Source organism: Bos grunniens, chromosome 10 (assembly GCF_055505025.1).
Source record: "Bos grunniens cultivar Pamir isolate PY7600 chromosome 10, Bosgru_T2T1.0, whole genome shotgun sequence".
NCBI lineage: Eukaryota > Metazoa > Chordata > Mammalia > Artiodactyla > Bovidae > Bos > Bos grunniens.
Window position 1 is genome coordinate 97078860 of NC_141174.1, and position 144179 is coordinate 97223038.

Here is a 144179-nt window from a genome sequence, read left to right on the forward strand (position 1 = left end):
GCCTGGAGACAGGGTTATCTCAAGATACTTCTCCTGGACCAAGGCCAGGAACTGTGGGGGCATTGATCTCTATTGGTTTGACCATGTTGGGACCCCTCAGGATGTTGGCATTGATCCACACAGGACTTTGAACTTTCCCCTCCTCTGTCAGCTGCCTCAGGAGGTCCAGGGTGGGGCCCACAGCCTTGATGCTCTTGAAGTCCAGTTTGATGCCCTTCTCGGAAGAGGTCAGCACAGCCTCCAGCCACTGCTCTCAGGTGTTGTCACTGTAGATGGCTGGGGGGTGCACCGTGATGGGGACCCCTGTCTCGTTGACTGTGTCAAGCCCTTCTATTGTGACGTCTGATTCCAGGACCGTGATGCTGTTGCTGAGGGCAGCCTTCATCTGCTCTTTGCTGTTGGCAGCATGGTACCAGGTGACCAGCAGGCCGTCCTTTGGATAATCTGACCCAAACTTAGCAGGCAGCCCAGCATGTCTGCGTCAGAGCAGCAGGTCCCATCCTGTGCATGGCCTGGCAGGACGGTGCGCTTCTGCAGTGAGAAGCCCATGATCATTGCAATGGCAAACACTAGAACTGTACTGATGCCGCCAACAATGGCCCACTTCCAGCACCCTTTCCTGTTGGCCATGGTGACCCTATGAGGGGAATACCCTCAAAGGGCAGAGTCTCCTGAAGCTCTGAGAGCTGGGATCCGGAGCAACTAAAATACATTTTAACCCCATTTCATAGATAGCAATATGGAAGATAAGAGAGACTAACCAAAGTGTAAAATCTTTTAAGTAGAAGGGCAAAAATGTGTAATGAGGTTTGACCTGAAAACCATTTATCTTATCTTCTGCATCAACATAGGCTTCCCAGGTGGTTCAAGTGGCAGTTCCTCAAAAAATTAAAAATAGTGTACTACATGACACAGCAATTCCACTTGTGGGTATATATCCAGAAGAACTGAAAGCAGGGTCCCCAAAAGATATTTTTACACCCATGTTCATAGCAGCACAAACTCAGGTGTCCATCAGTGAGTGAACAGATAAGCACAATGTAGTATATAGTAAGTGAAGTCGCTCAGTCGTGTTTGACTCTTTGCGACCCCATGGACTGTAGCTTACCAGGCTCCTCTGTCCATGGGACTTTCCAGGCAATATAGTACTGGAGTGGATTGCCTTTTCCTTCTCCAGCCGATCTTTCCAACCCAGGGATCAAACCCAGGTCTCCCGCATTGCAGACAGACGCTTTACCGTCTGGGCCACCAGAGAAGTCTTTATATACATGCAATGGAATATGATTTCAAAAAGGAAGGTCCAGGAGCTACTGAGCTATGGTTCTGGCTCAGCCTCCCACAAGACTACAGTCAGGACACCAGGCAGGCTGTGGTCCTCTGCAGAGTGTACAGGACAGGAGGACCTCCTTCCAGGCTGGGAGGACCCCCCTCCAGGCTGGGAGGACCCCCTTGCAGGCTGGGAGGACCCCCCCTCCAGGATGGGAGGATCCCCCTTCCAGGCCAGGAGGAACCCCTTCCAGGACAGGACGACCCCCTTGCAGGCTGGGAGGACCCCCCTCCAGGATGGAAGGACCCCCTTCCAGGATGGGAGGACCCCCTCCCAGCAGGGCCCCTTCACAGCTGGGTTCCACAGAGCAAACAACCCAGGACAGAGCAGTTGAAGCTACACTGTGACCCAGTCTTGGAAGTCAAATACCACCACTTCTGGCACATTCTATTCATCAGCAGCAAGTCAGGTAGTACAACCTACACTTAAGGGTAGGGGAATGAGACTCTACATTTTGAAGAAGGAAGATTAAAGAATTTGTACCCACATTTTAAAACCACCACAGAAGTCAGATTTACTGAGTAAGCACCATTTCTGTAGAGTATATGGGGGTAATGCAGTAAATGGCAAGGCCTTCTGACTTAGAATAGTCAAAAGTTTAAGCAGTATAGAATAAATATGGAGCAGAAAATCCAACTGCTTTTAAAAGTGGAGCATTATCCAGAAATGTTGAGGGCTGATACGATGTTGATAATGACATTAATCTGCTGGAATGATAAGGAAATCTTTTGGAAAATAGAAAGCAAATGGTATCAGGTTGAAAGAGAACATTCAGTTCAGTTCAGTCACTCAGTCGTATCTGACTCTTTGTGACCCCATGGACTACACACCAGGATTCCCTGTCCATCATCAACTCCCGGAGTGTGCACAAACTCATGTCCATCGAGTCATTGATGCCATCCAAACATCTTATCCTCTGTTATCCTCTTCTCCTTTTGCCTTTCAATCTCTCCCAGCAACAGGTCTTTTCTAATGAGTTGACTCTTTGCATCAGGTGGCCAAAGTACTGGAGTTTCAGCTTTAGCATCAGTCCTTCCAATGAGTATGCAGGACTGATCTTCTTTAGGATGGACTGGTTGGATCTCCTTGCAGTCCAAGAGACTCTCAAGAGTCTTCTCCAACACCACAGATCAAAAGCATCAATTCTTTGGTGCTCAGCTTTTTTTATAGTCCAATTCTCACATCCATACATGACTACTGGGAAGAGAACGTTATAACCGAAAATATTCAGAGGAAAAAATTGAAGCAAATGTGGACAGCAACTTGAAGTTTCTCCAACCTCAGAGACGGAGAATGCAGGGAAATAGGAATGAGACTTTGCTGAGGCAACTACTAAAATAATCTTCCCCAGATTTTGCAAAGCAACTAGCAGTAGAGACCTTGGCTTCCAGTAAGGGGAGTGAGTTTAAGTAACTGAGCCACAGAGGCAGGGCACTGCAGTGCCTATGGCAGTAATGTGGTCGTCCCTGGTCCCAGAAGACTGGACACTAATATAGACCATCCAGGCTGGTTTCCATAGTGTAGAGTTTATCATATCTGCCTCACTGATACGTCCAGCAGCAAATTCAAACTCTCCTGAAATTCCTGGCAGATCTAGCACTCACATGTGGACTAACAGGGAACTTGAAAAATCAAAATGAACACCTAACCCAAGAATTACAAAACATTTGAGAAACATTCTAACATCAAAACTGATAAACACTACATCTCACAAAAGACAGACATAAACACGTAAGGGAACAGAACTAATAGGCAGACAGAACAGGACATGTCTCTTCTCTCCGCTAACTGAAGGGGAAGAGCCTGGCTCTGAACGTCCTATAGCTATACCCGAGCCTCAGCCAGGAACTTCACTAGCCAAGAATTTCCCTCTCTTTTACTCTGATTCTATTGTGACAATCTCCCTTACGGCAAAGGATGACTAAGGGTTTAGTCATCTAAATGGAAAAACAGTTACATACTGGATAAAAACACAGGGCTTTGAATATCAAAATATTTTCCCAGCATACCAAACAAAGACTGTGTTATGTATGTTACAACATTAATGTAACAAATGGTAGAATTCAAGATGAAAAGCACTAAAAGGGACAAACAGTAATATTTCATGTCAATACAAGAACAATTAACAAAGAACAAAGTAGCATTTAATTTTTATTTATCTCACATTAGACCTTGTAAAAATATAAAACAAAATCTAATAGAAACATTAGACTTCTCAGTTACGATCATAAATTTTCTCTTTTAGTACCTAATTCAACAAGTAATAAATGGTATACACACACAAACACACATACACACTTACACACACACTCCATCAACACTGGCCAAATAAGATTGGTGGCCAAGAAAATAACCAGAATTGTCTGCAGCAAATAGAGAAGTCCAACTTAGCTGAGCTCCTACTTTCAACCTCATCTCTCAGCAGCCTTACTGATGAGTTAATAAGATCCTGAAAATTCTTGCTAATGCCATCAAGCCTGGAATGATCCAACCTGAGTAAGAATCCTTGTCTTTTGCCCCTTCTGACTAAGAAGTAGTACATACAGGTCCTAGAGTTATCAATGGGACTGACTCTAAAACAAAAGGGAAAATTTCAGAACTACCCACTAAACTGGGAAAATGTCCCAGAGAAGAGGAAATTCAAATGGACGATAAACTTTGCAAAGATTGTTTCTTTAAAACAATCTGACCAAAGACCTTCAGGAACATGTGCTGCACTGTGGTTAGTTGCTCAGTCAAGTTCAACTCTTTGAGACTCCATGGACTATAGCCCGCCAGGTTCCTCTGTCCATGGGGATTCTCCAGGCAAGAATACTGGAGTGGGCTGCCACCATGCCCTCCGCCAGGGAATCTTCCCAACCCAGGGATCGAACCCAGGTCTCCCACATTACAGGTGGATTGTTTACCATCATATCTGTAGGTAAAAAAAAAAGAAAAGGTTTCTTTTCCTTGCTGCCACAAGGGAGAAAGTTCTCCAGTGGAACTATAGGCCTCAACAAGAGGATTGCAAGGGGCTTCTCACAGAACTTGCACTTGTGCTGGATTATTCCAGAAAAGTTAAAGTGGAGACCAGTTACGGACTGAAGGTTGTCAAGAAACTGGGGCAATTTAGTAGCTGGATAGATTCATAATTTTTATCTAGTAAGTAGCATTAAAGCAAGGCTAAAGTTGTCGTTGGTAAAAGAGCAGCTGTCACTCAGGCTAGGCAGAGTGGGGGGATGTTTTATTGTTTCTATGGTTGCAAAGTGGTCTTGTCTCTCTCGTTCCAGATATGTCAGAGTGGCCTTGTGTACAGCTTATTTAGATTCTAGAAAGTATTATGTAAGTTCCTTTGGGAACACCATGGCCTAGATGCTAACTGCCAGTGAGGAAGATTTACACTCTCTCAAGATGATAAACCTCACTAACAATAAAGGAAATGCAAATTACCGCAACTAACACCTTTTTTTCACACATCAGATTTTCAAAAATAGAAAGCAGTAACGCTCAGTTTTAAGGGAAATGTACGGAAATGTTTTCCCACTAGATACAGTATGACTTGTTAATTTTTTGAAAATTATTATTGTGGAGAATTTCAAACATATAAAAAAGAAGATCATGGTATAATAATCTCCCATTATACCAGCTTCAACAACTATCAAGTCACGACCACTCTTATTTCATCCATCCTTTCATTCACTTCTCTCTCTCTGGCAATTTTCTGAAGTATTTCATCCATAAATATTTCATTTTGTATCTATACCATTATCAAATCTAAAAAATAACAAAAATTCCTCGATTTAATGAAATATATAGTCAGTGTTTGAATTTCCAATTGTCTTACAAATGTCATATTTTCATAGTTTGTGTGAATTGAGATCCAAATAAGGTCCATACACAGCTTTTTAAAGTAATGTGGCCTTATATATTAAAAACAAAAAATATACATATCCTTTGATCTAATAGTTCCAGTTCTAACCATCTAAGGATGAACCTATGAGAATATCTATTGTGGCATTATTTATAATGACAAAAAACTTGAAAACAACTTTAATTTCCACCAACGGAAGAAGAGTAAATTAATGTATCCATGTGGAGTACGGATAACTATGTTGCTATTTTTAAAAATCAAGTTGAATCTACAGCTCCTATTCTGGTGGACTACCCTGATAAATTAAGTAAGAAAGGATATAACTAAGAAATATATATGGTTTATGATTTTATTATCTCACTTTTGTAAAACCAAATGATAAACTCACAATCTTCCATATATTTTACGTATTTATTTGTATATATCTATATCTATATTAGATGTTTACATGGTTATGGAGAAAAATGTGTGGGCTCATATACCTGGGCAAATGACATAAGTTACATGATGATCGTCAAGAAAGAGTGCATAGGCAAAAGAAAATAAGAATAAAATCAGATTAAAACATGGAAAACTATGGTACATGTTAAATGAAATGTAGAAATCATAATTCTAGTAATAATGACATTACAAATGAGTATGTAAAACTGAATGTAGTGGTAATGAGGACAAAGGAAAACTTAAATGATGTCATAGATTTTCATCTCGGAGTTTTTGTCAAGTAAGTAACACTGGAAAAAAGAAAAACAGATTGTTTTATATGTATGTATGTGCATATTGAAAAGCAGAGACATTACTTTGCCAACAAAGGTCTGTCTAGTCAAGGCTATGGTTTTTCCAGTGGTCATGTATGGATGTGACAGTTGGACTGTGAAGAAGGCTGAGTGCCGAAGAATTGATGCTTTTGAACTGTGGTGTTGGAGAAGACTCTTGAGAGTCCCTTGGACTGCAAGGAGATCCAACCAGTCCATTCTGAAGGAGATCAGCCCTGGGATTTCTTTGGAAGGAATGATGCTAAAGCTGAAACTCCAATACTTTGGCCACCTCATGCGAAGAGTTGACTCATTGGAAAAGACCCTGATGCTGGGAGGGATTGGGGGCAGGAGGAGAAGGAGACAACAGAGGATGAGATGGCTGGATGGCATCACTGACTCAATGGATATGAATCTGAGTGAACTCCGGGAGTTGGTGATGGACAGGGAGGCCTGGCGTGCTGTGATTCATGGGGTTGCAAAGAGTCAGACATGACTGAGTGACTGAATTGAACTGAACTGAAAGTTTCTTCACTCTATATTTTCTACCACACTTATCACTAATTAACATGTTAGGTACAAAGACAGGATTTAAGTAATTCATCCTCCACCAAATAGTCTCCTGCATTTTTCTGATTTAATGGGTTGCTTTGTGCAGTTTCTTTTGAGCTCTGCTTCCCCAGGAGTCCACTAGTGCCATAGGTAACGGACTTAACTCTCCCACTACTTCTCTCTGTTCAGTTTAAATCCATGAACTACCACAATGTTAAATGTTCCTTCAAACAGTATGTACCAACTCAGATAATTGTAAACAGAAATTTAAGGCCAACATAAAAACTGCATGGCCATAAAATGATTCAGAATGTGCTTACAATTTTTGAACACTATTATTCAATTTAAAGTTGCAAAGCTATTATAGCTTTTTTCATTTTTTCTCCATAGGATTTATCGACTCCCAGGAGGTCTGTAAATAGAGAAACACAAACAGAGAAGGAGATTTGGGGTTTTTTAGAAGCTTACTAATGAAAGCAATGAGGATGATAACATCATCAATTAGACCAACAGTTCAACTCTAATTTACAGCTAATTAGCCTTACACTTAGGAGAAACTATTTCATTCCTCTTCTTTTCTCCTGCATGCACCTTTCCCCCATTAAAAAATGGTGTTTTGAAATTTTTGACAAATAGTTTGGCTGTAAATAAGGAATTCCATTTCTAAAAATCTAACTTAAAGGGATATTTGGTACAGATAAGTATGTCAGTATAAGAATACTTGAAACTGCAGTATAATGTGTAAATGCCCTAAGTGTTCATTATTAGGTAGTTGAATAAATTATAAAATAATGTAATGCTTTGCCTTAGATATTCATACAAATTCTACTGGTAACTATTTTTTATATATATATATATTAGCAGCATTTCTTTTTTTAATTTATTTATTTTAATTGAAGGCTAATTACAATATTGTAAAGTACTGTACTTTAAACTGTACTTAAAAGTACTGTAAACTGTACTTTACAATATTGTGGGTTTTGCCATACATTGACATGAATCAGCCATGAGTGTACATGTGCTCCCCATACTGAACTCCCCCTCCCACCTCCCTCCCCATCCCATCCCTCTGGGTCATCCCAGTGCACCAGCCCTGAGCACCCTGTCTCATGCATTGAACCTGGACTGGTGATCTGTTTCACATATGATAATATACATGTTTCAATGCTATTCTCTCAAATCATCCCACCCTTGCCTTCTCCCATGGAATCCAAAAGTCTGTTCTTTACATCTGTGTCTCTTGCTGTCTCACATATAGGGTCATTGTTACCATCTTTATAAATTCCATATATATGCATTAGTATACTGTATTGGTGTTTTTCTTTCTGACTTACTTCACTCTGAATAATAAGCTCCAGTTTCATCCCCCTCATTAGAACTGATTCAAATATATTCTTTTTAATGGCTGAGTAATATTCCATTGTGTATATATACCAGAGCTTTCTTATCCATTCATCTGCTGATGGACACCTAGGTTGCTTCCATGTCCTGGCTATTATAAACACTGCTGCGATGAACACTGGAGTACACATGTCTCTTTCAATTCTGGTTTCCTTGGTGTGTATGCCCAGCAGTGGGATTGCTGGGTCATATGGCAGTTCTATTTCTAGTTTTTAAAGGAATCTCTACACTGTTCTCCATAGTGGCTGTACTAGTTTGCATTCCCACCAACAGTGTAAGCAGGTTCCCTTTTCTCCACACCCTTTCCAGCATTTATTCCTTGTAGACTTTTGGATAGCAGCCACTCACTGGTGTGAGATGGTACCTCATTGTGATTTTGATTTCCATTTCTCTGATAACGAGTGATGTTGAGCATCTTTTCATGTGTTTGTTAGCCATCTCTATGTCTTCCTTGGAGAAATGTCTGTTTAGTTATTTGGCCCATTTTTTGATTGGGTTGTTTATTTTTCTGGAATTGAGCTGCAGGAGTTGCTTATATATTTTTGAGATTAATTCTTTGTCAGTTGCTTCGTTTGCTATTATTTTCTCCCATTCTAAAGGCTATCTTTTCACCTTGCTATAGTTTCCTTCGTTGTGCAAAAGCTTTTAAGTTTAATTAGATCTCGTGTATTTTTGCTTTTATTTCCATTACTCTGGGGGGTGGGTCATAGAGGATCTTGCTGTGATTTATGTCAGAGAGTGTTTTGCCTTTGTTTTCTTCTAGGAGTTTTATAGTTTCTGTTCTTATGTGTAGATCTTTAATCCATTTTGAGTTTATTTTTGTGTATGGTGTTAGAAAGTGTTCTATTCATTCTTTTACAGGTGGTTGACCAGTTTTCCCACCACCACTTCTTAAAAAGATTGTCTTTTCTCCATTGTCAAAGATAAGATGTTCAAAGATGAGGTGCATAGATTTATCTCTGGGCTTTCTATTTTGTTCCATTGATCTATATTTCTTTGTGCCAGTACCATACTGTCTTAATGACTGTAACTTTGTACTATAGCCTGAAGTCAGGCAGGTTGATTCCTCCAGTTCCATTTTTCTTTCTCAAGATTGCTTTGGCTGTTCTAGGTTTTTTGTATTTCCATACAAATTGTGAAATTATTTGTTTTGGTTCTGTGAAAAATACCGTTGGTGGCTTGATAGGATTGTATTGAATCTATAGATTGCTTTGGGTAATATACTCATTTTCACTATATTGATTCTTCCAATCCATGAACATGATATATTTCTCCATCTATTTGTGTCCTCTTTGATTTCTTTCATCAGTGTTTTATAGTTTTCTATATATAGGCCTTTTGTTCTTTAGGTAGATATATTCTTAAGTATTTTATTCTTTTCACTGCAATGGTGAATGGAATTGTTTCCTTAATTTCTCTGTTTTCTCATTGTTAGTATATAGGAATGCAAGGGATTTCTGTGTGTTGATTTTATATCCTGCAATTTTACTATATTCATTGATTAGCTCTAGCAATTTTCTGGTGGAGTCTTTAGGGTTTTTTATGTAGAGGATCATGTCATCTGCAAACAGTGAGAGTTTTATTTCTTCCTTTCCAATCTGGATTCCTTTTATTTCTTTTTCTTCTCTGATTGATGTGGCTAAAACTTTCAAAACTATGTTGAATAGTAGTGGTGAGAGTGGGCACCCTTATCTTGTTCCTGACTTTAGGGGAAATGCTTTGAATTTTTCACCATTGAGGATAGTGTTTGCTGTGGGTTTGTCATATATAGCTTTTATTATGTTGAGGTATATTCCTTCTATTCCTGCTTTCTGGAGGTTTTTTTTTAAATCATAAATGGATGTCGAATTTTGTCAAAGGCTTTCTCTGCATCTATTGAGATAATCATATGGTTTTTATTTTTCAATTTGTTAATGTGGTGTATTACATTGATTTGTGGATATTAAAGAATCCTTGCATCCCTGGGATAAAGCCACTTGGTCATGATGTATGATCTTTTTAATATGTTGTTGGATTCTGTTTGCTAGAATTTGTTAAGGATTTTTGCATCTATGTTCATCAGTGATATTGGCCTGTAGTTTTATTTTTTTGTGGCGTCTTTGTCAGGATTTGGTATTAGGGTGATGGTGGCCTCATAGAATGAGTTTAGAAGTTTACCTTTCTCTGCAATTTTCTGGAAGAGTTTGAGTAGGATAGGTGTTAGCTCTTCTCTAAATTTTTGGTAGAATTCAGCTGTGAAACCGGCTGGTCCTAGATTTTTGCTTGCTGGAAGATTTCTGATTACAGCTTCGATTTCCGTGCTTGTGATGGGTCTGTTAAGATTTTCTACTTCTTGGTTCGGTTTTCAAAAGTTATACTTTTCTAAGAATTTGTCCATTTCTTCCAAGTTGTCCATTTTATTGGCGTATAGTTGCTATAGTAGTCTCTTATGATCCTTTGTATTTCTGTGTTGTCTGTTTTGATTTCTCCATTTTCATTTCTTATTTTGTTGATTTGATTCCTCTCCCTTTGTTTCTTATGAGTCTGGCTAATGGTTTGTCAATTTTATTTATCTTCTCAAAGAACCAGCTTTTAGCTTTGCTGATTTTTGCTATGGTCTCTTTTGTTTCTTTTGCATTTATTTCTGCCCTAATTTTTAAGATTTCTTTCCTTCTACTAATCCTGGGGTTCTTCATTTCTTCCTTTTCTAGTTGCTCTGGTGTAGAGTTAGGTTACTTACTTGACTTCTCTTATTTCTTGAGGTAAGCCTGTATTTGTATGAGCCTTCTCCTTAGCACTGCTTTTACAGTGTCCCACAGGTTTTGAGTTGTGTTTTCATTTTCATTCGTTTCTATGCATATTTTTTTTTTATTTCTTCTGTGATTTGTTGTTTATTCAGAAGCGTGTTGTTTAGCCTCCATATGTTGGAATTTTTAATAGTTTTTTTTTTTTTCCTGTAATTGACATCTAATCTTACTGCATTGTGGTCAGAAAAGATACTTGGAATGATTTCAATTTTTTTGAATTTACCAAGGCTAGATTTATGGCCCAGGATGTGATCTATCCTGGAGAAGGTTCCGTGTGCACTTGAGAAAAAGGTGAAATTCATTATTTTGGGGTGAAATGTCCTATAGATATCAATTAGGTCTAACTGGCCCATTGTATCATTTAAAGTTTGTGTTTCCTTGTGAATTTTCTGTTTAGTTGATCTATCCATAGGTGTGAGTGGGGTATTAAAGTCTCCCACTATTATTGTGTTATTGTTAATTTCCCCTTTCATACTTGTTAGCAGTTGCCTTACATATTGCGGTGCTCCTATGTTGGGTGCATATATAATTATTATATCTTCTTGGATTGATCCTTTGATCATTATGTAGTGTCCTTCTTTGTCTCTTTTCACAGCCTTTGTTTCAAAGTCTATTTTGTCTGATATGACTATTGCTACTCCTGCTTTCTTTTGGTCTCCACTTGTGTGAAATATCTTTTTCCAGCCCTTCACTTTCAGTCTGTATGTGTCCCTTGTTTTGAGGTGGGTCTCTTCTAGACAGCATATATAGGGGTCTTATTTTTGTATCCATTCAGCCAGTCTTTGTCTTTTGGTTGGGGGATTCAACCCATTTACATTTAAGGTAATTATGATAAGTATGATCCCGTTGCCATTTACTTTGTTGTTTTGGGTCAGAGTTTACACCCTTTCTGTGTTTCCTGTCTAGAGAAGATCCTTTAGCGTTTGTTGAAGAGCTGGTTTGGTGATGCTAAATTCTCTCAGCTCTTGCTTGTCTGTACAGCTTTTGATTTCTCCTTCATATTTGAATGAGATCCTTGCTGGGTACGGTAATCTGGTTTTAGGTTTTTCTCTTTCATCACTTTAAGTATGTCCTGCCATTCCCTTCTGGCTTGAAGACTTTCTATTGAAAGATCAGCTGTTATCCTTATGGGAATCCCATTGTGTGTTGTTGTTTTTCCCTTGCTGCTTTGAATATTTGTTCTTTGTGTTTGATCTTTGTTAATTTGATTAATATGTGTCTTGGGGTATTTTGCCTTGGGTTTATCCTGTTTGGGACTCTCTGGGTTTCTTGGACTTGGGTGACTATTTCCTTCCCCATTTTAGGAAAGTTTTCAATTATTATATCCTCAAGTATTTTCTCATGGCCTTTCTTTTTGTCTTCTTCTGGGACTCCTATGATTCGAATGTTGGGACGTTTAACATTGCCCCAGAGGTCTCTGAGGTTGTCCTCATTTCTTTCGATTCTTTTTTCTTTTTTCCTCTCTGCTTCATTTATTTCTACCATTCTATTTTCTACCTCACTTATCCTATCTTCTGCCTCCGTTATCCTACTGTTGATTCCCTCCAGAATGTTTTTGATCTCAGTTATTGCATTATTCATTATTGATTGGCTCTTTTTTATTTCTTCTAGGTCTTTGTTAAACATTTCTTGCATCTTCTCAATCCTTGTATCCAGGCTATTTATCTGTAACTCCATTTTGTTTTCAAGATTTTGGATCATTTTTACTATCATTATTCTGAATTCTTTTTCAGGCAGACTCCCTATTTCCTCCTCTTTTGTTTGGTTTGGTGGGCATTTACTCAGCTGCCGAGTATTTCTCTGCCTTTTCATCTTGTTTAGATTGCTGTGTTTGGGGTGGCCTTTCTGTATTCTGGCAGTTTGTGGTTCCTCTTTACTGTGGAGGTTCCTCCCCATGAATGGGGTTGGACGAGTGGCTTGTCAAGGTTTCCTGGTTAGGGAAGCTTGTGTCAGTGTTCTGGTGGGTGCAGCTATATTTCTTCACTCTGGAGTGCAATGAAGTGTCCAGTAGTGAGTTTTGAGATGTCTATGGGTTTGGTGTGACTTTGGGCAGCCTGTATATTGAAGTTCAGGGCTGTGTTCCTGCGCTGCTGGAGAACTTGCATGGCATGTCTTGCTCTGGAACTTGTTGGCCCTTGGGTGGTGCTTGGTTTCAGTGTAGGTATGGAGGCTTTTTGATGAGCTCCTGTCGATTAACGTTCCCTGGAGTCAGGAGTTTTCTGGTGTTCTCAGGATTTGGACTTAAGCCTCCTGCTTCTGGTTTTCAGTCTTATTCTTAGAGTAGCCTCAAGACTTCTCCATTTATACAGCACCAATGATAAAACATCTAGGTTAATGATGAAAAGTTTCTCCACAGTGAGGGACACCCAGAGAGGTGTCCCTCTATTTAGAAATAGGAGAGTGAAAGGGGGGAGAGAGTAATCAAGCCAGTAATCACACCCTTAAGTAAAGATAGGTATTGAAGATTGAATTATTAAAGGTACAAAATTGATAACAAATACCAAAAAGCAAAGATTAAAAATCTAGAGTAGAGGTCAGACTCTCAAAAATACAATATTAAAAAAAAAAAAACAAAATTCACAAAATTATAAAAAATATATATGAAGTTTGCTTTAAAAATAGGGTCTTTTTTTTTTTGCAAGGTAATAGTAGGTTATAAAAATGAAAATTAAAGGAGTAATAGAGGGCTTAAAATTTTTAAAAAATTTTTTAATTTAAAAAATGATAATAGTAAAAATCTATCTAGGAATTTCTCTGGAGCTGTTGTGGGCAGTGTGGGGTCAGTTCAGTTTCAGATAGTTCCTTGTTCCAGCTTATACTTCTCAAGATCTATAGGCCCCTTCCAATGTAGTTGGTGCTAACTACAGGGTTTTAATCTGTTGCACCTGTCACTTCCAAAGCAGTTCCCTCTATTTTGGCTTCTGTTTTCAAGTCCCTTCAGTGTCTAATTTCTGCCCTGACACAAGGGGGTGAAGGTGATCACTTATTTAGGCTCACTTGTTCAATCGTGCTGTGAGGAGGGAGGAACACTGCAAACAAATATCACTGGTGTATGTGGGGAGTGCTCCCAGTGTCTGGGCCACACTGGGTTTGCCCCTGCTCACAGCATGTGTGCTTTCCAAATCTACACTGCTCAGGCTCCAGGCTGCTCTGCAGGGGAACTGTCTAAAGTGGGCCCTGGGTGCGTGTACTTCCCAGGTCTAAGCTGCTCAGGTTCAGGTTCTCAGGTACTCCACAAAGGCACAGACTTGGCTGGGCCTGCATTTTGTGCCCTTCCCACGTCCGAGCAGCTCAGGCGACCAGGTGCTTGGCAAGCACACTCTCCCCGGGTGGGGTGGTGCATCTTATCACCTCTCCTGTCCCAGCCGCTTGGTTTCCTGGGTGCGTAGCAGGAGCGTCGTCTCAGGTGTGCCATCTGTCTCCTCTGGTGCGCTGATCTCTGGCTGCAACCCTCCCAGCGGATGTCAAGAGTCCAGAATCCCAGGAAGTCTTCGTTAGCAACTGGGAGCCTGCTCACAGTTTGGTAGAGGATGCCGTCTCAGGGGCGAGATTGCCCCTTTCCGGCTCTGGCTGCCTCCCACCTGCCTGCCTGCCTGCCTGCCTGCCTGCCTCCCTGCCTGCCTGCCTCCCTGCCTCCAGTGGGGGATGAGCCGGTTTGCAGCCGGCTAACTCTCCTCTGGTATTCGCTCAGTCCTTTGTTCTGTGAGCCACCGGCAGTGCCTTAGGTTAGAGATTTTCATGGGAAAGTTCTGTCTCTCTCTCTTTCCTCTTTTTTTTTCTCTCTCTCTCTCTCTGGCTATCCCACAGTTTGGGTTGCTGTCTCACGTTAGCTCCCTTAGATTGAACCTCAGGGCATTCAGCCCCGGTCCTTACCCTAAGCAACTGCAGCCCACGCCTCCCTGTTCAGCCCCCACTTGCTGGTGGTGGATGCGAGCATCTGGGCTACTTTCTCTGCTAGGAGTTGCTGTTAGGCACATAATCTGTGGGTTTTATTTATATATTTATTTTTCCTCCCAGTTATGTTGCCCTCTGAGATTCCAAAACTCCCCACAGACCCGCCGGTGAGAGAGTTTCCTAGTGTTTGGAAACTTCTCTTTTAAGACTCCCTTCCCAGGATGGGTCTCTGTCCCTAATTCTTTTGTCTCTCTTTTCATCTTTTATATTTTGTCCTAACTCCTTTGGAAGACAATGGACTGACTTTCTGGGTGCCTGATGTCCTCTGCCAGCGTTCAGAAGTTGTTTTGTGGAAGTTGCTCAGCGTTCAAATGTTCTTTCGATGAATTTTTGGGGGAGAAAGTGGTCTCCCCATCCTATTCTTCCGCCATCTTCTACTGGTAACTATTGAAAAAGATAAACAGCCCAGGAGAAAAACACAATGAATAAACATTTCAAGGAAAAAAACTACAAATGGCCAATGAACATTTTTAAAGTATCCCAACTTCACTCATAATATAATAAATGCAAATCAGAACAAGATACTAATTTTAATGTATTTGATTGGCAACAACTAAAACTTTTGATAACCAGTGCTTGTGGAATTTTAGAAAACAAGTCCTCAGACACTTTTATTGGCATAATATGTACAAGCTTTCTGGAAAATAATTTGGTAATTTCATTCAAAATATAAGACACATATATCCTTTAACCCAGTCCTCACTGCTTAGGATTCTCTCTGTGGATATGCTGGCAAGACTTCTTAAGATAAATGTTGACGAGAAGAACCAATTCTGACTTTATGTTGTAATCATTTCTTTGACTTGCTTTTCATTGCGAATGCAAAAAAGTCACATACTTTGCCTTAGCACCTCATCTCCGATTCACTGGCCTGTTGTGTGGCCAGCAAAACAAGCCTGGACTCAGTAACATAAGTACATAGGTATTCTTGTAATATTATTTGTAACAGTAAAATCAAAACCTACAATAAACAAACAAGGAAAACTCTAGCAACAGTCAAAATTACCATGATAGGAAACTGATTAAATAAATTGTGGCACATTCTAACAAATGACATTTTTAGCAGCCCAGAAATATATTATATATTATATTATGGGCTTCCCAGGTAGCAGCAGTGGTAAAGAACCCACCTGCAAATACCACCTGCAAGTATAGGAGACATAAGAGATGCAGGTTTGATCCCTGGGTCAGGAAGGTCTGGAGGAAGGCATGGCAACCCACTCCAGTATTCTTGCCTGGAGAATCCCATGGACAGAGGAGCCTGGCAGGCTACAGTTCATACGGTTGCAGAGTTGGACACAACTGAAGTGACGTAGCATGCATGCATATTATATTACACTATATTATATTTTATATCTTCCTTTTAGGGAACTAACCCCATAATATATTAAATGTAAAAGCAAAGTAAGTAACTGTATACTATGATCTTTTGTGTTAAAAACAGGCAAAAAAGAGACAGAAATAAGTATATGTAAATAATTTTGTATGTTTTGAAGGATTCACAAGAAACTAAGAAAGGCATTTTAGCCTTGGGTAAATGAACTAAGAAAAGGAGGGTGGCTCTCAATATTCACTTTTTATTTTATAACTTTTTGAAAGTGAAAGTTGCTCAGTAGTGTCCGACTCTTTGCAACCCCATGGACTGGATAGTCCATGGAATTCGCCAGGCCAGAATACTGGAGTGGGTAGCCTTTCCCTTCTCCAGGAGATCTTCCCAACCCAGGGATCAAACACAGGTTTCCCGTGTTGGAGGCGGACTCTTTACTAGCTGAACCACAAGGGAAGCCAGCCCCCCAAAAAGGGAACTTTTTGTAGCATGAATTTTCTAATCTCATAGATGTGTTTCTTTTAATTCAACAAACTGTTCCATGTAGACATTCAAGGTTGGGAAAATGTTTGCTTCTCTGTGCTTTTCTATAGAATAAGAGCAAATCCCATTCTATTTTTAAAAATATTGTGGTGAGTCAAAAATGGGTTTGTATATCTATATCCACTGACACAGAAAACTATACATATTTCCTTTTTTAATTTAAAAAAACAAATTGCAATACAACGTGCATAGTATGATCCTACTTACGTAAAATTATGTGTTGGCACCTGTGGGTAATTACATTAAGAAATGTCTGGAAAGATTATCAAAGTGCATATACATTCTGCTTTGCAACCATTCTAAATTGCCTTAATTTTCTCAGAATGAGGATGCATCATCTTTGAACACAGAAGATAACAATTTTTTAATATAAATTCTGACATCTACTTGATATTTCTGCAAACTGGAAGCTGTAATGGAAATGGGAAAAGGAAAAGAAAATGATTTAAATAAAGTTATGCACACTAAGAGACTGCCTACTAAAGCAGCCCTGTGCAAAAGAGAGCAGTGACCCGAAACTGGGAGTCTATACCTGGAATTCAGCAAGGAGAACAAAGTGTTCCCTAGGGCAGGAGTGAAACCTGAGCTGGTTAGCTTTAGCATAAACAAAAGTGGGTCTGCAGGCACTAACCCTGCCACAACAACAACAAAAAAAAGAAAACTGGAAAAAAAAAAAAAAACAACTTTTAAAGATGTACATCCATCAAAAAAACAAAAAAAAGAACCCTCCATTAATAAGCCAGGTAGCCTTGCTGCTTAGAACATTTTCACTGCAAACCATGGATTCACATCTCCATACTAAAGCAGGTATGATTTTGGATAAAGCTGAAAATACATAGCATTTTGGTAAGTACATATGAATACAGATAAATATTAAAAAAAAAAAAACTCTAGAAAAGTAAGCACAGAAGCACTGAACAGGGGTGACTAGAATCAGGATGAAGAAAGTGGTTAAAGAGGGCTCTAACCTTGTCTATAATGTTTCAATTTTCTAGTAAAAGGAAAGTATTCACATGTTGTGATTAAAATACACATAAAATTCACATTGTAGCCATTTTTAAATGCACAATTCAGTAGTATATTAAAGTCGCAGTATTACACAAACTTCACCACTCTTCATTTCTAGAACTTTTTCATCATCCGAAATAGAAACTCTGCACCCATTCAATAACTCCCCATTTCCCTTCCCCCTACCTCTGATAACCAATATTTTTCTGTCTATGAATTTACCTATTAAAGGTAACTCATATTAGTAGAATCATAAAATATTTGTTCCTTTTAACAGGCTTATTATATTTAGCATAGGTTTCTCAACTTTCATCCATGGTATAGCATATGTCATATTTTCCACCCTTTTTAAGGCTGAGTAGAATTCCATTATGTGGATATGCCACATTTTGTTTATCCATTTATCTGTTGATGAACACTTGATTTCTACTTTTGGCTATTATGAATAATACTATAAAGATTGGTGGATAAGTATCTGTTTGAGTTTCTGCTTTCAATGCTTTGGGGAAAATATCTAGGAGTAGAATTGCTGGTTCATATGGTAAGTCTACCTTTTTGAGGAACTGCCAAACTGTTCTCCACAGCAGCTACATCATTTTAAATTCCCATGATTGAGGGTTCCAATTTCTCCACATCCTTGCCAAAACTTGTTTCCCACCCCACCTTCTTTCCTAAAATAATAAGCCACTGTAATGGGTGTGAAATGGTATCTCACTGTGATTTTGATTTGCATTTTTACATATTATTTTTTCATGTACTATAAATTTTTAATTAAAAATTATTTCAGAAAAAGAAAGTAAGGGATCAGGATTTCTTTTCTTGATTCATAGACAAGAGATATTTTTTCTTCATTGCTAAACTCTGTGGCAATGCTTGCTCCTTGGAATAAAAGCTATGACAAACCTAGACAACGTATTAAAAAGCAGAGACATTACTTTGCCAACAAAGGTCTGTCTAGTCAAAGCTATGGTTTTTCCAGTAGTCATGTATGGGTGTGAGAGTTGGATCATAAAGAAGGCTGAGCACCAAAGAACTGATGCTTTTGAACTGCGGTGTTGGAGAAGACTCTTGAGTGTCCTTTGGACTTCAAGGAGATCAAAGCAGTCAATCCTAAAGGAAATTAGTTCTAAATATTCATTGGAAGGACTGATGCTGATATTGAAACTCCAATACTTTGGCTGCTTGATGTGAAGAGTTGAATCATTAGAAAATACCTTGATGCTGGGAAAGACTGAAGGCAGGAGGAAAAGGAGACGACAGAGGATGAGATGGTTGGATGGTATCACCAACGTAACACACATGAGTTTGAGCAAGCTCCAAGAGATGGTGAAGGACAGGGACGCCTGGCGTGCTGCAGTCCATAGGGTTCCAAAGATCTGGATTCAACTGAGTGACTGAATAACAACAAAACACTGTGGAGATTGAGGCCAGGGCTGTCTTGCTCACTGTTGCATTCCTAACCCCTAACAAGGTGCCTGGCACCTAGTGGGAACTCATTTATTAGAGTATACACTTGAGGAATAAATGGCTGCATTATCCTCCCAATTTATGTATGATAGAGGGGAATAAGTCATGAAGAAGTGTCACCTTGAAAAACAGACACACAAATATTATTCAGCCATAAAAAAAGAAGAAAATCCTACCATTTGGGACCATATGGATAGATCTTGAGGGCACTATGCTAAGTGAAATAGTTGTACAGAGGAAGATAAATACTCTATGATCTCACTTACACGTGAAATCTAAAAACATCAAACTTACAGAAAATAAGAGTAGAATGGGGGCTGCTGGTGTCTGGGGGCTGGGGAAGATGTTGGTTAAAATTACAACCTTTCAATTATAAGATGAATAAGTTCCAGGGATCTAATGCATAGCATGATGACTACAGATAACAATACTGTATAATATACTTGAACATTTCTTTACTGTTCTCACCATAAAAACAAAAACAAAATGGTTATTATGTGACATAAAAGATGTGCTGTGCTATGTGTTAAATAAAAAGTCAGTTGTCCCTGACTCTTTGTGACTCAATGGACCATAGACTGCCAGCCTCCTCTCTCCATGGGTTTCTTCAAGCAAGAATACATGGAGTGGGGCATGGGGTGGATTTGCCATGCCCTCCTCCAGGGAATCTTCCTGACCCAGAGGTTGAACCCAAATCTCTTACGTCTCCTGCACTGGCAAGTGGGTTCTTTATCACTAGTGCTACCTGGGAAAAGATGTGTTAACTAACCTTATTGTGGCAAACACTTCTCAACATATACATACATCAAAACATCACACATTTAAAACTTACACAATGTTATATGTCAATTGTATCTCATTAAATCTGGAAAAAATAAGTCACCCAGAAGAAAAAGAAAAATACACATACATACTAATTTCTGAAAAAGACATCATCATAAATTTGGAAGTCTTGAGTAAACAGCCTACTTCAAGAAAGATCCAGGATGGCCAAGAAAACATAAGTGACACTACTTATGGCTTTAAGAAAGGCAACTTCAGGGCCAGTATTCCTCCATTTAGGTTGCCAGCTAAGGACAAGGAACTTTGCAAGTGTGCTCACATTACATTCCCAGGGATTCTATATTTCTTGAGTTTCAGGCAGGATGGCTGATGAGAAAGATACATACAATCAGAAAACTGCTGTACCCCTAAAGTCTTATCACTATTTATATGCTTGAAAGTCAGCTACTAATATTAATCACTTTATCATATTTTCTGCAACAGAGGTAGATATTTGAATTTTTTCCAATTAGTTCATATATCCATGAATGAACATCACTTATTGTAGATAGCAACCATCCATTTGCTTTTCCCTAGCTAAAGAAGATGCAAGCCATTCATCTTGTTCTCAAATCCCTTCGCACAAGTTTAAAATGCAATAAACTACTCTCTCTACTCCCCAAGAGTAGAGAGTCTCAAAGTCACTGAACTATTGCCTCCACAAGCCCCTGATAACCTTTGTGGTGAAGGAAGGAGGGAGAGAGCTAGTTGATGCTGACAGAAGGGCACCAAGATGGGAGTTGCCTGCATTCCTTTCCTCCTTGAGTTACCCATGTAAATTCTCCATGCATGAGTCAATTGTAGAGCACAGGAGATGGCCGAGACTTCAGTCCCTTGCTATCGCTCCCCAAAAAGCTCCTCTAGACAAGGATTTCCCAACAAAAGGCTATATGTTAGACTACCCCTGGCAGGGACTGATGGGGATGTCCTGGGAGAAAGAGTTGAGACTGACCCCTCCTACATTAGAGAGTGCACAGGGGAGGCTTCAGAAAGCAAGGATGTTCCCAGTCCAAGTAAGAGAGCTGGCATCTGGACTCCTGACACATTGGGAGAACTGTTACTAAAGTAGCAAAAACCAGAAGAAAATGAGCCGACAACTCTTCATACAAAGTCTTGCAGAGAACATTCTTTCTCCCTTCTCCTCATCCTTACTTAGCAGGAGCAAGAGCTAAGGCGAGAAACCTAAAGACGCAAGTGAGTGCAAGAATTATTTAGGGGGTAAAAGAGACAGGATTTATTGAGAGCATAAAGCTCAGATTTCTGACTTGAGCAATTACTGGCTGATCACTGAAGGAGGGAACACAGAGAAGAAACAGGCTTTATTTCTGGAGAACAGGGTAGGGGACACGTATTTTTGAGTTCACTTTTGGGCAGACTCAACTTGAGATGCCCGTGGGGCTCAACAGACATTTGGATATATACATCCGGAACTCTGAAGACAGGGCTGGACTGAAGATAAACATATGGGAGCCACCACCATAAAAAGTGTCATTAAAGCATGCAAATGGTTGAGATTGTGTAGGGAGAGTATGCGAAGGTCATGAGGAACTCTATGATTTAAGGAGTAAGTTAGAGGACTTACTAAGTAAGTCAGCTAAGGAGAATGAAAAGAAGTTGTAACAGAGGTGCGAGTCACAGAAACCCAGAAAAGAAGTTAAACTAAATGTTTGATGGCATTTGGTGAAGATAAAAAACTTAATGAATCCCTTCACAAGGATGATTTCAAACATACCATCAGAACATCCGAAATCTGTTGGCCACTGGCCTGTGGGTTTTCGATGCAGTGGACCCCACAATAGCAGCATTGACATCACCTAGGATCTCGTTAAAAATGAATTTGGGCGGCCCCACCTCATACCTACTAAATCAGGAAGTCTGGGGTGGGGTCCAGGAGTCTGTTTTTACAGGCCTCCTGGGTGATTCTGATCCTCACTAAAGCTTAAGAATCGCTGCTCTAGAAGGTGCTTAGATAGCACCTGATAGCCATTCCTTTAGGAACCAATCCCCTTTCTGATAAACTCATTTTCCTTTGGATCTGTTAATACCATGTTGCCAAACTGCTAGAGCCTGAGCAGCAAGATTGGGTCAATAGTCCACATTTATTGTAACACAATTCCTATCCTATACCAACTACGGACCACTTCTCCTTCCACTGGGTTATCTTTTTTGCTCTTCATCACAACTAATTATTCACAATGTCTGCTCCTTCACTGCTTCTCTTGGTGCATTTTTTTTTCCCTTGGTGCATTTTTTTTTTACAATCTCTGATCCTGCTATCAACTGAACAAATCTCTAAATCTCAGTTTAAAATCCTGAGTGACATGGATTGTTGGTGAAACCTGCAAATTGGTACAGTTTAGTATTCTGCCTCACTTATCGAAACAGCAAAAGCGCCTTCGACTCAGTATTTCCACTTCTGGGAAGTGATCCTAGAGAGGGGCCTGCACGTGTGCACAAAGAAAGGGGCCTTTCTCCCCCTACTCAACCAAAGGCCAGCTGACCCACCCTCAGCCACTCCCCTCTACCTAACCGCACCCCGCCAGTCCAAGCCTGGGTCCCATCCTCAAAGGGCCTCTCCGGGTGAGTCCGTTGAAGCCCTTTACGGTGATCAGAAAGGCTTATTCACACCTCACTTCACACTGGAATCAGTTGGAAGCAGCGGGGAAAGCCCTCACAGCCTCAGCGTCCCGCACGACCGGCCCCAACACCAGCCCAAGCCTGCTGCGACTTGATCTTTTCCCCTTCTCCGTTTTCTCCTCGGGAAGGGAGGGCCAGGGCCACTGCCAAGTACCGTGACGGCGGCCCTCCGGCCGCCGCCGGCCGCCAGCCGCCAGGGGGCGGGCCCCCGGAGGGCAGGGGGCGGGGCCGGCGGGGAGGGAAGGGGCGGGGCCGGTGGGCTGATAGCTCCGGTCGTCGTCGGCCCCTACCTCAGCAGCAGGAACCGAAGTCGCTGCCGCTTGGCTCACTGGTCGCCCGCGCGCTGTCTCGGCCGGTCCCGCAGCCATGGAGGACTTCATTGTGATCTCGGACGACAGCGGCTCCGAGAGCTCCGGGGGGACCCGCCCGAGCCGGGCGCGGAGGCTCCGCCGGGCCCTGTCCCGGACCCCCGGCGCGCTGCCCCGCCGGACTGTGGTGAGTGAGCGAGCCGCCGCTCGCCGAGCCCCGCTGCGGCCGGAGCCGTCTGCCGCTCGTACATCCCTCGGCCCAGCCCGCTGCTTTCCGCGGCTCCGCCGCCCGCCCCCGGGCGCCTTACAGCTGCAGCCGCTTCCCGCCTTCCCGATGCGTCCCGCCCGGAGGAGCGCGGCGGGCCCCGGGTTGAGACGCTGGGCCTCCCGGGCTCCGCGCTCAAGCCCGAGAGCGGCTGAGGCTGGAGAGTGGCCGCCGGGCACATGGACGAGGTCCTGGCGCGCCAGGTGCGGGGGTCGCTGGAGCCCACAGCCGCGGCGGTCCTCAGGCCAGGCCGCGGGCTGCCCTGAGCCTTGGGCGGGGGCCAGGGACACACGGGGTCCTCTGGAGAGACCCGGACCTCGAGGAGGGCGTGCGGGAGCGCGTAATTGTTTGGCCTGTGGTGTGTACAGATGTGTGCAGGGAGGTAACAGGAGCCCGGGCGGGGAGGGAGGGAAGCTGGGGCCTGGGCCCGACGGTGGCCAAGCTCCAGGGCCTGGCAGTCGAGCGAGGGGCAGGATTTTGGAGTTGTGCGGGAGGGCAGTTTATGGCGCTTCGCAAACATTTACCAAGCTCTAAAGGAATAGGGAGGGAAACATCCACGATTTCTTTACCCCTTGGGCTCGTTAGTCTTTGTCCTTCTGCCTAAAGTGGTGAATAAAACATCTATGGTTCCTGCCTTTCTAGAATCCTCCACAGATATTTATTGAGCCCCTACTATGGGCCAGGTGTACTAAGAGCTGGGGATACGATGAAGAACACAACATCCTGGCTTGTCATAGAAGGTGATAGAATCAACAAGTAGTTATAGAATACTCAAAGGATGGAAGGTGGGCGGGGCTTTTTCTGTATCAGGAGACTCTCAACATCAGACTTCCAACAATCTTCCTAGCCTTCTAATTAGCCACACCCCAGAAATAAAAGAATTGTTATTTGTAGTGTTATTTGTAAACGCCTTTCTTCCTATGTAAGTACTTAATCAAGACAAGTTCAGCTTCTGCTCCTCCAGTCCCCTTCCCAGCGTTTTTAGTCCCTAAGCCTCCACTGTGAGCCACTTCTGTGTCTCAGGTATAGTGTTAAATCTAGGAGGTCACTATAAGAATGAATGGCATGTAAAACCAATTAACTTACACTGCTGTGTTGCCATGGTTCAAGCAAGAGGAATTCCCTATAACTTTCAGTAAAGAATTTAGAAGAGATGGACAGACAAGAGATTTGCAAGGTAAAAGTGACTGGATGTCCCTAGTACAGTGTGGGGGACATACTAGATATATTTGTTGGATGAAAGAATGGTTGACGGAATGGGGAAGAGAGCAGTTCAGACAGTCGTTTGATGGTGAGAGTGAATATAACAGAAGCAGACTTGAGGTGGCAGAAAAGCTGCATTCAGTTTGGACCTCAGAGGACTTGAACTCTGGAGAACAGTCAGGATTGGAGGGATTTGGTAATCATCTAAATAGAAAAAAGCACTGAAGGTCTAATTAAGATTGAGATAATCAAGGGAAAGAATGTAAAAAGAAAAAAGGTGGAAGAAAAAAGTACTGCAGAATAACCCTCAACTGCCTCTCCTAGTTTTTCCTCTTCCCTCCTCCTCCTTCTCTCAGTCCCCCTTTAACTTTGTACTTCATACCAACTTTGCTTTTTCCTCCCAAGGGGTGTCCACCTCCGGTCATCCTGAGCCAGCTTCCTTCTTCAAGTGTCCAAATGTCATCCTTAGCCAAGTCTGTGGTATGTGCTATAACCCTTCTTGCACATACATAGGGGTGCTCACAAAATTCCCCTCCTCCTCTGTGACCACTCAATCAAGCATTTTGAGTTGGAGCCGTTTAGAACTGAAGAGAAGTGAAAGGCATGTTCCAGAGTAGCACCCATTGTAAATCTCGCTTCTCCACATACTTACTCCAGCTTTCTCAGATCTCCTGGCTGGTTCTCCTTTTATGCTTCTTGCAAGTTATAAGGGTGGTAGGATAACCACACAAAATATCAGAGACATTAAGAGACTCTCAAGCACCTTTGTCCAGCTTTTCCTCAAGGCCCTGAGGTCAGAGAAACCTCTGTTTGAATCAAGAACTCCCCTAACTCTACTTCCCAATCCACCCAACAGCTCTAGAAGCTTTGGCAAGTTCTGTTGTCTCTTTCAGCTTCTGCATTTGAGAACATTAATACCCACCTGGCAGGATCATTAGAAGGTTTTTAATGAAACAATGCAAGGATAGTGCCCAGCATAAATGATAGCTTTTGCTACACTTTATGCTGTTTTCTCAAGCTTGGCAAGCAATGAAATAAAAGAAACAAGTTTTGTGGGTTTTTTTCCCTTTTTTGCAAATATTGACTGAGGGGAAACAACTTGCTTGAATTCAGGAAATCAAAAAGCCACCTCCTATGCTGAAGTTGATGTTTCTGAACTTCTGGCTCTTAACCTGGGCTTTAGACTTCAGTAAGGTGATGAAATGTGTCTGTGTTTTTTATATTTATTGCTTCCTCCTCTCCCCCCACACACACATTTATAAAAGCAGAACATGTTCAGCTAATTTTGGTTGGCCTAATTACAAAGATTGAGAAATGTATACAAAAGAAAATTTAAATTGCCATTAATCTCACCATGCAAAGATAACCAATGCTAACATTTTGAAGTATGCCTGCTTAAACATTTCTTTGTGAGTGCCAGTGTGTGCTCATACATACCCATGTGTCTCCCACATGGGAGACACATGTGTTTTTGCAAAAATGAAATCTTGCTATACTTTTTTTTTGTTCGCCTTTTTGTCTTAATATACTTTTCTACATCAACAAATATACATTTTCACCAATATTTATAATGTATTCCATTGTACAGATTTATAATTACATGTACCTTTTCCTATAAATGGGTATTATGCTGCCATTTCTAAATTTTCTCTATTATAAAACAAATCAGAAATTTCCTCATAAATAATCTTTGTACCTTTGTTCATTTGTTTGTTTAGGATAAGTTCCTCTTAGAAGTGAGATTGCTGAGTCTAAAGGTATGCCCTCTTCAGGAACTTTTGATATATATTGTCAAATTTCCTACGGAAATTGTACACCAATTATATTCGCACAGTACCCCTTTCTCTACTATTTACTCACCCCTGCTGCTGCTACTGCTGCTAAGTCGCTTCAGTCGTGTCCGACTCTGTGCGACCCCATAGACGGCAGCCCACCAGGCTCCTCCATCCCTGGGATTTTCCAGGCAAGAACACTGGAGTGGGTTGCCATTTCCTTCTCCAATGCATGAAAGTGAAAAGTGAAAGTGAAGTCGCTCAGTCATGTCCGACTCCTAGCGACCGCATGGACTGCAGCCTACCAGGCCCCTCCGTCCATGGGATTTTCCAGGCAAGAGTACTGGAGTGGGGTGCCATTGCCTTAGATACCGTCAATTTACCGAATATGTAAATAATTATGGAACACTTAGTATATGCCAGACACTCTTGTTGGCATATAGTTGCTAAGAATACAGCTAAAAATACAAAACCAAGTCCCTGTTTTTGTGGAGATTTCATTTTAGTCAGAGGGAAACAAAGAGTAAACAATCACATAGGTGTCCTGTCAGATGATACGCAGAGTTTTAGAAAGAAAAGTAAGGCATTTTTGGTTTTTCAGTATTTGCTGGTTTGATAGCTAGATTCTGTGAACTTTCATGGTTTAATTTTTTTTCTTTGGTTGTAGGTAGTGATTCATTCTCTCATTAAATACTTTTTGAGCACATGCTCTGCCCCTGGGTACCAAAGGTGAACAAGGTGACAGTGAACCTGTGTTCTAGTGGGGAAATAGCAATAAACTAAGAACTGAGTGAACAATATAATAGAGAACAACTTGGGTGGATTTGGGAACGTTAGATTGTGTCTTCAAAGAAGGCCTCTCTGAAGAGTTAATATTTGATCTGAGAACAAAATGACAGATTTGTTATGAGAAGATCTTGGGGAATTAAGTAACAGCAAAGGGTGTAGCAAAAGCAAAGATTAGAAATAAGAAGGAGCATGACTAACTGGAGGAATCAAAAGGCCAGTGGGGCTAGAATGTAAGAGACAGACAGAGTTGGAAGTGATGAGAAGTAGGTGGACTAGACTATATAAAGCCTGTAGGTCATGATAAGGAATTTGGATTTTACTCTTATGTAACAAGAAATCTTTGAAGGGTCTTAAGCAGGGGAATAACATGATCTAATTTACATTTTTAAAAAGTGACTTTAGCTACTGTGAGAAGAAAAGACTGTAAGGTAGGGTGACCATATAATTTATCATCCAGATGGGGATCCTTTTGCAAATGAAAGAGGTTGCTAACTGGACAGGGTGTCAAACAACAGGTAAAAGCTGAAACTGTCCCATACAAACCAGTTTCACCTTACTGTAAGGGGACAAAAGTGGAATCAAAGAGATTTGTCTTGGAGGTTGCAGCAGTAGTCCAGACCAGAGATCATCGTAGCTTTGTAGGTGGTGCGACTAGATAACTGGAGGGTTATGGAAGGTACCAATGAAGTAAAATCAACTGGTCATAAAACAGCAGGACCCTGTGGTCATTGCCTCGTACGTCCTCTGCCTGCCTTTTGTCTGTGGAAAAACTCTAGCTACATAGTAAGTTTAATCAGAGAAGTGAGAACATGCAGAAACAAAGGAAAGCAGTCAAGGAGACCAAGTAATGATAATTTAGTCTGTAAACAAAGTCAAGGACCTTTCCTTCCTTCACAGGCACTATAGATAATATTCTGAGCCAAATCCTGTGAGCTGTCTTATGGTTACTGAAACCCCAACCAGGTAGAAGTTAACCACATAATGACCAGACTGTAACCATGACATAAGCTGCCACAATTCCAAGAATTGGCTTCAAAGAAGTGAGAACAAACCAACACTGAAACTGAAGACTAACTGTACTTAAAATAATCAAGGTGACACTGATCAGACCACTGATGACCAATTTCAAGATGATTGTCAGAGTTGACTGTACAGTTTCTGCATGTAGCCCCTTCCCTCAGCCTATAAAAGCTCTTGTCCACTGATTTTCAGGGGGCGGAGTTGGCCTTTGGACAGGTGTCCACCCTCTACACCCCCCATACCCTAGCTGCTGGCATCCAAAATAAAGCAAACTTCCCTTTCCAACAACCTTGCCCCTTTATTGACTTTTTGAACGACAAGCAGCCAGACCCTGCTTTTGGTTACAGTCCTGATCCTTGGTTGTGGTTAATGAGGGGAAGGGGGGATTCCTGAATGATGCCTTGGTTTGTCCCTAGCAACTGGATGCAGGTTGGTGTCAGTCACTGACATGAGGATGTCTTGAGGAGGAACAGGGTTAGAGGAAGGATTCATGAATTCTTAAATGTAGTGTGCTATATATGTGTGAATGTGTGTGTGTATAGTTTATGTGAGTTAATTGCCTGTTCTTGTCCTGGTGGATTTTTTGTGGATTTTTTTGTTTTTGTTTTTACTAATTTGTCAGTTTTACTTGGACTTCTCAGGTGGCACTAGTGGTAAAGAGACAAAAGAGATGTGGGTTCAATCCCTGGGTTGGGAAGATCCCTGGAGAAGGAAATAGCAACCCACTCCCATATTGTCTGGAGAATCCCATGGACAGAGGAGCCTGGCAGGCTGCAATCAGTAGAGTCAGATATGACTGAAGCAAATTAGCATAGTTTTACTTACATAGTAAAGACTTTTTATAGATTGGATTGGGTCCTCCAAAAAGATGTGTTGAAGCCCCCGCTGCCACTACAGAATGTGACTTTATTTGAAAATCAAGTCATTGCAGATGTAATCAGTGAAGATGAGATCATAGAAAGTAAGGTGGACACTTAGTCTGATATAAGTAATATCTTTATAAGATGTGAAGACAGAGAACACTGTGAGACTATGGGAGTTATGCAATTGCAAATCAATGAACACCAGAAGGTAAGAGAAGGGCACAGAACAGTTTCTCTCGACAGCATTTAAGAGAGCATTTCCTGCAGACACCTTAATTTTGAACTTCTGAGCCTCCAGAACTGTGAAAAACAATAAAAAGACCAGGAACAAGTCAAGGACATCCTCTCTCACCAATGCTTTTCAGCATAATACTGGAAGCCCTTGCTGATGTTATTAGGCAAGAAAAAGTATACACATTAGGAAAGAAGAAATAAAATTTTTACTCAAAGATGTCATTGTTGCCTATGTAGAAAAAATCCAAAAGAATTAGCAACCAAAAAAAAAATTACTAGTAAGTAATAATAGCAACATTGTAGGATGCAAGGTCACTTTACAAAAGTCATCACTTTCCCATATACCAGCAATGAACAAGGGGAATTTGAAATTAAAAACATAATACCATTTACATCAAAACTGTAAAAATGAAATGCAAATCTCATAAAACATCTACAAGAGAGATCTATATGAGGAGAATTATAAAACTGATAAAATATATCAAAGAAGAAATAAATAAATGGAGATATATTCCATGTTCTAGAAAAACATCTGCTTTATTGACTATGCCAAACCCTTTGACCGGATCACAACAAACTGGAAAATTCTGAAAGAGATGGGAATACCAGACCACCTGACCTGCCTCCTGAGAAATCTGTATGCAGGTCAAGAAGCAACAGTTAGAACTGGACATGGAACAACAGACTGGTTCCAGATTGGGAAAGGAGTACGTCAAGGCTGTATATTGTCATCCTGCTTATTTAACTTATATGCAGAGTACATCATGTGAAATGCTGGGCTGGATGAAGCACAAGCTGGAATCAAGATTGCTGGGAGAAATATCAATAACCTCAGATATGCAGATGACACCACCCTTATGCAGAAAGCAAAGAGGAACTGAAGAGCCTCTTGATGAAAGTGAAAGAGGAGAGTGATGCTTAAAACTCAACATTCCAAAAACTAAGATCATTGCATCCAGTCCCATCACTTCATACCAGATAGATGGGGAAACAATAGAAACAGTGACAGACTTTATTTTCTTGGGCTCCAAAATCACTGCAGATGGTGACTGCAGCCAAGAAATTAAAAGACTCTTGCTCCTTGGAAGAAAAGCTATGACCAACCTAGACAGCATATTAAAAAGCAGAAACGTTACTTTGCCAACAAAGATCTATTTTGTCAAATCTATGGTTTTTCCAGTAGTCATATATGGATGTGAGAGTTGGATCATAAAGAAAGCTGAGTGCTGAAGAATTGATGCTTTTGAACTGTGGTGTTGGAAAAGACTCTTGAAAGTCCCCTGGACTGCAAGGAGATCAAACCAGTCAATCCTAAAGGAAATCAGTCCTGAATATTCATTGGAAGGACTGATATGGAAGCTGAAACTCCAATACTTTGGCCACCTGATGAGAAGAACTGACTCACTGTAAAAGACTTTGATGCTGGGAAAGATTGCAGGCAGGAGGAGAAGGAGACAGCAGAGGATAAGATGGTTGGATGCATCACCAACTTGATGGACGGTGAGTTTGAGCTAGCTCTGGGAGTTGGTGATGGATAAGAAAGCCTGGTGTGCTGCAGTTCATGGAGTTGCAAAGAGTCAGACATGACTAAGTGACTGAACTGAACTGATTCCATGTTCATGGAAAGGAAAACAATATTGTTAAATGTCAGTTCTTATGAACCTTATCTATAGATTCAATGCAATCCTGATCAAAATTCTAGCAAGTTATTTTGTAGGTATTAGTAAACTGATTAACGTTTATATGGAGAGGCCGGAGAAGGCAATGGCACCCCACTCCAGTACTTTTGCCTGGAGAATCCCATGGATGGAGGAGCCTGGTAGGCTGTAGTCCCTGGGGTCACTAAGAGTCGGACACAACTGAGCGACTTCGCTTTCACTTTTCACCTTCATGCATTGGAGAAGGAAATGGCAACCCACTCCAGTGTTCTTGCCTAGAGAATCCCAGGGACAGGGGAGCCTGGTGGCTGCCATCTATGGGGTCACACAGAGTCGGACACGACTGAAATGACTTAGCATAGCATAGCATGGAGAGGCAATTTGTTGTTGTTCAGTCACTTAGTCATGTCTGACTGTTTGAGACCCCATGGCCTGTAGCATGCCAGGCTTCCCTGTCCTTCATTATCTCCTTGAATATGCTTGAACTCATGTCCATTGAGTTGGTAATACTCTCCAACCATCTCACCTTCTGCTGCCCCCTCCTCCTCCTGCCCTCAATCATTCCCAGCATCAGAGTCTTTTCCAGTGAGTTGGCTGTTTGCATCAGATGGACAAAGTGTTGGAGCTTCAGCTTCAGCATCAGTTCTTCCAATGAATATTCAGTGTTGATTTCCTTTAGGATTGACTGATTTGATCTCCTTGCTGTCCAAGGGACTCCCAAATCTTCTCCAGCACCACAATTTGAAAGCATTCCTTCAGCACTCAGCCTTCTTTATGGCCCAACTTTCACATCCATACATGACTACTGGAAAAACCATAGCTTTGAGTATATGGACTTTTGTCAGCAAAGTGATGCCTGTGCTTTTTAATATGTTATCTAGGTTTGTCATAGCATTCCTTCCAGGGAGCAAACATCTTAATTTCATGACTACAGTCACAATCCACCATGATTTTGGAGCCCAAGAAAATAAAATCTGCCACTGTTTCCACTTTTTCCCCTTCTATTTGCCATGAAGTGATGGGACCAGATATCACAATCTTAGTTTTTTGAATGTTGAGTTTTAAGCCAGCTTTTTCACTCTGTTCTTTTCAGCCTCATCAAGAGGCTCTTTAATTCTTCTTCACTTTATGCCATTAGAGTGGTATCATCTGCACATCTGAGGTTTAGGTAATCTTTTTATTTATTTATTTTGAAGGATAATTGCTTTACAGAAATTTTGTTGTTTTCTGTCAAACATCAGCATGAATCAGCCATAGGTATACATATATCCCTTCCCTCTTGAACCTCCCTCTCATCTCCCTCCCCATCCCACCCCTGTAAGTTGATACAGAGCCCCTGTTTGAGTTCCATGAGACATCATGCAAATTCCCATTGGCTATCTATTTTACATATGGTAATGTAAGTTTCCGTGTTACTCTCTCCATATGTCTAATCCTTTCCTCCCCTCTCCCTGTGTCCATAAGTCGGTTCTCTATGTCTGTGTCTCCATTGCTGCCTTGCAAATCAATTCATTGGTACCATCTTTCTAGATTCCATAAATTTGCTTTAGTATACAGTATTTATCTTTCTCTTTATGACTTACTTCACTCTGTATAATAGGCTCTAGGTTTATCCACCTCATTAGACTGGACTCAAATGCGTTCCTTTTTATGGCTAAGTAATAACCATTATGTATGTGTACCATAATTTCTTTATCCAGTCATCTGTTGATATACATCTAGGTTGCTTCCATTTTCTAGGTATTGTAAATAGTGCTGTAGTGAACATTGTCTCCCAGTGATCTTGGTTCCAGTTGTGATTCATTCAGCCCAGCATTTCACACGATGTACTCTTCATATAAGTTAAACAAACAGCATGACGATATACAGCCTTGATGTGGTCCTTTCCCAATTTTGAACCAGTCCATTGTTCCATGTCTGGTTCTAACTGTTGCTTCTTGATCCACAGACAGGTTTCTCAGGAGACAGGTAAGGTGGTCTGGTATTCCCTTTCTCTTTGCTGCTGCTGCTGCTAAGTCGCTTCAGTTGTGTCCGGCTCTGTGTGACCCCAGAGACGGCAGCCCACCAGGCTTTCCCATCCCTGGGATTCTCCAGGCGAGAACACGAGTGGGTTTCCATTTCCTTCTCCAGTGCATGAAAGTGAAAAGTGAAAGTGAAGTTGCGCAGTCATGTCTGACTCTTCGCAACCCCATGGACTGCAGCCTACCAGGCTCCTCCGTCCATGGGATTTTCCAGGCAAGAGTACTGGAGTGGGGTGCCATTGCCTTCTCCGCCCTTTCTCTTTAAGAAGATGCAATAACCAACTGAATATTGGGGAAGAGCAAAGTCAGAGGTCTGCCACTTTTGACTTCAAAACTTATTACAAACCACAGTAATCAAAACAATATAGAATTGGTAAAAGAATAGACAAAATAGATCAGTGGAACACCATAGAAAGCCCAGAAATAGACCCAAATTACTCTAGTCAACTAATCTTTGACAGTGGAGCTAAAGTAATAGAATGGAACAAAGATAGTCTTTTATTTTTTTTTTAATTTTATTTTATTTTTAAACTTTACAATATTGTATTAGTTTTGCCAAACATCAAAATGAATCCGCCACAGGTATACCCGTGCTCCCCATCCTGAACCCTCCTCCCTCCTCCCTCCCCATACCCTCCCTCTGGGTCGTCCCAGTGCACCAGCCCCAAGCATCCAGTATCGTGCATCGAACCTGGACTGGCGACCTGTTTCATACATGATATTCTACATGTTTCAATGCCATTCTCCCAAATCTCCCCACCCTCTCCCTCTCCCACAGAGTCCATAAGACTGATCTATACATCAGTGTCTCTTTTGCTGTCTCGTTCACAGGGTTATTGTTACCATCTTTCTAAATTCCATATATATGTGTTAGTATACTGTATTGGTGTTTTTCTTTCTGGCTTACTTCACTCTGTATAATAGGTTCCAGTTTCATCCATCTCATTAGAACTGATTCAAATGTATTCTTTTTAATGGCTGAGTAATACTCCATTGTGTATATGTACCACAGCTTTCTTATCCATTCATCTGCTGATGGGCATCTAGGTTGCTTCCATGTCCTGGCTATTATAAAACAGTGCTGCAATGAACATTGGGGTACACTTGTCTCTTTCCCTTCTGGTTTCCTCAGTGTGTATGCCCAGCAGTGGGATTGCTGGATCATAAGGCAGATCTATTTCCAGTTTTTTAAGGAATCTCCACACTGTTCTCCATAGTGGCTGTACTAGTTTGCATTCCCACCAACAGTGTAAGAGGGTTCCCTTTTCTCCACACCCTCTCCAGCATTTATTGCTTGTAGACTTTTGGATCGCAGCCATTCTGACTGGCGTGAAATGGTACCTCATAGTGGTTTTGATTTGCATTTCTGTGATAATGAGTGATGTTGAGCATCTTTTCATGTGTTTGTTAGCCATCTGTATGTCTTCTTTGGAGAAATGTCTATTTAGTTCTTTGGCCCATTTTTTGATTGGGTCATTTATTTTTCTGGAGTTGAGCTATAGGAGTTGGTTGTATATTTTTGAGATTAGTTGTTTGTCAGTTGCTTCATTTTCTATTATTTTCTCCCATTCTGAAGGCTGCCTTTTCACCTTGCTAATAGTTTCCTTTGTTGTGCAGAAGCTTTTAAGTTTAATTAGGTCCCATTTGTTTATTTTTGCTTTTATTTCCAATATTCTGGGAGGTGGGTCATAGAGGATCCTGCTGTGATGTATGTCGGAGAGTGTTTTGCCTATGTTCTTCTCTAGGAGTTTTATAGTTTCTGATCTTACATTGAGATCTTTAATCCATTTTGAGTTTATTTTTGTGTATGGTGTTAGAAAGTGTTCTAGTTTCATTCTTTTACAAGTGGTTGACCAGTTTTCCCAGCACCACTTGTTAAAGAGATTGTCTTTAATCCATTGTATATTCTTGCCTCCTTTGTCAAAGATAAGGTGTCCATATGTGCATGGATTTATCTCTGGGCTTTCTATTTTGTTCCATTGATCAATATTTCTGTCTTTGTGCCAGTACCATACTGTCTTGATAACTGTGGCTTTGTAGTAGAGCCTGAAGTCAGGTAGGTTGATTCCTCCAGTTCCCTTCTTCTTTCTCAAGATAGCTTTGGCTATTCGAGGTTTTTTGTATTTCCATACAAATTGTGAAATTATTTGTTCTAGCTCTGTGAAGAATACCGTTGGTAGCTTGATGGGGATTGCATTGAATCTATAAATTGCTTTGGGTAGTATACTCATTTTCACTATATTGATTCTTCCAATCCATGAACATGGTATATTTCTCCATCTATTAGTGTCCTCTTTGATTTCTTTGACCAGTGTCTTATAGTTTTCTATATATAGGTCTTTAATTTCTTTAGGTAGATATATTCCTAAGTATTTTATTCTTTCCGTTGCAATGGTGAATGGAATTGTTTCCTTAATTTCTCTTTCTGTTTTCTCGTTATTGGTGTATAGGAATGCAAGGGATTTCTGTGTGTTGATTTTATATCCTGCAACTTTACTATAATCATTGATTAGTTCTAATAATTTTCTGGTGGAGTCTTTAGGGTTTTCTATGTAGAGGATCATGTCATCTGCAAATAGTGAGAGTTTTACTTCTTCTTTTCCAATTTGGATTCCTTTTATTTCTTTTTCTGCTCTGATTGCTGTGGCCAAAACTTCCAAAACTATGTTGAATAGTAATGGTGAAAGTGGGCACCCTTGTCTTGTTCCTGACTTTAGAGGAAATGCTTTCAATTTTTCACCATTGAGGATAATGTTTGCTGTGGGTTTGTCATATATAGCTTTTATTATGTTGAGGTATGTTCCTTCTATTCCTGCTTTCTGGAGAGTTTTTATCATAAATGGATGTTGAATTTTGTCAAAGGCTTTCTCTGCATCTATTGAGATAATCATATGGTTTTTATTTTTCAATTTGTTAATGTGGTGTGTTACATTGATTGATTTGCAGATATTGAAGAATCCTTGCATCCCTGGGATAAAGCCCACTTGGTCATGGTGTATGATCTTTTTAATGTGTTGTTGGATTCTGATTGCTAGAATTTTGTGAAGGATTTTTGCATCTATGTTCATCAGTGATATTGGCCTGTAGTTTTCTTTTTTTGTGGCATCTTTCTCAGGTTTTGGTATTAGGGTGATGGTGGCCTCATAGAATGAGTTTGGAAGTTTACCTTCCTTTGCAATTTTCTGGAAGAGTTTGAGTAGGATAGGTGTTAGCTCTTCTCTAAATTTTTGGTAGAATTCAGCTGTGAAGCCGTCTGGACCTGGGCTTTTGTTTGCTGGAAGATTTTTGATTACAGTTTTAATTTCCGTGCTTGTGATGGGTCTGTTAAGATTTTCTATTTCTTCCTGGTCGAGTTTTGGAAAGTTGTACTTTTCTAAGAATTTGTCCATTTCTTCCACGTTGTCCATTTTATTGGCATATAATTGTTGATAGTAGTCTCTTATGATCCTTTGTATTTCTGTGTTGTCTGTTTTGATTTCTCCATTTTCATTTCTAATTTTATTGATTTGATTTTTCTCCCTTTGTTTCTTGATGAGTCTGGCTAATGGTTTGTCAATTTTATTTATCCTTTCAAAAAACCAGCTTTTGGCTTTGTTGATTTTTGCTATGGTCTCTTTTGTTTCTTTTGCATTTATTTCTGCCCTAATTTTTAAGATTTCTTTCCTTCTACTAACCCTGGGGTTCTTCATTTCTTCCTTTTCTAGTTGCTTTAGGTGTAGGGTTAGGTTATTTATTTGACTTTTTTCTTGTTTCTTGAGGTATGCCTGTATTGCTATGAACTTTCCCCTTAGGACTGCTTTTACAGTGTCCCATAGGTTTTGGGTTGTTGTGTTTTCATTTTCATTTGTTTCTATGCAAATTTTGATTTCTTTTTTGATTTCTCTGTGATTTGTTGGTTATTCAGCAGCGTGTTGTTCAGCCTCCATTTGTTGGAATTTTTAATAGTTTTTCTCCTGTAATTGAGATCTAATCTTACTGCATTGTGGTCAGAAAAGATGCTTGGAATGATTTCTATTTTTTTGAATTTACCAAGGCTAGATTTATGGCCTAGGATGTGATCTATCCTCGAGAAGGTTCCATGTGCGCTTGAGAAAAAGATGAAATTCATTGTTTTGGGATGAAATGTCCTATAGATATCAATTAGGTCTAACTGGTCTATTGTATCATTTAAAGTTTGTGTTTGGTTGTTAATTTTCTGTTTAGTTGATCTATCCATAGGTGTGAGTGGGGTATTAAAGTCTCCCACTATTATTGTGTTATTGTTAATTTCTCCTTTCATACTTGTTAGCATTTGTCTTACATATTGCGGCACTCCCGTGTTGGGTGCATATATATTTATAATTGTTATATCTTCTTGGATTGATCCTTTGATCATTATGTAGTGACTATCTTTGTCTCTTTTTACAGCGTTTGTTTTAAAGTCTATTTTATCTGATATAAGTATTGCTACTCCTGCTTTCTTTTGGTCCCTATTTGCATGGAAAATCTTTTTCCAGCCCTTCACTTTCAATCTGTATGTGTCCTGTTTTGAGGTGGGTCTCTTGTAGACAACATATGTAGGGGTCTTGTTTTTGTATCCATTCAGCCAGTCTTTGTCTTTTGGTTGGGGCATTCAACCCATTTATGTTTAAGGTAATTACTGATAAGTATGACCCCATTGCCATTTACTTTATTGTTTTGGGTTTGATTTTATACACCGTTTTTGTGTTTCCTGTCTAGAGAATATCCTTTAGTATTTGTTGGAGAGCTGGTTTGATCGTGCTGAATTCTCTCAGCTTTTGCTTGTCTGAAAAGCTTTTGATTTCTCCTTCATATTTGAATGAGATCCTTGCTGGGTACAATAATCTGGGCTGTAGGTTATTTTCTTTCATCACTTTAAGTATGTCTTGCCATTCCCTCCTGGCTTGAAGAGTTTCTATTGAAAGATCAGCTGTTATCCTTATGGGAATTCCCTTGTGTGTTATTTGTTGTTTTTCTCTTGCTGCTTTGAATATTTGTTGTTTGTGTTTGATCTTTGTTAATTTGATTAATATGTGTCTTGGGGTGTTTCGCCTTGGGTTTATCCTGTTTGGGACTCTCTGGGTTTCTTGGACTTCGGTGATTATTTCCTTCCCCATTTTAGGGAAGTTTTCAACATTTATCTCTTCAAGTATTTTCTCATGGTCTTTCTTTTGTCTTCTTCTTCTGGAACCCCTATGATTCGAATGTTGTAGCGTTTAATATTGTCCTGGAGGTCTCTGAGATTGTCCTCATTTCTTTTAATTCGTTTTTCTTTTTTCCTCTCTGATTCATTTATTTCTACCATTCTATCTTCTAATTCACTAATCCTATCTTCTGCATCTGTTATTCTACTATTTGTTGCCTCCAGAGTGTTTTTAATTTCATTTATTGCATTATTCATTATATATTGACTCTCTTTTATTTCTTCTAGGTCCTTGTTAAACCTTTCTTGCATCTTCTCAATCTTTGTCTCCAGGCTATTTATCTGTGATTCCATTTTGATTTCAAGATTTTGGATCAATTTCACTATCATTATTCGGAATTCCTTATCAGGTAGATTCCCTATCTCTTCCTCTTTTGTTTGGTTTGGTGGGCATTTATCCTGTTCCTTTATCTGCTGGGTATTCCTCTGTTTCTTCATCTTGTTTAAATTGCTGATTTTGGGGTGTCCTTTCTGTATTCTGGCAGTTTGTGAAGTTCTCTTTATTGTGGCATTTCCTTGCTCTGTGTGGGTTTGTACAGGTGGCTTTTCAAGGTTTCTTGGTTAGGGAAGCTTGTGTTGGTGTTCTGGTGGGTGGAGCTGTATTTCTTCTCTCTGGAGTGCAATGAAATATTCAGTAATGAGTTATGGGATGTCTGTGGTTTTGGGGTGACTTTGGGCTGCCTGTATCTTGGAGCTCAGGGTTGTGTTCCTTGTTGCTGGAGAATTTGCTTGGTATGTCTTGCCCTGAAACTTGTTGGCCCTTGTGTGGTGCTTGGTTTCAGTGCAGGTATGGAGGCATTTGATGAGCTCCTGTCAATTAATGTTCCTTGGAGTCAGGAGCTCCCTGGAGTCAGGGTTTGGACTTAAGCCTCCTGCTTCCAGTTATCGGTCTTATTTTTACAGTAGTTTCATAGCTTCTCCTTCTATACAGCACCATTGATAAAACATCTACATCAAAGATGAAAAGTTTCTCTACTGTGAGGGTCACTCAGAGAGGTTCACAGCGTTATATGGAGAAGAGAAGAGGGAGGAGGGAGTTAGAGGTGACCCGAATGAGATGAGGTGGAATCAATAGAGGAGAGAGTGGGCTATCCAGTAATTTCTTCCTTATGTGCACTCCATAACTGGACCGCTCAGAGTTGTTCACGGAGTTATACAGAGAAGAGAAGAATGAGGCAGGTGACAGAGGTGGCCAGGAGGATAAAAGGGGGGAATGAAAAGGAGGGAGACAGATCCAGCCAGTAATCAGTTCCCTAAGTGTTCTCCACCGTCTGGAACACACAGAAATTCACAGAGTTGGGTAGAGTAAAGAGGGGTTAGGGAGGAGACACGGGCGACCTGGTGGAGAAAAAGGAGAGTCCAAAGGGAGAGAGAGCAGTTAAGCCAGTAATCTCGCTCCCTAGTGATAAATGGGTACTGAAGATTGGGTTCTTAAAGGTACAAAATTGGTAACAAATACATAAAAGCAAAAAATAAAAATCTAGAGTAGAGTTTGGAATTTCAAAAATACGATGTTAAAGAAAAGAAGAAGGAAAAGAAAGAGAGAAAAAGTGAACAAACAAGGTCGTGAAAATTTTAAAGAAAATATAGGTACAAAATTGATAACTAATACCAAAAAGCAAAAGTTAAAAATCTAGAGTAGAGTTTGGAATTTCAAAAATACAATGTTAAAAGAAGAAGAAAAAGAAAGAGAAAAAAAAACAAACAAGAACAAACAAAGTTGCATAAATTACAAAGAAAATACAGGTACAAAATTGATAACAAATACCAAAAAGCATAAATTAAAAATCTAGAGTAGAGTGTGAAATTTCAGGTATGCAATGTTATTTAAAAGAAGAAGAGAAAGAAACAGAGAAAAAGAAAAAGAGAAAATAAAAAAGGGTCACAGAAATTACAAAAAAAAAACTATAGGTACAAAATTGGTAACAAATACCAAAAAGCTAAAATTAAAAATCTAGAGTAGAGTTTGGAATTTCAAAACTACAACGTTAAAGAAAAGAAGGAAAAAAAAAAAAAAAAAAGGTCAAAAAGATTATAAAAATATATATATATGAAGTTTGCTTTAAAAAAAAATGGGGTCTTTTTCTTTTTTTTTCAAAGTAATCGGTTATAAAAGTGAAAATTAAAGGAATAATAGAGAACTTAAAATTTTTTTTTTAATTAACAAAAAAAAAATGATCGTAAAATTAGTAAAAATATATCTAGGACTTTCTCTGGTTTTGTTCTGAGTATTGTGGGTTCAGTTCATTTTTGGCTAGTTCCTTGGTCCGACTTATATTTCTCAAGATCTATAGGCCCCTTCCTATGTAGTTGGTACTAACCACAGGGTTTTAATCTATTGCCTGTAGCTTCCAAGGCGGTTCCCTCTGTTATAGCTTCTTCTGTTTGCTGGTCTCTTCAGTGTCTGGTTTCCACCCTGACACAAAGGGGACGGTGGAGGACACTTTTTTTTTTTTAGGCTCACTTGTTCAGTCACGCTGAGGGGAGGTAGGGAGGGATGCTGCAAACATATAACACTGGCGTGTGCTCGCAGTGCCTCAGCCACACTGGGTCTGCCCCCCGTTCATGGTGCGTGTAGCCTCCCTGCCCATGCTGCTCAGGCTCTAGGTTGCTCCGCCGGGAACCATCTGTGGCCGGCCCTGGGCTGCATGTACCTCCCAGGTCCAAGCCGCTCAGGTTCAGGCACTGGGGTAGTCCTCAGAGGCGCAGACTCTCGGTTGGGCCTGCGTTTTGTGCCCTTCCCAGATCCGAGCAGCTCAGGTGATGAGGTGTTTGGCGCGCACGATTGCTGCTACTTGTCGCCTCCCTGCCGCTCGGTTATCTAGGTGTGCACCGGTGCACCTTCTCAGGCAGATGTTGACCGTCCAGACCCCTAAGAAGTTTTAGTTAGCAAAGAAGCCTGCTTACAGTTTTATAGATAATGTCTCTCTGGGGCTGCAGTTGTCCCCTACCAGCTCTGGCTGCCTATCACTGGAGGGGGATGGTCTGCCGCCGGCTATCTCTGTTCAGTCCTTTGTTCCGTGCGCGGGCCTGGCGGTGTCTTAGGTTAGGGCTGGCTTTTCGCGTGGTAGATATCCCACAGTCTGGTTTGCTAGCCCAAATTATTTCGCTCAGATAGAGCTCGGGGTATTCAGGCCAGATCCTTGCGATGCAGCCTGCGCCGTGCCTCCCTGCCCATGCCACGCCTCCCTGCCCAGCCCCCGCTTGATAATGGCGGATGCAGGCGTCTGTGCTGCTTCTCTGCCGGGGGAGTTACCGTAGGGTGTGCAATGTGCGGGTTTTAATTGTTTGTTTATTTTTCCTCCCTGTTATGTTGCCCTCTGTGCTTCCAAGGCTCAGCACAGATTCGGCAGTGAGAAGGTTTCCTGGTGTTTGGAAACTTCTCTCTTTTTAAGACTCCCTTCCCAGGACGGAACTCCGTCCCTTCCTCTTTTGTCTCTTTTTTTGTCTTTTATATTTTTTCCTACCTCCTTTCGAAGACTTGGGTTGCTTTTCTGGGTGCCTGATGTCCTCTGCCGGCATTCAGAAATTGTTTTGTGGAATTTACTCGGCGTTTAAATGTTCTTTTGATGAATTTGTGGGGGAGAAAGTGTTCTCCCCGTCCTACTCCTCCGCCATCTTCGAGTCATTCTCAAAGATAGTCTTTTAAACAAATGGTGCTGGAGCAACTGGAGAGTCACAGGCAAAGAAATGAATCTAGATACAGACCTTACAACTTTCATAAAAATGAACTCAAAACCTGGATCATAGACCTGAACCTAGGATGCAAAACTATGAAATTCCTAGAAGATAGGAAAAAACCTAGATCACTTTGGGTTTGGCGATGATGTTTTAGATATAGCATTAAGAACATAATCCATGGGAGAAATAATTGCTAAACTGAACTTCACTACTACTAAAAACTTCTCTGTGAAAGACAGTAGAATGAGAAGATAAGCCACAGACTGGAAGAAAATATTTATGAAAGACACATCTGATAAAGGACTGTTACTGAAAATATGCAAATAACTCCTAAAATCAATAAGGAAACAAGCAACCTGATTAAAAAATGGGCAAAAGACATAAACAGACACATCATAAAGAAGGCATACAGATGGCAAATAAGGGTATGAAGAGATGTTCAGCATCATACACCATTAGGGAACTGCTAATTAAAACAACAGTGAACTATTATTACATTTGGATTTTAGAATAGGCAAAATCCAAAACACAACAACGTATGCTGGTAAGGATGTGGAATAATAGAATTCTCATTAATACTGGTGGGAAAGCAAAATGATACAGCAAATTTGGAAAAAAGTTTGGAAGTTTTTTACAAAACTAATGTATTCTTATAGTACAGACCAACAATTGTGCTCCCTGGTATTTGCCCAAATGAATTGAAACTTAAAACCACACAAAAAAACTGAATATAGATGTTTATATATCAGCTTCATACATAATTGCCCAAACTTGGAAGGCCACTAAAATGTCCTCCAATAAGTAAATGGATAAGTAAACTGTTACCTCCAGACACTGAAATATTATTCAGCACTAGAAAGAAATGATCTATTAAACCATGAAAATACTTGGAGGAAACTTAAATGGCTTTTTTCACTTAGTAATATGCAGTCTGAAAAGACTATACGTGTGATAGTCTTTTCTATCACACAAGACTATTCTGTGTGATTCCAACAATATGACATTCTGGAAAAGTAAAAACTAAGGGGACAGTGAAAAGATTACTGGTTTTCAGGGGTTAGTGGAGAGAAAGTACTGAATAAGCAGAGCACAGGATTTTTCAGGCAGTGCAACTGTTCTGTATGATACTACAATGGTAGATACATGTTGTTATATATTTGTCAAAACCCATAAAATGTAAAAGGGTAAACCCTAATATAAACTATGGGCTTTGGATATTGATAATGTGCCAATGTAGATTTATCAGTTGTAACTAATACACCACTGTGATGCTGGATACTGATACTTGGGAAGTTGTACATATGTGGGGAATTGGACTATATGACAACATTCCATATTTCTGTTCAATTTTGCCATGAACCAAAAACTGCTCTAAAAAGTACAGTTTATCAATTTAAAAAATGTACCAGTCCAAAAAATTCAAATACTAGAGAATGGTATGCAATGAAAATTAGGGTAGTATTGGTCCCCAGCTCATTATTTTCCACAGTTTTTTCTAGGTTTTCTCACATTTCTCTTGTTTTAAGTTATTTATTTAAAATGTTTGCTTTGTTGATTTATAATTGACGAAACTAAGATATTTTAAGTATATATCATGGTGATTGAACTAATAAAGTTTAATAAAGTTTTTATGTTTTAATCAAAGTTTCACACATTATAAATTAAATTTAGTGTCATGTCCCACTTTCCAAAAATCGTTCACTTTTTTATTGACATATACCATTATATTAGTTTCAGGTGTACATCATAATGCTTCAGTATTTATACACACTGCAAAAATGACATCCATAATAAGTCTGTCTACATCATTTATCATACACCAATATATTATAAAACATTATTGATAGAAAGTTTATACCTCTTGACCCTTTAACGGACTTTGCTTACCCTCCCAAACCTCCTGGCCACCACCATTATAATCCTCGTACCTGTGAATTTCATATTGTGTGTTTTTGTTTTTAGATTCCACATGTAAGTGAAATCATATGGTATTTGCTTTCACTGTCTGACTTATTTTACTTAGCATAATACCCTCAAGTTCCATCCATGTTGTCACAAATGGCAAAATTTCATACTTTTTATGGCTAAGTAGTATTCTGTTGTGTGTGTGTATGTGGTGAACCATCCTTGCATTCCTAGAATAAATTGTTGGGTTTGGTTTGTTATTATTTTGTTGAAGATTTCTGTATCTATGTACATCAGTGATATTGGCCTGTACTTTTCTTTTGATGTTCTTGTCTGGTTGGTATCAAGGCCATGATGGCCTTGTAAAATGAATTTGGAAGCATTCCTTCCTCTTCAGTTTTTTGGAAGAATTTGAGAAGGATAGGTATTAAATCTTAGAATTCACCAATGAAACCACGGTCCTGGACTTTTATTGGGGGATGGGCAATTTTTGATTACTGATTAAATCTCATTATTATTAGTTATCTGTCTATTCAGATTTTCTATTTTTTCATGATTCAGTCTTATCCTTCCTTCTACTAACTCTAGGCTTCACTTCTTTTTCTAGTTCCTTTAGTTGGAAAGTTAAATTATTTATTTGAGATTTGTCTTGTTTCTTGAAGTAGGACTGTATCACTGTCAAGTTTCCTCTTAAAACTGATTTTGCTGCATCCTGTAGATTTTGGTAAGTTGTATTTCCATTTTCATTTGTCTCAAGGTATTTTTTTTAACTTCTCCTTAAATTTATTGGGACTTTTTTTTGTTAAATAGGATCTATCCTGGAGAGTGTTGCATGTGCACATAAGAAGCTTGTATAATATCTTGCTTTTGGCTGGAATGTTCTATATATATTAAATTAATCTGCCTAGTGTATCTTTTAAGACCAGTGTTTCCTTATTAATCTTCTGTCTGAATGATCTGTCCATTAATGTAAATGGGATATTAAAGTGTATCACATTTTTATTGCTGTCAGTTTCTCCCATTACATCTGTTAATATTTGCTTTATATATTTAGGCGGAGAAGGCAATGGCACCCCACTCCAGTACTTTTGCCTAGAAAATCCCATGGACGGAGGAGCCTGGTAGGCTGCAGTCCATAGAGTCGCTAGAGTCGGACACGACTGAGCGACTTCACTTTCACTTTTCACTTTCATGCACTGGAGTAGGAAATGGCAACCCACTCCAGTGTTCTTGCCTGGAGAATCCCAGGGACGGGGAAGCCTGGTGGGCTGCCGTCTATGGGGTCGCACAGAGTTGGACACGACTGAAGTGACTTAGCAGTAGCAGTATATATTTAGGTGCTATGTTGAGTACATAAATATTTACAAATATTATATCCTGTGGTTGGATTGACCCCTTTATCATTATGTAATGCCCTTCTTTGTCTTTTACTACAGTCTTTATTTTAATGTTTATTTGTCTGATATAAGTATAGTTACCCAATCTTTCTTTTGGTTTCCATTTGCATGGAACATCTTTTTCTATCCCTTCACTTTTAGTCAGAGTGTGTCCTAACATCTGAAGTAAATCTAACAGGCAGTATATGTTTGTTTTTTCAGTGTCTTGTTTTTTTAATCCACCCAGCCACTCTTATGTCTTTTGATTGGAGAATCTAGTCTGCTTACATTTAAAGTAATTATCGATAGGTGTGTAATTATTGATAGATATGTACTTACTGCCATTTTGTTCATTGTTTTCTGGTGGTTTTCTGGTTTGTTTCTGTTCTGCTCTCTTACCTTGTGATTTGATGAGTTTCTTTAGTGTTATACATACATTCCTTTCACATTATCTTTTATGTACATATTAGAGAGTTTTGCTTTGTGGTTACCATGAAGCTCACATATAGGTTCTGGTTCAAGACAACAGAGTAGAAGGATGTACGCTCATGCCCTCCTGTGAGAACACCAAAATTGCAACTAGCTTTTGAACAATCCTTGACAAGAGAACACTGGAACCCACCAAAACAAGATACCCCACATCCAACGACAAGCCACAGTGAGACAGCAGGAGGGGTGCAATCATGATAAAAATCAAATATGACAAAGGAACTGGGAATCCCTAGGGAATCTGGCCTTCAAGGCCAATGGGCTTTGATTATAGGACTTCCACAGGACTGGGGAAAACAGAAACTCCAGTCTTGGAGGGTACAAACAACATTTTGTGTGCACCAAGTCCCAGAGGAAAGGAGCAGTGACCCCATAGGTTACTGAACCAAAACTACTTGCTAGTGTTGGAGGGTCTCCTGTGGAGGCATGGGTTGGCAGGGGCTCACCACAGGGACAGGCACACTGGCAGCATCAGGCAACAAAGGTCCCTCTTGGTGTAAACCCTCTTGGAGTTCACCATTAACCCTATCATAACCCATAGATGACAGGGTAGGGTTGCCTCAGGCCAAACAACTACCAAGGATGGAGTGCAACCCCACCCATCAGCAAATAATTGGATTAAAGCTTTACTGAGCAAGACCCTGCCCACCAGAGCAAGACCCAGTTTTTCCCATTGCCATTCGCTCCCATCAGGAAGCTTCAGTTCAGTTCAGTCGCTCAGTCGTGTCCGACTCTTTGCAACCCCATGATTCGCAGCACGCCAGGCCTCGCTGTCCATCACCAACTCCCAGAGTTCACTCAAACTCATGTTTGTTGGTGATGGCATCCAGCCATCTCATCCTCTGTCGTCCCCTTCTCCTCCTGCCTCCAATCCCTCCCAGCATCAGGGTCTCTTCCAATGAGTCAACTCTTCGCATGAGGTGGCCAAAGTATTGGAGTTTCAGCTTTAGCATCATTCTTTCCAAAGAAATCCCAGGGCTGATCTCCTTCAGAATGGACTGGTTGGGTCTCCTTGCAGTCCAAGGGACTCTCAAGAGTCTTCTCCAACACCACAGTTCAAAAGCATCAATTCTTCAGTGCTCAGCTTTCTTTATAGTCCAAGTCTCATATCCATACATGACTACTAGAAAAACCATAGCTTTGACTAGACAGATCTTTGTTGGTAAAGTGGTGTCTGCTTTTTAACATACTGTCTAGGTTGGTCATAGCTTTTCTTCCAAGGAGTAAGCATATTTTAATTTCATGGCTGCAGTCACCATCTGCAGTGATTTTGGAGCCCCCCAAAACAGTCTGTCACTGTTTCCATTGTTTCCTCATCTATTTGCCTTGAAGTGATGGGACCAGATGCCATGATCTTAGTTTCTTGAATACTGAGTTTTAAGCCTTTTTTTTCCCCACTCTCCTCTTTCACTTTCATCAAGAGTCTCTTTAATTCTTTGCTTTCTGCCATAAGGGTGGTGTTATCTGCATATCTGAGGTTATTGATATTTCTTCTGGCAATCTTGATTTCAGCCTCTGCTTCATCCAGCATGGCATTTTGCATGATGTACTCTGCATAGAAGTTAAATAAGCAGGGTGACAATATACAGCCTTAACGTACTTCTTTCCCAATGTGGAAGCAGTCTGTTGTTCCATGTCCAGTTCTAACTTTTGCATCTTGACCTGCATACAGATTTCTCAGGAGGCAGATCATGTGGTCTGATATTCCCATCTCTTTAAGCATTTTCCAGTTTGTTGTGATCCACACAGTCAAAGGCTTTGGCGTAGTCAATAAAGCAAAAGTAGATTTTTTTCTGGAACTCTCTTGCTTTCTTGATGATCCAGCAGATCTTGTTTATTTGATCTCTGATTCCTCTGCCTTTTCTAAATCCAGGTTGAACATCTGGAAGTTCATGGTTCACATAGTGTTGAAGCCTCACTTGGAGAATTTTGGCATTACTTTGCTAGCATGTGAGATGAGTGCAATTGTGGGGGTAGTTTGAGCATTCTTTGGCATTGCCTTTCTTTGGAATTGAAATGAAAACTGACCTTTTCCAGTCCTGTGGCCACTGCTAAGTTTTCCAAATTTTCTGGCATATTGAGTGCAGCACTTTCACAGCATCATCTTTTAGGATTTGGAATAGCTCAACTGGAATTGAAATAGCTCAATTGGAGTTCCATCACCTCCACTAGCTTTGTTTGTAGTGATGCTTCCTAAGGGCCCACTTGACTTCGAATTCCAGGATGTCTGGCTCTAGGTGAGTGATCACACCATTGTGGTATCTTGGTCATGAAGATCATTTTTGTATAGTTCTTCTGTATATTCTTGCCACCTCTTCTTAATATCTTCTGCTTCTGTTAGATCAATACAATTTCTGTCCTTTATTGTGCCCATCTTTGCATGAAATGTTCCCTTGGTATCTCAAATTTTCTTGAAGAGATCTCTAGTCTTTCCCATTCTACTGTTTTCCTTTATTTCTTTGCACTGATCACTGAGCAAGGCTTAGATCATACAGACTGATAATTACCTAAAACATAAATGGATCAAATGTACCAACCACAAGACATAGACTGGCTAGGCAGATGAAAACATGTGCATGTATACACTTCCACTTACCACATCACTCTTTTTGACCCCCCAGATTGTATGTAATTATTTTCTATTGTTAAGTGAATCATATTCTTATTATGGCTTGCAGTTATACTTGTTTTTTTTCTGGCTATTCATTTTGAAAACTGATAAACATCTTTCACTATGGTGACTGTGTAACTATTAGTCACTTAGTACCATTGTATCATGATTTGTCAACAGAGAAATAATAGAATTTTATATCACCAAAACTATAATTTCATAGAAAAACCTGTAATCACTTTTTAAAATCCAGATGCATATCAGAATTATCCTGAAATTTTTTGAAAAATACAAATGCTCGTGTATTGCTTTTTTTATCTCCAGAGTTCCAGATAGGTTTCTAATAAGCAGTCATGTTTAAAAACAACTGGACTATATGATGATCTTTTACTTTTATCTAGTTTGTTTCACTTTTTCTATTTAATATTCAGTGCTTTCTTTTCATTTAGTTTGTTTTCCAATTTCTCCATCTCTTTTTTTTTTTCTGGTGTTCTTTCTCAAGCCTTTATCAAGTTTAATAGAAAAGCTTTTGTATGCATATATATAATATGTGTAATATATATTTTTTAGAAAACTTACCAATTTTTGCCTAAAAATTTATGAAACTTTGATTCTACTTGTTTGACTCAGTATGAGTAGAGTGCTAGATTTCTAATTAAAAAAACAGATATGCAACAAGCAACAAAGGTTTACTATATAGCACAGGGAACTATAGTCAATATCTTCTAGTAACCTATAATGGAAAATAATTTCAAAAATAATATTTGTATGTAAGTATGACTGAATCACCTTGCTGTGCGCCTGAAACAGTGTAAGTCAATTATACTTCAATAAAATATGTATATTAATAAAAAAGAAGCCAGACATAAAAGGCCACATAATTATGATTCCATTTATATGAAATGTTAGGATGGGCAAATTCATAGAGACAGGAAAAGGATATAGGTCAGATAGATGGAGATTGATGTAATAGCTATGTTACTAATAATGCTTAGTTAGAATAAGCCTCATGGATCTGTAGCTCAATTTGGCTCCCTAAAACTATAATTAAACTTAATGCTCCTTTGTCCCCTTCCTCAGAGAAGGCAATGGCATCCCACTCGAGTATTCTTGGCTGGAAAATCCCACGGACAGAGGAGCCTGGTGGGCTGCAGTCCATGGGGTCGCTAAGAGTCAGACACAACTGAGCGACTTCACTTTCACTTTTCACTTTCATGCATTGGAGAAGGAAATGGCAACCCACTCCAGTGTTCTTGCCTGGAGAATCCCGGGGACGGTGGAGCTGGTGAGCTGCTGTCTATGGGGTGGCACAGAGTCGGACACGACTGAAGTGACTTAGCAGCCGCAGCAGTCCCCTTCGTACCTAACAAGTTTCAAGTTAAAAGCCTGCATGGTAACCTTACCCATGGGAAAAGCAGATAGGATCTTTAGGGAAGGGGGCTTAAAACAAAGAAAGGGAACTCTGAGTTCAGCCCTTGGTTCTAGTTTCACCAAATAATGAAGCCATTCCATTTACCTTTTTGGAAAAGAGTGATAGAGAGAAACCTGAAGTATCTCTATTATTTTCAGTCTTGTTGAATGGAAGGTCCATATGTGAGGTATGGAAGATGAGCTTTCCCCCTGAAAATTTTTTTTTTTAGATTCAGTTGATGTTTCTTGAGCACTTTTGCCATTTTCCAAAAGATGCTGTGCCAGTCATTATGGTATTATATTCAGTCCTAGTGGGAAAGATAAGCAACTGATATTGGAATATTGTAAAAAGACCTGGACCTAGGAAATTCTTCCTTCAGCAATATGACTGACTGACTTTAAAGGAATCTCTGCTAAAACAACAACTAGATTCTGAAATAAACTAATTTTTCCTGCTTGCTGGGTTGGCAGGAATTAACAGAAATCTCGAAGGAGAACAGTAAAACCAAAATCTTGAGATAACCTGGAGTGGTGAAGAGCAAATCCCATTATCAGCACCATAATCAGGAAGTAAGTCTTGGACCAGCCCTTTGAAGCTGTAAATAAATGAGACTTCTCATTTAAACAGATCCAGAAACCTAAAAGTAGTTTGCTTTCTGGGTTTTAATTTTTATAGCTAGAAAATATGAATGATATTCACCTCACAGGGTTGTTGTGAGGCATCTGGGTCAGAAAATAGGGTTATTGGGGTAGACAAGGGCTTTATGGGCTTATTGCTGTGTTTCATTCTGCAGACGCAGACTGTTAGAGGGCCTTCTTGTTGTTCAGTTGCTATGTCACGTCCAACTCTTCTGTGACCCCATGGACTATAGCCTGCCAGGCTCCTCTGTCCATGGGATTTCCCAGGCAGGAATACTAGAGTGAGTTGACATTTCCTTCTCCAGGAAATCTTTCTAACTCAGGGACTGAACCCGAGTCTTCTGCATTGGCAGGCGGATTTTTTACCACTAAGCCACCAGGGAAGCCCATTGGAGAGTCTTAGTCATCTGTATTTCCATCTGATGACATAATTATTAAAACTAGAAAGATAATTTGTTATCTCTGAAAACTTAGAGTAATATGTGATAAAATGCAAATTAGTTAATTAGGAGTTAGGACTATCAGAGGACAATGAGATGAGAGGGTAAACAATTGTCATTAGATTAAATTTATTCATTTATCTAATGAGTTAATAAATACTATGAGTTGAGTCTAAAACACTATGTAAGGGTACAGGATACAAGAATAAGTTACTGTCTAATGAGGGGAAGGATATGGAAGTGCTCTGTGATATGCACTAAAGTGATATTGGTATGTACAGAGTGCTTTGGAGTAATCAAAAAGGGAAGCAATAAGCTCTCCAAGGTTGAGCAATGCAGTTGAATTGTGCTTCCAATCTGTGAAACTCTTTGACCTGCCAAAATACTCTCTGCCGCTGCTACTGCTAAGTCACTTTAGTCGTGTCCGACTCTGTGCAACCCCATTGACGGCAGCCCACCAGGCTCCCCTGTCCCTGGGATTCTCCAGGCAAGAACACTGGAGTGGGTTGCCGTTTCCTTCTCCAATGCATGAAAATGAAAAGTGAAAGTGAAGTTGCTCAGTCGTGTCTGACTCCTAACGACCCCATAGACTGCAGCCTACCAGGCTCCTCCGCCCATGGGATTTTCCAGACAAGAGTACTGGAGTGGGGTAGTTAAGAATCAGGCAGATTTTTAACTAGTGTCAGGGAGACACTAGTGAGAAATCTACTGAAAGATAGCTGCATAGGGCAATATCTATGAATTTGCTGCTCTTTTAACAGACTGCATTCCCTAATCACTTGCCACTTAAGTGACAAAGCTGAAATGTTTATGGTTTTGAAATGTCAGGAGATAGAGGTAAAGGATAGCAGAGCAGCAAAGAATTAGGGCTGCAATCCCTAATCTCTTGAAGCAAGAAAATCACAGGAAGGGCAAACCCCAAAATTAAAGTAAAATGTCTGCCCAAATGAGAACCACCCTGTCCCTCACCACCAAAAGGTCAGGTTAAAAGGGTAGCAGTTGGAAAGCATAAGAACAAAGATAGCAGCACCTACATTGTGTGAAGGAGATGAAGCTTGCAGTTTGACTTCAGGCAGACTAACTACTAGAGCAACAACAACAATGAAAGGACAATTTTTGGAAGAAAACAATCAAATCATTACATGTATCTATAAAACTCAATTTTCAACCAAGAATTACTAGACATTCAAAAAAACAGAAGTGTGACTCATTCTTGGGGAGGAAAAAAAAAGGAGGCAGTCAATGGAATCTGATGGGAATGAGCTTAAGTGTTGGATTTAACAAAAACTTCAAAATAATTACTATAAATACATTTATTCGGTTAAAGAAAATAATGACATCAATGAGTGAATAGATAGAAAATCTCAGCAGAGAAATGAAAGCTATAAAAAGCAGAAATTCAGTTTATAAAAACAGAAAATTTGGATATAGAGAGACATGCACAGGGAAGGCAATGTGAAGGCACACAGGGAGAAGATGGCCATGTGATGGGAGTGCTGCATCTGCAAGCCAAGGAGTGTCACTGCTAATGAGCAGAAGCTAGAGGAGCCCAGGAAGTCACCTCCCCTACAGCCGTTAGAGCCCGTCCCTGGTGACACCTTGATCTTGGACTTCAGAGCTGTGAGACAATAAAGTTCTGTAATTTTTAGAAAAGAAAAGTTCAGAAGTTTAAAAATACAGTAACTAAATTTTTAAAATAACTAGATGGGCTCAGTGGCAAATTAGGAAAGAAAGCAGGTGATGGCAGGTGGGGAGAGACAGAGATGTTTGAGATGGAACAGTAGAAACCACCCAAGTTTAAGAATAGAGTACAGTAAAAGATGGAAAAAATTGAACAAAACATCAGAGATCTGCAAGGAAATGCCAAGTAATTCAAAAAATAGAGTCTTTTAAGGAGGGGTGGGTATAACTGTAAAAAAATTTTTAAAGAAATAATGGCTGAAATTTTCTCAAATTTGGTGAGGAAAAAAATGAGTTATACATCCTAGAAGCAGAGCAGACTCAAGATGAACACAAAGAAAACCACTACTGTCCAGAAAAAAATATGTTACATAGGGACTTCCTTGGTGGTCCACTGATTAGGAATCCACCTGCCAGTGTGGAGGACACAGGTTTGATCCCTTGTCTAGGAAGATCCTGTGGCAACTAAAAACCCATGCACCATAGCTACTGAGCCTGCACTCTAGAGCCCAAGAGCCACAGCTAGTGAAGCCTTTGTGCTCCAGCGCCAGTGTTCCACAACAGGAGAAGCCACTGCAATGAGAACTCCGTGCCTCTCAACTAGAGAGTAGCCCCCACGTGCTGCAACTAGAGAGAAGTCTGCATGGCAATGGAGAACCAACACAGCCAAAAATAAATAAAATTATTAAAAAAAATAAGGACAAAATAGTGACAGTTTCAGATAGAATGAGAGAATTATCATTAGCACTCTTGTACTACAAGATATTTTAGCTGAAGGGAAATGACACCAAATGGCACGTTGGATCTACACAAATGAAGGAACTAGGAATTGTAAATGTGTATAAAATAAAGAATTTTCTTCTACTAATTTCCTTAAAAATGAATAACTGAAAGTAAAGACTTATGCTATATATATATATATATATAAGTATAATATATATGACAACAAAAATAAAGAATGGGGCACAAGGCAAGAAGTATTTTGTAAGATTTCTACTTTTTTATCTTGAGTATGTTAATATTTTTCCTAAGTACACTGGAATAAATTGAATCTGTATACTGTAACCACATGAAAAATGTAAAAGTGTTAGTCACTCAGTTGTGTCCGACTCTTTGGGACCCCATGGACTACAGCCCTCCAGGCTCCGGTGTTCATGGAATTTTCCAGGGAAGAACACTGGAGTGGGTAGCCATTCCCTTCTCCAGGGAATCTTCCCAAGCCACGGATCGAACCCAGGTCTCCTGCATTGCAGGCTGATTCTTTACTATCTGAGCCACAGGTAACCACATGCGTGCTAAGTCACTTCAGTCATGTCCAACTCTTTGCGGCCCTTTGGACTGTAGCCCACTAGGCTCCTCTGTCCATGAGATTGTCCAGGTGAGAATACTGGAGTGGGTTGCCAAGCCCTCCTCCAGGGAATCTTCCAACCCAGGGATTGAAACCATGTCTTTTACATCTCCTGCATTGGCAAGTGGGTTCTTTACTTCTAGCAGTACCTGGAAAGCCCAAATAAGAGCTGAAGAGAGGAGTTAGACTGTAGCCCACCATGCTCCTCTGTCCATGGAATTCTCCAGGCAAGAATGAACACTGGATTGAGTTGCCATTCCCTTCTCCAGGGGATTTTCCTGACCCAGGGATCAAACCCAGGTCTCCTGCATTGCAGGCAGATTCTTTACCATCTGGGCCACTAGAGAAGCCCTTGAGTAACCGTTAAAAATATAATTAAAAAATAAATAGCTAGAACCCCAACAGAGGAATTAAAATGGAATTCCAAAATACATACGATTAACTCAAAGGAGAGTGGGATAGGAGGAACAGAGGAAGAGTTAACAGGACAAATAAGAAATATATGGATGCAGATATAAACGCAAATATATCAACAGTTAAGTGTAAATGAACCAAAAACTAATCAAAAGGCAGAGGTGGTTAGATTGGACCAAAAAGCAGTAACAACTATTAGCTATTTATATGTGGTGCACTTTAAATACAAAGACACAAATATGTGGAGAATAGAAAGATAGAAATACACTAGGCAAACAGTATGCCTAAGAAGGTGTCTCTATTATTTACCAGAAAAAATAGACATCAGTACAAGGAAGATTGCTGGAGACTTGAGAGGATAAATGTTGTTTTAATAATGATAAATGGGCTAATACATTAAGAAGGTAGAATAATTTTAAGTATATTATTACACTTAATAAACAGAATTTCAAAATACGTGAATCAAAAACTAACCAAACACAAGGGGAAAATGGTCAAACCCACAATCTTAGTTGGACACTTTAATACACTCAGTAATTAATAGCACAACTGCATTGCTTCAAAGGTGAAGAAAGTCAAAGATCCAAAAGTCGTCAACAGCCATGACCTAATTGACATTTATAGCCAACAATTGCAGAATGCACATTTTTTCCTCCAAATATACAAGGAACATTCAGCAAGTAGGCCATGTGTTAGGGTATAAAACAAGCCTCAATGTAGTTCAAAAGATTGAAATCTTACAGGGTTTTGTTTTCCGACCGTAGTGAAGGTAAGCTTGAACTGCATGATAATAAAATGACTTTGTATTAAAAACTGTGGGATGAAGCTACAGCAGTACTTACAGGAAAATTTTTAGCTTTAAATGCTAATGTTAGAAAAGAAAGATTTCAAAAATCAAGTTATCTAAGCTTCCAGAGATGGGAATACCAGACCACCTGACCTGCCTCTTGAGAAATTTGTATGCAGGTCAGGAACCAACAGTTAGAACTGGACATGGAACAACAGACTGGTTCCAAATAGGAAAAGGAGTACGTCAAGGCTGTATATTGTCACCCTGCTTATTTAACTTCTATGCAGAGTACATCATGAGAAACGCTGGACTGGAAGAAGCACAAGCTGGAATCAAGATTGCCGGGAGAAATATCAATAACCTCAGATATGCAGATGACACCACCCTTATGGCAGAAAGTGAAGAGGAACTAAAAAGCCTCCTGATGAAAGTGAAAGAGGAGAGTGAAAAAGTTGGCTTAAAGCTCAACATTCAGAAAACGAAGATCATGGTATCCGGTCCCATCACTTCATGGGAAATAGATGGGGAAACAGTGGAAACAGTGTCAGACTTTATTTTGGGGGGCTCCAAAATCACTGCAGATGGTGACTGCAGCCATGAAATTAAAAGACGCTTACTCCCTGGAAGGAAAGTCATGACCAACCTAGAGAGCATATTCAAAAGCAGAGACATTACTTTGCCAACAAAGGTTCGTCTAGTCAAGGCTATGGTTTTTCCTGTGGTCGTGTATGGATGTGAGAGTTGGAGTGTGAAGAAGGCTGAGCGCCGAAGAATTGATGCCTTTGAATTGTGGTGTTGGAGAAGACTCTTGAGAGTCCCTTGGACTGCAAGGAGATCCAACCAGTCCATTCTAAATGAGATTGGTCTGGGTGTTCTTTGGAAGGAATGATGCTAAAGCTGAAACTCCAGTACTTTGGCCACCTCATGCGAAGAGTTGGCTCATTGGAAAAAACTCTGATGCTGGGAGGGATTGGGGGCAGGAGGAGAAGGGGACGACAGAGGATGAGATGGCTGATGGCATCACTGACTGAATGGACATGAGTCTGGGTGAACTCCAGGAGTTGGTGATGGACAGGGAGGCCTGGCGTGCTGTGATTCATGGGGTCGCAAAGAGTCGGACACAACTGAGCAAGTGAACTGAACTGAACTGAAGCTTCCACATTAAGAAAGTAGAAGAACTTCCCTGGTGGTACAGTGGATGAGAATCTACCTGCCAATGCAGGGGACACAGATTCCATCTTGTCCAGGAAGATTCCACGTGCTGTGGAGCAGTGAAGCCCATGCACCACAACTACTGAGCCCACACACCTAGAGCCTATGCTCCACGACAGGAGAAGTCACCACAATGAGAACTCATGCACTGCAATGAAGAGTAGCCCCTCAGCACAGCAGTGAAGACCCAGCACAACCAAAGATAAATACAAGATGAATAAATTGTTTAAAAAAGAAGTTAGAAAAAGAAGGCAAATTCAAACCCACAGTAAATAGAATGAAGGCAATGATAATGATAACAATAGAAATAAATAGATGAAAAACCTGGTCCTTTGTAAATATCAGTAAAATTGATAAACTTCTAGCTAGGCTGATCAGGGGGAAAAATGCAAAGGATATAAGTTACCAATATTGAGCATAAAAAAGAAAACTGGGGATAAGTCTATATGGAGTTTAGAATTTAAAAGATATTAAACACATTTTGAAAGACTTTATGCTAATAAATTTGACAATTTAGATGAAACAGACCAGTTTCACAAGTCACAAAATTAACACGAGATGTAGAAAATGTTAATAGCCTTATGTCTTCCAAATTTTAACTACAAAGCAAATTCTAGGCCCAGATAGCTTCACTTCTATAAACACTGAAGAAAGATGTGGTACCAATCCAACACAGCCTGAATAGAGGGGATGAGAATAGTTCCCGAGTCACTTCAAGAAGCCAATTTTATTTTAATAGCAAAACCAGTAAAAGACTATAAGAATAGAAAACTACAAACTAAGGGGAAGGGGACGACAGAGGATGAGATGGTTGGATGGCATCACCGACTCAGTGGACGTGAGTTTGAATAAACTCTGGGAGTTGGTGATGAACAAGGAGGCCTGGAATGCTGCAGTCCATGGGGTCACAAAGAGCTGGACACGACTGAGGGACTGAACTGAACTGAACTGAATATCCCTCAAGAATATGTAAAGATTCTTAACAAAATATTGATATGTTAAACCAAACTGTTGAAAAAGAGTAATACATTATAACCAAGTGGAGTTTTCCCCAGGACTAATTTAACATTAGAAAATCAATGAATATAATTTTTGATATTAATAGTACAAGGGAAAATCATAAAATAAGAGGTACAGAAAAATCATTTGACTAATGACCATTCCCAATTAAAACTCTCAGAAAACAAAATAAGGAAACTTTCTCAACATGATATGGGGCATCTATGAAAACAACACAGCTAACATGGTACTTAATGATTATATGTCTGCTTTCAGCACTTTTATTGAGAATTGTACTGAATGCCTTAGCCACTGCAATGGTGACAAAAGGAAATAAAAGGCATGCAGATTGAAAAGGAAGAAGTAAAACTCTTTTATTTACAGACATGATTTCTTATATGGAAAACCTTAAGGAATGTATAAAAAAAAGTTACTGAACTAGTAAGTGAATTTAGCTAGGTCAAAGGACACAGGGATAATACACATACATAAATCAATAGTATTGCTTTATACTAGCAATGAATAATTGGAAAATGAAAAAAAATTTTCCATTTTCAATATAATTTAAAAGCATCAAGTTCTTTGGGATCAAAAGAAAAGTTTTGGGGACTTCCCTGGTGGTTTAGTGGATAAAACTCCATGCTCCCAATATAGGAGGCCTGGCTTTAATCCCTGATCAGGGAACTAGATCCTACATGCTGCAAATACAACATGGTGCAACCAAATAAATAAATATATTTTTTTAAGTGTTTCTTCAAGAGAGAGATATATGTGTAATTATAGCTGATTTGCATTGCTGTATGATAGAAACCAACACAATATTGCAAAGCAATTTTCCCCCAATTAAAAATAAATTTTTAAAAAAGTGTTTACTATTTAAAAAGAAAAAGGTTTGTACAGATGCAGTGGGAATATAAGGAAGGAAACAAATACTTTGAGACCAGAAGTGATCTGGAAGAATTTTCAGACACAGTGATATCTGTGCTGAGTTTTGAAAGACAAGTAACTTTCAAACAATCAAACAGATAATAGTCATTTCAGGCAAAAGAAAGAACCATAAGCAAACATAAAGATAGAAATACTGAGAAAGCATGGCATATTTAAGGATCTGAAGTATTTCTATGTGATTTGCTCAAATGAGGAAGAGAAATCAGGAAGACGCTAAATTATGAAGGACTCTAGCTCAGCTAAAGGGCTTCCCTGATGGCTCAGAGGTTAAAGAGTCTGCCTGCAATGTGGGAGACCCGGGTTCAATCCCTGGGTTGGGAAGATCCCCTGGAGAAGGAAATGGTAACCCACTCCAGTATTCTTGCCTGGAGAATCTCATGGAGGGAGGAGCCTGGTAGGCTATAGCTCACGGGGTCGCAAAGAGTCGGACACGACTGAGCTACTTCACTTCACTTTCTAGCTCAGCTGGTAAAGAATCCGCCTGCAATACAGGAGACCCCAGTTCGATTCCTGTTGTCTGGAAGATCCCCTGGAGAAGGGATAGGCTACCCACTCCAGTATTTATGGGCTTCCCTGGTGGCTCAGACAGTAAAGAAACAGCCTGCAATGTGGGAGACCTGGGTTTGAACCCTGGGTTGGGAAGATCCCCTGGAGGAGGGAATGGCTACCCACTCCAGTATTCTTGCCTGGAGAATTCCATGGACAGAGGAGCCTGGCAGGCTATATAGTCCATAGGGTTACAAGGAGTGGGATACGACTGAGGGACTTCAACTTTTTCATGAGTCTTACTAAGGCCTTTGTCCTTTATCCTGTACCTCATATGGTGGGTTTTAAGTGAAAGAGACATGATAATATTGTGTTTTAGGAGTTGGCCATGGCAGAGGAATTCAATTCAGACCCTTATAGCTATTTATGTTGAGTTCAGCTAGCAGTAGAGAGGCAGTGATACTCTATTGCTGCTTCTTAGGAATGAGGCATTTGGTTTCATCAAGCAATCCCTATTCCAGGATGAGATGCATGCCAACTTCTCACTTGACTCACTCAGAATCCTGTGTCCAGCTTTGGTACTGTTGACAGTGGTAACCATCACATTTGATAAAAGAAATAGCGTGGAAACTGTGGTAGCAGCAATAGCGTTGGTAGCCCAGCAGTTGCTACCTAATATACCAGTGGCAGTGGTACCCAACCAAGTGAAGAGACACCTGGAAGATAGAGCAATATTATTCCTGGCTCCTGACACAGAGGTTGTTTAAGTACCTCAACTAGCATCATTAGGCTTTGTGAACTGCTTCATCATTTTGCCAAGGAATGGTAGTGAAGATAGAAGATATTTTTGTAATTAATGTAGGCTTAAACTTACACTGGTTAGGTTTATAACTCTTATTGTATTATCCTCCATATCTGACTATAAGCTGATTATACATTGAATGAGGTTGTACATTCCTAGGGCCTAACAGGAAAAGAAAGAAACAGGCCTGGGTTTGAGTGTCTTTCTCTGCTTCATAGCTAAATAATTCGTAACCCTCTGAACTCTAGTTTCCCAATCTGTATAATGGAGATGATAATGCCTTCCTGATGATAAAATGCCTTCCTGATAGGGTAACTGTGAAAATTAAAGATGTATAGAAGTACTCACCGTGTTCTTAGCACAAAGTAGATTCTCTTGTACTAGCTTCCCTTCTTTCGCTTCTATTGTAGGTTATCCTATGTATTTGCTTTTCCAAACAAAGGTGGCTTTTCACTTTGACTTAAGGTTGAAATCTTCCCTACTACTCCCCTGAAATCTTCCCTACTACTCCCCAGTCTACTGTGGACCATAAAACATTTCCCTCTGTGCCCTCTGTTATGTGCTTATGGCCTTTGGATAATTTAAGAAGGTATGGAAGTTGGCAGCTTTGACAACAGTGAAATTTTGACCAAAGGAAATAAACTAATACTTATGTTATACAAGATACGTAAATTGTCAATGAAATGAAAAGGTAAAATAGGTTTAGCCTTAAAAGCTAAGCTTTAAGTCCTCTTAGAAAAAGCTAAGACACCCCCTCCCCCACTTAACCTCTTATCTTCTCACAATCCTTCAACAGGACTTCATTTTTTTTTTTTTTAACAGGACTTCATTGACTTAACTAGAGAAACCAGACCAAGGGCAAAGGATCGCAGTGGACTCTGTGTGATTGACCTGACAGGATCTGAGGAAGAAAATAGACCTATTGCCACTCTTGACTTGACTCTAGAACCTGTTGCTCCTTCCCAGAAAGAGCCAGCCAGTCTTCAAGCATGTGCCAGCCTCTGCAGCAAAGAGATAGTGGAAGGGTGGGTGGACAGAAGCTCTAGGCCTGCAGCACGGAGAATTATCAACAGTGATCCTGTGGATTTGGACCTTTTGGAAGAAACAGCATTCGAAGGTCCCCAGCCACCCATGTCTATCAGTGGGGACTCTGTTTACCCAGTAGAGCCGAACTGTAGCTCAACCATATTCAAAGGTGACCTCAGCTTCTTGGCAAGCCTACAACCCTCTTCAAATATTCACTCCCTCCCCCAAACCAGCAATAATAGTAGCAGTAGCAATCAAAGGATACCCTTGCCATGCCCACAGCAAGATGTGCCATACCCACCACAAGCCTTGCCATGCCCACTGCAAGCCTTGCCATGCCCACTGCAAGCCTTGCCATGTCCACCTCGAGCCTCCTCATGCCCACCTCGAGCCTTGTCATGCCCATCACAAACCATGCAGTACCAGCTACAAACTTTGTCTCGCCTGCCTCAAGAAGAGCTGTGTCCCCCTCAAGACATGCCCTACCCTCAGAATGTGCCAGGCCCCCAGCAGGGTATGCCGAGTCCACCTCATGGTTCATCATGGCATCCTCAGCGCTCACTAAGCCCACCTCAACACTCACTGGGCCCACCTCAAGATGCACCAGCTCCACCTCAGAAGATATCATATCTGGAAGATGTGTCCCATCTACAGGATGTGCCACAGTCCCTGGAAGACATGCCACGGACACCACAAGATATGCCACAGTCATCAGGAGATATGCCACTGTCACCGGTCAGCATACCACAGTCACCAAGAGACATGCCACCGTCTCTGGTCAGCATGCCACAGCCACCAGCAGATGTGTCACAGTCACCTGTCAACGCACCTCCATCACCAGGAGATGCGTCCCCGTCACCAGGAGATGTGCCGCCGTCACCAGGAGATGCGCCGCCGTCACCAGCAAGTGTACCGCATTCATCTAGAGAAGTCTCATGCTTATCAGGAGATGCCCTTCATTCACCTGGGGACATGTCACGCTCATTGGTAGACATGCCACCCACAGTTGGACAGTTGGCTCATTTACCAAAAATCAGGCCTGCCTGTCCCCAGAATGACATACAGAACCATGACACCCCTATGGATGTCTCGGCTCCATCCTCTCCAAGCTCCTCTCCCAGCCCACAGTCCCCAGAGTTTGAGACTTCCTTAGAGAAAGTTCCTTGGCTCTCTGTCACAGAAAATCCAGCCAGAAAAGAGAGATCACTGTCAGAGCCTGTCAACCCCGGGTGTGCCCTGATACAGACACAGATACCGCAAGGCGGGTTGTACAACAGACCGTGCCTACATAGACTGAAGTACTTCTTACGACCTCCGGTGCATCACCTCTTCTTCCAGACACTAATACCAGATAAAGACACAAGAGAGGTGAGCTAACATGCCTTCCTTGGGGATCAAGTGTCCTTTGTACAGGCCTTGTATATGCTCAAGGGGGTCCACACATGAGAGAACAGGACCAGTTGAGTTTCACATTGTTAGAAATGTGCACTAAAGAACTGATGCCATCCCATGTAGAATCAGGTCCAGGTTCAAATTCAGCCTCACACTTAGAAACCAGCATTGGAGACATCACTTTTTGTAGTTCAGTCGCTAAGTCATGTCTGACTCTTTGTGACGCGATTGACTGCAGCATGCCAGGCTCCTCTGTCCTCCACTATCTCCCAAAGTTTATTCTGATTCATGTTCATTGAGTAGGTGATGCTATCTAACCATCTCATCCTCTGGTGCCCCCTTCACCTTTTGCCTTCAATCTTTCCCAGCATCAGGGTCTTTTCCAATGAGTCGACTCTTTGCATCAGGTGGCCAAAGCATTGGAGTTTCAGCTTCAGCATCAGTTCTTCCAATGAATATTCAGGACTGATTTCCTTTAGAATTGACTGGTTTGATCTCCTTGCAGTCCAAGGGACTTTCAATAATCTTCTCCAAGACCACAGTTCAAAAGCATCAGTTCTTTAGTGCTCAGCTTTCTTTGTGATCCAACTCTCACATCCATCCACGATTACCGGAAAAACCATAGCCTTGACTAGATGGACCTTTGTGGGCAAAGTAATGTCTCTGCTTTTTAATATGCTGTTTAGGTTGGTCATAGCTTTTCTTCCAAGGAAAAAGTGTCTTTTAATTTCACAGCTGCAGTCACCATCTGCAGTGATTTTGGAACCCCAGAAAATAAAGTCTGTCACTGTTTCCATTGTTTCCCCATCTATCTGCCTTGAAGTGATGGAACCAGATGCCATGATCTTAGTTTTTTGAATGTTGAGTCTTAAGTCAGTCATTAGGGAACTGCAAAAAAAAAAAAAAAAAATCACATCTACTAAGATGGCTCTAATAATATTTTTATTTAAATATAGTTGGTTTACAATATCATGTTAGTTTCAAGTGTATAGCAGAGTGATTCCATTATTTTTTCAGATTATACTCCATTATAGGTTTTCACAAGATGTTGAATATAATCCCCTATATAGGGGTTTCTATATAGAAAACCCTCCAATGTCCCCTTCCAATGCAGGGGACATTGGTTCAATCCCTGGGTGGGGAACTGATATCCCACATGCCATGGGGCAACTAAGCCCATGTGCTGCAACTCCTGAGCCCATATGCTGTAGAGCCCACATACCACAACTAGAGAGAAGCCCATGTGTTGCAACTAGAGAAGCTCATGCACTGCAACTAATAGGGGTTTCTATATAGAAGCCCCTAAAAGCCGGTTTCTAAGCTATATAGTAAATTCGCCCAGTAACTTCTTAGCCAGGCTCTATGCTGCCACTTCATTCCTTAATTAAGGACCTTAATTCCTCTGAGTTTTTCTCTTTAGCTCTAGAATGGGTCATAACGCCTGTATCATGTCATTATTTGGCTTAAAGGTAAACACATAGACACATGAAGCAACCTCTCAGGGTTTATAGGAATGTTATATGAATAGTAGTTCCCCTTAAGGATAAGGGCATTAGAACAATTTATAAACTTTATCTAAAATTTGTAGAGCTCTCCATTTGTAGGCAAGATCAGTTCTGGGTGTTCTTTGGAAGGACTGATGCTGAGGCTGAAACTCCAGTACTTTGGCCACCTCATGCAAAGAGTCGACTCATTGGAAAAGACCCTGATGCTGGGAGGGATTGGGGTCAGGAGGAGAAGGGGACGACAGAGGATGAGATGGCTGGATGGCATCACTGACTCGATAGATATGAGTTTGAGTGAACTCTGGGAGTTGGTGATGGACAGGGAGGCCTGGCGTGCTGTGATTCGTGGGGTCGCAAAGAGTCGGACACAACTGAGCGACTGAACTGAACTGAATGAATAATACAGTTTCAAGATCATAAAGTGCATCACACATAAAATAGTCACCAAAGCAAGATTTTTGTTCTTCTCTTGCTCTTAATTCTTGTTACATGCTATTTACAGTGTTGGTTTCTCATTAGTGAGATCAGAGGAGTTACACTCAGGTGGATTGAGACATAAGAAAGCTAGCTGGACTTCTTTCCTCCAAAATGCTAACTGCCCTCTCCCTAGAAGGGCAATTCTGCTGCTGCTGCTGCTGCTGCTGCTGCTGCTAAGTCACTTCAGTCGTGTCTGACCCTGTGCGACCCCATAGATGGTGGCCCACCAGGCTCCCTCGTCCCTGGGATTCTCCAGGCAAGAACACTGGAGTGGGTTGCCATTTCCTTCTCCAGTGCATGAAAGTGAAAAGTCAAAGTGAAGTCGCTCAGTCGTGTTCGACTTTTCACGACCCCATGGACTGCAGCCTACCAGGCTCCTCCGTCCATGGGATTTTCCAGGCAAGAGTACTGGAGTGGGGTGCCATCACCTTCTCCAAGAAGGGCAATTCTAGCCATCACTATTTTACTGTTACACATAAACTGTCAAAATTTTGTCTGGTGTTTCAAAATTAATGCTTATTCTCAGATTTTGAAATGCTTGCTTGCTTAGTATAAAACATTTTAAAGTATATAATATTAAAAAATAATTACCCACATGATGTTATCAATCAGCATTTATTAATATTAATAGTTGGGTATATTTCCTTCCTTTTGGCCTTTTTGTAGGCACTTTAAATTTTTTAATAACTGGGAGTTTTAACAAAAATATATTTATTATTGTTGGTTTTGTTGTTTATAGAGAGTATGAATGTAGAGGGTAGCACTGAAGTAATAGCACCATATGAAACCAACTTCTGTCGCATGACAAGTACTTTCTCTCTAAATCTGTTTCCTTATGTATGAAATAGGAATAATAATAACATGTATTTCTCAGAGTTGTGAGAATTAAGTGAGAATGAATTAGATGTTAAAAAAAATTATAATTATTGTTATTATACTATTCCCATATCAGACATTTGTTTTTCTTCTGATTATTTGTCTATTACAGAAAAAGTGAAAAATATAAAGGTACATACAGAGGAAAAAGCATCCATCATTTCACCACCTAGATAATGGAAAGTTTTTTCACACACTCTCAGTCTTTATGTACATACTGTTTGAGGGTAGGGGCAAGGGGTGAAGCAGCTTAATATTTACTATTGACTAAAAAAAAAATCAACAGAATTAAATTCTTCTAACAATAAAACATATTTAAAACATCTTTCTTCATCTTTTTGTTTTAGTATCTGATATAGTATCATAACTACCCCTAAATATCTTACCACCCTCACTTCAGAAGCAACTTAGGCTAGCTCTTGATTCTTGTACTTTCCTTTCTATGCTATATTTTAGTAGATGAAGTCATGTTTACATGTAGAACTTTGAATTCTTATTTAACTTAATATAAGCATTTCCCATATCATTAGAAGTTTTTTAGATAAGGCTTTCCAATCTCAGTTTTTCTAATTATGAATATTTCAAATGCTGTCTTCAACTTTTTCTAGGACCTCTTGCATTTTTGTCTATAGAAACCTATCCTAATTTATTTTCTTTTTATCTCTACAGAACAAGGGTCAAAAATTAGAACCTATCCCTCATCGAAGATTAAGGATGGTAACGAACACCATTGAAGAAAATTTCCCCTTGGGGACTGTGCAGTTTTTGATGGACTTTGTGTCACCCCAGCATTACCCGCCCCGAGAAATTGTGGCTCACATCATCCAGAAAATCCTGCTCAGTGGCTCTGAGACTTTGGATGTTCTAAAGGAGGCCTACATGCTTCTCATGAAAATTCAACAGTATGAACCTTGGCTTTTGGCAAATCTTTTAGGGAACCTGGACTCAGGGCACAATTTTCTCTTGCCTAAGATTTATTCAACTAAACATTAGAGAGGGTGACAGTATATTAATATTATTTGGATTGCAAGTGACAGGAAACTCAATCCAAACTGGCTTTAACAAATGATAAAAGAGAACTTAATGACCCATGTTACTAAAAACCTAGAAACCTAGGAGTAAGATGTGACTTAGTTCAGCTCCGAAATGGTTACCAATATCCATTTTTCAGCTGTACTTTGCTTTTGCTTCTAGGCTTCATATGGTGGCTTTCTCAGACACTCTTAATACAAGAGAGTGTCCATTTCCTTTATAATCACGCGAGAGTTCTGAAATTGAGTCTTACAAATTTTAATTGGCATGATATAAGACATGAGTCTGTCTTTGAGCCAGTCATGTGAACTGTGGGACAGAATATCATGATTAGCTCAACATGCTTCATAAGCTTCATCCCAGGGTCCTAATGGGTGAAAGCCACTGGGCTAAGAGTAATAGTTGATTTCTTCAAGGCAAATTTGGAGTGCTAATGCCTCCCAAAAGAGAAGTAGATATTAGGTAGCCAGCAAAAGAAAATGAAGTTCCACTTCCCTCAGAGACATGGGTGGGAAAGAGGGTGGGCAAGAACACTGAGGATAAGAAGAGGCTTCTTGCTTCTGTCGTCTTCTATTGTTTCTATTGTCTTCCAGATCCCATCCTTCCTTCCACTGAAATCTCCAGAATTCTAACTGCTATCACTTGACTTTCAGGCTACATCCAGCTAATGCCAAGACAGTGGAGTGGGACTGGAAGCTTCTCGCTTATGTCATGGAGGAAGAGGTAACAACAGTTTGCATGCAGAAGTCTTTTGCAGAGGAAGTTTTAACTAGAAACAAAAGTGACAGTAAATCTGGTAGTACAGTCTTTGCCATTTAGCAAGACTTCTTTTAGCTTTTACTCCACAGATCCAGACCAAAATATTTTTATTGAGACGGTATGTGCTGTCTTCCAATTCAAGATTGAATATACTCATTTATCCCTCCCCTTCTTAAGATTTCACTTAAAATAACAGTAAATGAATAGAAGTTATGAACCTATGGCACTGAAAATAAGGGGAAAGATAACAGATTTGAATGAAGACTGGAAAAGCTAAAGGAAATGTAAAAGTGATGACTGATGAAGCTAGGCAGCAAAAGCTACAGGCTAGAACACAGGCTTGCCAAAAAGGAAGGAAATCTGCCCTTTAGAACAGAGAATTTTTGGACTTCTTCTATGGGCTTTGCTGGTGGCTCAGAGGGTAAAACGTCTGCCTGCAGTGTGGGAGACCTGGGTTTGATCCCTGGGTCGGGAAGATCCCCTGGAGAAGGAAATGGCAACCCACTCCAGTACTCTTGCCTGGAGAATCCCATGGATGAAGGAGCCTGGTAGGCTGCAGTCCTACCAGAGCCTGGTAGGCTGGTATCGCAAAGAGTCGGACACGACTGAGCGACTTCGCTTTCACTTTCTTTCAGTGTAGAGTTGGTGCTCCAGAGAAAAGTCTACATCCTGACCTTTAGAGATCCCTGAGCTTAATTGCCAGCTTTCTGTCTACTTACCCAAAAGAACATGGATGGAACAAATTATTGTCAATTTAGAATTCTGTAGTCAACCAAGATATTGATCAAGTGTGAGGCTAGAATAAAGACATTTCCAGACATGTACAAGCTTGAAAAAATATTTTCAAAAAAATATACCCCATTTCATAGGTTACTTGAAGATATGAATACAAAGAATAGGGGAGAAATCAAAAGAGAAAGAGGCATAGGATCCAAAAGACACTGGATCTAATCCAGAAGTATAAGAAAGAGAAGTCCTGAGATTACCACAAATAGTAGACCTAAAGTCACTCCAGATTGGTGCAAAAAAAACACAGGGCTTTAAGAAAAGGATGATCTGGGAAATAACCACCAAGATGGTAGACGAGGACGCTCCAGGCCCTTGTTCCCCAATGGAGACACCAACTTAACAACAATATATGGACCAGAATACCTTTGTGAAAACTCTAGAAACCAGTTGAGAAGTTGCAGTACCCAGGCCAAAGCATAACCAAGAAGGGACTCCATTAAAAGGAGTAGGAACGTTTTTGGTATTTTTGTGTGTCCATGCCCTTCCCTGTACCCAGCCTAGCACAACGCTACTGGGAGGAAATCTCCCACACCCTGGCTTCCCCCTTGGGATGGAAACAAAGGAGAGAACATCAAGTCCAGTGTTCTGGCTTGTTATGGGGATAGTTTTTGTCTCACCTGACTTAGAACACTATTGAAAACCCTGGCTTAGTTTTCTGGCTGAAAAAAAAGATGAGCACTGCAGCATTTTAGAGCTTCAGAGAGTATGCATTTCCATAAACAGGTACTGGGGGAGTAAGAGACTGTCAGCTCTTGAGAAGAAACAAGGGCAAGCTGCTTGGGGAGTTAAGACAGATAAAAGCATACACACAAGCTCAGAGAAAACATCTCCAGAAAAGTTCTGAGAGCACTGAGAACCTTTAGCCAGACTGATTGTTAAGGGCCTTGCCCTGCATGAACTCAGTGCATAAAGACTGGGAAAGTTGGTTGTTTTTTTCAAATGTTTAAATCTCAAAAGAAGATTACAAGGCACACAAAGAAACAGGGAAGTGTGGACCAATCAAAAAAATGAAATAAAGTTCCAGAAAGTGACCCTAAAGAAATACAAATCTCTCAACTTCCTGAGAAAGAATTTTTTAAAACCATCTTAAAGATGCTCAAGGAGCTAAAAGAGAACACAAACAAAATGAAGGAGGAAAATGATGCATGGACAAAATGAGAATATTAAATTTTTAAACTGTAGATAATAAATATATTCTGGAGCTGAAAAGTATAATAACAGAATTGAAAATTTCTCTAGAGGAGTTCAACAACAGTCTTGATCAGGCAGGAGGAAAACATATCAGTGAACATGAAGAAAGGTCTTTGAAATCATTGAGACAGAGGATCAAAAAGAAAACTGAAGAAAATTGGTGAGCACCTGTGGGACTATGGTGCATCATTACATGTACGGACCACACGTACATTATGGGAGTTCCAGAGAAGGAATAGACGGGGGCAGAGAGCCCAATGACCAAAGAACCTCCCAACTCTGAGGAGAGAAATAGACACACAGACTCAAGAAGGTTAACACCAGTGAGGATAAACCAAGGAGACTCAAAGCAAGAAACGTTATAATCAACTGTCCAAAGTCAGACTTAAAAGCAGCAAGGAAAAAGTGAATTATCACATATAAGTGAGTCTGTATAAGTCTCTCAGCAAATTCTCAGTGAAGCCATGTAGGTCAGAAGGTAATGGGATGATGTATTCAAAGTTCTAAAAGAAAAAAGCTGTCAACCAAGAATACCATATCTGGCAAAACTTGCCTTCAAGAAATGAGAATGAGCAGCAGGAGAGAAGTGACACATCGATACAAGATCCTCAATAAGATTTCTCATCAGAAATGAGGCCAGAAGGTAGTGGGATGATATATTTGAAGTGCTAAAGAAGAAAACTCAACCAAGATTCCTGTATCCAACAAAACTGTCCCTCAAAAATGAGGGAGAGGTAAAGAAACTCCCAGATAAACAAAAGCTGAGGGATCATTCCCACTAGTCCTACTCAGCAGGAAATGCTGAAGGAAGTCCTGCAGGGTAAAATGAAACACTAAACAGTAACTTGAAGACATATGAAGAAATAGACGTTAATAAAGATAAATACATGGGCAATTATAAAAACTATTATGACAGTGATTTGTAACTCTACATTGGCTATCTATAATGTATTAAGTGACTAACACTTTTTTAAATTATTAATCTAAAAGCTAGTGTTATTTAACTTTGTAACTCCACATTGTATTTTCTACATAATTTGAAAGATTGAAAAGAACTGAAAAGAATTATTGAACCTCCCTGGTGGTCCAGTGGTTAAGAATCTGCCAGCCAATGAAGGGGACACAGGTTCCATCCCTGGGCTGGGAAGATCCCACATGCCATGGGGCAACTAAGCCCTTGTGTCACAACTACTGAGCCCATGCTCTAGAGCCTGCAAGCCATAACTACTGAAGCCCACGCGTCCTGGAGAGCATGCTCTGCAACAAGAGAAGTCGTCACCCACACATCGAAACTAGAGAGTAGCCCCCACTTGCAGCAACTGGAGAAACCCTGAGCTCAACAGTGAAGACCCAGAGTAGCCAAAACTAAATAAATCAAAAATTTTTTAAAGAATTATTAGTTTATTTTTGGTCACAATAAAGAGCTGAGCTTTTGTGTGTTATTGAAGTGAACCTGGTATAAATTCAAAGTATGATAATTTTAGAATGTTAAATGTAATCCCCATGGTAACCACAAGGACACTAGCTATAGAATGTACAGAAAAGGAAATTAGAAAAGAATGTAAGCATTTCATTACAAAAAAAAAATCAACTAAAGGCAAAAGACAATAATGTAGGAAATGAGGGACCAAAAAACTATAAGGCATTTAGAAAACAAATAGAACAAGGCCAGAATTAAGGCTCTCTTTATCAGTAAAAGGAAACCAACACATGCCTGCCTGGCTTTGGTAAGGTTCGGGTGATCACCATGTGAATTATGAGGAGACTGAGACTCGGAGCAGTAAGTTAAATAAGGAATGGGGCTGAGTTTCAAACAAATAAATCAGGTCTCTGCATCACCAAAGCCCATGCTCTTTACCTGCATTAGCTGGGCTTCAGCAATTAGGATCATTTCACCTGTAACAAAAAACCCAGCTCAGAGTTGCTTAAACAACAGACTGTACATCAGCTCATGTTACTAGAAGTTTGGCAGTGGAATGAAGATCATGGTGGTTTGACCTAGCAGCTTAGCAGTCATTTTTCTGTCTCTCTGTTCAGATATACACAGCTTAGGGCCTATCCTGAGAGTGGGGTTCATCACTGAGGTTCAGTGAGAGAAAGAGACTGACTTTTCAAGCTCTAGGATTGCCTTGTTTGCCCTCTTTTGTAATGACCTAGGTTGCTTGCTCTCTCCCACAGGCCTCTCTTTTAGATACAGACACACTTGTTGACTCATGCATCTTCCCTTGACTTGGTATTTACGAGAGCCCAGTGCTCAGTGTCCAGGAGACTGAGAGCAAATACTTATTTACTCATTTTTTTCTCCCCAAGGGACAAAACCTGCCCGGGCGAGTCTTCTTTCTGCGTTATGTAGTACAGACCCTGGAAGACGATTTCCAGCAGATCCTAAGGAAGCAGCGACAGCACCTGCAGCAAGCCATCGCAAGCACTGTGCTGTCCTGTGACAAGCAACCCCACAATGTCAGGTAATCAGCCATCTGAAGCCTGGGATGACAAGAGTCATCAAGTCCGGAGAACACAACAGGTGGATGAGATTGTCTAGTAACTAGATAATGTAACAGGGATAGTTATTATTACTATAAAAGTGAAAGTGTTAGCCGCTCAGTCATGTCTGACTCTTTGCAACCCCATGGACTCTAACCCACCAGGCTCCTCTGTCCATGGGATTCTGCAGGTAGAATACTAGAGTGGGTTGCCATTCCCTTCTCCAGGGGATCTTCCTGGCCCTGGGATCAAACCCAGGTCTGCTGCATTGCAGGCAGATATATAGACAGTCCTAGAAAAAAAAGCCTCAATACCAACTCTGTGTCAGGTGCCAAAACTTGTGTGGTTTTTCCTCCTGAGACCATCAGACTTCCTTTAATCTATTTCAGTATTGTTCAGACAGCCTCAGGAGATACAGTGGAAAACATGAACTTGTGTAAAACTTCACAGCTGCTATAAGCCTAAATTTATTTCCACCCCTGTGAGTAACCCAGGATAAACCTCATTTGTCACTACTACTTTCTGAGAACTCTTTTATGATAATAGGTTACATGGAACAAGACACAATAAGGAAGCAAACACATGTTTTTAAAAATAAAATCTGCCACTGTTTCCACTGTTTCCCCATCTATTTCCCATGAAGTGATGGGACCAGATGCCATGATCTTAGTTTTCTGAATGTTGAGCTTTAAGCCAACTTTTTCACTCTCCACTTTCACTTTCATCAGGAGGCTTTTTAGTTCCTCTTCACTTTCTGCCATAAGGGTGGTGTCATCTGCATATCTGAAGTTATTGATATTTCTCCCGGCAATCTTGATTCCAGCTTGTGCTTCTTCCAGTCCAGCGTTTCTCATGATGTACTCTGCATAGAAGTTAAATAAGCAGGGTGACAATATACAGCCTTGACGTACTCCTTTTCCTATTTGGAACCAGTCTGTTGTTCCATGTCCAGTTCTAACTGTTGCTTCCTGACCTGCATATAGGTTTCTCAAGAGGCAGGTCAGGTGGTCTGGATCCCATCTCTTTCAGAGTTTTCCACAGTTTATTGTGATCCACACAGTCAAAGGCTTTGGCATAGTCAATAAAGCAGAAATAGATTTTTTCTGGAACTCTTTTGCTTTTTCAATGATCCAGAGGATGTTGGCAGTTTGATCTCTGGTTCCTCTGCCTTTTCTAAAACCAGCTTGAACATCTGGAAGTTCACGGTTCACATATTGCTGAAGCCTGGCTTGGAGAATTTTGAGCATTACTTTACTAGCATGTGAGATGAGTGCAATTGTGCAGTGGTCTGAGCATTCTTTGGCATTGCCTTTCTTTGGGACTGGAATGAAAACTGACCTTTTCCAGTCCTGTGGCCACTGCTGAGTTTTCCAAATTTGCTGGCATATTGAGTGCAGCACTTTCACATCATCATCTTTTAGGATTTGCAATAGCTCAACTGGAATTCCATCACCACCACTAGCTTTGTTCATAGTGATGCTTTCTAAGTCCCACTTGACTTCACATTTCAGGATGTCTGGCTCTAGGTGAGTGATCACACCATCGTGATTATCTGGGTTGTGAAGATCTTTTTTGTACAATTCTTCTGTGTATTCTTGCCACCTCTTCTTAATACCTTCTGCTTCTGTTAGGTCTATACCATTTCTGTCCTTTATTGAGCCCATCTTTGCATGAAATGTTCCTTTGGTATCTCTGATTTTCTTGAAGAGATCTCTAGTCTTTCCCATTCTGTTGTTTTCCTCTATTTCTTTGCATTGATCACTGAGGAAGGCTTTCGTATCTTTCCTTGCTATTCTTTGGAACTCTGCATTCAGATGCTTACATCTTTCCTTTTCTCCTTTGCTTCTCACTTCTTTTCTTTTCACAACTACTTGTAAGGCCTCCTCAGACAGCCATTTTGCTTTTTTGCATTTCTTTTCCATGCGGATGGTCTTGATCCCTATCTCTTGTACAATGTCACGAACCTCCATCCATAGTTCATCAGGTACTGTATCTATCAGATCTAGTCCCTTAAATCTATTTCACACTTCCACTGTGTAATCATAAGGAATTTTATTTTGGTCATAGCTGAATGGTCTAGTGGTTTTCCCTGTTTCTTCAATTTAAGTCTGAATATGGCAATAAGGAGTTCATGATCTGAGCCACAGTCAGCTCCCAGTCTTGTTTTTGCTGACTGTATAGAGTTTCTCCACCTTTGGGTGCAAAGAATATAATCAGTCTGATTTCGGTGTTGACCATCTGGTGATGTCCATGTGTAGAGTCTTTTCTTGTGTTATTGGAAGAGGGTGTTTGCCATGACCAGTGCGTTCTCTTGGCAAAACTCTATTAGCCTTTGCCCTGCTTCATTCTGTATTCCAAGGCCAAATTTGCCTGTTACCCCAGGTGTTTCTTGACTTTCTACTTTTGCATCCCAGTCCCCTATAATGAAAAGGACATCTTTTTTAGGTTTCCAGTGGTCATGTATGGATGTGAGAGTTGGACTGTGAAGAAAGCTGAGTGCTGAAGAATTGATGCTGTTAAACTGTGGTGTTGGAGAATACTCTTGAGAGTCCCTTGGACTGCAAGGAGATCCAACCAGTCCATTCTAAAGGAGATCAGTCCTGGGTGTTCTTTGGAAGGACTGATGCTAAAGCTGAAACTCCAATACTTTGGCCACCTCATACGAAGAGTTGACTCATTGGAAAAGAACCTGATGCTGGGAGAGATTGGGGGTAGGAGGAGAAGGGGACGACCAAAGATGAGATGGCTGGATGGCATCACTGACTCAATGGACATGAGTTTGAGTGAACTCCTGGAGTTGGTGATGGACAGGGAGGCCTGGTGTGCTGCGATTCATGGAGTTGCAAAGGGTCGGACACGACTGAGCAACTGAACTGAACTGAACTGTTTTGAGAAATCTTTTATGATAATAGGTTACATGGAACAAGGTACAATAAGGTAGCAACACATGTTTTTTCTGTAAAATCAGGGCTAAAGCTTCTGGAAGCTTCAGAGTGGGAAACTACCATATCCTTATAAAAGTAGGGGGAAATGTGGTTTCTAGGGTAGGGATCTCAGACTAGAATTTTCATCCTTGAACTACCCCCTTCTTTTGCTTCTTTTGGAAACCGTTCTCTTCATCACTGAGATTTTTGTCAGTCATATACATTCTCGTATGTTCTTGCATATTTGTTAAGAATAGTTTTCACAGGCCAATATGGGATATTGACTTATAATTCCTTTAATTAAAAAAGAAGGACATTTTATTATGTTTTTGAGTATCAGCCAGCTGGGAAAATTGAGGGCAGAAGGAAAAGAGGGCGTCAAAGGATGAGATGGCTGGATGGCATCACCGATTCAGTGGACATGAACTTCGGCAAACTTTGGAAGATGATGAGGGCTAGGGAGGCCTGGTGTGCTGCAGTCCATGGGGTCTCAAAGAGTCACACAACTGGGCGACTGAGCAATAACAATGACAACGGCTTTTTCTCCCTAGGTTTGCCTGCTTCCATCCATTTCCATGGATGTAGCATTTTATGTAAAGTTTAAATGTTAAATTATAGGGGTAGAAAATCAGTAAGTAGAGAAACTACAAGAGCACAGGATAGCGTAACTGGGTGTAAAATTGAAAAACTTTTAAAAGAGAGTGGTGGTTAAGTCAGTCTCCATGTGGCCCCTTAAGGGATTTTCTTTTCTTTTTAACTGTGCATACAAAGAGTAATCTAGTTCTACACAATTTAGGAAATATAGTTGTCGCCAGATAACCTCACCCACATTTTCTTTTCCCACAGGGGTAACTGCTTTCAACTCTTTCATTTAAGAGATTCCTTGGATTTAACTTCTTCATGGCTGAGTAACTTGCCTGTGTTGCTGATGTTTTATTGTTCAGTTCAGTACAGTCGCTCAGTCGTGTCCAACTCTTTGCAACACCATGGACTGCAGCACACCAGGCCTCCCTGTCCATCACCAACTCCCGGACTTTACTCAAACTCGTGTCCATTGAGTTGGTGATGCCATCCAACCATCTCATCCTCTGTTGTCGCCTTCTCTTGCCTCCAATCCCTCCCAGCATCAGAGTCTTTTCAAATGAGTCAGCTCTTCACATCAGGTGGCCAAAGTATTGGAGTTTCAGCTTCAGCATCAGTCCTTCCAATGAACCCTCAGGACTGATCTCCTTTAGGATGGACTGGTTGGATCTCCTTGCTTGTCCACTGTTAGCTGTAATTGACTATTATTGACTATTGACTCCTCACCTGAAAATGAGGCGTTAGCTCTTTTTACTCTCTCCCTCTTCACACACACACACACACACACACACACACACACACTTCCCAGCCCCCACACCATAATATAGCTGAATCAGAATTTTGTTTAGATCAGTATTTGATGTTCTGATCACTATAACTGTGTGCTAGTCAGAGTTGAGCCCAGTACTAAACTTGATTACTTTTCTTTCCACTCATAACTTTTTGTTTTCCTCAGAGTTAATAATTGCCTCATTTTTAGTTTACTCCTATTCTTTTGTATATCAGAAGTCAACCACAGATTCTCTGCCGTTTGATTTAAATATCCTGTCAAGATGTTTGTTCACACTTATGAGGTTCTTCTTTAAGGTCTGTGGTAGAGTACTTTGACCTCCTTTAACCTGGATTGGCTGTCCTCTTTGCCAAGTCTCTATCATAAATGTGAAATTCCCTTCACCTGTTCCCAGTGTTGGATGTGTTTCATATCTTTTCTTTCTTGGTTTACTCCCTTGTTTTGATGGATCAGTCTCCAGTAGCTTCTTAGAAAGGTATGTGGGAAGTAAAATTTGAGTTTTTGTATGTCTGAAAATATCTTTATCTTCCACACATTGATTCATGTGAGTATAGATATTTAGGTTACAAATAACTTTTCTACAGAGTATTAAAGGAAATTTTCCAAATTTCCCACTGTCTTCTAGCTTCTTGCTGTGAAGAAGCCATAGGCTACTCTGATTACTAATTCTTTGTATGTGCTTTGATTTTTTTCTCTGGATGTTTGCAGACTCTTCTTTTTTCCCAATATACTTGTTTTAGGTCTATATTCATCTGTTATGCTGGACATTCAGTGGGCCATTTCATATCCTTCATTTCTGGAAAATAGAGTTTTCATTGCTGTTACCATATTTTTAATTTCCAAGAGCTCTTTTACTTTTTCTTTAAATGTTCCTTTTTAAACTTAGTAAATAGGAATCTGTTCTTGTCTTTTTCTTTCATGGATCTGTGTCTTTTCATATCTTTGATGTTACTAATGATAGCTTTTGTTTTTGTTACTCTTCTATATAATGTCTGTTTTCTCCAAGTTGCTCTTTTGAGGAGAGAGACGGGTTGGTTTGGGTTTTTTTGCCTTAATCTCTTCTGTTAGAATATGTCCATAGATGTTTGGAAAAATCTGGTGCTCTATTCTTGTTTAAAGGCAAAAAGCTGATGTGTTCACAGCTGATGGAAGCTCTGAGTACAGGTGAGGACTTGTCACTTCTGAAAGACAGGTGTGGGAAGATGGCGAGGATCTCTGCACTGAGCACGCGCAGGTCCACTTACCGCCCCTGTTTCTGCTTTGATGCCTTTGTTTCCCAGCTGTGCCTGATATCCTAGTCCTGTTATCCTAGAGACCCTGTTTATCTCTCCACAGAGTTAACCTGTAGTCTTCAGGGTTGGAAAAGAAGATCTAGGGGTCTAAAAGTTTCTTAAACAGATTATAAACCATTTATTTTTAAATTTACCCTCTTTTATCCTAACTTCATGGAAACCTTGTACTGCCTTTTAAATAGGATTAAATAGAATTACTCTTCTCTGCTAGTGGCTTAGGACTCAGCTTCCTCAATTCTGCCAAGTCAGTTCAAATGTATCCCTTTGCCAAAGGCATAGAGTTAGATTAAACATCATCTAAATATGACACTTGCCTGATTTACTTAGCTAATTGGTTACTCTGAATTTTGTAATCAGCATCTCTTACCTCACCCCTTCAATCAAAGGCTAGGACCTTGACAGTTACCTACAGCTAACCACACATCCATCCTCTATCACTCACTTTTACACCTTTTTGCATCCAAAGTAATTGGCATCCCAACTGTTCATTATTTTTTTTTAATGTAGTTTATTGCATCTATATGTGTTCCTATGAAGTATATATTTTTATTCTAGTTCTTTTAGCTGTTTATAAGAGTATCATGCTGTATGTAATCAATTGGTACTTTTATTTCACTTAATATTATAGTATACTAAAATTTGTCCATATTGTTACCTATCCACTGTAGCTTATTCATTTCCACTACTATATAATATTCTGTTTTGTGAAATACTCATTTTCCTTCCAGCTTCCAGATTTTTACTGTTATTATCTGCCTTCCTTTTTTTCCCTTCTTTGTGGATTTTTAAAACATTATTTACTATTAGTGAGATTTTAGAAGGCAACAAAATTAGATGTGGCCTATATGAGAAGCTTTTATCTCACAAATGCTGAGCGCCTACACCCTATATAAAGTATGACTGCACTGAACATACTCTAAACTTTGGTTCAGTTCAGTTCAGTCCCTCAGTCGTGTCTGACTCTTTGCGACCCCATGAATCACAGCACGCCAGGCCTCCCTGTCCATCACCAACTCCCGGAGTTCACTCAAACTCACGTCCATTGAGTCGGTGATGCCATCCAGCCATCTCATCCTCTGTCATCCCCTTTTCCTCCTGCCTCCAATCCCTCCCAGCATCAGAGTCTTTTCCAATGAGTCAACTCTTCGCATGAGGTGGCCAAAATACTGGAGTTTCAGCTTTAGCATCATTCCTTTCAATGAACACCCAGGACTGATCTCCTTTAGAATGGACTGGTTGGATCTCCTTGTAGTCCAAGGGACTCTCAAGAGTCTTCTCCAACACCACAGTTTAAAAGCATCAATTCTTCGGCACTCAGCTTTCTTCACAGTCCAACTCTCACATCCATACATGACCACTGGAAAAACCATAGCCTTGACTAGCAGACCTTTGTTGGCAAAGTAATGTCTCTGCTTTTGAATATGGTATCTAGGTTGGTCATAACTTTCCTTCCAAGGAGTAAGCATTTTTTAATTTCATGGCTGCAGTCACCATCTGCAGTGATTTTGGAGCCCAAAAAAATAAAGTCTGACACTTTGTTTATTAGCCTAATAATAGAAAGCCAACAAGATTGTCTAATCCAACTTTCTGCTTTGTCAAGGCATGTTCCTGGTCAGGAAGCCACAGATAGTACTCTTTAACCTTGGAGGTACCTTTCAATAATTCTAACTTAAAGAAAAATGTTGACATTTTACTTATCTTTTGTAACCTTCCTGCAATTAAATGCAGGGTTTCCATTAGACTTGTAAAATATTGAAAATAGCCTAAGGGCTCCTCTCTGTTGCCTTTAGGGAAATCTAGGTGTCTAGGAGACCATGTTAAAGTTGCAGTTCTGAGCACCCTAACAGTAAGACAGAAATTTAAACTTTTTCTTTCTTATCTTTTTCTCCATTGCAGGGATGTCATCAAGTGGTTGATCAGAGCAGTAACTGAAGACAGATTAATCCAGCCCCCAAATGAGAATCAAACCTCTCCAGGAAAAGGAATCTTGAAGACCAGCAGTAGCCACCCTTCTTCCCAACCTAACCTGACAAAGAACGCCAATCAGCTGTAAGGAGCGGACAGAAGTTATCTTTCCTAGAGCTCTGGGGTTTACTGTGTTGGAGACTAGCACCACTCTCTACAAGCAGTTTCCCCAAAATTAACAGCTCTTATAACATAGGCTGATTCTTACTAAAAACTACCTTATTTTGACTAAAGGCTAAGTTCCTAATTCCAGAGGTAAAACAAAAGCAGATACTTTCCCCCTAGATGAACAGGACTTCACTAAATGAATTCACCAGCTGAGGTGGAGCAAAAGCTGAACAACCGTGCCCTCCCCTTCCTAGATTCCCAGAGACAATACAGGATCATGGGCAGTGGGCATTCTAGCAGTCTCTAATCCTCAAGGGCCTGGGTCTCTCTCCTCCAGTCCTGGAAGAAGAACAGCAGTTCAACCTGCAGGCTCCAACAGGTTGTAACAGCAGTGGCTCAGACCAGATCAGGTCCCATTCCCTCAGCCTGCACTGGAAAGAAATTCTGGCATTTCTTCTATGGAATTAAAAGTGGTCGTGGCATTTTTGGGGAAATGCCAGGATTTCATGGGCTGGAGCTGCCCTTGTACAAGTAACCTGCTATTCTATGTCAGTTATGTTTAAAAAGCCAGTTAAACTTGATATTTCAAATACAGCATTTGTGCCTAAATTCACAGTGCTATAATTTAGTTGCACTGATCGGATTCTTAAATAAGTACTATGGATTTTAACTAATCTAGGAGACAATCGTGTATCTAAAGGGAGTATGTTTTGGAACGATGAAGCGTTTGCTTGGGCAGAGTGGGGAAGGTCCTAAAGTAGGAAAATAAGATTATGTAAGAACCCCAGGATATAGACCAAGAGAGAGGCAGACACTGTTTCTTAAGAGAAAGCTAATATAATAATAGTAATTATAAGTAGATATTAGAAGAATAAAATTAGAGTCCTTGAAAATCAATCTATCATGATCTTAACAATAGGCACTGCTGTTTACCATTAACTAGTGCCTATATGCCAGATCTGTTACTCAGCACAACTTTATGAAATAGGTGGTGTTATGTCCCCTTTTTTGAGATGAGAGAGTTTTGACTCAGAGCAGTTTAGTAATTTGTCAAAAATTGAATAGCTTGTCATTGCAGAGCCAGAATCTCATCTGACTCTGGTCTACCTATTGTGTCCCTGGCTGCAGATTTTCTGCAAACAGAGCCCCTCTTTGCCTCACAAATAACGGCGCACATTAGAAAAGGCCAGCTTCAGGTGAGGCTCACCTTCTGAGGGGCTGCTCAGATTCCTTCCTTCAGCCTGGGTCTCTCCCACAGTTAGGTCTGATGGGAGAGCGGGTCACGTTTCACCAGTTGAAATTCTGACACTGAACTTAGGTAAAGATTGTTGTAAAGGAACCAGTAACAGGAGAAAACTACGTAGTAAATTTGTATTTTCTCCTATCAAAGAAATTCAGATAATTGTTAGTCATTCTGGAGCTGTTTCTTCATCTGTAGAATATAGAATTTTTAGGTTAGATATCCTTAAAGTTCTCTAGATCCTTAAGATTATATGTTCCTAGGGACTTCCTTGGCAGTCTAGTGGTTGGGACACCATGCTTCCATTGCAGGGGCAGATTGAGGAAGATTCTAGAGGTTTGATCCCTGGTTAGGAAACTAAGATCCCACTTGCCTTGTGGCATAGCCAAATTTTTTTTTTTAATAATTAGATAAGCAACAAGAACTCTATTTTTAAAAAGATTGTATGTTTCTATTTTCAAATTTAAAAGCAGCTTGCTTTTGCAGCACAACCCCAGGTTCTGAGAGGTTGATAGTATGATCTGGCAAAAGGGATTCAGGTAGGTGAAATTGCTAATAAAAGCATGCTGATGCTTGAGTAGTTCTCCCTGACCTAGTGTGTGCTTTACAAGAGCCTTTAGTACACTGGCGGGCACCTCATCCCAGCCAGCAGGGACCCTCCCACTCATTTATGTTCTGTGTTCTGGACTCAGGATTATATGCCAGCTCCAGAGGATGCTGTCTATCGCTGTAGAGGTGGACAGGACCCCCACGTGCAGCTCCAATAAAATTGCTGAAATGATGTTTGGGTTTGTGCTGGACATTCCTGAGAGGAGTCAGAGGTGAGTCTTAGCTTTGTTTTATTTTTTGATCTGGGAACATAATTTCAAAAGAAAATTCCAAACAGTAGTTAAATTAGGAGGAAAAAAGGTAGAGAAATAGTTCTTGTCTCTTTAACCTTTGAAAGAAATAGTTTCTCAACCAACTGTTATTATTTGCAACTAAGGCATAATTTCTTAGGAAGAGGCAGGTTACCTTAAATGCAGCCCAAATTTCCTACTTTATCCATTTGTCTAATAACTTTACTCATCCCTCAAGTTTTCAGCTGTTAAGCACTACCATCTTCTCTGACCCTCAGCCAGAGAGCCTGGTATAAATGTTTACTAAAGTCTTGTTGGGTGAAATAGGCCTGTTCATATGAGGGGAAGAAGAGGTGATCCAAGAGTGACTACAGTTGTACCTGTAGAATGAGCCCAGATATCAAGAGTAAGGAATTCACTTTCTCTAAACATTAATTAGTGAAGCATTCCATTAGGAAGAGACAAAGAAATAAGAGTTCTTGGCTAGGACCAATGATTCCTCCTTTGAACCAGTAATTTTAGAATCCAAAGGAAGGAAAATAAGCTACCATGACTGTAATTTCATGAACAGTTGCTGGGACAGGAAATAACTATGGGAGAGCCTCTGTAGGGTGGTGACCCCTGAGGGAATCTCTGTCAGCTCCTTGTCTGCTTCCCACCTCATCCCCTAAGCTCCTAGTTGGTAACCAAGACTACTCTTGTACATTTCTGGTTCCTCTGTTAGAAGAAAATGTCATTCCAAATAGAATTGTAATAAAGATTTAGTTAAACTATCCTGCTAAGATTAAGACAAACATTTATTGGATCTGTACAATGTGCCAGTCATTGTTACATTAATTATCTCATGTTTGTATAAAGCTTTATAATGTTGTTCCCATTTAACAAATGAAAAAAAATACTTTAAATAGTTAAATAACTAGCCAAAGTTTACATTGCTAATCAGATTTAGAATCCAGATTTAAACCTAGGACTTCCTAATTGCAAGGTCAGTTCAAAGAAGGCAGTACGTTACAATGGTCAGCCAGAAGGAAGCATTCATAAAATCACGCTTGCTGTATCGCTTCGTTAGTATTTCATTTGGATCCAGTGCCCATACTGTTTATTTATTTATGCCCAGATTCTAGTGAGAGATGGGAAATCTAAGGAGTGGGTAACTGTAAACAAATTTAAACTAAACATAGACAAAAATAGTTTAAATGAAACCTGGTCCTAATTTAAAACTTTTCAGGAAGGGAAAATTTGCAACCACCCCAAATTATACTGGAAGATACTTTATATGGCCTTACCTTTTAATCTTTTAAAGTTTATGTATAGTTTACATGCAGTTAAATGATATAAACTAATTTACATAGGTATCATTCCAAAGTTCTGACAAAAGTATAACTTATATGACCTATTATTTTCCAGTGGCTCATTGATAGTGGTAGAAATCGTGCAGCCTTGCTGAATTCAGTTATTCTAGTAGGAATTTTCTGTGATTTCCTTAGAATTTTCTATATACACAATATATATTGTCTGCAAATAAAAAGTTTAATCTCTTCCTTTCCAATCTGTATGCCTTTTCCTTCTTTGTCTTACCCTATTGCAAGGGCTGATACCTCTAATAGAATGTTGGAGAAGTGATAAGAACAGACATCCTTGCCTTATTCCTGATCTTAGAGGAAAAATATTCAGTCTTTGACCATTAAGTATAATATTAGCTGTGGATGTTTCATAGGTAGCCATTGTCAGATTGAGGAGGCCTCCTTCTTTGTCTAAGATATTCAGTGTTTTGTGAAGAATAGGTATTTGAATTTATAAAATGTATTTTGTTCACCTTTTGAAATAATCATAGTTTTTCCTCCCTCATTCCATTGATATGATGAATTACATTGATTGATTTCTTCGTATTATAACCAACCTTGCATTCCTGGAATAAAAAACCCTACTTGATTGTGATATAATATTCTTTTCTATTGACAGATTCAATTTGCTAATATTTTGTTATGGGCTTTTTCATCTGTGTTTACTAGAGATGGTAATTTTATTTTTGTATAATGTCCAACTTCACTTATATTTAAAGAAATGCATAAAAAAAATAAATGTAAATTAAAACTACACTGAGATACTATTTCTAACCTATACAAATAGTAAAAATTTTAAAGTACTATAAAACACGCTGTTAGTGAAGGTTTGAGAAAGCAGGTAGGTGCCCATACATTGCTGGTGGTAATGAAAAGTGGTACAAGCATTATGGCTGGTGGGGGGCGGGGGTGTGTGTGGTGGAATTTTACAGTATCTAACAAAACTAAATGTACATTACCTCTTGACCCAGAAAAATCATGTGTAGGAATTTATCCTAAAGATACATGTTTAACAGTATGAAAATACATATGCAAAAGGATATTCACAACAGCATGTTTGTAATTGCAAAATACTAAAAACAACCCAAATTCCCATACATACGACAGTGGTTGAATGTCTGTGGTACATCTACACAATGAAGATGTAGCTATAAAAAAGTAAATATTAAAAATAGCATAATTTTTATGAACTGTTTTCCAAAATATATTGTTAAGTAAACCAAAGCAAAATACATAGAGTATGCATAATAAATACACATATAAGAAGGAGAACATTTTTAATATACATGATTATAATTGTAAAAAAAAAAAAGAAGAAGAAGCAAAGTTAAGATAAATGCAGACCAATCGAATTGTTTACATACAAGGGTAGATGGGCTGGAAAGGAGCTAGGGTGCTGGGCTGGAGTGATAATGACCTTAATAGTGGTATTGATAGTATAGTACTTCCTGAATATACTTCTTTGTATAGTTATAACTTTTAGACTTTTAGAACCATGTTATTGTTTTATATACTCAAAAAAGAAAAATAAATCAGTAAGGAAGTTGGAGGAGAGCCTAACAAACAATACAAACAGAAATTAACCTGTGTTGTAAATGAATTATTATTCATTTAAATGGGGCTGAGGGGTGAGGGTTGGGGGGAGGACAAGCCCAAGCAACTTTTTTTTCAAATTACTTTATATTTTTAAATAAAGATTCACAGGAAGTTGCAAAAACTAGTAAGAGCGGTCCTCTATACCCTTCACTTACTATCCCCTAGTGGTTACATCTTGCATAACTGTAACAATATCACACACACAAAATTGACATTGGTATAATCTACAGAACATATTCAAATTTCACCCAGATTGCACTCATCATATGTAGTTCTAAGCAGTTTTATCACATGTGTAGCTTCATATAATCACCAAGGCAATCAACATATGCAGAACTGTTCCATCACCACAAAGATCCCTGCTGCTGCTGCTAAGTCGCTTCAGTTGTGTCCAACTCCGTGCGACCCCCAGACGGCAGCCCACCAGGCTCTGCCGTCCCTAGGATTCTCCAGGCAAGAACACTGGAGTGGGTTGCCATTTCCTTCTCCAATGCATGAAAGTGAAAAGTGAAAGTGAAGTTGCTCAGTCGTGTCCGACTCTTCGCGACCCCATGGACTGCAGCCCACCAGGCTCCTCTGTCCATGGGATTTTCCAGGCAAGAGTACTGGAGTGGGTTGCATTGCCTTCTCCACAAAGATCCCTAGTACTACCCTTTTACAATAACTATTCGTCTTCCCCAGCCCATCCAAGTAAGTTAAAACGTAGTATTTGGACTAAATACCCTGAGGCTAAAGACAAAAAATGAAGTGTAAATAAATATTAAACTCTAGTTAGTAAATTTCTCTTTCACAGAAAGTATTAACAATTCAAAAACTATCTTATGTGTATTCTAGGATTAAACACTTAAATGTATTGTGGATAATGAGAGCCAAGTTTCTCAGTCAGAGAAGGGAGTTACACATATGAAAAGGAGAAAGGATAGAAGGAACCCTGTGGATTTGGAGGCATCAATATGAACTTGTGGTTCCTAATAAATAGATATAGGAATAAATGTAGATGTGTCAGCATTTATATATATATTATATGTGTGTGTGTGCATTCATACATTTCTTTCCTACCTCTACCCACTAAGAGAGCTTAGGAACAACTACACCCTAGTAGCAATGAGCAGACCTAGTACTCAGATCTTTGTTTCTAAATTCTAGTTTACACTAAAAGGAACCAGTTTGTTAAGACATGCCCGATTCCAGACCTGAGATAAAGTATAAAATGAGCCTAGAACATCTTTATAATGAGGAAATGAGGAAATATTCAAGGAATGTTCAGAACATGACAAAAGAAGCTTAAAGATCTTCCACTGGCTAAATCTGAGATAATTTGAGTATCAAAATAAATATTGACAGTAAAAGACTACAAACTGTTGTGTAGAATAATAACCCATGATTCTAATACTGATAGGAAGGAAGAGAAAGGACTCTCTTCCTTATAGTAGAAAGCCAGCTAATAAATATAAGAAGAAATGATAATCTGGGGGGAAAATACCATTTGGCATGCATCATAATAAGAATGAATTCAGGTATGACAGGGTACTAAAATGATGGAATTTGTGGCATACCAAAATATTTGCATAGTCTGAAAGTATATTCTCACAAGATATTAATTATGAAGTGAAAACTAACTTTACTATGGAGTCAAGTAATCAGAGTTAACACCAGCAGTGGGGCAAACGGACATCATATGCTCCTTGATAGGATGCACACAACATTTTTGCAGTCCTCTTGCCGAAAAATGCATAACCTCCATCAAATCATGGATAAATATCAGAGAAATCCCCAATGAGAAATGTTCTATGCAAAAAACTGAACTGCACTTTTCCAAAATGTCAGTGTCATAAAAGACAAAGCAAGAATGAGGAATTGTTCCAGATCAAAGGACACTGAAAAAAACAGGCAACTGAATGCAGTGTATAACCTGCAATTTTCTTTTGCTATTAATAGCAACATGAGGACAATGAAAAGAATCTGATTAAAGTCTATGGTTAATATAATACTGTTGCATTAAGATTAATTTTCTGGTTTTTTTTTTTTTTTTGTCATTGTACTTGGTTACCTTAGAAAATGTTCTTGTTTTTAGGAATTATACACTGAAGAACTTTTTCACTTAGTGTAGTTCTCTTGGGATTCATTCAGGTTGTGGTATCTTTTTTTATTGCTGAATAGTATTCCATGGTGTGGGTATACCTTTGGTATTTTTTTTAAACCATTTTACCCATTGAAGGATATCTGTGTTGCTTCCAATTTGGGACTATTATGAATAAAGCTTTTATAAACATTCATGTACGAATTTTTGAATAAACATAAATCTTCATTTCTCTGGAATAAATGTCAAGGAGTGCAATTTTTGCTTTATATGTTGTTTGTTAGTTACTCAGTCGTGTCTGATTTTTCACGCTCCTGTGTACCATAGCCTACCAGGCTCCTCTGTCCATGGGATTCTCTGGACAAGAATACTGGAGTGAATTGCCATTTCCTTCTCCATTGCGTTATATGCTGCTGCTAAGTCGCTTCAGTTGTGTCCGACTCTGTGCGACCCCATAGACTGAAGCCCACCGGGCTCCCCCATCCCTGGGATTCTCTAAGCAAGAACAATGGAGTGGGCCGCCATTTCCTTCTCCAATGCGTGAAAGGGAAAAGTGAAAGTGAAGTCACTCAGTCGTGTCCAACTCTTAGCGACCCCATGGACTACAGCCTACCAGGCTCCGCCGTCCATAGGATTTTGCAGGCAACAGTACTAGAGTGAGGTGCCATTGCCTTCTCCATTGCATTATATAGTAGCTACTTACTTAGTTTTTTTTAAGAAACTGCCAAACTGTTTCTTTTAGTGGCTTTACCATTTTACATTCTCCCCAGCAGTATGAATGATCCAATTTCTCTGCATCCTAACCAGCATTTGGTGTTGTTAAAACAATTTTTAATTTTTTTAGCTATTCTGATAAGTGTATGATGGTATCTCGTGATTTTCATTTTCATTTCTTTAATCAATAATGAAGTTGAGTATCTTTCTGTGTGCTTAATTGCCATCTGTATAACGTCTTTGCTAAAATATTTCTTTTCTCATGTTCTTAACAGGGTTTTTGCTTTTTCCTGTTTTCAGAGTCTTTATATATTCTAGATATAATCCTTTTCAGATCTGTAGTTTGCAAATATTTTCTCCCATTCTGTAGTTTGTCTTTTCATCCTCTTTAACAAGATCTTTCACAGAGCACGTTTTAAATTTTGATGTAATCTGTCTTATCAGATTTTCTTTTACGGAAAATGCTCTCATGCCAAAGATTCCTTGGGATTGTCTGTGTAGACCGTCATGTCATCTGCAAGTAGGGAAAGTTTTAGTTCTTTCTTTCCAATCAGTATGCCTTTTATTGCCTTACTACACTGACTAGAACTTCCAATATTATGTTGAATAGCAATGGCAAAAGCAGACATCTTTGCTTTGGTTATGATCCAGGAGAGAGCAGACATCTTTGATTTGTTCATGATTTAGGGAAAAGCATTCAGTTCATTAATTAATTATTGATTAATTAAAATATCAGTTCATGATTAATTATGATGCTAGCTCTAGGACTTTTTTTGTAGATGTTCATTAATAAGTTGAAGAATTTCCCTTCTATTCCTTGTTTTCTGTTTTTATCGTGAGTTGGTATTAAATTTTATCAAATGCTTTTTCAGAGATGTTTTATTTTTTTAATGGTTGCTCTTGGAATTACAATATGCGTTCTTATTAGAGTCTACCTTGAATTAATACTGTATCATAACATGTAATGTTAAAATCTTAATAGCCATCTTTTCATTTATCCACTCCTGTCCACTGTTTGTGCTATTGTTGTCATGCATTTTACTCTGGGATGGAATCATGTTTTTGCTTTAAACAGTTGTTTTTAAAAGAAATTCAGGGATGCGGGTGGGGAACACTCTTTGTTCCGCCTATCTATGATATTGTAACCTATAATAACGAATATATTTATAAAGGAAGTAAGTGTTAGTCCTCAGTCATGTCTGACTCTTTGTAGCCTGCCAGGCTCCTCTGTCCATGGAATTCTCCAGGCAAGAATACTGAAGTGGGTTGCCATTCCCTTTTCCAGGGGATATTCCTGACCCAGGGATTAAACCTGGGTCTCCCACATTGCAGGCAGATTCTTCACCATCCAAGCTTGTATGTGTGTGGGTTTGAGAGAGACCTTCGTCCTGTTCCCGGCTCTTTGGGAGTTTTTTAAGTGATAAGAGTAATTAATAAAGTTATCTTTTGTTCTGTTAATGAGGTATCTCTCAGAAAACCACTTGGTGACCTGAAAGTTGGGGGCTGGTTGCCAGGGGAACCGTGTGATTAAAGAGTGGAACTCTCCGTTCCAGCTCTCCACTGCCCTCCCTCTTCCCATACCATCCCCTCCTGAAGGGAAGGGACAGGGGCTGGAGGTTGAGTTCAGTTACCAGTGGTCACTGATTTAATCAGCCATGCCTGTCTGATGCAGCTTCCTTGAAAATCCCAAAGGACTAGGTCCAGAGAGCCTCCAGGTTGGTAAATAGGTGGAGATTGCCTGTAGAGTGATGCACCCAGAGAGCATGGAAGTGCCTTACCTTTGCCCCGCGCCTTATACATCTCTTCCATTGGGCTGTTCTTGAGTTATACCTTTTATAATAAACTGGTAACCTAGTAAGCAAAGAGTTTGAGTTCTGCAAGCCGCTGTAGCAAATTAATCAAAGCTAAGTGGGTGTCCTGGGAACCTCCCATCTATAGCTACACGGTTCAGAAGCACACAGGTTGACAACCTGGACTTTCGGTTGGCATCTAGAGAGAGAGTGCGAGGGCAGCCTTGTAGGACTGAGCCCTTAACCTGCGGAATCTGATGCTTTAGTATTAAAATCGAGTTAATTGGTTAGTGTTGCTGGAAAAAACACATGTCAGATCCACACGGTTACCATTTTTGGCGTTCTTTCTTTCTTGACTATCCAAGTTCCATTTGGTATTATTTCTCTTCCACGTAAAGAAGAGAAATATTAATTTCTTCTCTTCTTTTAATAGTTTTTGTACTGCAAGTCTACTTGTAATGCGTTCTTTCAGCTTTTATCGGTATATGTTATCTCACCATATATGAATAGTGTTTTTACTTGATATGAATTCTGGATTGATAGGTGCTTTTCCTTAGTTTAAAGCTGTTCACTTTCTTCTGGCTTGCTACTGGGAAGTCATTAGAATTTCTTACTGTTGCTCCCTTTTATGTCACGTGTCTTTTTTCCTCTGGCTGCTGCTCTTTTTTTTCCGTCTCCTTGATTATGGTAACTAGTTGTAGTTTCCATTATGTTTACCCTGCTTGGGGTTTATTGAGATTCTTGAATCTGTGAGTTGATATTTTTGATCAAAGTTTGAAATATCTTGGGCATTTTTAAAAAATTTTTTGGCCTGAATTCTCATCTTCTGGGAATTCGAGTATATATATGCTAGGCTGTGTCTCACTGTTCCACAGAACATTACGGCTCTGTGTTTTCTGCTTTTGTTTTTTGTTTGTTTTATTTTGTTTTGACTTGTCTTTTTTTCTCTCTCTGTTGCACTTCCTCCTCCTTGATTTTTCTTTTCTTTTGTGGTGCCTAATTTGTTGGTAAGCCTATCCAGTGGATTTTTTTTTTTAATTTCAGATATTATATCTTTCAGAACAAGAGCTTCCATTTGGTTCATCCTTAGAGTGTCCATTTCTCTCTGCTGAGAGTCCCCATCTATTCATTTATGTATCTTGGTTAGTTGGTTGGTTGGTTGGTTAATCTTAAGCATATTTATAACAGCTGTTCTAAAGTCCTTGTCTACTAATTCCAACATTTGTGCCATCTATTGGTCTGTTTCTGTGGGCATTTTGATCCTGGTTATGGATTCATTTTCCTGTTTTTTCCCTTGTCTAGTAATTTTTTTATTGTATGCCTAACATTGTGAATGGTCCGTTGTTGAGAATCTGAAATTTGCTGACTTCCTTTAAAGAGTATTGACTTTCAATCTGGCAGATAGTGATTTCTTAGCAGATTAGCTTTCTCCTTTTGAAGCTTGTTTCTAGGAATTATAAGGATAATCTAAAGCAGCCTTTCTTAAGAGACTAATGTCCTGTAGCTTAGTCTTCTGGGGTTGCATCCGAATGCCCAACATGTAATGAGATTTCTCTTCTAGTTCATTGAAACCCCATCTCTCTCAACACTGGGCACTTTCCCGAATCCCCACTCCTCTCATAGCCCTCACTAATTGTTCTCTCCCAGGCTTTGGCTATCTTCCTGTCCATGTGCCAAGGAGGACCGTTACAGATATTCCAGCCACCTCAGCTCCCCTGACCCCCAGTCTCTGCTCTGCCCGACAAATCCACTGCTTTCTGTTTAGGACCCATACTTTCCTTGGCCTTAGGTAGAAAGTGCCCCCAGCAGGAAATCTAGGGTAAACACGGGGTTCACCACCTTTGTTTCCCTTTCTCTCAAGAACAGTAGTCATTTGCAGTAGCTTATCCAATGCCTGAAAATAGTTATTTCATATATTTTGTTCAGGTTTACAATTGTTGATAAAAGGAGAGTCAATCCAATACCAGATATACTTGTTAAGGCTGGATCTGGAAGTTAGCCTTCCTCTCTGTCTTGTTTTTAAAATTTGAATTTGAATTGCTATAGATAATTGTACCTCCATTTCCTACTATGTCCAACACATTAAAATTACTTTCTTGTCCTTTGTATATTTCTGGGTTTGCCATATTGGATTATAAAACCAGGACAAGTGCAGGCTCTGGAGTCAAAACTGGAAGAGAAAATACAGTTTGGAATTAAAAGTTATTGAATAGATCAACTGTCTGTAAAAGTCATATACCAAATGCAGAGTAGAAATTAGACTTTAAAAGAATTTGGAGAATATCTTATGAATGTAATAATTTGGAGTCCTTTGTATTAAAGAAAATTTGTCAGAGAATGTATAGAATGGTACTAAAAAATACATTAAAGAGATCAAATGGATTTTCATAAATATTTTAGACTTTTTTTATACTTTAGAATGGTAAGCAAAGGTTTTAAAATTATTTATTCTGCTTTTTAAAATTTTGCTTTTACACTAATAACACGTGTCTGGTGGAACAGCAAAAGGAAAGGGAAGAAGAAAATAAAAATGAATAGATACTTTGTTATTTATCATTGTTATAAGCGGCAGTGGCACCAAGAGTCCCCTATTTTTCCAAATGTTGCCCCACTGCAAAGGGACAGCTGTAGAAGAAAGAACCCTGCTATCTGGGGCAGGTTCTATTGCTGCCGTCTCCTTGTCTGCTCCCTGCCTACTCCTCAGAAACTGCTCTGATGCGCAGACCTGGCAAGAACCATCAACCAAACCTGCAGGCAAAAGCCCTTAGGCAGTCCAGGGATGCACCCTGTGCATCTGAGATTCATCAGAGTCTGGGAGGGAAGCCCACACTGCGTTTAGAACAGTGAGTGGGATTCACCTTCCCGAAGCTCAGCCCTTGTTTTACAGCTCTCCCTCTCAGAAGCCTCTGAGTGTGCTCCAGCCCACCCTCGCTGGCCAAGTCCCTTGGGGACTCCTCGGTCCTAGACGCTTGAAGTTGAAGAAGGCTGTGGTGCCCCAGATGTGTGTATCTCTTGGCCTCTCGCTTTTCGCCATGTGTGTCCTGGCATTGGAGCGCCTCTTACCTTGGGCCTTCCTTACTCCCCTAGCTCACTGCCGCCCGTGCCACCTCCCCCGCCAGAGGCTGCTCCCAGCCCCGACCGAGTGTGCTCTGCCATCTGCGCCACGGGGGCACCACCACACTGTGTACACACTGGCCCTGCGCGTCAGGTTCCTGTGGCACACTTCTCGCCCCTGTTCAACCATCAGCTTTTCGAGAGCAATACCCTCTTTTATTCCTCTTAATAATATTCCTCCTTTGTGCCAATTATGGCACTTTATGGCCATTCAGAAACATTTCATCTTACGATTAATTCTCTTGGTTAGAGTATGCTGTAATTCTTCAAGTGTCCTAAACTAGTCTTTCGCTCTCAAAGGTCAAGGAGATCCCCCTGCCCCCCACCCCACCCCCCACCCCCCGGTCTGGCAGTTGTCAGTTCATGAATGAACCTGTTTCTGCCCTGTCCACAGGCTTTGTGATTTTGTAGGCCTTCACTGTATTCCTTCTTAGCCTTCTCTGGTTTAGGCAAAGGTTAGAGCATTCGGGGAGAATTGTGGTATATGTTCCTTGAAACAATAGTTGCAATGGTGCACTCTCTCTCTTCTCCATGCAGAGAGATGTTCTTTACTACCATGGAAAGCCACCTCCTACGCTGCAAAGTGCTGGAAATCATATTTCTCCACAGCTGTGAGACGCCCACGCGCCTACCCTTGTCTCTGGCCCAGGCCCTCTATTTTCTGAACCATTCCACATCACTGCTCAAGTGTCAGGTATGTTTTTCCCTACTTCACTTCCAGGCCTAGACCACCTTTTCCTAAATCCGTGAGCTTTTTGTAAGTTACTTAAAAACTGTATAAACCTCTTACTGAGGAAAGAATTTATTACCAACTGCTTTTACTATCTCTGCAGTCAGATAAAACCCAGTGGCAGAAATGGGATGAGCTGGTCGAGCACCTGCAGTTCCTGTTATCCAGTTACCAGCATGTTTTAAGAGGTAAGGAGCATTTGGGCACAAACCAGGTGGTGTGTGAGTCTGGCAATGGACATTATTATGTATTAAAGTCACATAAGGGACTCTATTAACTTCAGTAAATCATTGTTCCTTAGTGTAACTGCAAGAAACGAGAAAGGACATAGCTGGAATCGCTGCTCTGAAACAGAAGAATTCACATAGTATTTTTGTTACAGTACATACGACAGTGGTCCTCACAGTCCTTAGCATTGTGTAGGTAAATGAAAGTTACCCTAACATGAGCAAGATTCAGTAATGACCTGACTAAGCCCTGAGAGCTTTCCCGGGCCCATCACTGCAGAATCTTTGTTGGGTGTGGTGCTCACTGACTTGGATGTTGTAAACATCTGTCAGTATGGTACAAATACACAGAAAATCAGTGGCAAGGTAAACATGTACATCTTCCAAACCATGTAAGACTGTGGATGTGGCTCTGCCCCAGTCACAGGCAAAGCCAGTAAGGAGCTGAGAGAGTTAGATTAGTTAGTTAACTAGCACTCAGGGGCAAATATCAAAAAGGAAAATGGTGGAATAGGTGCTTCAAATAGGAGTGATTTGATCAGCCAAGGATTAATGAGGCCCTTAGGAAAACTAACATGATTATAAATTACATAAGGAAAGATAGTAAGTTTACAAGGGAGAAAACTAACAGTCCTCTTGATGTGATACCCTGAGAACACCTCATCACTTAGGTAATGTTCTTGCCAAAAATTCATGACCTGAATCTAATCAGAAGGAAGCATCAGACAAACCCAGATTGAAGGGCCTTTTACAAACTAACTGGCCTGTACTTTCAAAAGTCCCAATGTCTTAAAAACAAAGGAAGGCTGAAGAACTATTCCAGATTAAAATCAAACTAAAACACATGATATTATATGCAAAACATGATCCTGGAGGGGATCCTGAAAAAAAGCTTTATGGTCCAGCTCTCACATCCATACATGACTACTGGAAAAACCACAGCTTTGACTATACAGACCTTTTTTGGCAAAGTGATGTCTCTGCTTTTTAATAGGCTGTCTAGGTTGCTCATAGCTTTTATTACAAGGAGCATGCTTCCTTTGATTTCATGGCTGCAGTCACCAACCACAGTGATTTTGGAGCCCATGAAAATAAAATCTGCCACTGTTTCTGCTTTTTCACAGTCGTAATTCTCCTGGCTTTAATTCTGATGTTGGAACTATATAGGAGTCAAAACTTAGGTCTTCATAATCTGTATATTCATAGCTTCAGTATCACTGATGTCCCATGGTTTTTACTGTAAGAGATGGGTTGTTGATCTCATCTACTATGTATAGGATTCGTAGGGATGGGAGGGCAATTAAAATAATAGCAGGTAAAATAGTTCAGATTGTCTCCACTTCTTGTGCATCTATTGTACTGGTGTGGGTTAATTTTGTTGTTAGTATTAGTGAAATAATATAAAGCACTAATGACTAATTAAAAAGACAATTATTAGCATGTGATCATGAAAGTGAAGTAATTCTTCTATAATTGGTGATGTTGCATCTTGAAAACCTAGTTGTATGGGGTATGCCATATGAGATGTACAGGGTTTTCACTTGTAACTTAACTTCGACAAAGTTATATAATATTTTACTAACATCTCAGTAATTGAGAGAGACATAGTGGTTATGATGTTGGCTTGAAACCAGTAGTAGGGGGTTCGATTCCTTCCTTTCTTATTTTAGGTTAACATATGTGGGTTCTTCAAATGTATGGTATGGCGGGGGGCACCCGTTTAATCATTCTAGGTTTGTTGTGGTTAAATCCACGGTTAAGACTTCTCGCTTGGATGTGAATGCTTCTCAGATAATGAAAACCATTAGCATGACTGCTGTTAGAGAGATAAATGAGCCTATTGATGAGACAGTATTTCATATTGTGTATGCGTCTGGGTAATCGGAGTATCGTCGTGGCATGCCAGATAGTCCTAAGAAGTGTTGTGGAAAGAAAGTCATATTAACACCCACGAATATAATTGCAAAGTGAATTTTGGCTCATGTATCGTTGAGAGTATAGCCTGAGAATAGTGGGAATCAATGCACAAATCCTCCTATAATAGCAAATACAGCTCCTATTGACAGAACATAGTAGAAGTGTGTGACAACATAATATGTGTCGTGGAGAACAATATCAAGGGAAGAGTTGGCTAGGACAATTCCGGTTAAGCCTCCTACTGTAAAGAGGAAGATGAAGCCCAGGCTCACATTATAGCGGGAGATCATTTGATATTACCTCCGTGAAGTGTTGCTAGTCAACTAAAGACTTTCACCCCGGTTAGGATAGCAATGATCATAGTGGCTGATGTGATGTAGGCCCGTGTGTCGACCTCTATTCCGACCGTGAATATGTGGTGAGCTCATACGATAAACCCTAAAAATCTGATTGATATCATAGGTCAAACTATTCCTATATATCCGAATGGTTCTTTTTTCCCTGAGTAGTAAGTTACAATATGAGAGATTATTCCAAACCCAGGTAGAATAAGAGTATAGACTTCGGAGTGTCCAAAGAATCAGAATAAGTGTTGGTATAGGATAGGGTCCCCTCCTCCTGCCGGGTCAAAGAAGGTTGTATTTAGATTTCGATCTGTTAGTAGCACTGTAATGCCAGCTGCTAGTACAGGAAGTGAGAGGAGTAGTAGTACGGCGGTGATTATTACGGATCACACGAATAGAGGGGTTTGGTATTGTGACATTGCAGGGGGGTTTATGTTAATAATTGTTGTAATAAAGTTAATAGCCCCTAAAATTGAGGAGACACCTGCCAAGTGTAAAGAGAAAATGGTTAGGTCTACTGAGGCTCCTGCGTGGGCCAGGTTACCTGCTAAAGGGGGATACATGGTTCAACCTGTTCCTGCCCCAGCCTCAACTATGGATGATGCTTGAAGTAGTAGGAAGGAGAGGGGAAGGAGTCAGAAGCTTTTATTATTTATCCAGGGGAATGCTATATCGGGGGTGCCAATTATTAGAGGGACAAGTCAATTACTGAACCCTCCAATTATAATTGGCATTACTGTAAAGAAGATTATTACAAATGCGTGTGCAGTTACAACTACGTTGTAGATTTGGTCATCTCCGAGCAGGGTTCCAGGTTGACCCAATTCAGCGCGAATTAGCAGGCTTAGGGCTGTTCCTACTATGCCGGCCCAGGCACCAAATAGGAAGTATAGGGTCCCGATATCTTTATGATTAGTTGAGAATAATCAGCGGTTGATGAACATGGGTAAAATGGCTGAGTAAAGCATTGGACTGTAAATCTAAAGACAGAGGTTTGATTCCTCTTTTTACCAGGCCCTGTGGTGAATTTACACGTTGAATTGCAAATTCAAAAGAAGCAGCTTCAATTCTGCCGGGGCTTCTCCCGCCTTTTTTTCCTCATGGCTGGAGAAGTAGATTGAAGCCAGTCGACTAGGGTATTTAGCTGTTAACTAAAGTTTCGTGGGGGTAGATCCCACCAGTCTAGTGAGGATTTAGCTTAATTAAAGTGGTTGATTTGCATTCAATTGATGTAAGATATAGTCTTGCAATCCTTGTCAGGAATTAAGTAAATTATACTTGCTTAGGGCTTTGAAGACTCTTGGTCTATTTAACCTAAATTCCTACTCTAGTACTGATAGTATTGGTGTGAGCGGTAGTAGTATGGTGGATAGTACAACTATTGTTGGTAGGAGGGTTATTTTTTTTGTGAGGGAAAATGGTCATTTTATTTTTATATTGTTTGTAGAGGGGAATATTGTTAGTGTGGTGGAGTATGTGAGTCGTATGTAGAAATATAGGTTTAATAGTGCTGTGATTGCTATGAGGGTGGGTAGAATAACGTTGTCATTTTTTGTTATCTCTTGGAATAACTTTGTCATTTTTTGTTATCTCTTGGATGATTATTCATTTTGGTATGAATCCTGATAGGGGAGGGAGTCCTCCTATTGATAAGAGGGTGACAAGAACTAGGATGGTTATAACGGGTATTTTATTTCTTGTGTGTGATAGTGATAAGATGGTGGTGGTGGAGTTGGCTATGAATAGAGTGAATATGGTGGAAGTTGTAATAATGTAGATGGTTAAGTTTAGTAGTGTTATAGTGGGGTTGTGTGGTAGTACTGCTGTTATTCAGCCTATGTGAGCGATTGATGAGTAGGCTATAAGTTTTCGAAGTTGTGTCTGATTTAGTCCTCCCCAGCCTCCGATTATAATTGATAGAATTGATAGGGTTAGAATTAGATTTAGGTTAATTGATGGGGAGACTTGGTAGAGTACAGACATGGGTGATAATTTTTGTCATGTCAGTAAGATTAGGCCAGAGGATAGGGGAATGCCTTGTGTTACTTCTGGGACTCAAAAGTGGAATGGGGCTAGTCCCAGTTTCATGGCGAGGGCTATTGTTATGAGTATTGAGGCTACTGGGTTGAATAGTTTTATTACGGTTCATTGGCCTGAGAATATCAGGTTGATGATGATGGCTATTATTAATAGTATTGAGGCTGTTGATTGGGTTAAGAAGTATTTAGTTGATGCTTCTGTGGCTCATGGGTTATGGTTTTTTATTATAACGGGAATAATGGCAAGTATATTTATTTCAAACCCAATTCAGATGAGTAGTCAGTGGGAACTAATTATAACGATAATGGTCCCTAGTATGCTAGTTGATAGAATAATAACAAAGATGATTGGGTTCATTAGTACGGGAAGGGTATGAACCAACATTTTTGGGGTATGGGCCCGATAGCTTAATTAGCTGACCTTACTGTTAGAATTTGGTGTAATTGGGAGCACGAAGAGTTTTGGGTTCTTAGGAGTAGGTTCAATTCCTATGGTTCTAGAAATAAGAGGGTTTGAACCTCTATTATTTACTCTATCAAAGTAACTCTTTTGTCAGACATATTTCTTATGTTTGTGGGGGGATGCTTGATAGAAGAATAGGTAGTGATACGTGTCATATGCATAGGGCTAGTGTCAGAGGTAAGCAGTTTTTTCATAGTAAATGTATTCATTGGTCATAACGGAATCGAGGATAGGATGCTCAGATTCATAGAAAGGAGATTGTAAGTAGTCGGGACTTAATGGTAAAATTGATTTTGTAGAATTCTGGTATGTATGGGTTGTGGGATCTTCCTAGAAATAAAATTGCTGTAAAAATGTTTATTATGATGATATTTGTGTATTCTGCTATGAAGAATAGGGCGAATGGTCCTGCTGCATATTTGCCATGAAATGATGGGACTGGATGCCATGATTTTAGTTTTTTGAGTGTTGAGTTTTAAGCCAGCTTTTTCATTCTCCTCTTTAAACCCTCATCAAGAAGCTCTTTAGTTCCTCTTCACTTTCTGCCATTATATTGTTATCATCTGCATATCTGAGGTTGTTGATATTTCTGCCGTAAGTCTTGATTCCAGCTTGTGTTTCATCCTGCCTGGCATTTCTCATGACGTACTCTGCATAGAAGTTAAATAAGCAGGGTGAGAATATACAGCCTTGACGTACTCCTTTCCCAATTTGGAACCAGTCTGTTGTTCCATGTCCAGTTCTAACTGTTGCTTCCTGACCTGCATACAGGTTTCTCAGGAGACAGGTCAGGTGGTCTGGTATTCCCATCTCTCTAAGAATTTTCCACAGTTTGTTGTGATTCACACAGTCAAAGGCTTTAGCATAGTCAATGAATAAGAAGTAGATGTTTTTTCTGTAATCCCCTTGCTTTTTCTATGATCCAACAGATGTCGGCAATTTGATCTCTGGTTCCTCTGCCTTTTTCCACATCCAGCTTGTACATCTGGAAGTTCTCAGTTTACATACTGTTGAAGCCTAGCTTGAAGGACTTTGAGCATTACCTTGCTAGCATGTGAAATGAGCTCAATTGTAAGATAATTTGAACATTCTTCAACATTGCCTTTCTTTGGGATTGGGTAGGATGAAAACTGACCTTTTCCAGTCCTGTGGCCACTGCAGAGTTTTCAAAATTTGTTGACATATTGTGTGCAGCACTTTAACAGCATCATCTTTTAGGATTTGAGATAGCTCAGCTGGAATTCCATCACCTCTACTAGCTTTGTTCATAGTAATGCTTCCTAAGGCCCACTTGAATTCACACTGCAGAATGTCTGGCTCTAAGTGAGTGACCACACCATCATGGTTATCTGGGTCATTAACACCTTTTTTGTACAGTTCTTCTGTGCATTCTTGCCACCTCTTCTTAATCTCTTCTGCTTCTTTTAGGTTCTTGCTATTTCTGCTCTTTATTCTGTCTTTAGTATATATATATATATTGCATATATATGTGTGTGTGTATATATACACCTATATACACACATACATGATCTAACTGCCATGATCATATTGAGGTTGATTTTAGCTCGGTAATGCTCTTGGGAAGATAAGATGGTCCTTACACCCTCTTTTGCCTGGAATTGAGGAAGGTATTACAGAAACATTTAAAAAAAATTAAAAGCACTGGATTTAATATAGAAGTTCTGGGTTTGAATCACAGTTCCATCACCTAATCACCTACTCTGCATTGGGCAGCTATCTTTATATCTCTAGACCTCAGTTTCTTCCTTCTATAGAATAGGGATGATAATACATAACTTGCCAAGACTAATTGCTAATAGGCATGAAATAATGCCACCCCACTCCAGTACTCTTGCGTGGAAAATCCCATGGACGGAGGAGCCTGGAAGGCTGTGGTCCATGGGGTCGCTGAGGGTCGGACACGACTGAGCGACTTCACTTTCACTTTTCACTTTCATGCATTGGAGAAGGAAATGGCAACCCACTCCAGTGTTCTTGCCTGGAGAATCCCAGGGATGGGGAAGCCTGGTGGGCTGCTGCCTATGGGGTTGCACAGAGTTGGACACGACTGAAGTGTCTTAGCAGCAGCAGCAGCAGCATGAAATAAAGCAGAAAGTGCTCAGTCAATGTTAGCTGACTGTCAGGCTGCCTGTTGCCAGGCCAGGAGTATGCTACAGGGTCTTCTCTGCTTCAGACCCTTGTAACTAAAACATAACAGAGCATTGTCAAGGCCATGACGTGTGGTTGTGTGGTTTGTGCATTTTTTAACACGCTCAAAGAAAGGTACGTGTCCTTTTAAGAACAAAGCCCCAAAGGCAAATTCCATGTGTCCTCAGCCTCACTGAAGTTTATGTAATTGTTTCTTTTGGAGATCTAGCAGAAAGTTTAATATTAAAGCAGCTTGGTTTTGTTTAAAGTTCACCTTTAATATTTGTTCATTTCTGGTTTGTTTCCCAGGGAATATACCTGGGTCATGGGCAATAGTGATTTAAGGTGGACATGGGACTACTTTTATTACAGAATATTCTCTTCTGCCTTGAATAAGGGAGAGGAAGCTCTCAGACCAGTGTATACTGACCAAGAATAAATGGGGTATTCCAATCCTGTTTTATCCTTAGCATCTGCCGGGGTCCAGCCCCGGCTGATCCAGGGTATTCGAAGGAGAGACAGCATAGGCGACCTATTTATTTAAATATTTATCAAAGATATAAAGAGTAATAGAATAAGGCTAGCTCAGTGAGGAAATTCAGTGGAGAAAAGAGGCTGAATAATTCAGCCAGAAGGTAAGAGAAAGAACGACATGGGGAGACCAAGTTTCGGTGAACAAGGCCCGCACTTTATTTTCCAAAGTAGTTTTTATACCTTAAGTTGTGCATAGAGGATAATGGGGGAAGGGGTGGAGTCATGCAGGGACAGCAGTTCCTGGTCCTAATCGAAGCCAGGCTTTCAAACTTATCATATGCAAAAGTTCAGGTGAATTGCATCATCTTCTGGCCAGGAGGCCTGTTAACATTTTAAGAAACTTATCTTTCTCTAAAGGTGATTATTCCAAGGTCGGGTACCAGCCTCCAAAAAAGCCTTGGACAAAGCTGCATTCCTATAGGGCAAAGGTGAGGTGGGCTCAATCAAGAAAAGACTTAACTCAAGGGTCCAAGGTTACAAACATTGAGGCCACTACTTACATTTCTATACACCCATTATATCAATCAATACACTGCCAAGGACACAGTAGGTAAGGAGTATGGAGACTTAGCAGCAAACATTGGCCCAATAAGTGAAAAACCCTTCACCAATACAATTTCTAATCAATCTTTTAACTACTCAAAGGAATCTGTGTTTAGACAGTTTAGAACATCTCCTGCCTCTCACAGTTGGGAGGCTCTGAGCAATCACATGTGGCCGGAAAAACCTATTCAGGCAGGCTAGAGGACTTCCAAAGGAGTTTGTAGGTTGAAACACTGTCACACCCAGGAATTATTAACTGGAACTGTAAGCTAACTCTTTTTTCAGAGAGAGGTAGTGGGGGACAGCCCCCCGTAAAGTCAGAGGTGTAGGTGAAAGCACAAAGCAGAAAGTAGGCAGACTCTGGTTTTGGGGGTAGATGCTCGAAAATTTCCAGGGGGACTCCTGAAGCTCAATCCCGCCTTTGCGTATGACGAGCCTCCTTCCTCATGACCTTTGTCATGGGCGGAGTTCCTCACGCTGGCTCCCGGCAGTGATAGAATTCCAGTTGAGCTATTCCAGATCCTGAAAGATGATGCTGTGGAAAGTGCTGCACTCAATATGCAATATGCACTCAATATGCAATATGCCGGCTCCCGGCAGCATCCTTTTCAGCTTCTTTGGAAAAGAGTTAAGAAGGAGAAGAAATATTTAGAACCAGAAGTTTGAAAAGAGTGTCCTGCAGAAAACACAACTGAATGGTTCCCTGAAATAGTCAATGTCTTGATCAGGAGGCATTTTACTGTGACAGCTCCGTAGTCATCTCTGCCCAGTTCAAGTTGGGGGAGGACGTCATTTGAGTGCGTTTTGAGGTCAGCCAGAGTTGTCCAATGGGCTTCCAGGTGGCGCAGCAGATAAAGAATCTCCCTGCAATTCAGGAGGCATAGGTTCGATCCCTGGGTGGAGAAGATCCCCTGGAGGGGGGCATGGCAACCCACTTCAGTATTCTTGCCTGGAGAATCCCATGGACAGAGGAGCCTGGCGGGCTACAGTCCATAGGGTTGCAGAGTGTCAGACACGACTGAAGCAACTGAGCACACACAGAGTTGTCCAACTCCAAGGGTTGGGGAGGAAAGAAAGAGGTTGGGGAGTCCAAGTTTGCCCTTTGTTTATGGGAACTTCTAAGGAGGAAGAGAGGAAGGGAGCATAGACAAATTCATATACACTGGCTTATCTAACCCAGTAAGCCTGTGAGATGAGTACCAACCCCCTTTCACACATGGGCAAACAGAAGCTGAGAGGAAAGTAGAGGCAGAGCCAGGGTTCAAACTTAGGTCTGTTGCCAGAGTCTGTGGATGGCGGAAACACACTGGAGGAAATTAACTTTCTGTGAAATCCCAGATGAGATTAGATGAGGTTCTAAGGAATTTCTGATGCCCACTTTCTAAACTCTCTATACATGGTTAAATTACTTTCATACTGACCCTTGACCTTGGGGAGCAATGTATCTTGAACCCCCACATTTTGTAAATGTTCCCATAGAGGTCACAGCAGCCCCTGAGAGGTGGATGCTGGGCTGTCACTTGAGCTGAGGGAAGCGAGCCCCCACACCCCAGTTTCACACCCGTGAAACTCAAGTCCGAGCCTCAGCAAAATAACGAGTTGCCATATGCTGTGAGTTCTCCTGATGCATGTGAGTAATTAGAATATACTTTAAAGCTATGAATCTAGGAATTTAAACATATGGTATTTAAATGAACAAAATGCTTTTCCTGAATTTCACTCTGGGCCACTGAGGGTGATGCGGAAGTCAGACACCTGTTCATTCCAAGGAGAGTCTCACACACAGCCTTCCTGCAAGGAGCCTCATCCACAGAGTGGAGAAAAGCAGACTCAGGCACAATCAGTTCAGTTCATACATTCATCCAGACAACAAATATTTACCCAACGCCTCCTCTGTGTCTGGTTCATTGGGAAAACTTCAGTGTCTAAAACTAACATGGCCCCTGCCCTCCTAGAGCTTAACTGTCTAGTGAAGTGATTGGCTTGAAACAAACCATCACACTAGTAACATAATTGCAGTGAAAATAAATGCTGTGAAGGGAAAAAGTGGGACTTAAATTGTTTATGGGGGAACTCAGGAAGGCCTCCCTGAAGGAGTAATACTCAGACTAAGATGTGAAGTACTGGTATTAGCCAGGCAAATGGGGAGGGCAAAGTTTCCCAGAAAGAAGAAACAGCATGTCCAGGGACCTTGAGGCCAGAAGCTACTTAGTGAGTCCAAGGAACACAGAACAGACTAGTAGGACTAGGATTCAGTGAGCAAGGGGAGAGTGGGAAGCAAGACCGCAGGCCTAGACAGGAGCGGGCGTGAAGGGCCCTCCGGCTAGGGAGCTCACTCACCTTGATTCCCAAGTGAAGGGAACCCAGCAAGATGGTTGACGTCAGGCCCGATGGGTGTCGGACAGGCTGAGGACGTGAGAGATCGGGGAGGGCAATGGTGACGAGGGTGTGACAGGCCAGGGGTGTCGAGGCTGAAGATACACCCAGGGTTCGGCCGGTATTGACACGGAGGTACATGGAAGAGCTGCAGAGACGGTAAAGGGCTCCATGTGACCTTTAGATCGGAGGCCCCGGTGACAATGACCTTGACACATGATAATCGCTAGCCCTAGTATTGACCCAGAGACTAGTAACCGCACTCCCAGCCCAAGTATCTCGAGCCAGGCCTTGTGCCACATAAGCCCTTTGCAAAGACTGCCTCACACAACAACCCCAAGAACTCTGCGGTAAGAACTCTCATCCCTACTGAAGCATAAAATCCAAGGCCCCCGCCTGCTGGGCCAGGATGGTTCAAGTCCACTGGCCAGGACTTCCTCCCCCTGGGCGGTGGGTAGGTAGGCACTGCTAACCTTTGCTTCTCTGAACTTCCTGTGTTAATAGACTCCAAGTTCCTCTTGCTCCCAAGTCTCCCCTATCCCTCTCTTTGCAGCCAATTCTTTGTTATTTTGAAGTCATTTTCATGTTTTTCAGAGTAGCACATGCTTTAAGAAAATCAAATTCTACTAAAAGGATTTTGTCCCCTGTGACCATTCTTCCCAAGTAGAAGACTGAAGTATTGCACATTTCACTGCTTAAAACATTCCACATACCTCCTTTTGCTTTCAGAAGACAAACTCCACACTGGTCTGTGACCCAGGCTGCCTGCCAGTCTCTTCTAGTCCTGTTTTCTTTCTTACTACCCAGCTCTAACCTCTAGTTTTCCAAACAAGCTTTTCCTGTATCATTTGCACCTTTTCCCGCTACATGGACTGCTTTTCCGCTAGACTTTTGCATGCTTACCTCCTTATCCTTTGGGACTCAACTAAGAGGCCCTCCCCAACTAGAATGCGCCGGTTCCCTTGTATCCTCAGTGTTCCTGTTATCACGGCACCCAGTTTATTTGGTTGCACTCACCAAAACCACAACTGTCTTTGTTGACTGGTTCACTGTCAGGCTTCCTGCGGCTAGAACGTCAGTCCATGAGGGCTGGGCCCAGGTCTCTGATCGCACTGTCTCCCTGGAGCCTAGCCCTGTCCCAGAGGCAGGGTAGACGCTCACTGTAAACGCTGTTTAAATGTTGAAATGCCCCTATGATGACATCTCAGGGCTGCTGTGCCTCCTGTTTCCAGACTTTTTGGATATTCTACAATCTATTACACTTTTTTTTTTTCAGTTGATTGTTTTCTCAAATTTCTATACCCTGTAGTTCAGTCCTTCTAGTAACCGTTAATGAAGGTGCCATCGCCCCCTTTTATAAATGAGATGGAGAAATGACGCTGGCATGGTCTCTGGTGCACCCGGACTCAAGGCCTGCAGGGCCCTTCCCTCCGTTTGCCTTACTTGTGACCCTGTGCTCCTGGGCCTCGACTCCACACACTTCCAGAGCCCTGCTGGGACCGACTCATGGTTTTGTAATGGATACCTTTAGAAGTTTTTACTTTCCCCCAGCATTTTATTTTTGGACCTACAGAAAAGTTTAAGGAGTAGTATGATGTACACTCATATAACCTTTACCTTGATTCAGAAGCTGTTAATGTTTTGCCATATTTGGCTTATCTATTCATCTATCCACATACTTTTTTTGCTGAACCAGTTAAAAGTAAGTTGCGCTATCATAATCCTTCATGGTTAAATACTTCAGCTTAAGAATATTCTCCTACATACCACTATTCATTATCCCACTGATTTTATCCTTGATACAATGTTACCTAATATGTGCCAGTAATACCCTTGACTGGTGTCTGGTTTTGCTTTGGGTCAGGATTCAGTCAGACATCACACGCTGTACTAGGTTGGTGTGCTCTTCGGCTTCCTGTCATCTAGCACAGCTGCCAGCCTTTGCTTGTCTCTCGTAATGGGACATTTTTGAAGAGTCCAGGTCAGTTATTTCATAGAACACTGCACAGTTGGGGTTGCCTAGCTATTCTCTCATGAGCAGCAAGAACACAGAAGAGATGAGGGTGTCCACCCCTTTCCAGTGCGTTACATCAAGAGGCAGGAACATCAGTTTGGTCTCATTGATGTTAAGTTGGACCATATGGTCAAGGAGTGTCTATGAGATTTCTCCTGTGTTTTCTTCCCAGAGGATAAAACTTTGAGACTCAATATCCTGTTTAGCCTTTCATTTGGTGAACTACTAAATTGATTTAGTAGATTGAAAAAATGGTCCCTTTCTAGTTATGTATCCCTTCTACATTTCTTAACTGGCCTTCTGGTAAAAATGACCTTTCCCTTCTCCCTGCACTCATTCTTATTTACTATGGATTTGGGACATTTTAAAATTCAGTGTGTTAATAGTCCCATTTTTTTTTTTTTTTTTTTTGCCATTATTTACCATCATATTGTTCAAAATGTGGCCAACAGGAACTCTCTAACGTGTCCCCCTTAGTTTCTAAGCATTCCCTTACTTTCTTATGAAAAAAAGTCCCAGGTTCACCTTGTAACTTCCTTGCCATGATCCTAAAATCAGCCTTTTTGCCAAGAGTTCTGGCATCTCTTAGTGGGGAGTGGGAAATAGTATTTTGAAACCAAGATCTAGGTGCTGAGCATGCTGACTGCTACTGGGACAGCCATCAGTTATTATTGCTTCTAGGCCCTTTCTGACAAGAGCTAGTAAATTATGTAATTAAAAAAAAAGTCCATACTGATACCTGTTTCCACTTCCACAGAATTCTTCCTCTTCCTGTTCCTTAACTCAATCTTTTCTCCCACAGTGAGAACCCTTGCTTTATTCTCAACAACACGAATGTATTTATTCATTTGGTCTATCCTGCCATACATACAAAATGGATTCTTTTAAATAGAATTACAATAAACCAAAATCATGACAAACTTACCATGTAAAACTTAGTATTTCTTTGCAATTCTTTTCAAAGAATAGTTCTCCATTTTATATCCATTTGAAATAGTTTCATTTAATATAGGTTCGTTGTCTAAATCAACAAAGGAAAAAGAACTAAAACCAAGGCTTTTTTTTTTTTAATACTAAAACCTGAGGTCCAGAGAGAACCAGAACAAAGGACCTTTCAGAAATGGGCCTTTGACTTGTAGCCTAGTCACTCGTCAACAAATCTTTGCGTAGACCCTACCTACCAAATTTCCATCTTCCCCAGTCATAGAATAAAAGTCGTACAGAACAGTGCCTCTGACTTTTTCCCTCTTGCAGAGCACTTGCGGAGCTCAGTGATTGACCGGAAAGACTTAATAATCAAAAGAATCAAGCCCAAGCCCCAGCAGGGAGACGATATCTCCGTGGTGGACGTGGAGAAGCAGATCGAGGCCTTCCGCAGCCGCCTGGTCCGCATGCTGGGGGAGCCGCTCGTCCCGCAGCTGCAGGACAAGGTGCACCTCCTCAGGCTCCTGCTCTTCTTTGCCGCAGACCTGAACCCTGACTCGGAGGCCTCTCCGTAGGCCCAGAGCAGCCCAAGGTCGTCCAAGGCACTGAACACCGAGAATACCTCCTGAAGTCCACCTCCAACTGCTTGGAAGTCCCAGAAGTATAGAAAGTAGTTTAAAATCTAACAGGACCAAACCTACCTTATTTATCTGTAGGCTATGATAACTTTCTAACTCTTTAGTAAACATCTTTTTTTTTAACAACCCTGTCCTAGCCTCTTCTCAGATATGAGTTAAATACACATGGTGTATATATTTTTTAATAAATTATTTATGTATACTTTTTTGAAACAGGTAATACTGTATGCACTATATGTCTAACATTTCCATTCAAGATGTGAAAAAAAGAATCCATGTGCTGAAAAAATTCGAGACGTCAATGTTACGTCATTCAAGGTACTGAGAACCTGTTTCAAAAGAGAAAGATGTTTGTCTCCCTAATGGAAAACAAACATCCTATGTTGGACCTGTGATACTGCCTATTTGTGGCCAGTCTGTTAAGACCTAGTGTAATGAAGGGGGATAGAAACAAAAATACTGAGTGTGCTGCAAAAGAATTGATGTGAAAAGGATACAATAAAAAGGCAATGGTGTTTCAAAAGACCAAGTTTATCGTACTTAGGCTTCATGACTGAGCAGGCAGAATGGAATAACAATGAAAAAAACCTCCATCTATATTTGAGAAAGTAGTAAGGATTTTTATTGTCAAAACAAGTAAGAGATACAAGCATAACGGAAGACACGAATAAATTAATTCTGATCATTTGAGACTCCAGGGTCTCTGGGGGAAGGTCAGCTCGACTCCTTGTGTAGACACAATACCGTCCAAAGCAAAAGACAGCAGGGACGGGAGACAGCACTCAAGACGGTGGCTGCACGTGTGCAGTGAAGAGAAGTGAGAGTGGCCTCCCCGGTTCCTCTCCTCAGCAAGGTATGTGTACAAAGGTAGGAGGCTCATTTGAGGGGAAAATGATTGCATACAGAAATTTTTTAATTCTCCTGCCTCCCAGGAAAAACATTTTCAAGCCCTAGCCTGAACAAGAAAATCAAAATAGAGTGACACTAGTTTCACATGAACCTCCAGACTATACTCGAACTGCAGTTGCCACCTCTTTTTAAAAGTCTAACATCCATTTATCTATAGCAAGCCAGTAGACTGAATTTTCTCCTTTAGGACGTTTTCAACCAAATGGAAGCTAAATTAATGTCACTTTAAAGTGCAACAAAGGCTGTGTTAAGACTAGTGTTTGTTCTGTGACACGCAGAAGAGAAGCACCCCTCCCACAGCACAGGCCCCAGAGGTACCACAGCAAGGGCTGGCTGTGGGACACAGGGGCCCACGAGGTCCCCCAGGACGTGAGGAGACGCCGGTGCCAGCACAAACGGGGGGTCCCTGCCGGGGCTGGCTCCTAGCTGTACCCAGATCTCAAGCAGGCCTTGGGTTCCCTGACTGACCAGACCGGCGCCAGCACAGCTGTGAGGGCCGAAGTCGCCTGCATTAGTCCGCGGACATCCCCACGCCGTGGTCCCCATGCACACCTGGACATGGTGAAGGAATCCTGAAGCCTTGGTTTTGGAACAACGCAGACAGTCACCTAGTAAGCAGTGGTCTAAGTTCTGGGGACTGCTGCTCAAGTTTAGTCTAACGTTAAAGCAATACAAAACGGCTTTTCCACACAAGGACAAGCTTTGCACTAATGTTTCGCAAAAACCAATTATGTCTCCATCTAGCCTCAGTTTGATTTTCACAAAGACAAAACTTTTCCTATGTCAGAGCCAAGGTAAAGGGAGCTGGGCTCGATACCCTTGATGCAGAGTCCCCGGGACAGAAAACTCTAGAAGCCAGTGGGTGTGAGAACATTCAAGTCCCGGGGTTTGAGGCTGTGGGCCCGTGGCAGCTGTTTCGTCCCTTCCGTAACTGGGATATCCATCTTGGGCGGCTTGAACGTTGCTGGCTCCTCCGCCCTTCGGGTGGCTTGTGCGCGCATCACTTCCATTGGAGAAGGTTTCTGGGCTCCTTTGTAGGCTTGGATGGCAAAGCCTCCTGCAGAAGTAAACCACAGAGCAGATGATCTCAAGACCTGTCGGCAGGTACCAGCATACATGGTCAAATGCCCGCCACGCTGCTTTCTTTAGTGAAGAGGGTGCCTTACCTGACTCAGACTTCTGGAGGGATCTTGGTCCAAAGAGGCTCCATTTATCGGCCGAGCTTCTGTCTTTATCCCCGCTTCCAGAATCCATGGTGCTAAGGCTGGGGCCAGGTAAGGCTGTGGCAGAACCAGAAGTGAACCAGCCTCTGGAAGAGAAAGGATAAAATGCCAGGTAACACATCCTTTTGCTCCAGCTCTAGAAGTGTTCCCTGCTGAGGCCAGGGACCGCCAGCTCCTGCCCCTGACTCGGAAGCCTCGGGCTGAGCCCCTGGCTGCTGGGCCTGCTGAGGTGCTCACCTGCTCTTCTGCTTAGGGGAGGCCTGGGGGCTGCTGCTCGGGGTGGACTGCGTGGACGCCGGCTGCCTCTCCTCTCTTGCTGTCTCTCCACTCTGGAGCTTTAGTTTCTGCTCACATGGGTTAAGAAGAGAGACTTTGTAAAAGTCAGAGCAGATACAAAACAGCTAGTTAGGGTGTAAACAACCTGCTTCACACTAACTTCAAGAAAAGGAAATGTTAACAGGTGCACCATCTGGATCACAGGCCAGATATTCTTCAGGCTCTGCCATGCTAGGTAAAAGGCCGTCTTTTAAAAACATGTTTTCATCAAATACATCTCAAACACCTCTGTACTAACTTCACACCAGAGCTTCTGACGTCCGCACATTTACAGCCAGTAAGTGGAGGAGCCAGAAGCCCCGCAGTGGGCCCTCAGCACCCCTTCTGCCTCGGCACGCCACTCTCTCCAGCTCAGCGCTCCCTCTGTGAACCTCGCCCGCCCGTACCCAGCCACCCGGTACTCTGGGTGCAGTAAACAGACGCCTAACCACAGACCAGCACTTTCCCCGGGGAGACAAGCCTGCTTATCTCACTGCTCCTGGGCCAAGGCTTCCACACGTCTCCATGCCCCGTGGCTAGGATGCCAATGCCCAGGCTACGCTTAAGTGCCCACGTGTGAATCCTCTCCATCCTCAGCACGGGAAACTGTGTGAGCTGGCATCTCAGCCATCCTCATGTTCTACTCCTATGGCCAGGATGCAGAGGATGTGCCAGATGCAGTCCCATGGGTACATGGAGTGAACTGGGCAACTGAATTCAGAATGACACCCTGGAAAGTTCTCAGTGTCAAAGGTTGACAGTGCTCCTCTCCAGAAGCATCTGTCTTGTCTGAGAGCTTCAGCTGAACACCAAGCCAACCCTGACTCCCCCACAGCATAGTTTTATGTGTAGTGTGCAAAAATCACCTGGGACACTCATTACAAAATGCAACCATCGTCTACAGGGTCTTGTATCTCTGCCACAGGCCACGAACACTACATTATTTCTCTGTCTGTATACTGTATAACATGCCTCTGAGTACGCCCCTTCAGGAGCCAGACTCTCAGAAGATTTTGGAATATGAGAAAGAATCCACAGGGACTAGGGTATCCAGAGATTTGAGTTCAGATACTGTGGATGTTTAAATACATAACCCTAAACCCCTGTTTCTTCATTTACAATATACAGATAATAGTGTCTATGTCAGAGGATTAGTAAGATGAAGTCAATATGAGTGCTTGATAAAAGCAGCATTAATTATAAAGTGGTAGTCCCTGAAAGAAAATCACTTAAAACTATTTTATTGATACAATTATTTGGTCATTATTAACCTTACTGAAGGGGCTTCCCAGGTGGCTCAATGACAATCTGCCCGCCAGTGCAGGAGATGTGGGTTCAATCCCTGGCTCGGGAAGATGCTCTGGAGAAACTGAAAATGATAACCCACTCCAGTACTCTTTCCTGGGAAATCCCATGGACAGAGGAGCCTGGTGGGCTACAGTCCATGGGGTTGCCAAGAGTCAGACATGACTTAGTGACTAAACAACAAAAGCCTTACCGAAAATTCTTTATCCATTCCAATTTTAAAAATGAAAGAGCAAAAACATCCCAATTCTACCCTATTTTAATTTTTTAAAAATTAAATTAGAACCTGGCACTCCTTCCCACCCAGCATTACCTCTGTTGAGGTTCCCAACTCTCCTTTCTCACCCTCGGTCACTCACTAGTACACAGAGTGACCCGTGTTGGCTCTGTTGTTCATCACATGCTCACACGATCAGCCCAGAATCTCATTTGACCCTCCAACCCAAGCTTTATAGGCAGATAAGCAGAAACAATGAGGTTGAGAGCCCCGGACCTTTCAGCTAAAGTGCGACCACCCTGGAGGGGGACTAAACAAGCTCTCAATTCCTCATTCAAGCCTCTTCCCACCCCTCTCCTCAACCCCCAACTAGCTGAGCTGGGAGCTCCTGGACCACAGCCACACTCAGGCTGTAAATGACGAGGTTTGTGTGTTCAGTTCCTAAGAACAAGCTTACGTGGAGTGCTTCCGCCACTCGAAGATACTTGGTCTCCTCAGTGGTAAGGCCCTTGTGGGGGGTGTAGCCAGCATCTCGCAGCCCTGCCTGTTGCTCAAAACGCTGAATGCTCTCCTGGGTCTGTTCTGGGGACAGAGGAGATGATAGTCATGGCCATCCCCCCTCCCATCGCAACCTGGGGGAGATCAACAGATAGCTACCGTTCTCCCCGGGAGCAAGAGCTCACACCGGCAGTCTGAGAGGGCATCCCCCAGACAGGCGGCGTAGCAGCAATTCTGAATCTCCCACAAAGCCCCTCTGAGTAGAAGGAAGCCTCCCTGACACAAGCTAGAGAGACAGCCGGAGAGCCTCCAGGGAAGCACTCCTTACTGTCCTCACTTGTACCCCAGGACACTGTATTAATATTTAGAAATGCAACACGGAGAAGGCAGCTGACATTCAGAAACAGTGCAAGCTCTCCAATACAAAGCTTTCTTGGAGAGACTCACCACCCTCTCTAAGACCTTTGCCCAAAGAGAGGCCATGTTTAGGCCAGACGGCACCAGGGTAGCGGTAAGATCCGAACCAGAGAGAATAATGTGCCTTGAACTGGCCAAGGTCTACTGACTCAGTGCTTCCAACGGTGTGCGCAGCTGCCCGCCACGGGGCCTGGCACAGCATCTGATTATCTCATCATCAGTGTCAGTGATGCCTTGGACGACAGCGGGATTCCTGCTTCATCTGTACACTCTACATAATACACCCCTCATGGGTGAGAATGCGGCAGCTGTGGACCAAAGTGCAGACGCCACAGGTCCTTCAGGACTGAGTTCTTCCCCTTCGAAGGGGCTAGTTTATTTCCATCAGAAACAGAAGCAAGGGAAAACACACACACACACTAAATGTATGAGGATGTTTTCCACTCTTGCCAGGTAGTCACCTTAAAATTTTAAAAGCAGGAAAGGACTTCTTCGTGAATACAATACACTAATTTAAATGCGGCTTTAAAAAAAAAAATTTAAGATTATAGCAACATCAAAAGTTCATGGCAGTATTAACTAAAAAAATAAAATGGTTTATTATACCTGCAATTATATAAAAATATGCTTACAGGTGGACATAACTAAGCCAAATAAGTATCTGAGTGATAATAATATATACTGGGGTTCTATGATGTTTTATGCTGTTGGTAACCTGTATTTTCAATAAAGAAGTTGTACTGCACAGAAAGAACAATGACTGAGCTTCTTAACACTGCCAGGACACATTCTCAAGGTTGCAAAATACAAGTAGTAGCTGCTGATTCAAACAGTGCATTTCTGTGTGAATAAGAAAAAAGTCCAGGTAAGAGTTTGAACTTCTGGTTCCTAGGTGAGTTCTTCAGGAATTGCCCAAGACTAACTGACGCCCTCCCAGAGCACATGAACAAGGGCTTCTGACTTCCAACATGCCCTGCCCTGGCAGAGGCTGCTGCTGACAAGCAGGACTCTGTATCTAGTGACTGTTAACTTCCCACAGCAACTAGAAGGACCCTCCAGAACCACTGAGTTCAGATAACTTGTTAGGATTTTTTAATTCAGGCTATCTTGTTTCTAGTTTTATCAGGACCATAAATCACATATTCTTAAGACTAAAGACTGGTGCCTCAAGGTCCAGGGAGAGGAACAACTCTGCGCCATTTAATTTAAAAAAGTAAGTGCGGGGCAGGTGGGCGATGGCTCCGTGGGTGTCCTCCTCTAGCAGAGCCTGAGACGGCAGTGGCAGCAGCCCCTGGCCCCTGACACTGTGCTATCTAACCCTGCCACTTACTGCCGGCCAGATCCCCCACCTCATGGAGGGGAAACAGCTGCCACAGTTAAGACAACTTGCCCCAGGCCACGCTGATGGACGGGGAAAGCAAGGCTGTAGCAACAGAGCGGCGGTAGTGCCCTGAATGAACCACGATGCTGAGCACTGGGTCAACCTCCTGCCTCGATGGAGCTTCAGCACTGGTGCCGCCTGGGCAGCCAGGCTGGCTTCGGCGGGGCTCGCTGAGGACAGGCTGAGGCAGGCGGGCGTGCAGAGCCCCTGGCAGCTGATGCGGGGACTCAGCTCTCCCCCGCCCCACTTGACTCTATTCCGAGGGCGCAGAGGCTTACTTGTGATCAAAGAGCTCATGATGACATGGGTCGCTTTGGCCTTCACCACAGGGGCCTTCTCTGCACTGTCAGTGGCCGGCGGCGGGGCCGGGGCAGGCGGGGAGACGCTGGGCTCTCCCTCCTCCACCTGCTCAAGAGGGGATGGGGTACGTGAGCAGACACGGAAGTCACAGCCTCAGCCCCCCTTCGGGAGCCATCAGATCCATGAGGAAACACGTGAAGGGGGCTGTCATCCCCACCTGGTTAGATGCACAGAGACAGCACGTATGACTTGATACAAAGAGTCTGTATTTATATACTTATAGAAGTGGGAGAGCCAGAATCTGAAGCTCTGGGCTTTACTGTCGTCCCAGACTGTGTCCAATACACTATATTACCAAGGCCCTAAGGATGCAGACGCCTATTACTAAGCGTTGACTGTGTCCCGAGCACCACCCCTGCTTTTGCATGATGAACCACTGCATCTACTAAGTAGTTCTGGAACTCTGCCGACATCCTGCCAGCATCCACCAGAGGGCTTATTGAACAGACTGCTGGGCCCCACCCAGAGGGGATTCAGGAGGTCTGAGTCAGGGTTCAAGAACGTTATTTCCAACAAACCCCCAAGTGATGCTAATGCTGCAGGTTCTGAGACCACACTTTCTGGGCCATGGCTCTAAAGGTCCAATAATGGTCTTTTAAAACAGACCAGAAAGTCTCCATAGCGCCTCATCTTTCATGCGAGCGAGCTGGAGCATGCTGCCTTCCCTCAGCTCAGCACCTGACACGGTGCTCAGCTCTGACTGGAAGCAGAGAAGTGGGCTTCCTCTTTATTCTCTGCTTCTCCAAAGGAGCTGAGAGGAAAGATGGTCAGAAAGGAGGGGAGAAGAAGGGAGTACTGAAATGTTGTATCCCTGTTACAAAATAGGATTTAAACTTCTCAGCTACGATCTAACTAACTCGAGTAAAACCTAAATAAACCTCTGCTTCCTCACTTGGGAGGACAGCTGCGGGTGGGGACGCGGATGCCTAGGGCGTAGAGAGTTAGGACCAGCGGAAGCATGCACGCAGAGTCGGGCTGGGCTCCCCGTGGAGAGCGGCTGTTCCAAACGTCAGCTGTCCCAGCTGGGGCACAGCCGAAGACTGGACGCACGTTCTTTGCCTCATGAAGCAAGCGGGAGCCTTCACAGGTGCAGAGGGTGGTGGGCCGCCATCCAAGCCCCAAGCCCCATCAGGAGCCGCCCTTATTTCCTGCTCCAGTCCTGGGAGCCTGCTGCTTCGGCGCCACAGGCAGGCTGCCAGGGCCCTTCTCTGCTGGTACTGCCAGCACTTTTTACACAGAGCGCTTCCACCTCAACAACTGACTGGGTCAGATTTTGGTAGATGGCTAATGTGGGGGAACGTGCCCTGGAGCTGCAGGGGATCCTTCATGGCGACAGCAAGAGGCGCCCCATTCTGAGAGCCTGACGGGGCGGGCGTGGGTGAGCGGGGCACCCCCATTAGAAAGGAAGGCTCAGACACGGCTCTACTGAGAGAGGTGGGCTGGGAGCCGCAGTCACAGCATCGGCTCCACACGGAAGACTGGACGAGCCTCCCCGCTGTCTCTTCTTTAATCCCCACAGCAGCTCCGTGACAAAAGTATTGTCATCTCTCACACGAGACGCTAGCTCGGGGGTGAGGCCAGGCTCACGGCGGGGCACAGGCTGTTCGGGGCTCACCCCCAGGGCCGCTTACACAGGGGCTTTACCTGCCCTCAGGACCCGAGCTGTCATACGACCACACTGCAGCGCGACCGCAGGTGCAGGTGAGGAGGAGCCACCAAACTGGGCAGGCCTAGCTCATTCAGGCAGTGGGACCACCTTTCTGGCACCTTGGTCATGGGAAGTCAGAGGCGAGAGACAGTCAGGAAGCAGAGGCTCCAGTGACACGCCTGCAGCCAGCATGTAAGAACCGTGAGCCCAGCTGCACAGAGGGCTGCGAGCGCAGAGCGGCGCGTGTGCCTGCGGCAGGAGGGCCGGCGAGGAGGCAGCTCCCCGGGGTCACCACGGGACCGGTGCCCGAGACAGGACCGCACGAGGAGTGGCGCAGCACATCTGCCACGCCCTCCACCAGATGCTGCAGAGGGGTGCAGATCAGACGCGGCCCTGCCCCCAGGATGCTAACGGAGGGTGCCTAACACAGCAGGGGTGCTGACAGGGTCGAGGACACCGGAGACCTGAAAAGCAGGGGAACAGTTTACTGGGAGGACAGAGAAAGATCACAGAAAAGACTGAGATCGAGCTAAGACTCCAAAGATGCCATTTGTCAGGCAGATGGAACAGAACGACAGGACGGGGACTGGGACTATTCCAGGCAATCAGAGCAGTGACAAGCAAAGACTCAGAGGCATCAAATACCCTATTAAGTACAAGAAATCTTAGTAAGTGGCAAGGCTGGATCGCGGCATGTGGGGGGCACGGTGTTCAGAGGACCAGGATCATGCAAAGCCAGACCAAGACCAAGGAGCTGGGACTTAACGCTGTGGAAATGGCAAGGGCGGGTAATGGGAGAAGACATGGCCGTTCTAGTTCTGAGTGAGAAAGGAAAAGAGGCCTACCAACCCCACAGAGAACAGTACCACGTACAGAGATGAGCGGGTGCCCCATTCGCTGGGTGCCGGGAGCCACCGGCAGCTTTGGGAGCAGAGGAAGGAAAAGGAAGGGGTGGGGCCTGCCAGCAGCACTCGGCAGGGTCAGATACCTTGGCGAGGTCCTGATACTTGCGCTCTGGAATCACTGGCTTCCAAGGGATGCTGCCCATGTCCGATGGAGGAGGAGTCATGGGCGTAGGGTCCTCGAGGGCATCATCATAGCTGAATGCCCGGCGGTACATCCCGATGGGCAGGGACATCTTGCCTAGAGGCCCACTAGGCTCAAGAGCTAAGAACAGAGACACCGGTGAGGATGGGATCACCAGCTGAACATACTGGTAGCTTTAAATTAATTCGTCTGTAGGCAGGAAGGCTCTGAAACACTTCTTCTGGGACAAAGCAAAAGCAGCTGGTTCTGGAAGAGCTAACCCAGGCAAGGTAAGCAAACAGGACAAAGCCCTTCCTCTCGGCCTGCCGCTTTGGATTCTCCACTTCACCCACACAGCAGCCCTAATCCATCTTTATGGATTAGCAAATCAAACAATTCAATTTACCTGAGCCAGGTCACATAACTTCAAAGTGCAGTAAGGAATCAAAACCCAAACCCACCTGATTTCAAAGCTTGTATTCTTTAGGCCACAGAAGCGCCCCCGTGGCAATCCCAAGCATCTCAACTCAGGCGAAACTGAGGATGTGAAATCTTAGGAATTCCCTGGCAGTCCAGTGGTTAGGACTCGGCACTTTCACTGCTGAGGCCCCGGGTTCAATCCAGGGTCGGGGAACTAAGATTCCACAACCCTCATGGCCCGCACCCCCCCACAAAAAAACATGAAGTCTTGTTCCCATTTTATACTATAGATGAGTAAATGAAGGCTCAGAGGTGGCAAATCCTGCCTTTCCTTCATCTCCTCAGAAAACAAGAGCAATGACATGCCCGACACGCTGGGTGTCCAGCAGCGTCCAAAACAGTCTCAAATGTTCCCTATGACTCAAAAGAGCAGAGGCAACGTCCATCCAGAAGCTACTGACGATCGTCTCTCAAAGCACTGCCAGCTGACCCTGCTATCCCCGCCCACTGGAACGCCCCACCCTGACGCAGGCTCCCACTTCAGGGGCGCTCAGCTCTGCCAGACCAGGGAGCAAAGTTCACTTTGTTTGCGGATCCTTTCAAAACAGGACTAATGCCTAATCCTGCCTTCAGGCTGACGTTTTCCTTTTGCTACAATTACACAACCACTCTCTCCAAGACATCAACCTGTGTGGCAGTTGAGTCCCAAACCAGCAAAGACATTCTATGTAAACAGAGGGGGACAAGAAGTTACCCTTATTATCACGATTTGTAACAATTACCAACAAATCCATAGAAAGAGGATTAGTAGTTGCCTGGAGCTGGGTGGAGGGAGGAGCCACAGCGGGAATAAGGCCTGACTACTGCAGGGACAAGGCTTCCTTTTGGGGGTGAGGAAGATATTCTGGAATTAGTGGTGATGGTTGCACAACTTTGTCACTACACTAAAAATCGCTACTGACCTGTTCACTTTAAAATGGCTGAGTTGTATGGTATGTGGATTATCTCAATCAAAACAAACACGTAAGCAAATGACAATCACCAAGTACCCTTCCTTGTCAAGCACACATCCCTCATCTTTTCTAATCCTCATTAAGCAGATATTCTTCCCCTTTTCCAGCCTGGGAAACTGAGGCACAGAACAGTTAAAAACAACAGCCCACTAGCAAGTGTGAGGTGAAATTAGCCAGCAGTCACACCCTCCATGCAACCCACCCCACAAGCAGCAACCTGGTGCATGCAACCCTGGGGCCCAGACGCCCACTACGGTCAGCACAACCACAGCGAAAGACAAACTGAAGCACAAGCTGATGGAAGTCTGAGACTCAGGATGGATCGTATCGAAAGACAGAAGGGAGACTCCTATCCCTCCACTTAATTTGGGAGCAATTTCACAAACATCTTAGAGACATCCCAATAGCCTTCCTAAAAATAATAAAGTCAGGTAGTATTTATGAGGAAATATATTTCCTAGTGGCTCAGCTGGAAAAGAATCCGCCTGCAATGCGGGAGACCTGGATTGGATCCCTGGGTTGGGAAGATCCCCTGGAGAAGGGAATGGCTACCCACTCCAGTATTCTGGCCTGGAGAATTCCATAGTCTGTTGCAAAGAGTTGGACATGACTGAGCGACTTTCACACATATTCCCATAAATAGAAAACAACAATTTTTCTGGGCAGTAAGTAACTACTCAATATTAACTTTTGCTTCACAATTTTCATTTATTTTATGTTTGATCTTCACAGTAACCCTGAGAGACAGGCACTATCATCTATACTGAGAATCAAAAATTGATTCAGGGACTTCCCGGGTGGTCCAGTGGTTAAGAACCCACCTTCCAGTGCAGGGGACGCGGGTTCAATCCCTAGCCAGGAACTAAGATCCCACACATTACGGGGCCTTAGCTAGAGAACCCGGGCCGCAGCTACCAAGGCAGGCCTGCAGGTGCCGCACTGGAGAGAGCGGCCCGCACCGCAACGAAGGCCCAGAGCAGCCAGGATGGTAACGGACAGATTTTAAATTTGTTTTAAACATTGAGTGATTCAGACTTTTAAAATGACTAACCCCTCCCACTAAAACAGTCCAGGGAAGGATCAATGACTTCACTAACCCAGAAATTACCACCCTGTAAAGAACCCAGGACTCACTAAATGTTGCACTGAATATTCTCATAACTAAGTTCAAGTTGCCTTGAAATCAGGCTGGTGTCTTTTTTGCTTTGACTTTCATTCCTCCCAATCTCCTACCTCCTCCTCACCAAAAAAAGGGGTGAGTTTAAGTCATTTTGGTACAAGAACTTTTCTGAATTTTGATTTGATACATAAGAAAGTGACAAATTTGTCATACCCTTAAGTGCAATAAGGGTACTCTTTCAAGTTAGATGCTGGGTTCACACCCTGGGTGGGTTAATAAGATAATAAGATAAAATTTAATGTGATAATAAGATAATACTAATCATTTAATAGGATTATATTAATAAGATAATAGATTGGCATCATTTAAATAGTAAGTCTAAATGGCAGAGAGTAACTACTAACATCTGGTACAGAAAAAGTGGTTTCTGTCTAGTTTAAAACCTTAAAGGGTAAAACATAACTTTATCAAAAAGAACTAAGTTTACCAGGCACTTCTGGTTGTCTCGAAGCCATTGAAAGACTGGGATCCAGGCGCTTTTCCTACACAGACTTTGAGCTGAGTTCCCCGCCACCTAATAAAAATAACAAAGGGTATTTTCTTACAGCGAACACCAAAGACTAGCTCCAATGCTGTTCTTTCAACAGGCACACAGAGTTTTATGGCTTTAACACGTAAAAGAGCCAATGAGCGACAAACATGCCAAGGGAGAAAAAAAAAGGATAAAGTCAAAGGATTCAGCGTACCCGTCACTGATCTTAACACCCGTGATATGACAAAGACACTATGCACAGTGAAAAGGTCCCCTTACCAGAGAGAGATGATGTGACGATTATGCCTACAGACAGGTATTAATGAGGAACATCGTCCAGCTGCTGCAAATTAGCAAAGCTGCTCAGGAAGAGTCCATCCATTCCAGAGGTTCTGAGAACAACAAACAACCAGCGTTGGCACAGCCCTGCAGAGTCTGCCAAACATCTCCCTGTGTTTCATGTTTTTGCCATAACAACCTAAAAAGAGATACTATACTCATTTCACTTTTCAGTAAATTAGGGCTCAGGGTCAAAATAACCTGACCCACGGCAAGGGGCTAGGGATCAAGTCAATAAATTCATTCCTTGTTGCTAGTACTGACCGACATTCAGACAACGCTTATCTTGTGTTTTAACCCTCGCAGCAGTCCATTGTTTATTCACACTTTAGAACAAACGAAAAAGGAGAAGTGACTTGTCCAAGGTCACAGATAAGTGGCCCATCTTGTAAGGCAGATTTCAGCCCCATTTCACCGAGGAGTTCAAACAAAGCTCTGAGGGAGCCGTTATTTGCTTTCAACTTGCTACATTGCCCCCGACCCACCCCCCCATCCTGATGAAGCTCAGACGGCAAAGTAAAGAGCATCGCAGAAGCCAAAGTTCCGTCAACCTCGGAGCCCAGGGAGCGTTCCGACAAGGCCACCTCCCCTTTCACTTCCCGGGGCCCGGCCCTCCCCCCGGCCCGCAGAGCGCTGACTTCTCCTTTACCAGATGCAAGACAACGCCACCCAGACGCGAAAGGCCTGGGCTGACTCAACCGCCTCTTCCACCCGGCGAGGCTAAGAAAGGTTACGGAGACTAGGGGCAGGGGCTGGCTTAAGATGAAGGTTCCCCGGGGCAAGGCAAGTAGGAGGCTGGGGAGCTGAAGGCGAGCAGGGGTGGTCCAGGACTAAGCCGGCTTGGTAGAGGCGAGGCCCGGTGCCGGGGCCGCGGGGGCGTCAGCGCTGAGGAACCCCGCGGTGGGAGGACCCCCACCCCCACCCCGCCCCGCCCCGCCCCGCCGCCAGAAGGCGGAGCGAAAGCTGCACAGTGCGGTCCAGCCAAGCTCCGAGCCTGAATAAGCCAGCCTGAGTGAGGGCACCACAAGGCCCCAGGCCCGGGCCTGGCGGGGGATGGGGGCCAGGCCCCTCCTAAACAGCGGAGCCCGAGCCCCCGGAGGGGCCAGGCCCGGATCCTCCAGTTACCTTTCCGTCCGCCGCCGCCGCGGAGCTGCCTGCGGCCTGGGACTAAAGAGGCTCCAAAGACCCACGTCTCTCGAAAGGTTGTTGCGCAGTCCGGATCCAAGCCATGGTGTGAGCGGCGCTGTGCCTGTAACGACACAGAAGGTCCCAGACGCCAACCTGGGAGGGAGAACAGGATACCAGCCGCCGGCAGCCTCCCTGATAAACTCTCCCGAGGCGGCGTCACTTCACGCGAGACCTGGCAGGATGAGGGCAGGGCTGGAGTATGCTGGGAGTTGTAGTCCACGATAGGGCAAGACCCAGAATCATCGCGGGCGCTGAGGGTCTTGGGGCCAGGGCTCTGTGTGTCGAACCCGCCAGCTCCCAGAAGAAAAGCGCCCCTAGACCAGCATTCTATGCCTGGGCCTGTGACAGGCTGAGGACAGATTGAGATAGCACGGTAAAGTGACACTCTCAAACCTTTTTCATTTAGGGAAGTTGACGTTCGGAGAGATGTGAAGGCACTTTGACTAAGAAGACCTGAAGTGAGCAGGGACCCTCTTCCAGGAACTGCTGGGTTCATATTAGTAGCAGGGTTCATACTTGTAAGCAGGACCAAAAGGGGAAGCAAGCAGCACCTGCCTCCTCTAGGTGGTGGTGGTGGTGTTCTGTCTCTAAGTTGCGTCCAGCTCTTTGGGACAACATACACTACAGCCAGTAAAGATCCCGTCTTTTGCTATCTCCCGCAGTTTGCTCAAATTCATGTCCATTGAGTTGGTGATGTTATCTAATCATCTCATCCTCTGCAACCCCCTTCTCCTTTTGCCTTCAATCACTCCCAGCATCAGGGTCAATTCCAATGAGTTAGGTCTTCCCATCAGGTAGCCAAAGTTTTGGAGCTTCAGCATCAGTCCTTCCAATGAATATTCAGCATTTCCCCAGCCATCTGGAGATAAAACCGCATGGAGCTATTTTTAAAATCATCAATTCCCTGTCAGATGCCAGCCCTACTGGGGTGACCACTCGCGGATGAAAATCTGCAATACTTAAAAGCTCTCCAGGTGAATCTTATCTTAGGCAATTACAGGTGATGTAAAGTGAAGTGAAGTCACTCATTCGTGTCCAACTCTTTGCGACCCCATGGACTATAACCTATCAGGCTCCTCTGTCCATGGGATTTTCCAGGCAAGAGTCCTGGAGTGGATTGCCATTTCCTTCTCCAGGGGATCTTCCCGACCCAGGAATAGAACCTGGGTCTCCCACATTGCAGGCAGACGCTTTACCGTCTGAGCCACCAGGCTTCTCTCTGGATCCTAATAAATCCACCTCTTATCACTTTGTCTCTCAATTAATTTTTGCAATGAGACATCAGAGCCTGAGTTTCATTAGTTTTGGCCGGGCTTGAGTCCCGGGAGAGAGCTGAAGGACAGGAGGAAAAAGCAGTGGGGAAAACGTGCCAAGGAATCCCCTTCATAGCCCGCTGGAAAATTTGCTAAATAGCTGACCAGTGCTCACAGTTTCATTGGTCTGATTCTTGGCACAGAGAAGACAAAGGACAGAAGAACCCCCACCAGCTTGGGTAACAGATACTGGGGCTCAGCAGATAGCGCCTTTGGGACATGCTGTGGACTAGCCTCTCCACAGAGTCCCTCAATTGTGCCCCCTGCCACCCGCCTGTTCGCCGGAGTTTTGAGGAAACAAGAAACGAGAGATTGTAAAGGCCCCTCCAGCCATAGGAGCGAGGACCTCTTACCTTAACCAGAGGTCTTCCGGAATCTGAGACTGGGCCGCATGAGCTTTCTGCTGAGTTCATTTTTCGCTGTCCCAGTGTCCAGCATGATGGGCCTTCCCCTGCGCTGGGTTTCGTAGCCTTCCGCTTCTAGCGCAGGAGCTTCACTGAGCTGGGCTCTTGCTGTGCTTGGCCTCTTCCATGTGGAGGTTGTTTCAGCCAGGTTAAACCCGAGTCATGGCACCATTGGAGAAGACAATGGCACCCCACTCCAGTACTCTTACCTGGAAAATCCCATGGATGGAGGAGCCTGGTGGGCTGCAGTCCATGGGGTCTCGAAGAGTCGGACATGACTGAGTGACTTCACTTTCACTTCTCACTTTCATGCATTGGAGAAGGAAATGGCAACCCACTCCAGTGTTCTTGCCTGGAGAATCCCAGGGACGGCAGAGCCTGATGGGCTGCCATCTATGGGGTCGCACAGAGTCGGACACAACTGAAGCGACTTAGCAGCAGCAGCAGCAGCAGCACGGCACCCTGTATGTTCCTCGGTTCTTTGTCTCGTCACAACAAAGATTTGGAGCGACAGACATTAAAGCCCTCGGTGCGGGACAAACCATGTTACGGCTCTTAAGCAAATCAGTGTTACAGCTCTATTTTATTTAGAAGGTAGCAGGAGAGAGAGGGAGAGTGAGAGAGAAAGAGAAAGAGCACATGCACGCGGGAGAGAGAGAGCCCTTCACTCAGTTTTGCCATCTCATCCTAAAACAACTGCCCACAATTTCTTCCTACCCTAAATTTACCCAGAACATTGTGGTCATGCTGATATTCTTAAATCGGAAACGTCTTTATCTGATTCCTATGAAGACTTCAGTGACTCCCCTCTGCCGATAACATCCCACATCCCTGACATATCAGTGAAGGTCCATCAAAATGGACTCTAGTGACCTATCTAGGCTCACCTCCCCATATTCCTTCCCTTGGGCCAAAGCTACTGAGCTACCCACTCCTGTTACCACCACCCCCCCACCACTTACCTAACTCAGTGAGTGAGTGAAAGTCCCTCAGTCGTGTCCAACTCTTTGCGACCCCATGGATAGTCCATGGAATTCTCCAGGCCAGCATACTGGAGTGGGTAGCCCTTCCCTTCTCCAGGGGATCTTCCCAACCCAGGTACAAACCCAGGTCTCTGGCATGCAGGTGGATTCTTTACCAGCTGAGCCACCAGGGAAGCCTTACCTAACTCAAGTCTTCCCCTTTGAACTCTGGCTTATCTTTTTGCTCCAAGAAGCCTCTGCATCACTCTCATCCTCAAGAGTCCTTTCTCTCTTGGGCTGTTTGAAGCTTCCTCAAAAAAACTGCCTCAGGGGGTCCTAAACCTTCGAGCTTTTTCATATAACAAACTTTCTTCCATATGGGAATAGGCATGACTTTATGATCATCTTTGCAAGCAAGAACATCTTCTGATCAGATCAGATCAGATCAGTCACTCAGTCGTGTCCGACTCTTTGCAACCCCATGAATCGAAGCACGCCAGGCCTCCCTGTCTATCACCAACTCCCAGAGTTCACCCAGACTCATGTCCATCAAGTCAGTGGTGCCATCCAGCCATCTCATCCTCTGTCGTCCCCTTCTTCTCTTGCCCCCAATCCCTCCCCAGCATCAGAGTCTTTTCCAATGAGTCAACTCTTCGCATGAGGTGGCCAAAGTACTGCAGTTTCAGCTTTAGCATCATTCCTTCCAAAGAAATCCCAGGGCTGATCTCCTTCAGAATGGACTGGTTGGATCTCCTTGCAGTCCAAGGGACTCTCAAGAGTCTTCTCCAAAATCACAGTTCAAAAGCATCAATTCTTCGGTGCTCACCCTTCTTCACAGTTCAACTCTCACATCCATACATGACCACTGGAAAAACCATAGCCTTGACTACACGAACCTTTGTTGGCAAAGTAATGTCCCTGCTTTTGAATATGCTATCTAGGTTGGTCATAACTTTCCTTCCAAGGAGTAAGCATCTTTTAATTTCATGGCTGCAGTCACCATCTGCAGTGATTTTGGAGCCCAGAACAATAAAGTCTGACACTGTTTCCACTATTTCCCCATCTATTTCCCATGAAGTGGTGGGACCGGATGCCATGATCTTTGTTTTCTGAATGTTGAGCTTTAAGCCAACTTTTTCACTCTCCACTTTCACTTTCATCAAGAGGCTTTTGAGTTCCTCTTCACTTTCTGCCATAAGGGTGGTGTCATCTGCGTATCTGAGGTTATTGATATTTCTCCCAGCAATCTTGATTCCAGTTTGTGTTTCTTCCAGTCCAGCGTTTCTCATGATGTACTCTGCATATAAGTTAAATAAACAGGGTGACAATATACAGCCTTGACGAACTCCTTTTCCTATTTGGAACCAGTCTGTTGTTCCATGTCCAGTTCTAACTGTTGCTTCCTGACCTGCATACAAATTTCTTAAGAGGCAGATCAGGTGGTCTGGTATTCCCATCTCTTTCAGAATTTTCCACAATTTATTGTGATCCACACAGTCCAAGGCTTTGGCATAGTCAATAAAGCAGAAATAGATGTTTTTCTGGAACTCTCTTGCTTTTTCTATGATCCAGCGGATGTTGGCAATTTGATCTCTGGTTCCTCTGCCTTTTCTAAAACCAGCTTTTCTAAAACCAGCTTGAACATGGTTTTGGTGAGGAGATACCCCTTGTACAAGGTAAGGAGCAATGGCTGTGCTTTGCTGGAGCAGCTGTGAAGAGATACCCTACACCCAAGGTAAGAGAAACCCAAGTAAGACGGTAGGTGTTGCAAGAGGGCAGCAGAGGGCAGACACACTGAAACCATAATCACAGAAAACTAGTCGATCTAATCACACTAGGACCACAGCCTTGTCTAACTCAGTGAAACTAAGCCATGTCCATGGGGCAACCCAAGATGGGCGGGTCATGGTGGAGAGATTTGACAGAATGTGGTCCACTGGAGATGGGAATGGCAAACCACTTCAGCATTCTTGCCTTGAGAACCCCATGAACCATATGAAAAGGCAAAATGATAGGATACTGAAAGAGAAACTCCCCAGGTCAGTAGGTGCCCAATATGCTACTGGAGATCAGTGGAGAAATAACTCCAGAAAGAATGAAGGGATGGAGCCAAAGCAAAAACAATACCCAGCTGTGGATGTGACTGGTGATAGAAGCAAGGTCCGATGCTGTAAAGAGCAATATTGCATAGGAACCTGGAATGTCAGGTCCACGAATCAAGGCAAATTGGAAGTGGTCAAACAAGAGATGGCAAGAGTGAATGTCAACATTCTAGGAATCAGCGAACTGAAATGGACTGGAATGGGTGAATTTAACTCAGATGACCATTATATCTACTACGGTGGGCAGGAAGACCTCAGAAGAAATGGAGTGGCCATCATGGTCAACAAAAGAGTCCGAAATGCAGTACTTGGATGCAATCTCAAAAACGACAGAATGATCTCTGTTCGTTTCCAAGGCAAACCATTCAATATCACAGTAATCCAAGTCTATGCCCCAACCAGTAATGCTGAAGAAGCTGAAGTTGAACGGTTCTATGAAGACCTACAAGACCTTTTAGAACTAACACCCAAAAAATATGTCCTTTTCATTACAGGGGACTGGAATGCAAAAGTAGGAAGTCAAGAAACACCTGGAGTAACAGGCAAATTTGGCCTTGGAATACAGAATGAAGCAGGGCAAAGACTAATAGAGTTTTGCCAAGAAAATGCACTGGTCATAACAAACACCCTCTTCCAACAACACAAGAGAAGACTCTACACATGGACATCACCAGATGGTCAACACCGAAATCAGATTGATTATATTCTTTGCAGCCAAAGATGGAGAAGCTCTATACAGTCAGCAAAAACAAGACCAGGAGCTGACTGTGGCTCAGACCATGAACTCCTTACTGCCAAATTCAGACTTAAATTGAAGAAAGTAGGGAAAACCACTAGACCATTCAGGTATGACCTAAATCAAATCCCTTATGATTATACAGTGGAAGTGAGAAATAGATTTAAGGGCCTAGATCTGATAGATAGAGTGCCAGATGAACTATGGATGGAGGTTCGTGACATTGTACAGGAGACAGGGATCAAGACCATCCCCATGGAGAAGAAATGCAAAAAAGCAAAATGGCTGTCTGGGGAGGCCTTACAAATAGCTGTGAAAAGAAGAGAAGCGAAAAGCAAAGGAGAAAAGGAAAGATATAAACATCTGAATGCAGAGTTCCAAAGAATAGCAAGAAGAGATAAGAAAGCCTTCTTCAGCAATCAGTGCAAAGAAATAAGAGGAAAACAACAGAATGGGAAAGACTAGGGATCTCTTCAAGAAAATCAGGATACCAAAGGAACATTTCATGCAAACATGGGCTCGATAAAGGACAGAAATGGTATGGACCTAACAGAAACAGAAGATATTAAGAAGAGATGGCAAGAATACACAGAAGAACTGTACAAAAAACATCTTCACGGCCCAGATGATCACGATGGTGTGATCACTGACCTAGAGCCAGACATCCTGGAATGTGAAGTCAAGTGGGCCTTAGAAAGCATCACTACGAACAAAGCTAGTGGAGGTGATGGAATTCCAGTTGAGCTATTTCAAATCCTGAAAGATGATGCTGTGAAAGTGCTGCACTCAATATGCCAGCAAATGTGGAAAACTCAGCAGTGGCCACAGGACTGGAAAAGGTCAGTTTTCGTTCCAATCCCAAAGAAAGGCAATGCCAAAGCATGCTCAAACATCTTCTGAAAGAGCATCCATTTAACTGCATTGAGAGAAACGAACATTTTATGCAAATCCTTGACCCAAGATGCTTTTGTTTAAGTCCTTTATGAAATGTAGGTCTCCATAAACAAATTAGGGGGGAAATTTACTCCTTCATACTCTGAATAAAGCAAATAGAAATTTTAACTGAATTTTGCCAGGTCCTAAAATTGTAACTGGAGCCCAAAATAAGTGACAATCTTAAGTAATTTTAAATTAACTTCAGCTTACAGAAACTTCTTTCACAGGACACTGCTGCAACTGTTTTTTTTTTTTTTTTTTAAATTCTCAAGGTCACTAACATAATTGGGTAAAACTGCACTAAGCAAATTCCAAACCAGTTTTAGAAGATGCAAACATTATGCTGACATCATATCATAATTACTGATACTGTATACTGCTAAAACTATTTCAGATGAAATTCTTACAGGACTTAAAGAATGTAATTCTTTTAGAACCAAATCAGTGGTTGTTTGGTAAACAGAAGTATTCACAGAAAACGACTTTTCTCTAGTTAAAAATGCAAAATTGGAAGACACTTTAATTTTTTATATCTTCAGGATAGATGTGATATTAGGATGCCCACAGCCTCTCTAATTTCTATTTTATATACACTTTCCCATATAATTTATACTCTCATCTGATGATCTGTACATTTTGAACTTCTTTTCCTCTTTATTTTAAAGTTGAACTGATATAGTCTCAAATCTTATGAAAGTTCTGCATTCATCAAACATTCAGTTATATTCTCCCACTTATAAGCAAAGGGCCAGGCTTTCTATTAAGTATGCAGCTTTATTTTTAGTCAGATTGTTTTACTGTAGAGCTTTAACCTTTTTTCACTTGGTTAAAACAGCTAGAGAAAGGTCACTAGCACCAAAGAACAAAATTCAGTAAGGTCCTTTAATAGATCTGTGTCACCCTGCTTATTTAATTTATATGCAGAGAACATCATGAGAAACGCTGGGCTAGAAGAAGCACAACCTGGAATCAAAATTGCCGGGAGAAATATCAATAACCTCAGATATGCAGATGACACTACCCTTATGGCAGAAAGTGAAGAGGAACTCAAAAGCCTCTTGATGAAAGTGAAAGTGGAGAGTGAAAAAGTTGGCTTAAAGCTCAACATTCAGAAAACGAAGATCATGGCATCTGGCCCCATCACTTCATGGGAAATAGATGGGGAAACAGTGGAAACAGTGTCAGACTTTATTTTTCTGGGCTCCAAAATCACTGTGGATGGTGATTGCAGCCATGAAATTAAAAGATGCTTATTCCTTGGGAGGAAAATTATGACCAAACTAGATAGTATATTCAAAAGCAGAGATATTACTTTGCCAACAAAGGTCTATCTAGTCAAGGCTATGGTTTTTCCAGTGGTCATGTATGGATGTGAGAGTTGGACTGTGAAGAAGGCTGAGTGCTGAAGAATTATGCTTTTGAACTGTGGTGTTGGAGAAGACTCCTGAGAGTCCCTTGGACTGCAAGGAGATCCAACTAGTCCATCCTAAAAGAGATCAGTCCTCAGTGTTCATTGGAAGGACTGATGCTGAGGCTGAAGCTCCAATACTTTGGCCACCTCATGCGAAGAGCTGACTCATTGGAAAAGACTCTGATGCTGGGAGGGATTGGGGGCAGGAGGAGAAGGAGACAACAGAGGGTGAGATTGCTGGATGGCATCACCGACTCGATGCACATGAGTTTGGGTGAACTCCGGGAGTTGGTGATGGACAGGGAGGCCTGGCGTGCTGCGATTCATGGGGTCGCAAAGAGTCGGACATGACTGAGTGACTGAATTGAACTGAACTGAACTGAATCTTCCCTTAAACATGTTCTTCCTAAATTTATCCTAAAGACAATAGAGAGACTATTTGTAAAAAAAAAAAAAAAAGAAAGAAAGAAGAAGCAGGAATTATCTTCTTTATGCCTTCTACTTTCACAACTAGTTTCACTTTTGGCAAAACTTAACAATGGCCTTATAAAGAGCTAGGCATTTCTATTCTCCTGCCCTAAACTGGAAAGACTTCTTTAAAAAATTAAGATATGAATGTGCTATACCATAATAGATGCTTTAACATTTCCAACCATACTTAAGGGCTTCTGAGGTGGCACAGTGGTAAAGAATCCACCTACCAATGCAGGAGACACAAAAGATACACGTTTGATCCCTGAGTTGAGAAGATCCCCTGGAGGAAGAAATGGCAACCCACTCCAATACTAGAGTATTGTCTGGGAAATCCAATGGACAGAGGAGTCTGGCAGGTTACAGTCCACAGAGTTGCCAGAGAGTCATACACGACTGAGCACGCATGCACTGTATTTAATTCCAGACAAACCTTGGAAGGTTGCTATTATTGTCCAAACTTTCAGACTAGAATTTAAGTTTCAACTAGGTAAGTAACCTGCTTGAGATTCTTCAGCTATTCCCCAAGAGGTAAACAGTGTGATCCCAAAGCCTGTGTTGTTTTTAGTTGTTTTTAGTACATATCAATGCACCTTCAAATCCTTCACCTTATTCTCCACTATCTACCAAATGTAATACAGTTAGTTTTTAGCTGGATGGTAGAAATCACTAGGATCCAGAAAAATGTCTTGTTCCAGGACACACACCTATTTAATAAGTCTAAACCTCCCTACAACAATATTAACATGGGGACAAAACTCAAATCAAAATCTTCAGCCAGACCTTTTAAAATATAAGAAATTAAATATCACAGTCGTTCTCAAATTTTTTGGTGCTTAGGAGGATAATTGATTTTCTAATTACTGTACTAATGAATGTGATGTTTTAATAACCTAGAATGAAAAATTAATAGGTGATTAATGCTGTGAATATAAATAAAGGCAAACCCTTACTGTACAAAGAAGTATACTAGAGCCTACAAGAATGGAAGCCATGGGAAACAGTCATGTCTGAATCTAAATTCAATTAAAATAACTTGGCTTGCAGCAACGGAACCCAACTCAGTACAATTTGAAGGAAAACAGGAAATCATATTAGAATTCCTCAAATTGGCACCAACTACGTGAAGATACTCACATTCCTCCCACTTTAAAAGTTAACACCTAAATCTATACTGTCTTATCCCCTCCTTTTTTTCACTAGGACACACAGAATATTTGTTTACCTACAAGATTTTTATAAGAATATACTTACCTGACAAATACAGAATACCAGTGAGTTTGTGTTTAAGAAACCTTTCTCTCTCCTCACAGGCTCTAATCCCATAAATCAGTAAGAGACTGGTAATAGGTAAGAGACTTTCTTTAATGAATACAGTAGTACTTTTAAATTTTAAGACAAGAGAACCTGAAGATTCTGAAGGCGTAAGTTAGTAAGACACAAAAGGGACAAAGTGTAAATAAGTCATCAGTTAATACAACAGAGTAACATATTTAGTTTATGTGAATTCAAACAGGATTCACTTATATGACTTCAACTGTACACTTTGCAAACAGAGATAGAATACTAACTAAATAATTGTTGTTGCTTAGTCACTCAGTCGTGCCCAACTCTTTGCGACCCCATAGACTGTAGCCCACAAGGCTCCTCAGTCCACGGGATTCTCCAGGCAAGAATACTGGAGTGGGTTGCCATTTCCTACTCTAAACTAAATAATTAGGTCCACCATTCCCTGAACAAGTTAAGTCCTGAAGTCAGTGTGAGTGTGCGATGCAAAATGTGTCTTCTGTTTCCTCAGTCAGTGTGTACTGAGGTCTCATGTGTACTAGGGTGATTCTAGGGCTAAAGAGAAACATGCACTCCAATCTAAATGCTCAACAGAAACAGCAAACAGCTCCAACAAACTTCCGAAGAAAAATAATACAACTGAAACTGACTTATGAAGAAGTGTCATGTTAGGATCCAATGCGATGCTTTCCTAAGGAACTGCCTCTCCCTCCCTGAAACAGTCTCGTCTCTATGAGATCGGCACCTTCTGCATTGACCTTAGAAACCCTAAAACCCATCTCTCCATAATATTCCTTATATGTAAAAGAAAAAAAAGAAACCATCCATCACTCTTTCTAACATTAATGTGCAGGAAGTTTATGGGAAGAGCTGGCAGAAATGAAGATTAGGGACAACTGTGGAGAAGGCAATGGCACCCCACTCCAGTACTCTTGCCTGGAAAATCCCATGGACGGAGGAGCCTGGTAGGCTGCAGTCCATGGAGTCGCTGAGGGTCGGACAAGACTGAGCGACTTCACTTTCACGCATTGGAGAAGGAAATGGCAACCCACTCCAGTGTTCTTGCCTGGAGAGTCCCAGGGTCCGGGGAGCCTGGTGGGCTGCCATCTATGGGGTCGCACAGAGTCGGACATGACTGAAGCGACTTAGCAGCAGCAGCAGCATGTGAGTTAATAAAGGCAGTCTTTGAATGTAAAGACTTGGGTCAACCTGAATGATGAATCGCTTAATGTAATTATCTGTGACTACCATATACCTTCTTGAAATAATGACTTACAGTACCAGAGTTTGTCAATATGAGGAACAGAATAACAGTATTACTGATGTATAATCACTGAGCCACATGTTGCATTAAATTCAATGAATATGTACGATCTAACTTCCAAGTTTGTCAACTGATTCCTTTTAACATACACCAAATGAGGTGCTTTTTAGACAAAATAAAAATAGTGATTGAGCACATAGAAAAACAAACTTCAATGTCCTCAAAATGTATAAGAAAGTGAGATTTTTTTGAAAAAGAGAGCAAAAAAAAAAAAAAAAAAGAACATTCTTAAGATCTTCAAAAGCATTTTATTAATAAAGTGGTTTGGAGTGAAGGGGGACAAGGAAACATTTATCTCCCCCCATTCACTGATACATGACACACACACCCTTAAAATAAGGTGGAGTTTAAAATATGTGAGCAGAACAACAAATGGAGAATACAGCTCTAAAACAAAGTTCCAAACACATCTTCAACATCTTAACCCAACGACAACCCTGGGCAGATAAATATTAAATATAAGTCACATTATTTGCTTCCAACAGCAGCTTAACTTCTCCCTCTGTACCAAAAGTAACCCACACATACGTGGGCATTAAAGAGAAAGTTAAAGAGATATATTCACTTTTATCCTCTCAATGGGAGAAAAAATTTAAGGCCCATGTTATAAAATTAGAAACCAAGTGTCCAAGAAACTTAAATATGAAATGGAAAGCGAATATTAATTTTTCTATATAGAGAAATGCCAGCAGAACCCTAAACACACTGTAACAACAACAACCAAAATCCTCACACATTTCTATATGCTGGGGTTTGCACCTGTGATTTGTCCTTTATGTTAATATACTAAAACCTAATTATCATAATGGGGAAATATGGTGGTACCCACAAGTCAATCTATCAGATAACTTAAAGTTTTAAAAGCAATCTTTCTGAAATGTATGGTACCCATTCTAGACTTCTGTAAACAAAGTATATTGGCTTACACTAGTTTCTGGTTATGAATTGGGTATTTCTTGTGTCTGATTTTCATAATTCTTCTATAACCCAATAAAGAAATTAACTAAGTTTGGTGACCAAGCAGTGAATTACCAACTATCAATACTTTCAAGATAACCACACCCTTGAAATAAAAGTGGAAGAGAAATATTATATACTGGTTGAGGGCAAAACCACAGAATTATTATTAAGAGGAAGAATGAAATCGTGATATCAGAATTTTCCCAAAGCAAGTTCCACAAAGCCTTTGCCCCAAAACAGATGAAACAGTTCCATGGTCAAATACATATGAAAAATTCTGCACACAATATTCACCCTTAAATATTTATTATTAACACTACCATAAAATATACTCTGAAAAGTTCCATAACTTTTTTTTAAACAAGTAGAAGACAGAATGAATGAAGACAGAATTTCCCAAACTTTTGATCATCAAATTTTCTAGAGATCTAGTATTCTCCAGTATTGATGCAGAACAGCACCTTGCAAAAAGTTCTTCAAGTAGAAACCTAGAGTTGCAGTGGAATCATAAGAACAAATTATAAGCTATAGAAATACAAACATACAAACCTTCAGGTGAAGTTTTTGAAGAATTCGGGTGAGCAATCATGGAAATCTTCCTATATCTATTTCATTTAGCAGGGACACTGCTTTTTCATGCTAAAGAAATTCACAAAACAAAGTTTTAAAATGAGTTTTCCCCAAGTGGTACCATCATTGCTGTAAGTACAGTTGACTGTTAAGTTTTCATTTCAACAACTGACTGCTATAAAGGTTAACTCTGAGTGAAATTAAGAAAGACGGATGACGGCCAGCAAAGAAGACAGGACATTTCCAAAAGATACCCCCAGAAGTACTTCTGTTGAAAATGTCTATTTGGCAAATTTTCTCTTCCTTCTGGGCCAGGAAAACCTGCACTCTGTGGGGAACCGTATCAATTTAGGAGTGGGTGTTTATGTATCCCCTTAACTCAAAACAGAACTCTGAAAAGAGTGAGAGGAGGGAAGTGGCAATTACACCAAAAATAGAAAAAAAGAAAAAAAAAGGCCCTACATAGCAGATAATGGAATTAAAACCATTATCATATCATTTGGGGTCACTAAGTACCCAGTTGTTTTAAAACCCTGCTTAAGGGCACCCAAAGCCGGTGCTCTGGGACAACCCAGAGGGATAGGGTGGGAGGGAGGTGGGAGGTGTGTTCAGGATAGGAGTATACCTGTGGCCGATTCATTTTGATGTGCAGCAAAAAACCATCACAATAATGTAATTACTCTCCAATTAAAATTAATTAAAAATAAATAAAACTCTGCTTAAACTGTAATCAGCTTCAAATTATGTGATAAGAACAATTCTATTGCACCACCGATGTAGTGTGTCACCCAGGACACTGGTGTGAGAAAAGGAATTAGCTCTCAGAGCTCATTCAAATAAGGAAAAACTTCAAAATGACAAGTCTCCTCTTCAAAAAGACCCCTGTTCAGTCTAGACACAAGGAAGTCATTCTCCAGCCTGTTATATTTCCACACTTTTCTGCATCCACAAACCAACTACACTATTACTTATCTTTCAATAAATGGAGTCATTTTTACTTTATTTTAAAACAACTTTGTATCAACACCATCGACAGCCGACCTTACCTACCACGAATAGAAATTAATTACACATATAAGTGAACAAAAAGAAATAAAGTGAAAACAAAAGCAATGTTATCAAATTCTGGTCAGATGCTGTTGCCAACCCCAAACTCCTGACCTGGGGCCTATTCTATCTTGATTGAAAAGGTGTATTTATTAACACGTGTTAGGTATTAAAGACCATCCAAGGACCAATGGGAGTCTCTCTCATACTCAGTCTGAATGGACTGAAAACAGAAACGGATCACCTTTTCACGTGATTTCAGTACAACTCCAGGATGGCTTGAGTACCTGTGCTACCAGCCTCGGGGAACAGGGACAGTGACCAGACCCCGTCGCACCGACCTCAGCCTCCAGAGTCATTCATTGCAAGCCCGCGCAAGTGAGAGCCAGCTTGCAGGGGGCGGCGCCCGCGCTCCCACACTCCACGAGTCCCTCGCTGCGCCTCCGCCGGCCGGCGCCCCACCTCTGCCGGGGGACAGAAGCAGGAGCATCCTCGGGCCGGCCCTGCCAGCGCCGCCGGGGACGGGGGCCCCGCGCGCAGCCGGGCGACCTGGGGCTCTCGCACAGGATCGGAGCTGCGGACGCCGCCAGCCTCCCGGCTCCCGGGCCGCGCAGCCCGGATCAGCAGCCCGGAGCCCACCCAACGGTGGCGCGGCGGACAGCAAGCCGGAAAGGCCAACCTCGCCGCGGCCGCGCCCTTCCACTCTGGCGGTCCCCGAGGGGCCAGGGGGTGGCCCCGGCTGTCCTGCCCCATCTCTCGCCATTCCCAGTCAAGGCTGTACACGAATTAATTTACTTACATGTAATTTTTTACCTATTATATATGTATACACACACATTTTTTTATATTTACCTATTTTATATGTGAACTTCCAGATGTTCCAGCTGGTTTTAGAAAAGGCAGAGGAACCAGAGATCAAATTGCCAACATCCGCTGGATCATCGAAAAAGCAAGAGAGTTCTAGAAAAACATCTCCTTCTGCTTTATTGACTATGCCATAAGACTTTGACTATGTGGATCACAATAAACTGTGGAAAATTCTGAAAGAGATGGGAATACCAGACCACCTGACCTGCCTCTTGAGAAATCTGTACGCAGGTCAGGAAGCAACAGTTAGAACTGGACATGGAACAACAGACTGGTTCCAAATAGGAGAAGGAGTACGTCAAGGCTGTATATTGTCACCCTGCTTATTTAACTTCTATGCAGAGTACATCATGAGAAACGCTGGGCTGGTTGAAGCACAAGCTGGATTCAAGATTGCCTGGAGAAATATCAATAACCTCAGATATGCAGATGACACCATCCCTATGGCAGAAAGTGAAAAAGAACTAAAGAGCCTCTTGATGAAAGTGAAAGAGGAAGTGAAAAAGTTGGTTTAAAGCTCAACATTCAGAAAACGAAGATCATGGCATCTGGTCCCATCACTTCATGGCAAATAGATGGGGAAACAGTGGAAACAGTGGCAGACTTCATTTTTTTGGGCTCCAAAATCACTGCAGATGGTGACTGCAGCCATGAAATTAAAAGACACTTACTCCTTGGAAGGAAAGTTATGACCAACCTAGACAGCATATTAAAAAGCAGAGACATTACTTTGCCAACAGGGTCCATCTAGTCAAGGCTATGGTTTTTCCAGTAATCATGTATGGATGTGAGAGTTGGACCATAAAGAAAGCTGAGCGCCGAAGAATTGATGCTTTTGAACTGTAGTGTTGGAGAGGACTCTTGAGAGTCCCTTGGACTACAAGAATATCCAACTAGTCCATCCTAAAGGAAATCAGTCCTGAATATTCATCAGAATGACTGAAGCTGAAACTGAATCTCCAGTACTTTGGCCACCTGGTGTGAGGGGTTTGAAAAGACCCTGATGCTGGGAAAGATTGAAGGCAGGAGGAGAAGGGGACGACAGAGGATGAGATGGTTGGATGGCATCACCGACTTGATGGACATGAGTTTGAGTAAGCTCTGGGAGTTGGTGAAGGACAGGGAAGCCTGGCGTGCTGCAGCCCATGGGGTCACAAAGAGTTGGACACGACTGAGTGACTGAACTGAACTGATTTTATATGTATACACTCCATATGTATATATACACATATGGAGTGAGGATATTTTTATGTATTATGTAGATTGTGTATAAACAAATATTTAGGAGTGCATACATATACGCATAAATTTTTTTTTTGAGGAAAAGTTTTAAGCGCTGCCCACACAGCTGGGTGGGCCATGGGTCGCTCTCCTCAAGGAGCCCAGGACAGCTCCAGCCCGTGTCCTGCTGCCACTGCCCTTCCTGTGTTTGCATCTCTGGAGCTCTGCAGTGGGTGCAGAGCCTGTGCTCTTGGTACTTTATTCATTCAGTAGTGTTCGCTGAGCACCTACTGTGTGCCAGGCACTATGCTAGACACTCAGGAGATAAACGACCAAAATTCCTGATCATGGGATTTGTCAGCAGTTAGTTCAGTTCAGTCGTGCAGTCACGTCTGACTCTTTGCAACCTCATGGACTGAAGCATGCCAGGCTTCCCTGTCCATCACCAACTCCCGGAGCTTACTCAAACTCATGCCCATTGAGTCAGTGATGCCATCCAACCATCTCATCCTCTGTGGCCCCTTCTCCTCCTGCCTTCAATCTCTCCCAGCATCAGGGTCTTTTCCAATGAGTCAGTTCATTACATCAGGTGGCCAAAGTATTAGAGTTTCAGTTTTAGCATCAGTCCTTCCAATGAGTATTCAGGACTGATTTCCTTTAGGATGGACTGGGTGGACCTCCTTGCAGTAGAAGGGACTCTCAAGAGTCTTCTCCAACACCACAGTTCAAAAGCATCAATTCTCCGATGCTCAGCTTTCTTTCCAGTCCAACTCTCACATCCATACATGACCACAGGAAGAACCATAGCCTTGACTAGACGGACCTTTGTTGGCAAAGTAATGTCTCTGCTTTTTAATATGCTCTCTAGGTTGGTCCTAACTTTCCTTCCAAGCAGTAAGTGTCTTTTAATTTCATGGCTGCAGTCACCACCTGCAGTGAATCTGGAGCCCAGAAAAATCAAGTCCCTCACTGTTTCCACTGTTTCCCCATCTATTTGCATGATGTGATAGAACCGGATGCCATGATCTTAGTTTTCTGAATGTTGAGCTTTAAGCCAACTTCTTCACTCTGCTCTTTCACTTTCATGAAGGGGCTCTTTAGTTCTTCTTCACTTTCTACCATAAGGGTAGTGTCATCTGCATATCTGAGGTTATTGATATTTCTTCAGGCAATCTTGATTACAGTTTGTGCTTCATCCAGCCCAGCATTTCTCATGATGTACTCTGCATAGAAGTTAAATAAGCAGGATGACAATATGCAGCCTTGACGTACTCCTTTCCTGATTTGGAACCAGTCTGTTGTTCCAATGTCCAGTTCTAACTGTTGCTTCTTGACCTGCATACAGGTTTCTCAGGAGGCAGGTCAGGTGGTCTGGTATTTCCATCTCTTTCAGAATTTTCCATGGTTTGTTGTGATCCACACAGTCAAAGATTTTGGCATAGTCAATAAAGCAGAAATAGATGTTTTTCTGGAACTCTTGCTTTTTTGATGATCCAGCAGATGTTGACAATTTGATCTTTGGTTCCTCTGCCTTTTCTAAATCGAGGTTGAACATCTGGAAGTTCATGGTTCATGTACTCTTGAAGCCTGGCTTGGAGAATTTTGAGCATTACTTTACTAGCATGTGAGATGAGTGCAACTGTGTGGTAGTTTGAACATTTTTGGCACTGGAATGAAAACTGACCTTTTCCAGTCTTGTGTCCACTGTTGAGGTTTCCAGATTTGCTGGCATATTGAGTGCAGCACTTTCACAGCATCATCTTTTAGGATTTGAAATAACTCAACTGGAATTCCACCACCTCCATTAGCTTTGTTTGTAATGATGCTTCTTAAGGCCCACTTGACTTCGCATTCCAGGATGTCTGGCTCTAGGTGAGTCACCTAGAGCCGTTAGTTAAGTAGGCAAGTATTTGTTGCACCTCTTTTGGTCAGTCACCAAGCTAGGTACTGCACAGTTCAGTTCAGTCCCTCAGTCGTGTCCGACTCTTTGCGACCCCATGGACTGCAGCACACCAGACTTCCCTGTCTATCACCGACTCCCAGAGTTTGCTCAAACTCATGACCCCTGAGTTGGTGATGCCATCCAACCATCTCATCCTCTGTCGTCCCCTTCTCCTCCTGCCTTCAATCTTTCCAGCATCAGGGTCTTTTCCAATGAGTCGGCTTTTCACATCAGGTGGCCAAAGTATTGGAGCTTCAGCTTCGGCATCAGTCCTCCCAACAAGTATTCAGGGTAGACTTCCTTTGACTAGACAGAGTGTTGTAGCAAAGTAATCTCTGTGCTTTTCAGTAAGCTGTCTAGGTTGGTCATAGCTTTCCTTCCAAAGAGCAAGCCTCTTTTAATTTCGTGGCTGCAGTCACCATGTGCAGTAATTTTGGAGCCCCCCGAAATAAAGCCTGTCATTGTTTCCCTTGTTTCCCCATCTATTTGCTACTGTACTGCATAGTAGCTGAGATGAATTCCTGCAGAGACTATAATTAATATAAACGCATATATGTGGAATCTAGAAAAATGGTACAGATGAACCTATTTGCAAAGCAGAAATAGAAACACAGAGGTAGAGGACAAATGTATGGACAGCAAGGGAGAAAGTGGGTGAGGGCTGGGATGGACTGGGAGATTGAGATAGATAGATATATATACACTATTATGTAAGAAAATAGGAAACAAAGGAGAACCTGCTGTGCAGCACAGGGAACACTGCTCAGTGCTCTGTGCTGGCAAAGGGGACACGCGTATATGTGTGCGTGTGTGTGTGTGTGTGTGTGTGTGTGTGTGTGTGTGTATCTGATTCACTTGGCTGTATAGCAGAAAGTAATACAACATTGTAAAACAACTAAACTTCAATAAAAATAAAAATTTTTTTTAATAAAAGGGCAGGAGAGCAGAAAGACAACACGAGTTCAGGAATACTTTAGTCTCCCTTAGAGAAAACCATCTAGTGCATTAAGAGGATTCAGAGCTGGGAAGAATGATAAGACATGGAGGTTTGATCAGGCAAACTTCCTGGGGCAGGTGGCATGAAGAAGCCTTAAATGATCGGTTTGGTATGTATAGTCAATCTGATGAGAAATGGTGGGTCATTAAATGTATTCAAGCAAAGTTTTGTGTTGAGAGGTGTGTTTGTTTGTTGAAGATTACTGTCAGCAGAATGATTATTGATGGGGAAGAGGTAAGCAGTAAAGCCAGATAAGGGAACTACTGCGATAACCCATGAAAAGCAATAAAGTTCTCTGCAGTAAAATGGTGCTGGAGAATGAAAAGATAGTGGATGAATTAGAGTTACATTTCAGCTACAGAATCTTCAGGAGCTGAGAAAAGATTGGATTTTATTTTTGTACTAATTATGTTTTACTTAAATTATTTTAATTAGTTGGCATTCCAAGAGCAGCCCTGAAACATCCTAACTGAAAGGAGAAGCCAGATTGCAAATTAAAAGTGAGTAATCTAAAACTCCCAGAGGAAAACACAGGCAAAACACTCTCCGACATACATCACAGCAGGATCCTCTATGACCCACCTCCCAGAGTAATGGAAATGAAAGCAAAAATAAACAAATGGGATCTAATTAAACTTAAAAGCTTTTGCACAACGAAGGAAACTATAAGCAAGTGAAAAGACAGCCTTCAGAATGGGAGAAAATAATAGCAAATGAAGGAACTGACAAAGAATTAATCTCAAAAATATACAAGCAGCTCATGCAGCTCAATACCAGAAAAATAAACGACCCAATCAAAAAATAGGCCAAAGAACTAAACAGACATTTCTCCCAGAAGACATACAGATAAGTAACAAAGACATGAAAAGATGCTCACCATCACTCATTATCAGAGAAATGCAAATCAAAACCACTATGAGGTACCATCTCACGCCGGTCAGAATGGCTGCGATCCAAAAGTCTACAAACAATAAATGCTGGAGAGGGTGTGGAGAAAAGGGAACTCTCTTACCCTGTTGGTGGGAATGCAAACTAGTATGGCCACTATGGAGAACAGTGTGGAGAGATTCCTTAAAAACTGGAAATAGAACTGCCTTATAACCCAGCAATCCCACTGCTGGGCATACACACTGAGGAAACCAGAATTGAAAGAGACACGTGTACCCCAATGTTCATCACAGCACTGTTTACAATAGCCTGGACATGGAAGCAACCTAGATATCCATTGGCAGAATAGATAAGAAAGCTGTGGTACATATACACAAGGGAATATTACTCAGCCATTAAAAAGAATACATTTGAATCAGTTCTAATGAGGTGGAGGAAACTGGAGCCTATTATACAGGGTGAAGTAAGTCAGAAAGAAAAACACCAATACAGTATATTAACACATATATATGGAATTTAGAAAGATGGGAACGATGACCCCATATGCTAGACAGCAAAAGAGACACAGATGTAAAGAACAGACTTTTGGACTCTGTGGGAGAAGGCGAGGGTGGGATGATTTGAGAGAGTAGCACTGAAATATGTATATTACCATATGGGAAATAGATCGCCAGTCCAGGTTCAATGCATGAGACAGGGTGCTCAGGGCTGGTGCACTGGGATGACCCTGGGGGATGGGATGGGGAGGGAGGTGGGAGGGGGATTCAGGATGAAGAACACATGTACCCCCATGGCTGATTCGTGTCAATGTATGGCAAAACCACTACAATATTGTAAGGTAATTAGCCTCCAATTAAATTATTCAATTTTTTAAAAGTGAATAATCCCCACATGGGTTTACCTGGTGGCTCAGACAGTAAAGAATCTGTCTGCAATACCAAAGACCTGGGTTCAATCCCTGGGTCGGGAAGATTCCCCTGGAGAAGGGAATGGCAACCCACTCCAGTAGTCTTGCCTGGAGAATCCCCACAGACAGAGGAGCCTGGTGGACTATATAGTCCATGGGGTTGCAAAGAGTTGGACACGACTGAGCGACTAACACCACCAATCCCCACATGGATAATTGAGTCAATGGTACAGTGTGTTGAACACATGGAAATACATTTGGTTCCACAACACTCCACACATTTCCCAATTTATGCAGTATCTGAAAAAAAGAAAAAGTGCATGTGAATCTACATAAATTATAGGTCTCTGACACAAACACAGAATACCTTACCTAACACCATTTTAATAGAGTCCCAATTCCATCAACTTTTGAATCATTTCCCTTATGTCTTGGTTCATTGCCTGAAGGTGAGCTGCTAACCAGCTAAAACTATATTGAATCTCTAGGAGGAGAGGTTAATCTCCTCCTCAGTTCCCTTCGAAACCATAGTAGGGGTTTTGAGCCAAAGAGCCTCAGGGTGGCTTGAGCCCTGAACCTGTGTGACCTGAAACAGAGCACTTTACCGCACCAAGTTTCCTGTTCCCGATCTGCAAACGGGAGGTGAGAAAAACCTCGGCGCCCCGGGCTGTGGTGAAAGTTAAACAGCCTGATTCGTATGTGCGAGAATCGTTGTAGTTTCCCTTATAAAACGAAGCACAGACTTCCAAGGTTTTAGCAAAAGAGTGTCCAGTGGACACGGAAGACTCTCATATTATTTCTCTTCATATTCACTGATGGAGTGATCACTTATTACTTCTTTTTCCTATAAAGGCTTAATGCAGTGAATAATTCCACCCCCAAAATGAGGCTGTCAGCCAATATTTCTGTAATCTCTGGAGTATAGGCATACATATCCAAAACTACATGGAAAAGTCCTGGTAGTTATCTTCCTGTTGCCACCTGCTGGAGAAAATGAAGTGTACCTCTTGGAGGCATAACTCCGTAACCACACTTTACTCCTAACCCCACAACTCATCAATTCATCTTTATGATGGACCCAGAGTCTAGATCTGCTGCGCCTGATCTATTATGTCTATTAAACCTGCTCAGTGCCCCAAATTTTCTTCCATACTCTTGCTTCTATTGCAAACTTCTGCTAAACTCACCTCTTTTTTATATTCTGTGTTAGCCTGGGTTCTCTAGAAAGCAACGTGAGTTACATGCTGGTGTTTCACTGGGGGCTGTGCCTGTAGGGAACCAGGAATGAGGACAAAGAAAGGAAGGAAGCAAGCAAATGCAAGGTGGCATGTTATCCAGCTTATCCCAGCTTCAAAACCTAGCTTCTCTGTTTCCTTCTTTCTTTTTTGATGTCGTGACTTGGATACAACTTGGCTTATTTCTGAGAGAAACTATCTTAAGGCACTGTATGCTGCAATAGCCAAGAGATTGCAGTGGAGGAAAAATTTTCTCTCTGCAAACTCTTTCCATTCTGCTGTCTTGAAAGTTAAAAAGTTCAAAGTATTAGTCGCTCAGTCGTGTCCGACTCTTTGCAACCCCATGTAGCCTGCCAGGCTCCTCTGTCCATGGGATTCTCTCCAGGTAAGAATACTGGACTGGGCTGCCATTTCCTTCTCCAGGGAATCTTCCTGACCCAGGGATTGAACCTGGGTCTCCTGCCTTGTAGGCAGGTTCTTCACCGTCTGAAACAAGGTACTGTATATTGCAATAGCCAAGAGAGAACAGTGGAGGCAAAATTTTTGTCTGCAAACTCTCTCCAATCTGCTGTCTTATTTTGGTCCAGATTTAGCCAATGGTTCACACCTCCCTTGAACCCTAAGATATGTCACCTGGAGCATCTAGGCAGCCACTGGAAAATCTAGAGCTCCCACCAGTTGGGTAGAGTAGAAAGTGAGTCCTAGAGCTGTACAAAAGAGCCCGTGGCCCAAAGCCTGCCCACATTCACCTCAGAGGTCTCCTTTCCAATCCCTGCCCCGCCAAGCCTGGCAGCAAGTTGCAGGGGCTCTAAGATCACAGGAATAATTCAGCATTTCCGGGGTCACATTATTGAGAAAGTCAGCAGCAGGCCGAAGCCTGGGACTCAGTGGGGTAAGCATTCCTTCTCTGGAGGTATACAACTTGAAGACAGTTTTACTCTTAGAGCGGAATCTCAGCACAAGAGCTGCTTGGCCTTGAGTGCTTCAGCTCTTTTGATTTTTGATAGATGCAACTTTTCTATTCGCGTGTGCTTAGTTGTTTTATCAAAATGTATCAGAGCACAGGTTGGAGTGAGATTGGTTACAGCCCTGCCCTGCATCCTGAGAACTCAGTATGACCTTTGTCCCAGTAGCCCCTCCATTTTTTTTTTGGCAGGGGGTGGGGGTGGGCGGGAGGTGGCGTGGCTAGGCTGCACAGCACATACGATCTTAGTTCCCTGATCAGGGATCGAACCTGCGTCCCCTGCATTGGAAGCACAGTCTTAACCACTGGACCTCCAGGGAAGACCTCGGAGCCCCTCCTTTTTGATGAATTCCTTCTTAAGGTCCCCATGGCAGTGTCCTGCAATGTAGCCTTAGTCTGCAACTGCCTTCTCCCCACTAGGCATGATATATATTTTCAATGCTCAGTGAAGTAGAGCCAAAGTGGGGGCCTTTTTTTCCCCTAAGAAGTCTCCTCCAACACTTAAGTCAACCTTGGCTACATCAAAGAATCCAGTCCAAATCCATTCCAGCCACAGATGTGAACGATTATCTTTGGAGGAAGAATAATACCTACTCAGCCATTAGAACAGTATCTGAGCCTGAGGAGCCCAGTCTAGCTGAAATGACTGTTTAAATAAGCTCTTGATATATATCATCAAATTGAGGGGTACAGGCATTTTGTTACAACCCAGGTCATTCTGGCTATGGGTTAGCTAAGGATTTGGCCCAGGTCCCTAACAATGTGAAAGCCTGTAGTCCTACAACTCACGACCAAAGGTTGTTTAGAGTCACATCCTGGCAGAGGACGAGAACTGCCCGCCACCCATGCCCCATCCCCAGATGACGAGCAAACACAAAAGCCACACTTGGATGCTTGGAACAGTCGCTTGCAGAAGCCATTGGCCCAGGTTTCCTCCTTCCCGCCACCTCCTCATTTTCACACCAGCCTCAGTCACACTTTCTAGACCTGTTTTTAGCTCTGTCGTCAGCATTTGCCTCATAAGTGAAAGTGAGTCGGTTGGGTGTAAGGGAAAAACAACCTTCTAGATGGTAAACATGTAATGTTTCCATGTTTTCTCCCCAGACTCTCAGGGGAATGAAGTTTTAAAGTCACATGTATTAATTTATGAGTTGGTTTTGTGCGTGTTCCTATTTAATGTGAGATACATTAGGAATCAAGAAAGCATAAATGGAAACTATTCCTTGAGTATTTGCATACCAGGATGTGAGGTGAAAAGCAAGCAGGAAGCTTAGGGAAAAAAAGAAAAGAAGGAATAGTTTTGGACTTCCTGGTAGTACAGTGGAACTGACTGCCTGCCAGTGCCGGGGAAGCAGGTTCGATCCCTGGCCTGGGAAGATTCCACATGCTGTGAAGCAATGAAGCCCGCGCGCCGCAGCTGCTGAGCTCAGGTCCCACAACCACTGAAGCCCCCGCACCTGGAGCCCATGCTCCACAACAAGAGAAGGTACCGCAACGAGGAGCCCGCACACTGCAACAGAGGAGCCTCCACTCGCGGCAACCCAGAGGCCCACACACAGCAGCAAAGACTCAGTGCAGCCAAAAATAAATTCATTAATTAGATTTTTTTAAAAAAGAAGGAACAGTATCAAGGGCGTGGGCACATTTGTTCACACAAACAGTATTTATGTTCACCCACCTTTACCTGAATGGAGAGTGGGGAAGGGAACAGGAGGGAAATTTTTATTAAAACTTAAAATATATATATATACTTTGTGATATATGAACAGATCCCCTTTCTAGTCTATTCTCAAACTTAAAGTTGAAAACCACTTCAAATTATCACCTCTCCATTTTCATTTGCACCTAATTTCCTCCACTCAACCTCTCAGAGATCTGTGCCGTTAACAGGACAGATATTCACACATAGGATGTGTGAAACCTTGAG

The 144179-nt window shown here is 41.9% G+C and overlaps 2 protein-coding genes, 2 long non-coding RNA genes and 1 pseudogene across 23 annotated transcripts; 1 reads left to right on the forward strand and 4 right to left on the reverse strand.

Moving 5' to 3' along the window:
* Positions 1 to 630, reverse strand: part of LOC147365452 (protein FAM151A pseudogene) — a 1839-nt pseudogene extending 1209 nt beyond the window's left edge.
* Positions 631 to 14823: 14193 nt separating this feature from the next.
* Positions 14824 to 22364, reverse strand: LOC147365453 (uncharacterized). The gene is made up of 2 exons (XR_015135566.1): positions 21522 to 22364; positions 14824 to 15006 (listed from the first exon to the last, which is right to left on the reverse strand). It is a non-coding gene; the product is annotated as an uncharacterized LOC147365453 (long non-coding RNA).
* Positions 22365 to 22624: 260 nt separating this feature from the next.
* On the forward strand, positions 22625 to 106320 carry SIMC1 (SUMO interacting motifs containing 1). Its single transcript, XM_086323222.1, has 10 exons — positions 22625 to 22921; positions 59815 to 61386; positions 64938 to 65170; positions 65954 to 66023; positions 70350 to 70504; positions 78008 to 78160; positions 80117 to 80245; positions 91438 to 91594; positions 91734 to 91818; positions 105490 to 106320. Exons 1-10 carry the CDS (start codon positions 22793 to 22795, stop codon positions 105732 to 105734), a joined length of 2928 nt encoding a protein of 975 aa, XP_086179348.1. The 5' UTR covers positions 22625 to 22792; the 3' UTR covers positions 105735 to 106320.
* LOC147365455 (uncharacterized) lies at positions 99435 to 102597 on the reverse strand. The gene is made up of 2 exons (XR_015135565.1): positions 102186 to 102597; positions 99435 to 100709 (listed from the first exon to the last, which is right to left on the reverse strand). It is a non-coding gene; the product is annotated as an uncharacterized LOC147365455 (long non-coding RNA).
* A 76-nt stretch (positions 106321 to 106396) lies between the features above and the next one.
* KIAA1191 (KIAA1191 ortholog) lies at positions 106397 to 119860 on the reverse strand. Of its 20 annotated transcripts, none has more exons than XM_086323229.1 (9): positions 119646 to 119860; positions 118461 to 118573; positions 118137 to 118223; positions 115059 to 115237; positions 112341 to 112467; positions 110224 to 110348; positions 108167 to 108273; positions 107873 to 108015; positions 106397 to 107763 (listed from the first exon to the last, which is right to left on the reverse strand). In XM_086323229.1, exons 3-9 carry the CDS (start codon positions 118162 to 118164, stop codon positions 107555 to 107557), a joined length of 918 nt encoding a protein of 305 aa, XP_086179355.1. In that variant the 5' UTR covers positions 118165 to 118223; positions 118461 to 118573; positions 119646 to 119860; the 3' UTR covers positions 106397 to 107554. The 20 variants fall into 20 exon arrangements, with proteins under 20 accessions (XP_086179355.1, XP_086179351.1, XP_086179356.1 ...); XM_086323225.1 differs by having other exon boundaries at positions 112341 to 112470; XM_086323230.1 differs by having other exon boundaries at positions 118461 to 118659.
* Positions 119861 to 144179: the final 24319 nt, after the last annotated feature.

Bases quoted from the DNA above. Each gene is read 5' to 3' on its own strand.
- SIMC1 (XM_086323222.1), top strand. From the start codon at position 22,793: ATGGAGGACTTCATTGTGATCTCGGACGACAGCGGCTCCGAGAGCTCC. The intron at 65,171-65,953 runs GTATGAACCTTG...CTTGACTTTCAG, and splicing joins CTTCTCATGAAAATTCAACA to GCTACATCCAGCTAATGCCA. The intron at 80,246-91,437 runs GTGAGTCTTAGC...TTCTCCATGCAG, and splicing joins ATTCCTGAGAGGAGTCAGAG to AGAGATGTTCTTTACTACCA.
- KIAA1191 (XM_086323225.1), bottom strand. From the start codon at position 118,164: ATGGCTTCGAGACAACCAGAAGTGCCTG. The intron at 115,238-118,136 runs GTAAACTTAGTT...CTCTGTTCTTAG, and splicing joins GAGACAACCAGAAGTGCCTG to CTCTTGAGCCTAGTGGGCCT. The intron at 107,764-107,872 runs GTAAGGCACCCT...TTACTTCTGCAG, and splicing joins CCTCCAGAAGTCTGAGTCAG to GAGGCTTTGCCATCCAAGCC.